Below are 144,179 nucleotides of genomic sequence, written 5' to 3' on the forward strand. Positions count from 1 at the left end.
TTGATACAGAGTCACACAACGCCCACTTCCAATGTGCAGACGTCTTATGGGGAAAAAAGTTTCCGGATCCAGGCTTGCACCTGGGGAAGATTTTAAAGTAAGGAATCTGCAGCTAGATGTCTCTATCAGATATGAGGAGTTTCACCTTTGACCAGAAGAGGTCTAGGACTGACTGCAGCCAGCCCGCTTTCAGCAGTGAGTTGGCGTGGTATGGAAAAATGGAAACTCCCAACCTCCGAAGATGAGCAGCAGCCACAGTCATTATTTTTGTGAACACCCAAGGGAGGGAAGTTAGGCTGAAGGGGAGAACAGCAAACTTCTGGTCCATATCGAACTACAGAGAACACCTGGGGGGACAGACTGCAGAACAGTTGTATGAAAATACATGTCCTGCCAATATAAGGAGACCATTCAATGTCCATGTTCAGAGCAGATAGGATCTGAGCTAATGTGAGCATATTAAATGTGTCCATCCTTAGGAACGTATTCAGGGGTCAAAGGCCTGAAGACCTTATCCTTTTTAAGGATGAGGAGTAGCATGAAAAACCATCCTCTCTATGACTCCAGCACCCTTGTGATGGCATTCTTGGAGAATAAGAGAGGTACCTCCTGAAGCAGGAAAGACAGATGCTTCTCCGAAATCCATTATGGTGTGGGAGGAATGTGGGGTAGCAAAGGAAGTGAAAGGGAGGGCAAGGCCACTTTGGATAACTGCAAGACCCATCTGTCAGAGATTATGAATCGTCAAACTGGGGAGGAGGAGTAATCAATCCTGCTTCCCATTTTTCAGACATGAGCAGCTGAGGATAAATCACAGCAACTTGGTCACAGCTGCAGTAGGGGAAGAAGAGTTGAAGATCAGGTGTCCCTACTGGCCTGCACATTGTCTGCTGGTGCTGTGTCCGAGATCACAGAGGGACTGGGTTGTCTGCTGGATCTCTTGGTGGGAAGGTTGCTACTTTCTACAGGCTAACCTCCTGGAGTAGGCCCTAAATTTGTGGAACTGATGGGGATATTGTTTTATGGGAGTCACACGCCCAAAGGAACATGCTGTAACCCTACTAGCTTTAAACTGTTCCAGCTTGGAGCCTGCCTTCTCCAGAAAAGAGTTGCGTCCCATGAAGGGCATGTCCACAAGCGATGCCTGCACATCACCAGAAAATCAATTCAACCTCATCCAGGCTATCTGTGAAGCACAACTGTGATACCAATTGCTCTACCTATCCAGTCTGTGGCTTTTAAACCCATGTATATTATACATTTTATTGCATCCAGCCAATCATGGATAATCTAAGCCAAGGAAGTGCCAGGTTCTTCCAGGATCCGCCTGACAGATCTTCCTGGCCATGCCCCCTAAGGTATGTGTATAGTGGACTAATAGACAGATTTGCGTTTGTAGACTGCAGTGCTAAGGAGGCTGAAGAAACCATGTGCTTGCCAAAAGCATTAATTCATTTTGATTCTCTATCTGGGAACTGGTTGGAAACTTGTTAGGATTAACTTTAATAATCAAAGCCTGTACAACAAAACTTTCCAGAGTAGTGTGGTTGGTAAGAACATTTGAAGCAACTGGTGTAGGCTTGTGTCGCCTGGCTACTTGTCAATTGATGAGTGGACAAGAGCATCTCTTTGACCACATAGCCAACAAGGCATCCATAGTTTAATGGGGTCAAGGGCTCCAATGTTGCTGGCTGAGGTTGGAGAAACTCCGCTAGAACATTTGCCTTGGTCTCAATGGAAGGCAGCTGCAATTATAGTATCTCAGCTGCTCTCCAAACCACCACTGTGAATGAGGCACTTTCTCTGTTGATTCTCCAATCTCCGTTTCAGGAGATGTGTGAAGCCCACTGGAGTTTTGTAAATCAATTTATAAGGCACTACCAGAATAATGAAGAGCAAGCCATCCTACTAGCTGTCTTCATTAACCTGGGGCGCCCCTTGTTCTGGCACAGGGACAAAGTCTGAGACAGAAGGAGAATGGAGCCTCTGCTGACAGTTGTGTTGTGGTAGACACACCGCATTAAAGTCAGGCTGCAGAAGAACTGGATGCGCTTTTGCAGCAACGCTAGTTCGGGATCCAACATGGGTGTCAGGGCAAGTGAAGTTTGTATGGGTCTAACAGTGGGAGGAAACAGTATTGATCTTTGTAGGAAGTTGGCTCTGTATGCACTATTTAAAAGTAAGGAATAATATGCACAGAGTCCAAGGGTTCCCCTTAGAGGTAAGATAGTGGTAAAAAGAGATAATACTAATGCTCTATTTTGTGGTAGTGTGGTTGAGCAGTAGGCTTATCAAAGGAGTAGTGTTAAGCATTTGTTGTACACACACTCAAAGACAATTCCAGGCCAATAGGTTTTTGTATAGAAAAATATCTTTTCTTAGTTTATTTTAAGAACCAGAGGTTCAAATTTTACATGTAATACTTCAAATGAAAGGTATTGCAGGTAGGTACTTTAGGAACTTTGAATAATCAAAATAGCATATATACTTTTCACATAAATCACATATAGCTATTTTAAAACTAGACAGTGCAATTTTCACAGTTCCTAGGGGGAGTAAGAGTTTGTTAGTTCTTGCAGGTAAGTAAACCACCTACGGGGTTCAAGTTTGGGTCCAAAGTAGCCCACCGTTGGTGGTTCAGAGCAACCCCAAAGTTACCACACCAGCAGCTCAGGGCCGGTCAGGTGCAGAGGTCAAAGTGGTGCCCAAAATGCATAGGCTTCAATGGAGAAGGGGGTGCCCCGGTTCCAGTCTGCCAGCAGGTAAGTACCCGCGTCTTCGGAGGGCAGACCAGGGGGGTTTTGTAGGGCACCGGGGGGGACACAAGTCAGCACGGAAAGTACACCCTCAGCAGCACGGGGGTGGCCTGGTGCAGTGTGCAAACACGCGTTGGGTTTTCAATAGGTTTCAATGGGAGACCAAGGGGTCTCTTCAGCGATGCAGGCAAGGTGGGGGGCTCCTCGGGGTAGCCACCAGCTGGGCAAGGGAGAGGGCCTCCTGGGGGTCACTCCTGCACTGGAGTTCCGATCTTTCAGGTCCTGGGGGCTGCGGGTGCAGAGTCTTTACCAGGCGTCGGGATCTGGGAAGCAGGCAGTCGCGGTCAGGGGGAGCCTCGGGATTCCCTCTGCAGGCGTCGCTGTGGGGGCTCAGGCAACTCTGGCTACTCACGGTCTCGCAGTCGCCGGGGAGTCCTCCCTGAAGTGTTGTTTCTCCACAAGTCGAGCCGGGGGCGTCGGGTGCAGAGTAGCAAGTCTCACGCTTCCGGCGGGAAACGCAAGTTGTTTTAAAGTTGCTCCTTTGAAACAAAGTTGCAGTCTTGGGCGAACATGGCCGCTGTCCTCGGAAGTTTCTTGGTCCTTCTAGAGCAGGGCAGTCCGCTGAGGATTCAGAGGTCGCTGGTCCCTGGGGAAAGCGTCGCTGGAGCAGTGTCGTTAGAAGTGGGGAGACAGGCCGGTAGAGTTGGGGCCAAAGCAGTTGGTGTCTCCGTCTTCTCTGCAGGGTTTTTCAGCTTTGCAGTCCTCTTCTTCTTAGGTTGCAGGAATCTGAGTTCCTAGGTTCAGGGGAGCCCCTAAATACAGAATTTAGGGGTGTGTTTAGGTCTGGGAGGGCAGTAGCCAATGGCTACTAGCCCTGAGGGTGGCTACACCCTCTTTGTGCCTCCTCCCAAGGGGAGGGGGTCCCATTCCTATCCCTATTGGGGGAATCCTCCATCTGCAAGATGGAGTATTTCTAAAAGTCAGAGTCACCTCAGCTCAGGTTGCCTTAGGGGCTGTCCTGACTGGCTAGTGACTCCTCCTTGTTTTTCTCATTATCTCCTCCGGCCTTGCCGCCAAAAGTGGGGCCGTGGCCGTAGGGGGCGGGCAACTCCACTAGCTGGAATGCCCTGGGTTGCTGTAACAAAGGGGGTGAGCCTTTGAGGCTCACCGCCAGGTGTTACAGTTCCTGCCAGGGGGAGGTGAGAAGCATCTCCACCCAGTACAGGCTTTGTTACTAGCCACAGAGTGACAAAGGCACTCTCCCCATGTGGCCAGCAACATGCCTCGAGTGTGGCAGGCTGCTAAAACCAGTCAGCCTACACGGGTAGTCGGTTGAGGTTTCAGGGGGCACCTCTAAGGTGCCCTCTGGGGTGTATGTTACAATAAAATGTACACTGGCATCAGTGTGCATTTATTGTGCTGAGAAGTTTGATACCAAACTTCCCAGTTTTCAGTGTAGCCATTATGGTGCTGTGGAGTTCGTGTTTGACAGACTCCCAGATCATATACTCTTATGGCTACCCTGCACTTACAATGACTAAGGTTTTGCTTAGACACTGTAGGGGCACAGTGCTCATGCACTGGTGCCCTCACCTATGGTATAGTGCACCCTGCCTTAGGGCTGTAAGGCCTGCTAGAGGGGTGACTTATCTATACTGCATAGGCAGTGTGAGGTTGTCATGGCACCCTGAGGGGAGTGCAATGGCGACTTACTCGTTTTGTCCTCACCAGCACACACAAGCTGGCAAGCAGTGTGTCTGTGCTGAGTGAGGGGTCCCCAGGGTGGCATAACATATGCTGCAGCCCTTAGAGACCTTCCCTGGCATCAGGGTCCTTGGTACCAGGGGTACCAGCTACAAGGGACTTACCTGGATGCCAGGGTGTGCCAATTGTGGAAACAAAAGTACAGGTTAGGGAAAGAACACTGGTGCTGGGGGCTGGTTAGCAGGCCTCAGCACACTTTCAAATCAAAACTTAGCATCAGCAAAGGCAAAAAGTCAAGGAGTAACCATGCCAAGGAGGCATTTCCTTACAATCTTGCAGCCAGCTTGTATGTCTAAATCAGTCAGTACATGCTTAGTAACACATTCCAGAAAGCTGCCTTTGGGGAAGTAGCCCAATTAAAGGCCCCTGCGGTTCTGTGAAGCCCGAAGGCACAACAGAGGGAGGTAGAAACTCACTAAAGATTTGCAACATGGCCTCCTTAAAGGCCTAGATTTGCCACAGGGTCGACAATGTCTCAGGGAGCATAACACCAGCTGGGACAAGGGTTCAGTGGCCAGTGACCTCAAAGGAGAAAGACTTAAATCTTGACCCCCCCTACATGTTCTCATTGGAACAAAAGTTGGGGAAGGGTCTGAGCCTTGCTTTGCTTTTTTTGTGCTTGTGTTTAGACTCTGGCTTCCCTAAAGATTTTGAGAGAGAAGTGAATCGGTCATGGAAATAACCTCACGACCGGGCTGAGCCTGTGACTTGCATCGGAAATGTGACCTGCATAATGTCTGCAACTTTTTCTTATGATCAACGATATACAGCTTCACCTACAGGTCTTGGATCGCTTCAGTTTTATTGAGGCAGATTGACAACTTGGGAGTCATGATGGATGATCTGGCACCATAGACTCACCTCATCGGGATTGTGACCAACATCTGCTTGCAGCAGTCACAACACAACTTAAAGCCTATTATTCACTGGGAACTTCATTCCCTTTGCGTAATCTTTGACAGAGTTGGAAGAAGCGCTCTAGTTCAGAGTCGGTAGGAACAGAAAGAAAGAAACTGACATCAGCGAAGAGGGGTGGCACTTCCATGCAGCTCTGCTCCATCGTGTCTGGGGCTGCACTGAGTCAACGTAGGGCACACTACTCCACCTGCCAGCATAATCAATAATATGCAAGAGTGCAGGATGTGCAGGTTGGCCATCTCACTGCTGCCATCATCATTATGAAGAATAACTTCTGCCACATGAATATGGTCCGAATCCAACCAAAAGGCATCATCAACTGTCTGTCAGTATCTTGGAAGTGACGTAGGACAAGGCTCAGATTCCTCTCAGTACTCGCCTGCGACAGTGGAGAAACCACTGGCCAGAGTTTTGCCTCAGTGGCTGTCATCGGCCTTCATGAAGGTCCCTTGGGTTATATGACACAGAGTGGAAACCGATCAGTGGTACACCACACAGCAACTAGCAGAACCATGGCGCTCGCAGACATTCTAAAGGGGACCGTTGCATTCATGCAGATCACTATCACATCAGTGCAGGAACTGCACTTGGTTGGCGCCCTGTGCCGGAAAATCTGGGTAAGCCGGAACAGGTGCTGGAGTCAGGAACGGCAACTAAGCCAGTGTGGCATGAGAGCTGGTGAAGGGGATGGCAAAGGAGCATGGACAGATTCCAGGGCAAGTGTTGTGGTCCCTTGGGTGGAGTGATGTCTACCATCACTGGGTTATAAAGATGAAGCCAAGGCGACCTACCATAGGAAGAACATAGAGTTGAAGAGTCATCCCTGCTGCTCTTCTTGTGCTTCCTCCTCTTCTCTTTTGACCTGTAGGATGGAGAACAGTGCAGCATGTAGCCTAACCTCCAACAATAGAGAAAAACAAACTCATGGAGAGCATCTCCATCTGCGAAGGGTATGGGAAAAAAGGAACTGATGTCAGGTCACTGGGAAGACGCTATATGACTCCATCTGCATGGCACCTGCACTCCATCTGGCATGGAGAAAGAGCCAGCTCCACCTACTGGCACAAGAGAGCTACTGCAAAGTTTCCGGATCATGACTAATGTCTGCAGATATTCAACAGGTAGGTAATCTGAAGATGAAGAAGTATTTGGTAAAGAATCGGTGGTTGGTTTCATTAGATCATCTATATTATCCTAGTAGTCATCTGGGAGAGTCTCCCAAAAGTATTTCAGAGTACTATCACTGTACATATACTGTATTTACTGCACTCTTCTGTCTCTCCCTATCCCCTTTCTTACAACCTTCTTCTCTTGGCTTCCTGGAATTATACTAGATCAATGTGAAGTCAGGAAGTGATCGACTGGGTAACTGTGCTGTCTCTTTGGAAATAAATAAACAAATGAGGGACAAGGGGTAGAATAACACAGAGGAATAAACTGTCCAAAAACACATTTATTCTGCAGTGTCACAAAGTACAAAAAATACAAAACCCAAATTACATCTGTCAATGTATGGTCAATGTTCAATAGCTGAGTTCAGTAAGCTAAGGCATTTCCCAGGTGCCACCTTTACCTTGTTGGTTTCTCAGTTTTCCAGAGTCTCCCAAACATCTACCCTCTGTCCCCACACCCACCTGTACAACTCCTGCAAGCACTGACAATCCACACCATCAGGCACACCCCAGTGCAGCTCCTTAAGCAGTGACCAATCCACACCCATACACAAACACTGGCGTCGCCACTGCATGAAATGTTTAACAAGCAGGTCCCAAGTCCATGTCACAAAGCAGATCCCCTCTGGATGTCATAGAAGTTTCAACATGAATGAATGATTCACCCACTATTGAGGAAACGGATGCAGAGGAGAGAGAGGGGTGTGTGTATACCTCAAGTACATCCTTCTATTTAGGACTATATAAAGATCTCTGTAGGAGAGTAGTATAGTTGTGGGAGCTATAGGGTATCACCATGCAGTCCTAGGTCTCTTTCCATAGTGATGCATCCTTGGGTTGAAAGTTAATTTTATTTACATCCAAGCTCTGGCCTCGTGGTGCTCTTCACTGCTTGAGCAAGGTGTTTTTAAGTAAAGTAATTACATGACAACTCAGAATGGAAGTCTCAGACAGGGACCTTGCGTATGGCCTCTGACCAGCCACACATGCCATCCCAATATTCTCTCCTGCTGCATGTTACTTTTAGTTGCTTGGATGCTGTGCAGCTCAAAAGGGCATTGATACATGCACAGAGTTTCCTTACTCTTCAATAATCAGCACACTTCCCAAAGAATTCACATTCAGGGCCAATAAAAAAGTGTCTGGGAAGGGAATAAAATAAAGCCTTTGGAAGCTAATTTGGAATTGTCACGTTTTGGAACCACTGGGATTAGGATGAAGAGTAGTATATCACATACCCCCCAGTGACTAATGCGGTGAATTTCTGTAGCATCCCCAGCACACACTGTCTCACCTTTACCACTTCAATCCACTAATGCCCTACTTGTGCTCCTTAAATAAAGGTACCTATTCCTATCAGGAGATACAACTATTGGGACAATCAGTAAAGGACTGCAGAGGAGCAAGTAGGCGAGTGATGCAGTTCATATATAGATTCTACCTGCTCACCTATATGTAAACTGACTTTCGATTCACATCTGGGTGGAAGTCACACAGAATACATTGGTAGTTTGGTCAGGATCCAACTAGCAAGCACCTACCCCATTGGATTACAATCTGGGTAGACAGTAAACAAACACAATATGAGGCGTGGATCTTGAACCATCCATTCTGGACAGGTTCTTGAATAAGAGACACATTTTACATTAAACCAACAGCACAAAAACATCTTAGAGAATCAAACTTGCATTTGAAAACATCCTAAAAACTCAATTTAGTTGTGGGTGGTAGATTCAGCAGATGGTGGTTATCCTGATGGCACAAACTCTTCTACAGCCACCATTCACTGCATCAGTGTGCAAAGGTAAGTCTCTGAAAAAATAGTGGAGGATGAACTGTTCAATCTAGAGTGGCAGGTGTGGCATCGTGTCAGAAGGTGGTACCAAGTAAAGGGTGGAAGACCTCCAGAAAAATAAAACAGTGTCCCTAATATGCTGGGAAACACTGTCCAGCACTTACGCGAGACAAGGGCAGACACAAGGTACCTCTAATTTAGGGTACAATTCCATGAGCACATCTGCTCGAGGGAATTGGGCAATGCTAGATTTTCCATTTAGAGTTTTCTCTGCCAATAGGATCTTACAATGGAAGAATCACATATTTTCGTGAAGAAACAATCACCATGTTGGCTGTAAATTCTAAATACGGCGGGTTTCATTTGCTATAAAAACAGAAGACGAAAAACTACAACAAAGTTCGATTGAATGCCTGCCCGTCAAGCTCAAAACCAAACACAAAGTGTTGCCTAATTATTCAGGGTGCCATCTAGAGGAGCCGAACAGAAGGGAAGACACACATTTACTTGTGGGTAAAGGCGGTAGCTTAAATGACCCCTAATTAGAGAGTCTGGAAGGAGGGTTAGGTGCACTGCCAGCTTTCTTTGCATCTTAAGATGTCCTGAGAAGCACAGTACTAAGGTAATTTGTCTTCATACCCAAATCAAGAGAGATAATTATCATACGCTAGGCTGGGCAAGGGCCAGAAAGGTTTCTGGCAGGTGGTCCACTGTGATAAAAGAATAACCATCTCACACTTTTCTACATCAGGGACTGTTACTGACGGACTAAAATAGGTTCCTGGTAAAAAGCAACACAGATTCAAATTTACCTGTGGATGGTGAAAGGTAAAGCAGCTCAACTGAAGTCAGTGTACACCTTCTACAATCACCACTGTCTGGACTTGCATTATAGAATGTTTCGCTACTCCCTCCTTTTGGTCTAGAGTGGGTCATGGAGAAACAAACTTTGAATGAAAACATTACAAAGTGTAATACTACTGGTATTTTCCACAATCGGTTCTCCATCGCCCTCTCTCCTCCTTCTCTGTATCAGGACTGTCATGAGGAGGGCAGTAAGCATAAGTTACCCGCGTTACCTGTTCTGATGCCAATATATCTGTTGTGGCAAAGGGTTCTGTGAGCTTTACTTGTAAATCAGGACAACACTCAGGCTGAGCATATGTTAAACAGATAACAAGAAAATACTGCATATCCTACAAACAAACATAGCTTCAGCTTTTCTGTAGAGGAATACAAGCCTGACGGGGTGGGCAAATAGCAATGTACTGAATTCTAGGGAGTCTGCATGGGTCACAGTGGCACACAAGTGTCTGCTGTGGTACAAATCTTTTCCAAAATGAGAAGTAATTTCAAAGGAGTAAAACACCCATATTGGTGGCACCTATCAGATGGCAGTGGTCCAATTCATTTCCTATAATCAAGCCATGACAGTCTTCAAAAAGTCAGTGTTTTTCCAAAACCAGTGGAGCCAAGAGGGCGAGAGGCTGAGAAACAGTACTAACGTTTATGGAAACACGTGACTGACTTATGGCTAGCAAAGAAGACGGTGGACAGGAATCCTAAGCCACAAAAACAAAAGGGTGCATGGGAAAAGCCATGGGCAAGCAGCGCTCGCCCATGCTAGGGAACAACGCATGTCCATTTTCATCCACAGGAGAAAATGGACTGAAGTAAGGAAGCCAGCGGGCATGATACGTTGGAGGTTGTGGCCATGGCCTAGGATGTATCCAGGCACAAACATCATTAACTGTTGTTTTACAGGGAAAAAGTTCACCCTGTTTTTCTAAAACAGTTGTCCAAACATCCCATGAATGTGGAATACAAATATGAGGCTGCTGGTATTTAACTTGGTTTCATAAATAGGGTTGAACCCAGTCAGAAGTATATTACGCAACTGACCCAACCACTTGTTCTCCTAAAAATAAATTCTACAAACAGATCTATTCACACACAAAATGGATTATTAGGCTTGTGTACCCACAGCCTAATGGTCCGTCTTTTCATTCCTTTTTCACAGGCCCTGGTGATTTAAACACCCTAATGGTATGGGTGCAAGCATGCCACTGTTACACAAAACAACTCACAATGTACTTCATCCAAAGTCCACATAGTTTAGCCGCTGCCCACCTGCTTCCGGTAGTTAAGGACAACAAACGTATTTGATGATCGCACAGATGTAAACAAAAAGAAATCCAGCCAAGTTGATCTTGGCCTTTGTATGGGCCAGAAGGTAGGTTCTTGTGCGCTTTGAATTTTGGGGCGCCTCCTTTGGAGGCAAGTTACAAAATAAAAAATAGAATAGGAAAAATAATAATTCCAAACATAATTCCAGTTTCTCGCATGCTATGCTTTTGAATCCCACAAAGGATTGACATGTGCAGGAAAATAGTAGGAATTAGGAAACTAGGTCGCCAACGTAGACCCTCTGCCCTCCAGATGCGGGGCACTGCAGAGGTGTAGCTCCATGGACCACGGTAGGCAGAGACTTTGATGAAACAGAGTTTGAGGCATTTTCAGCAGGTTTGGAGAGAGTGAAAAAGGTGTCCAGGCTGTTATCTGCAGGTGTTTACTCCAGAAGAATCAGCCAATGTAGATGCGGTGGAAGTCGTTGGCTCCAAAGGCGGCATTGCACTTGGGGCATTTGCGCTGGCGGGTGTCGTAGCGCGTCTTCACACACTCGAAGCAGAAGACATGGAAACACTTGGTCAGGACAGCATCCATCTTGCGCATGTTGCAGCAAGGACAGGTTAGGCGTGCCTGCGAGAATGACAAGGTGCGAGTGAGAAGACTTGAAAGAGGAAAACAAAGTGCTAGGAAGAAGAGATCACTACGAGGGAGGGGGCATACCAACAGGGAGGAGACTCACAGAGGCTGCGTCAGGTGTGATAGGTGGGAAAAGAAAGTAACAACATGAAGGAGGAAAAACAATGAATTATGAGATGGGGTACAAGGCAAGCAAAGAACCAGGAGGGACAGGACGATGAGCGAGGGAAACAATATAGGAGATACAAAAGTGTGCGGACAGAGAAGTGTGGAGGAACATGGGACAGACTAAAGCAAAATAGGGACAAGAGACAGAAGAAAAGGAAAAAAAATACACCGCAGGGAAAGTGTTCTGGAAACCTTGAGACTGATATCAGATATAAATAGAGACACGACAGTGATATGGTAGAGGTAGAAGAACAAGGTTAAGAAAGCAATGGAGAGGCAGAAGTTCCTACATACAGCATGGCAAACAACGGAATTGCCTACTCTGACCACGGTCTCCAAGTGAATGGGCCACAGCAAGTAGAAATAGAAATACAAAGGAATATACTGACAAGCACGAGTCTCCTGCGGAACAAGCGTGGCCTCTAAAAAACTGCTGCGGTGGCTACTGCTGCCAATTTCAAACTGGAACAAACTCATCAACACAAGCAAACAGGTTGGAGAATAAGTTACCAAAACGATTTCTTTAGAGCTTAAACATGGCGCTTCCTGCGTGAGGGACCCTTCACCACCTCCATTATGCGGTCTCCCATACAGCTGGCTAACTACACTTCAGTACACAATTTCACATTCACAGATTGCTCTTGGGGAACAGGATTTGTAAATAGCATGACTCCACAACAGCACTTCAACTGATGCACTAATCTGTGCATCTCACTCCTTAGATGAGGCTCATGACCATGCACATGCACGTTTTGCCCATATGTTATCTCTTTCAATGACACTGTAGGGCTGGTTGCGTATTTCTCGCACTGCTTTGACTGATGGACAAAGACGGGCCCAGAGGTGCTGGAGTGCTTGAAGAATGTAAAAATCTGCAGGGAATGGGCACACATGGGGCCAAGAGCAGAGGAGCAAGACAGAGAGAACAGACAGGACAGGAATGAGCAAGGGAAAGAGGATAGCAAGAGAAGAAAATAGGTTACTTAAATGTTACTAGTATTCTCCAGCTTTGTTATCTTTCACAGATTTTATTTGATTCCCACCATGACCGTGGTGAATCTATCAAAGATCTAATGCTGGAGAACAAGATAGAACACAGGGCGGGATGGCTAGGAGAAAGTCTGAGATACAGGAAGAGTGCATAAGGAAATGTTATGGGTAAAAGGAATGACTGAGACAGGGTTACAAGCCAGGGACACCAAATGAAGGCTGATGAGAGAAGATCAGGGAGGAACAAGGAAGACTTCACAACTGCAAACAAGGGAATGGAAATAAAAAAGTGGGGTGGTGAAAGGGCAATGATATGTTGAGGGTTCACCAATGGCGGGAAGCTGAGCAAATAAGTGAGGGAAACAAACGTGGTACGGTGAGTGAAAGAAGAAGGTGAAGAAGACAACAGTACAGAGGTATATGTGACGTGACCCAGTAAAGAACAGAAAGAGCTAGGAGACAGACGGGGAAGAGTGGAAAGACTGAGAAAACTATAACGAGAACTTCAAGCCTCCAACAGTGAAAGATGAGAGAGAAACAAAGATGGAGAGACAGTGGGGTCTGATGTGGGGGTTGAGTTAAAAGGGGTAAGCAGAGTAGAAAAGGAAATGAACGAGAAGTCTATTTGATTGGGAGAGAGGTCATAATGAAACGAATGAGGGATGGCAATGGATTCAGGCAGATGAGAACGGTGGCAGCATCAGAGGTCGGACTAAGCAGAAAGGTATAGACCAGGCTCGGCAGGGAGCAGAGATGGGGATGGCAAGGTAGGACACAAAGAGAAGAGATGGATGAATGGTAGGCACATGATGGGGAGTGGGGAGTACCGATGAAAAGACTACACATCCTGCGGTGTGCTTAGTACAAGAAATGCGCATCAATGGACCCTCATAATCACCTTGTATTCTTTGATCTCCTCCATCAAAATCTCGTCACATTTTGGTCCTGTGTCTGGCTTCTTGGTGGTCTCAAGCTTCCGCCGCAGACGCGAGATATCCTCCTGTAAGAGAAGCACATAAGTACAGCGGCAGCCACAGAGGACAACGGGGATGCCCGTCTATCAGAAGGAGCAACAGACTCTTTAATCTAACACTCACTATTTACAGAAGAGAATAAGGGAAGAAGTATATCAGAGACCGAAAAACTGGAAAGGAGATACACAGGATCACAAGTGAGGGATTAAATAAGATGCTAAATGAAGTTTCCGGGAAACAATTGCACCACACCTATGACCCCAAAAAGATCGACGACAGGACACAACATAAACACATGGAATGAAGTCCAGACTTGCAGGAAGTTCTAGAATGATGTTCTCGACTGTGGTCCCGAAGAGAACGGAAGATGTCGGGTTACAAACCTGTGCTCGCTTGTAGTTGAAGGTGTCCTTCTCCTTTGAGACACTGTTCTCACTAATCTCTTCACGGATACTTCGAAGCTTCTTCTGCTGGATTTCTAACTGAGCCTTCAGGTCATCTGCCTGCTGAGTGGCCTCCGTTGCCTATTGGGCAAGAAGGAAAGAGAAGGGGTGAAGGGGGTAAATACGACAATGCAGTGAATAAAGGAGACTGAGCAAGGGGCAGAGAAGAGAAAAGGATCAAAGGAGAAAAGGAATCTAAAAAATGTGCGGGTGCAATACAGGGAACAGCGAAGGGAGAAGTATAAAGGGAAGGTACTGACAGTGAGAGAGTAGTGAATAGGAGTTAACAGACGGACTAGGAAGAAGGGAATTATAAATAAGCGTTGGCAAAAGCATCAGTTCTCGCCTTTTGGACCTGCTGGCCTTGCAAATGATTTTGCCAATGCTATGAAAAAGACATTACATGACTATACCTTGGTTTGTTTTTTTAATTTACCGTTCCAAGGTGGCGAAGGCTACTTAAAATGATAAACAAGGAAAGACTAATTTAAACATGAGCCAAGGAGCATTTTAAAATGAGTGGCTCAGTAGCAAATGATAGCTGTCAGGCCATCCAAAACAAAACATTTGTAGAGGATTGGGACGGTAGTGGTGGGGGCACAACAGACAAGTGAGTGGGTGGAGGGGGCGAGATAAGTGAATACAAGGAAGCAGTTTAGGAGCGGGCAGGGGATGGGGGGGAGAAGTACTTAAATAAAAGTAAAGAATGACAAAGCTAGAAGCCGACATGTGGAACCAATGGATGGGGGTAACAGGGGTGGGAGGGAGCAACCTGAAGCGTGCACCTGGTGGCTGCGGTGCTTGAGGGGGGAGAACAAGAAAACACATTACTCTGATGAAAGGCTGACAGAAAAAGGATAAGATCGTTCCCAGAACATGAGCAGTGGAACGATACAAGCCACCAATCAAAAGCACGGTAAAGAAAATATGTTCCAGGGGAAGAACAAACGCAAGAAGAGCAGCCACCATCTGATAACCATTCTTGATTACTTCTAGATAATCCTCTCTTCTGTGTCCCTCCCCCTTCGTCTACCTTTTTAAGGCAGTTCTTTGCCTGTAGCAGTGCTATACAAAAGCAATAAATACATTTTGCTTTGTCCGATAAAAGTTGTTGAAAGCTGTAAGCTAACTGATTTCACGGGACATGGTACAGGGTGGGAGAATGGTAGAGTCTGAGAATACCAAGGATGCCCATAACAGACCATGGAACAGAACTCCTGGCTTTGTCTTTAGCAGAGAGAAGGGAGACCCCTGGGAATCTGAAGGCCTGGAATAGGATTGTGATACACATGTAACAAGCACACAGTAATAAGCACGCCCAGTAAGACGAGGCTGTGAAGTGGAACTAGTCAAAATATGTTTCATTACGGCACTTAGCCTGCCTACGGCAGTGTGGACTGGGTGATCCAGATCTCCATTTCTATTTTTTTTTAAATATATTTCATCTTGCCAGGCTTGCCGTGACGCCTGAAAGCAAGGCAGGTAGTGAAAGCACTATATCCGACTAGCATCATAACACCCACCCCCTATATAGCCTTCTCTTTGCCTCCAGCTGAGATGGAAGGATGGCATGGGCCGATGGAAGGATGGCATGGGCCGATGGAAGGATGGCATGGGCCGATGGAAGGATGGCATGGGCCGATGGAAGGATGGCATGGGCCCAGGGCAGCCTGGATAATGGGTGCCTTGGTCCGAGGTGGGTAGTACAAGAAAGTCCTAGCTGTGGTGCAGCCCTGGGCCTGACTGCCACGCGGCTGCTGCGATGTCTGCCACTATGCAGGGGTTTGGTAGAAGACAGTAACCCCAGAGAACTATTTAATCGAAATTAGAAAGCATATTAGGATGGATTGGTAGATGTGGCACAATACCCATTTTAAATCCATGAAAAATGCGAAAGCATAACTCTATGGAGATGCATGTAGAGCAATGGCCTCATCTGCTGACTTGATTATGATGACCAAAGCGACCTTCCAGGAAATGAACTTTGAGTCACTTAAACTTAGCATTCCTTCTGTCACCTTGGGGTTTGTTGCAGCAGACACCTTAAATGAGATGGCTCTGCCCACACGTAGGTCCCGTGCTTACTGTACTACTGGAGACAAGCTAGAGTTCACTGACAAGGCCTTACGTGACCAAAATGGGTCACGGGTTGCTTGTGTTCCTGTCTGGAGGGGACCTGGTTTGGCAGTGCGGATTGGACTGTTCCTACTGGAGTAGGACCAAGAATGGCAAATGGTTGGTCTCGGTCTGGACTGGCAAGTAATGAAAGAACAACTGACTAGAATACCAGCCTGAGACATTGCCGGAGTGTGAGATTAATTGAAGTATCCCTTCTATTGCCTTGCTGTTTGTTGCGGCAGATGCTCTAGGGTATGACGCAGAGCCGATACCTTACTTTGTGACAATACACTGCAGGGCTGTACCCATTTGGCTGCAGGGCCAGTTCTGTTCTGCCTATGGTACCCACGTATGCCATCGATCTGCATTTTCAAGTACTTCTACCAACAAACCACCCGATGGAAAGACGAAGCACATAGTAAGAAGTGTACCCGTACATTAAAAGCCAAGCTCTAGAAGACAATGAGCTGTTAGTGCATTTCTCAACAACTAGAGAGAAACAAACCATGCACTGCAACAAAAAATTCCTTTCCTCACATTAACTATCAATTTTCAACTGACTTTTCTGCAGTAAAGCTGATCTACTAATGCCAATTTCAAAGATGTAAATGTGAAAAGGACACTGAAGAAGAGTCAATCTTTAGAAATTGTAGAGAGTAATATGAGAAGGGCTTACAAACCAGGACAGAGGAGATTACATTTGTATCTCCAGGAGTGCTCCGCTCTTGTAAAGCAGTAGCCCTTGTACTGTGGTTTTTAATACCTCCATTCTACCCACTTATCCCATTCTATGCCTTTATAGTAACGTGTTCATCTTCCTCATAAGACATATGGTTTAAATAAAAAAAAGTTAATTACCAGTAACTACAACTGCCCAGCACTGGTACTTTTAATGGACCGTACCGAAAAGGTGAAATATCCTTCCCATCAGACCTGCTTGTCAAGGCAGTAGTGCTTTAGGAACGTGTGCACTGATGCCCATGGCATGGCCTGACATGTCAAGGACAGGGACTCCATGTGCTAACGCTGTGGTGACAGCCTTGGTCCCGGTGGAATCACCATCCAGTCTTTCCAAAGACTGCTAATGGTCAATGCGCAACAGGTTTTAATGCAGAGGACTATCCAACCTGAGTTTTTTTCTGCACTACCAGAGAACCCCCAAAAAGGCTGATCTGCCACCTGATGGTCCCCAATGTGGTCAGTGTTAAAGCTTAAAGATCTTTTGGGGTCCCAACGATGGAATCTTTCCTCCTCTTTTGAGGTGTGAGGCGGACAAAGAACGTTCGAAGGGTGATGGACTGCCCAATGTGAAAGGAGTCACGACTTTTTAAAAGAAGGCCACCATGGTCCTCGGCCTTAGTTTGTTCGGAAAAGAGTGGCTGTATTGAGAGAGAGGAGCTGAGGTGATTGAGATGAGGAAGACAGTCTTTACAGTCAGAACATGCAATGAGCTGTTGTGCAAGGGCTCAAGGAAGTACACATGAGAAATTTCGGGACCAAATTCAGGTCCAACTGCGGCATCACCAACTGTTTGGAAAGGAACAGGTCTGTCAACCCCTTAAGAAAATGCATCAAACAGGTGATTTAAACAACAACGGTTGGTCTGTCAAATGAGGAAATGCCGAAAGGGGTGACAAATAACCTTTAATAGTGCCCACAGTAAGGCACTGCTGGGCCAAAAACAAAATGACAACAAATCACACAGTTTGGCTTGTAATGTGTCAGTCATGCAGACACTACACCAGATCACAAATCTGTCCAAGTGCCCGGCATAAATAGGCTTTGTGGAAGGATGCCTGACGTCCACAATGACATGCAAAAAGTTGGGTTGGCAGATCAAATACAGTTAACTGCTGCCCCTCTATCTCCACACAGGGATGTGTAGATTATGCAGGTTTGGGTGGAGAACCTTGCACTGCGACAGGAGATCCTCCCGAAGCGGTAGCCTAATCAGAGGGGAGAGGCACATGCCCAGAAATGAAAATGTCACTTACCCAGTGTACATCTGTTCGTGGCATCAGTCGCAGTAGATTCGCATGTTCTGCAATAGCTCGCCATCTGGTGTTGGGCCGGAGTGTTACAAGTTGTTTTTGTTCGAAGAAGTCTTTCGAGTCACGGGACCGAGTGACTCCTCCTTTTGTCTCCATTGCGCATGGGCGTCGACTCCATCTTCGATTGTTTTTCCCCGCAGAGGGTGAGGTAGGAGTTGAATTGTAGTAATAGTGCCCATGCAATGGAGTGACTAAGTATGCACATATTTAAGGTTGAGATGATACATATATAAATAATTGAAGGTAACTTCCAAACTGCTACAGGCTCCCGGGGAGGCGGGTGGGCACATGCGAATCTACTGCGACTGATGCCACGAACAGATGTACACTGGGTAAGTGACATTTTCAGTTCGATGGCATCTGTCGCTGTAGATACGCATGTTCTGCATAGACTAGTAAGCAGTTATTTCCCCAAAAGCGGTGGATCAGCCTGTAGGAGTGGAAGTAGTTTGAAATAATGTCCTTAATACGGCTTGACCTACTGTGGCTTGTTGTGCGGATAACACGTCTACACAGTAGTGCTTGGTGAATGTGTGAGGCGTAGACCATGTGGCTGCCTTACATATTTCTTGCATTGGGATGTTTCCTAGAAAGGCCATGGTAGCACCTTTCTTTCTGGTTGAGTGTGCCCTTGGTGTAATGGGCAGCTGTCGTTTAGCTTTAAGGTAGCAGATTTGGATGCATTTAACTATCCATCTGGCTATACCTTGTTTTGAAATTGGGTTTCCTGCGTGAGGTTTTTGAAATGCAATAAAGAGTTGTTTAGTCTTTCTGATGTTTTTTGTTCTGTCAATGTAATACATCAATGCTCTTTTGACATCTAATGTATGTAGTGCCCTTTCAGCTACGGTATCTGGCTGTGGAAAGAACACTGGAAGTTCCACTGTTTGATTTAGATGGAACGGTGAAATAACCTTTGGCAAAAATTTAGGATTGGTCCTTAGGACGACTTTATTTTTGTGTAGTTGTATAAAAGGTTCTTGTATAGTAAACGCCTGAATCTCGCTTACTCTTCTCAGGGAAGTAATGGCGATGAGAAATGCCACCTTCCAGGTTAGGAACTGTATGTCGCAGGAGTGCATGGGTTCAAAAGGTGGACCCATAAGTCTAGTTAGGACAACATTTAGGTTCCATGAAGGAACAGGTGGTGTTCTTGGTGGTATAATTCTCCTAAGGCCCTCCATGAATGCTTTAATGACTGGTATTTTATATAGGGAAGTTGAATAGGTAGTCTGCAGGTATGCAGATATTGCTGCAAGGTGAATCTTAATGGAAGAGAAAGCTAGGTTAGATTTTTGTAAGTGAAGCAAGTAACCCACTACATGTTCTGGAGTTGTGTGTAATGGTTGTATTTGATTAATATGGCAGTAGCAAACAAACCTCTTCCATTTACTTGCATAGCAGTGCCTGGTGGATGGCCTTCTTGCTTGTTTTATGACTTCCATACATTCTTGGGTAAGTTGTAAGTGCCCGAATTCTAGGATTTCAGGAGCCAGATTGCTAGATTCAGCGATGCTGGATCTGGGTGTCTGATCTTTTGGTTGTGCTGTGTCAACAGATCTGGCCTGTTGGGCAATTTGATGCAGGGTACCACTGATAGGTCTAGCAGCGTTGTGTACCAGGGTTGCCTTGCCCAAGTTGGTGCTATCAATATGAGTTTGAGTTTGCTTTGACTGAGTTTGTTTACCAGGTAAGGAAGGAGAGGGAGAGGAGGAAAAGCGTAAGCAAATATCCCTGACCAGTTCATCCATAGGGCATTGCCTTGGGATTGTTTGTGTGGGTACCTGGATGCGAAGTTTTGGCATTTTGCGTTCTCCCTTGTTGCAAACAAGTCTATCTGAGGTGTTCCCCAGAGTTTGAAATAAGTGTTCAGAATTTGGGGGTGAATTTCCCATTCGTGGACCTGTTGGTGATCTCGAGAGAGATTGTCTGCGAGTTGATTTTGTATCCCTGGTATAAACTGTGCAATTAGGCGAATTTGGTTGTGAATTGCCCAATGCCAAATTTTTTGTGCTAGCAGGCTTAACTGCGTGGAGTGCGTCCCTCCCTGCTTGTTTAGATAATACATTGTTGTCATGTTGTCTGTTTTGACGAGAATGTATTTGTGAACTATTATTGGTTGGAAAGCTTTTAGTGCTTGAAAAACTGCTAGAAGTTCTAGGTGATTGATATGCAGTTTTGTTTGATGTACGTTCCATTGTCCTTGTATGCTGTGTTGACCGAGGTGTGCTCCCCACCCTGTCATGGAAGCATCTGTTGTTATTACGTATTGTGGCACTGGGTCTTGGAAAGGCCGCCCTTTGTTTAAATTTATGTTGTTCCACCACAGAAGCGAGAGGTAAGTTTGGCGGTCTATTAACACCAGATCTAGAAGGTGACCCTGTGCTTGAGACCACTGTGATGCTAGGCATTGTTGTAAGGGCCTCATGTGCAGTCTTGCGTTTGGGACAATGGCTATGCATGATGACATCATGCCTAGGAGTTGTAATACCATCTTTGCCTGTATCTTTTGTGTTGGATACATGCGTTGTATGATGGTGTTGAAATTTTGAATTCTTTGTGGACTTGGAGTGGCTACTCCCTTTGATGTGTTTATTATGGCTCCCAGGTATTGTTGTACCTTGCGTGGCAGAATTTTGGATTTTGTGAAATTGACGGTGAACCCGAGTTTGAAGAGGGTTTGTATGATCTGATTTGTGTGATTTGAGCACTGTATGAACGAATGGGCCTTGATTAGCCAGTCGTCCAAATATGGGAACACATGTATTTGCTGCCTTCTTATGTGTGCAGCGACTACCGCTAGACATTTGGTAAAGACTCTTGGTGCGGTTGTTAATCCGAAAGGCAGTACCTTGAATTGGTAATGTATTCCTTTGAATACAAACCTTAGGTATTTCCTGTGCGATGGGTGTATTGGTATATGGAAATAAGCATCCTTGAGGTCTAAAGTTGCCATGTAGTCGTGTAGTTTTAGCAATGGCAATACTTCTTGTAGTGTGACCATGTGGAAGTGGTCTGATTTGATGAAAGTGTTCACTACTCTGAGGTCTAGGATTGGTCTGAGCGTTTCGTCCTTCTTTGGTATCAGAAAGTACAGTGAGTAAACTCCTGTGTTTATTTGTGTGTTTGGCACTAATTCGATTGCATTCTTTTGCAATAGTGCCTGCACTTCTATCTCCAGGAGATTGGAATGGTGCGTTGTTAAATTTTGTGCTTTTGGTGGTATGTTTGGAGGGAATTGTAGAAATTCTATGCAATAACCATGTTGGATAATTGCTAGAACCCAAGTGTCTGTAGTGATTTCCTCCCATGCTTTGTAATAATGACCTATTCTTCCCCCCACTGGTGTTGTGTGGAGGGGGTGAGTGACATGTGAGTCATTGTTTAGTAGTAGGGGTTTTGGGGCTTTGAAATCTTCCTCTATTTCTAGGGAATTGCCCTCCTCTATATTGTCCCCGAAAACCTCCTCTATACTGTCCCTGGTAAGTGGACGGTGTTGCTTGTGAGGTGCTGGCTTGTGTGCTTTGACCCCGAAACCCCCCTCGAAAGGGCGTTTTACGGAATGTGCTGTAATTCCCTCTGCTCTGCGGGGAGTAGAGTGCGCCCATGGCTTTGGCAGTGTCCGTATCTTTTTTGAGTTTCTCAATCGCTGTGTCCACTTCTGGACCGAACAGTTCTTTTTCATTAAAAGGCATATTGAGAACTGCTTGTTGAATCTCTGGTTTAAATCCAGACGTTCGGAGCCATGCATGCCGTCTGATAGTTACAGATGTATTAATTGTCCGTGCAGCTGTATCTGCAGCGTCCATGGAGGAACGTATCTGGTTGTTGGAGATGGTCTGTCCCTCCTCAACCACTTGTTTCGCCCTATTTTGGAAGTCCTTGGGCAGATGTTGAATGAGATGTTGCATCTCGTCCCAGTGGGCTCTGTCATAGCGCGCAAGTAGTGCCTGGGAGTTCGCGATGCGCCACTGGTTTGCAGCTTGTGCTGCGACTCTTTTACCAGCTGCATCAAACTTGCGGCTTTCTTTATCTGGGGGTGGTGCATCTCCAGATGTGTGAGAGTTGGCCCTTTTCCTAGCTGCTCCTACAACAACAGAGTCTGGTGGCAGCTGTGTAGTGATGAAAACCGGGTCCGTAGGAGGCGGCTTATACTTCTTTTCCACCCTTGGTGTGATTGCCCTACTTTTGACCGGCTCCTTAAATATGTCTTTTGCGTGCCGGAGCATACCAGGGAGCATAGGCAGGCTTTGGTAGGAGCTGTGGGTGGAGGAGAGTGTGTTGAACAAGAAATCATCCTCGACCTGTTCTGAGTGGAGGCTTACGTTATGAAATTGTGCTGCTCTAGCCACCACCTGAGAGTACGCGGTGCTGTCTTCTGGTGGAGATGGCTTTGTAGGGTAGGCCTCCGGGCTGTTATCTGACACTGGGGCGTCGTATAGGTCCCATGCGTCCTGATCTTGGTCACCCTGGCTCATGGTGGTGTGAGCTGGGGAGTGAGATGGAGTTTGTGCTGGTGAAACGTTAATCACGGGCGGAGGAGAGGGTGGTGGTGTAATTCTTTTAACCACTTTTGGTTGTGGTGCTTGCTCCGTCTGGAACTCCAACCTTCTCTTTCTCCTAATGGGGGGAAGGGTGCTTATTTTTCCTGTCCCCTGCTGAATGAAGATACGCTTTTGCGTATGGTCCACATCAGTTGCTTGTAGCTCTTCCTCAAACGTATGCTTTTGCATTTGGGAGGTTAGCGAGTGCTCTTCTGTATAAGAGCCTGAAGCTGGGTCGCTTGCAGTTTGTTTCGGCGTCGAAACTTTGTCTGCGTGTTTTTTCGGCTCCGAGGTGACTTTTTTCCTTTTCGGGGCCGAAACCTCTCGGCGTCGATCTGTTTCGGTGCCGCTGTCTCGGCGTCGAGCCGTGTCCACACCGGCATCTCGGTGTCGAGGCTTGTCTCCAGCACTTTCTCGGTCCCGAGAAGGCTGCGTGCCGGTGTCTCGACCGGAGTCGGACGATCTCGGCACTGTTTTGGCCTTTTTCGGTGCCGACGGTCGGTCACCGAATTTATGGGTGGAGCCATGGCCTGGTGGCAGTGGCGTCCCCTGGGCCTTGTAAATGTTTCTTTGTGTGGTTTTCGACGTCTTACTCACGGTTTGTGTGTCGTCGAATCCTTCGGAGTCTGAGTCTTGGAACGAGAAGGTACCTTCTTCTTCCTGTTCCTCGAACTCCCGTTGGGCTGTCGGTGCGGACGCCATTTGAAGTCTTCTGGCTCGACGGTCTCGGAGTGTTTTTCGGGACCGGAACGCACGACAGGCCTCGCAGGTGTCTTCGCTGTGCTCAGGTGACAGGCACAGGTTGCAGACCAAGTGTTGGTCTGTGTAGGGGTATTTATTGTGGCATTTGGGGCAGAAACGAAACGGGGTCCGTTCCATCGGCGTTCTTCAGCACGCGGTCGGGCCGACCAGGCCCCGACGGAGGATCGAAAAACTACCCCGAAGGGCACCGGAGCTCTTCGATCTTCGATGCGGTGTGAAATCTAAGTACGCCGATCCCGAACGCAACAATACCGACGAAAATCTTCCGAAATTAGCTAATTTTCCGTTCCGAAACTCGGAGCGACAGGAACACGTCCGAACCCGATGGCGGAAAAAAAACAATCGAAGATGGAGTCGACGCCCATGCGCAATGGAGACAAAAGGAGGAGTCACTCGGTCCCGTGACTCGAAAGACTTCTTCGAACAAAAACAACTTGTAACACTCCGGCCCAACACCAGATGGCGAGCTATTGCAGAACATGCGTATCTACAGCGACAGATGCCATCGAACCTATGGTTACCATAGACCCCTCGCCCAATCTGAGGCCACTAGGATGACTTGGGCCTGGTTGCTCCTGTGAGGCAGAGGTGGCAAGGCATAAGGGAGTCCCTTGCTCCACTGCAGCTGAATGCCTTCACATGAAATTCAACACGCAAACATTTGGACACTGTCTGTTCTCTAAAGTTGTGAAAAGATTTAGCCAGTGTTCTCTCCACTGTCCAAAAACACCCTGTACCACTTTAGCGTCCAGGAACCATTTGTAATTCACAAAGCATCACTGGCCCAGCACATCTGCCTGCTGCACAAGAATCCCCCCCAAGTGGCCCACAATCAGGGAGATGCCCTGATGTTCCAGTCCCTTCAATGGCACAGAGCCTCCTGGCACAGGAACCAGGACCCCACTCAGTCCTGCTTGTTGCAGTACTGTAGGAAGCTGGGTTCCGGTTGCAGTAACCCACCACCCCCAATTTTTGCCTGGTTTTGATGCAACTTCGACTGAAGTGCACTGGGTTCCTGCTAACCAGGTCCCTAGTGCCAATGTCCCTTCCCCAAAACAAGACACCTGGTCACTTGATCCTTAAGTGGCTAGACCCTTTTGCACCTTTATAAGTCCCTAGTAAATGGTACCTCTGGTATCTAAGGCATAGGTACTAAAGATGGTTCCTGAAGCTGCAGTATAACTTGTGCCACTGTAAGAGACCCAGCACGAATCTCACGCAAATGCCATTGAAGGCTGCGTGACAAGGTGTTCCTAAAAGTAAAAAAACAACATGGCACACAGCCTGTGTGCCATGTCCCCAAAAATACTGCATGTGATATTTTTAAGTCACCCCTACAGCATGCAATACAGCCCTAAAGCAGGGTGCATTATATTACATGTGTGGGCATATTTGCAACAGCAGATATGTCCCTACTATGCATTTGTTGATTCTTAAACATAGTAAGTGTGCAGGGAAGCCATTTTAAATACATGTGCTGGACACTAGTCAATGCGAGTCCTCCAACTACACAATGGCTTCACTGAAACTAGGGATGTTCCAGTGATGGATTTATTAATACATGCACTCCGAGTACACCTTAGAGGTGCCACTGTGAAAACCTACCAATTGCTGGTGGGATCACTTGACTAGTTCTAGCCAGCCTGCCACCAACAGCTGAGATTCTGACCACCAGCCTACTCTGGCAGGGGTGTTACACACTCTTCCTAACAGGCTGACCTGCAAATCTGCATTCCAAGGCAGGAGGCTTCAAAAAAGCCAACCGCCTTGGGTATGCAGATCTGGGCTTTCTCAGAGGAAAATGCTGACACCCCACTACCCTAGGGCCCGTCTGGCACCTGGACAACAGGGAAAATTAGCTAGGCAGGAGGCGTGTCACATTTCCAGGCTGGACACACCCTAGGGTGACTAGCTTAAAATTAACACAGTCTTAGGAATGCCATCATGTTTTGTGCGGTGGATTTAGGAATTCTGTGACAGAGCGATGCCCACGCCCCAAAGGAAGTTGTCTTCTGGTGAGTATAGTCACCCCAAGGGTAAGAGGCCCATTGGCTTCTACCCTTCACTCCCCTTAACGCCCCCTAAATTGAGTATTTACCAGGACCTCAGATCTTCGCTGGACACAAAAGAAGGAGTGGACAAAGAAGCCTGCTGACCCAAGAATGAAGCAGCACAATTGACTTGGCGCCAACACTGCCTGCCTGCTGCACCCGACCCTTGAGAAGCAACAGACCTGTCCTGCCGCTGCAGCCTCCAAGAAACTGGGAGAGCTGCCAGTGCTTCACAAATCTCCAAGAAGAACTAACTTGAGCACAGTAGCTGCTTCCCTGCATCTGCAGACAACCAAAGAAGAACTGTGAGAACCCGGGACCGCTAAAACCCGATGGCGGACAACACCACTACATCCGAGCCGCCTGGGTCAATGGTGTCGTCTGGAATGGGTGTACGATGGACTATATCAAGTCCACCTTCAACAGCCAGTCATTGAGGCAGGGGAAAACTGGTACTCCCAGCCTTCGAAGACTGTCAATGATTACTGCAATCACTTGTAAACACTATGTGGCGCTGGTGAGGTTGAAGGGGAGCATGGCAAACTGAAAAATCTCTTGGTCAACCTTGAACTGCAGGTGTCTGTGGGACTGCAAGATAGATAAATGAAAATACATGCCCTGCAGGTCCAGAGTACTATCTCAGTTGCACGGATGCAGGGCAGACAGAACTAGGGCCAAAGAGAGCATTTTGAATTTGCCCTTCCACAGGAAGACATTCAGAGGGCAAAGACCTAAAATAGGACAAAGGCCGCCATCTTTCTTTGGCATGAAGAAATGGTGGGCGTAACAACCCTTCCCTATTTCCAAGTCCAGAACCCTCTTCATGGGTCCTTTGGCAAGTAGAGCTTGCACCCCTTGCAGTAAGATGGATAGGTGCTACTGCAAGAGCTGCTCTAATGAGGGAGGAATCTGCGACAGGCTGGAAAGAAATGTTAGATGTAGCAAAGTACCCTCTTTCTTGGCATGGTTTCCCCCATTTTCTGCCTGTTGTCAGTGTGTTTGACTGTGTCTACTGGGATCATGCTAACCAGGACCCAAGTAGTTTTGCTCTCTCCTCTAAATTGTACCTTTTTCTTCCCACAATTGACATACTGGTCCCCCAATGTAAGACCCAGTATATTGTACCTAGGTACCCAGGGCATTGGGGTTACAGGGGATCCCTATGAGCTGCAGCAGTTATTCTGCCACCCATAGGGAGCCCATGCAAAGGGTTCTGCAGGCCTGCCACTGCAGTCTGCGTGTACCAGGTGCATGCACCCGGTTTCACTACAGGTCACTGCACCAGGTCATTGTTAGTCACCCCTATGGTAGGCCCTCTCAGCCCAGAGGGCAGGGTGCAGGTACCTGAGTGTGAGGGCACCCCTGCACTAGCAGAGGTGCCCCCACAAACTCCAGATCCATTTTCCTGGACTTTATGAGTGCGGAGACCCCATTTTACGCGTGTACTGGATATACCTCACTGCCTATGTCCAGCTACATAATGGTAACTACGAACCCGGGCATGTTTGGTATCAAACACGTTGGAATCATACCCCAATACTGTTTCAAGTATTGGAAGTATGATTCCATGCACTATGAGGGCTCCTTAGAGGACCCCCAGCATTATTGTCACCAGTCTTACAGGTTTTTCCGGGCAGCCCAGCTGCTGCCACCCCTCAGACAGGTTTCTGCCCTCCTGCTGCTTAATCTGATCAAGCCCAGGAAGGCAGAACAAAGGATGTATTTTGGGTGACCTCCATGCATAAACTAGTCCACACCGGTTTATGGACTCCCAGTCCCTGCTCTGGCACGAAACTGGACAATGGAAAGGGGAGTGCCCACTCCCCTGTCCATCACCACCCCAGGGGTGGTGCTCAGAGCTCCTCCAGAGGGTCCCTGGGTTCTGTCATCTTATTTCCAAGGTTGGCAGGGAACACTGGGAGCATCGGAGTGGCAAGTCCAGGCAGGTGACGTCAGAGTCCCCTCCTGCTTAGGTGGCCAGACCCCCTTTCAGGGCTATTTAGGGTCTTCCTCTGGGGTGAGTCCTCATATTCCTCTTGCAAGATTCCAGTAGGACTCCTCTGCAACCTCTGCTTCAACTTCTGGCCACCAGAACTGCGACTGGAAACTCCAGGCCCCGACAAGCTGCCTCCAAGAAGAAAGGACTCTTCTGCAACATTGTTTCCAGGGCTCCTGCCAGCTTTGCAACATTTCCCTCGCCGTGCATCCTAAGAAGACTGCAACTCTTCAGCCTGCACAAGAAGAAAAAGGAATCTCCCTTGGAGTGAAGGAGTCACTCCCCTGCAACCGCAGGCACCTACAACAAGCGATGACCGGTTGCGTGGATCTCCCCTCACCTTGAGCTGTGTGGATCCTGCATCACGGGTGGTGGTCTGGAGTAGTCCTCTTGGTCCTCTCTGCCAGCTGTCCAACTTTGGTGGAGGTAAGCCTTTGCCTACCCACGCAGGACAGTACACTAGTTGCACCGCATCTCTTGCAGCTGCCAAGGCTTGTTGGCTTCTCCTACAAGGGATCCTCAGGTGACGTGTGGTTCCAGCTCCCAGCACTCCTCCCTGCAAAGCCCAGCCTCCTGCGTGGTTCTCCGGTTACATGGGATCCTCTTTTGTAGTGCTGCGTGGGCTTCTTCTGCAACTTCTGTGTCCCCGTCCTGTGGGACTCCTGTGGGTGCTGCCTCAGCTCCTGTGGACTCTCTGCGACGCGGAGGGTCCCCTGTGACTCCCCCTCCTGGGTTGAGTTCTCCTGGGTCTTGCTGGTCCCCGGCAGCACCACTTCTCCACCAACCGCGAGTTTGCCTTTGCCAAGGCTTGTTGGTGGAATTCCTGCACCGACACCCATCTGCAATCTTCCTTCCGGCATGGGACTCCTTCTGCATCCATCTGGAACTCTTCGCCAACTCCAGGGCTGCAGTGCTGACCTGTTCTTCTTCACCGTCGACCAACTCCTGCAAGTACAGCTGGGTGGGTAGTAGCTCCTACTCCTCCTGGACTCCACTGTGACCCTTGGACTTGGTCCCCTCTCTCCACAGGTCTTCTTTCTTCCGGAATCTACTGTTGGTTTTCTTGCAGCCTTGTCTGGGTATCTTCTTTTGGGTGGTGGGGAAAAATCCAGTGATTTACTCCTGCATTGCTCGTCACTGGGGGGTACTGTGTTACTTACCTCTGTGGTTTTCTAGTACTCCCAGCTCTCCTCTACACATTTTACTTACCTGGATGGAGCTCCTGTGTTCGCATTACATTTTTTTAGTATATGGTTTGTGCTCCCCCTAGGGTCGTTATTACTATTTGCACTGTTTTCTAAACTGTCCTATGCTTATTCCTGAATAGTAGTGTGTATATTTAGTGTATCAATTGCCTCCTATTGGAGGATTGTCCTTCTAGTAGTTTGTGGTGATTTGTTCCAAAAATAAAGTAGCTTCATTTTTGTACAATTGAGTGTTTTCTTTCATCTGTGTAAGTGCTGTGTGACTATAGTGATATTGCATGAGCTTTGCATGTCTCCTAGATAATCCTTGGATTTTCATCCACAGCTACCTCTAGAGATCCTGGCTTCTAGACACTGCCTACACTTCACTAAGAGGGCATACCTGGAGCTGGTATAAGGTATTAATACCTTGGGTACCCACCACACACCAGGCCAGCCTCCTACATTAGAGAACAATCATGCTGAACAATCGGTAGCACTTATCTACCCCATGTGATGGATTGCCACACAGGGCAAAAGTGGTGGATCCCGCCTCCCGCAAGCTGGTTGTGCACCGCTAAGGGCAAAATGAAGAAGCCTTGAGCCTGCTGCCGCAATGGAGGGGAACTGGGAGGACAGACGGTCTTGGTGACCTGTGTGTTGCATGACAATTCCCAGCCCACTGAAAGGACTGGGAGAATACAGTGGGGGTGAAAGGGGTAAGAGAATGCTTACCTGGGAGCAGCACATCACCATGCCACCTCCCCCCACCCCTTCAGTATCCATTGATTAACATTGGGCACAAACTCAAACTTTGACCTCTGCACCAAGCCACCCCGTGCCGATGTGGGGGCACTCTTTGTAACAACCTGAACCTTGCCCAGTGCTAGTCTAAAACCCTGCAGACTGGGATCATAAGATGTATACCTGTGAAATTATATTCTTGTTTTCCTCCCATAGGATAGCATCGAAGAGACTGAAAATTGCACTGTCGATTTTTGAAGCAGCAAAGTATTTTTAATTTAAAAACTGCTTCCCTTATTACAAAGTTCTTTGGTTCAAAGCATATATAAAAGCAATTGTTATTTTTCTAAATTGGTCTCGGATTTATTATTTGAGTGTGTATCTCATTTAATGCCTCTGCGAGTACAACAAGTGCTTAACACGACTCCTTGAAAGATTTGCCACCAGTTTTGGTGAACTGCCATTTATGATCAATGTGACATAAAACATTACTAGTGCAGACAGATGGAGACAAAGTTAAAATCCATTAAGATTTATAACTTTATCTTCCCAGAGAAGAAGGAAAGCAAAACAGATGCAACTACCCAATGAACATATAAAATGCTAATTTCAGCATTTTATTGAGCCCCACCAGGTTGCATTCTGGTTGCTCTGTACAGATGCCCAATGCTTGTCAACAGCATAAGAGCAAGTGTTATACTTTGTAGGCATTCTGTCTCGATTCTGCATAGTGAAAGAGGTACCTTGTAACTCTACAAGTATGTGAAACAGGCTAGTAAAAACAACGAAGAGTGGTGGACTTAACATGAGAAGATTGGGGTTCCCAAAAATAAGGATGCAAAAGATTTGCCAATGTTGACCTCCTTTCTGCTCCTATCCAGGGCTGGTGTCTGGTGTCCTGTTTCCATGTATGACAAGAGAAAGGCAGGGGGTGTGGAGGAGGCAACAAGGGTAGGGTAGAACAGCTAGTGTATTGCACCAACCTTCCTCTTGTTCATCTCCAGGGCTTGTGTGCGGTGCCCCAGCTCTTTCTCCCCAGCGTTAATGTTGCTTTGCAGCAGGTGCTCTTTCTCTTCCAGCTTCCGCACCACCTGTAACTGAGCATCCACCTAAAAAGGCACAAGAAAAGAGGAGGGGTACACATTTGAGAAACCGGAAACCGAGCCACAACAGGCCAGCAAAATAAATTGTTGTAAAGATCAATTAAAAACAAAAAAAGGGGAAAAGAAGGAGTCAATTAAGTGCAAAGGAAAGAAAAGAGATGCTAGGACTAAGGGATAAATGGACAAATACATGTAAATGTGAGTGGAAAGGAGCAGAAGGAGGAAGGAAGGGTGAGACGTAGAGAAGTAGAGAAGTTTTGGAAAATAATAACTGAAGTTAAATTTAAGTGTATTAAGACAAAGGTGCAGAAAGGAATACATACACTTTTACCAGGGAAGCCTACCAAAAATCCCCTTCCACACTTCTTCAGTTCAATACACTGGGTTCCGGCAGCTCAGGTCTGTCCCACCCCAGACAGACGTACACGTACACACACAAACACACCAAGTATTCAGAACTAAGCAGCCAGACTCATCTTCAACCTTCCAGGGGCTCCCAATACACAAACGTACTCACTCCTCATACACACACTCAAGATGCTAAATAACTTAGGCCTCACCTAACCGAACAGTCACATTTCCTTCCACCAACCACCCAGACACCTCCGCTCCGCATGAATCCTACTCGCACACATCCCACTCATACACCGATTCAGATCAGAATCGGCTCTCTCTTACATCACTCCCTAAGTGCGGAACGACCGCCCACTCTATTCCACGAGAAGCTGAAAGACCTGACTTTTCAATTAACCAACCTGCCACAGACTGTGCTAGGCGCACACACCTGCTCAGCACCAGGATAGCCCCACGGGTGATGGTGTGCTTTATGACTACTCATGGTATAACAACGTAACACACATAGTGACCATGAGTTTAAACAGATGTCCTATATCACTGCTTTCACCCTCAGATAAAAACAACATAGATGTAGAATTTTAAAGGGCTCCACGTTAGGTAGTCATATAGGTTAAGTCTCCAGTAACATAGAGGTTAAGTAGCCTTGTCTACTTGAAAATTGCCCACAGCAGTTTCCAGACTCAGTCTCCACAATCTGCTCAAAAATCTGCTGGAAACAAACCTGGATACACTGATACAATCAGCATCAGAAGAATCAACATCTCTTCCTTGAAGCACAGATTTCCCTCGCTTTAATAAAACCCAACCTCCCCATCTTTCTTCTGTTGCTGTCAGTCTCCTGGCAACCAAGGCTCCGGGATTCAATGTTTTTTGTTAGAGTCAATACAAAACCTTGACTGGATCTGAACTGTCTGTTCCATGACTAATTCACAATGACAGACTGGAGGTTACTGGGAAAGTCAGGGAAGAGAAAAATCCTAAAGTCAGCACTTGCAAGGAGTTTAAAATATTTTCTTATTTTTTTAATCTATGTTATATTGGCTTTTTGCATAAAACTTCACAGCACACTACACAGAGAATTGTGTCTGAATTAAGATGCAAACAGGCCTTACATTGCTGAATGTACACCAAACAATAAAATATTACAAATGCTGCTTATCTTCTCATCTCATTTTGGACAGGTCAAATTTGGTTTATAACAAGAGCGTGACAGTTTAAGGTAGAGTGCCCCCAGAGACAGTCAAATGGCCTATCATTCCTACAGGTTCAAGGATGGTCAGGCCTTGCTGTACACTGGTGTAAAATATTTTGAAGTGAGCCTAAAAGGCAGAATTATGCACAGGATGTGTAAAACGCAGGCATGACTACTTGTCTTCAGGAATGCTCAAAAAGCATGAAAATGACAAAAAGCTGCAATTCCTCATGACTGTATGGTGGTTTTGAATAGTGAAGCCAAGCAGCTTTTTGGTTAGCCCCCACTGTCTGCCACTGCTAGAGAGTAAAATACATTCATTTTGACCTGGGGAAACGTCTTGGTATTCAGGATCACCTTGTTTTTCTGTAGTGTATGAAAGACAAGCCAACTCAACTGCCTAGCAAGGAGTAGGGCTGAACCCTGTCTGCCAGCATTAGACCAAGTCGACGCAACAACTTGCAACGTCCGAACCCAACACTAGATGGCAGGAGTATGCAGAGCAGGAGTTTCAACAGTCACATATGCTATGAACACTATGTTAACTAGGCGCCACAATATCCCTTCAGCTAAGCTGACCAGGATAACATGCCTAAGACAAAGCATACCCCAAAGTCACAGGGTTGCAGAGAAGCCTTCCAGGAAAATATCCTGCTGTGAGAGTGCATTGTCCCCCATCTTTCTAGTTCATTAGAGTAACTTTTTCTGCCTGAATCCAGTGCAGGGTGGATTTTAATCTTGGGGTAATGTCCCCTTGGCTGCACAATATTTTGAACTACCTTTTCTTGCACATATCTTTCTCTGGATACAAACTTTTAAAACTTGGAACAAGTCGTAAATTTGAGTACCCTCTAGGTCCTTCTGCCAGTGCGTGTCCCAGCCACTTCCCAACTGTAAATCTAGACTCCTTTTGAACTTGTATACCATGAAGGACATGGTAGTGGGTGCTAAACTCACTCCTAGTTGCTAATCTGCAAGATGTTCCGAAATCTGAAAAACCTATGTGATACCAGTTTGTTTTCCAACCTCTCTCCAGAATCTAAAGACCTGTATCTCCCCTGGACACTGCCTACCAGGCCCAGAGGGTCTCATGTCCACCACAGAACTAACTTTATGGTTACCCTTCGATAACCTGTGTGGGATCACTGTTCTAGCTTGCGTTGTAGGCATCATTTGCTGGTTACAAGTTTGAGTGGTCTGGATGGAAACACAGCTGTAGCATCTCGGAACAGCGTGGGGCAGCCCTACCCCCAGGGCCTCAGTGCCAGAAAGTTAAAGTGCCGGACATACCAATGCAAGGAAGCTACAGTGCATCTTTCAGTCTGGTTCCTCTGTCCTGTTGACTGTTCTATATGAACAAACCACGATGACAAGTCCTGATGTTCCTAGGAACAGCCATACGCTGTCTCAGATGATAACAATGGACATGAGGTGTCATTTTACCATCAAACAGAGGGCCAAGTGAGTGAGCACAATTAAAAGGTTCAAGTCGTAACTGTGCTCCAGAAAGAGCTTCTAGTGGCTCATCACATTTTTTATCTGCCATATTTTGACAAACCAAATAAAGTCCTATTTTTCTAGGACGTTTCAGACTGGACATTTTGCCTTTAGTGTGCATCTGGCTTTTTAGCCCTACAACATTCAAGAATGGGTCTTCTTTACATAATTTTACTACTCCTGGAGGGTCAAGTGTGGGAGGCGAGTAACTTTACTATCCAACTGGAGTGGCATAGCATTGGGAGTCATGGGAAGACAGTGGTAAATGACAGTACCCAGCACGAATCCCCCAAGACCCCCAAAAGAGGGCTTCGAACTAAGGATAAAGATTTCTCACAAGCCTCATATTTACATACATGCTCCTGGGCCACAAGGGGAGGAAGTATTTCCAAAACTAAGGGTCTGCTCCTCTACAACAGCTGGATACACAATCACATCTACATAGGTAGGGGACTCGTCCCTCACCTCACTTACACCTATGTTTCCAGCGATATGATCTGATATCCACCTCAACCAACACAAACCTAGAACTGAGGGAATAGACCTTACTTTTTCCACACCTATGCTGGGGCAGAAACAACCAGATCAGGTATCTCACTTCAGCTGGAGAGACAATGTGACCAACGAAATAAGAAACTGCATGGCTTCTGGTGTAATTTCGACTGAAAGAGCACTAGATTCCTGCCAACCAGGTCCCCAGTGCCAGATCATTTCCCCCAAAACTGCACAGTCGTTTTTCCCAACTGGCAAAACTTATAGCACTCACTGCAAGTCCCCATTAAATGGTATCCCTGGTACCTAGGATCTGGGGTACTAAGGAGGGTCCCTAAGGGCTGCAGCATGAATCGTACCAACCTAAGGGACACCTCACCAAGCACATAACATACTGCCATTGCAGGATGCGTGTCTGGGTGCAGACAAAAGTGAATATATGACATGGCACACAGCCTGTGTGCCATGTCCCCTAAGCACTGCATGCAAAATATGTAAGTCACCCCCTAGCAGGCATTACATCTGAGGGCATATCTGCATGAGCAGAAATGCCCCTGCTAGGTCTCTGTCGATTTTCAGACTACAGTAAGTGACCAGGGAAGCCATTTTAAAAGCATGTGCTGGGCAATGATCATGTTTCCCAGCTACATGATGGCTTCTCTGCATACATCTCACATTAACAAACCCTCACTGATGCCAGTAGGGGATTTATTAATAACTCTACACAGAGGGCAGGTTAGAGGTGCCACCCTGAAAACCTACCAGCAATTAGTGGGTTGAATGACTGGTCCTAACCAGTTCAGCTACCATAGATGCGTTTCTGCCCCCCACCCATGGTGAAAGTCAGCACTCTCAAGGGCTAGAGCCAAAAGCCTGCACTAGGCGGGGTGTTATCATGCAGGATGGACATTCCAGGGCAGGAAGCTTCAAAGGCCTGGCCACCTTTGTAATTTGGTTTCTCTAGATGGTGGAGATGACCGACCCCCCTGTCCTGAACCACTTTTGGCTGCAGCATAGGTGGGAAAATTAGACAGATTAGAAGGTGTCCCCCACTTCATGCCGGTCCCACCCCTAAGCCTGGCTTCTAGACACTGCCTACACTGGACAAGCTGAAGAAGTGGACACCACTTTTGAAAATTCCCCCAACGTTTTTGGAAGGAATTAGAACAGTAGGGTTAGGGTTCCCAGAGGAAGTGGTCATAGAAATGGTGTAGTCACCCTAAAGGTGGGCAACACATTGGCTACCGCCTGGCACTCCCTGTAAGGCCCCTAAATTGAATATTTAGGTGGTACCCTTGAACCCTAGAACTCACATCCTGACGACCTATGATGAAAAGGACACAGAGGAGTCACACCTGCAGAAGAGGAAAAGAAGCAACTGACTTAGAGCCTTTCACAAAGACTTAGACTCCCATGGGCAGCAGATCTGCTCTGCAACAAAATCGTAAGAAAGGACTCTGCAGCCTCTGGAACAGCAAAGACCCGACACCCGAAGTGACCTCTGTACCCGACACCCACGACCCAAGGTGAAGCCAATTAACGGTGCCAGCAAGGGTCTTCAGCTGTCCAGAGTCCAAGTCCACTCAGGTTGCACCCCCTTGGACTCCCCCAAGTTGCCTGCAGTCTCTGCATACAGGCCCCGTCTCCCACGGCCTTGTGGTGAGAGAAAACTGACACCTCCAGCAACCACTGCATCAGTCATCCCTGACCCCATCTGAGGTGCGTCACTGATGCCAACAACCTCCCCCCCGCTCCTCTGAGCAGGAGTCCACCCTACGTCCCCCACCTGCTGGACTCCCAGACAACAGCTGCAACTTCAACATGCAGGATCCTCCTGACCATGAGTAATCCCGGATAAAGAAACCTGATGCATAAGGACACCCCTGTATCTGTCGTCTCTGGGCCCTGGAGAAAAGGATCAAAGGTGCACTTACGTCCCTGATCACCCCAAGTCTACAACCTACCTGCTTGTTGTCCCCGAATGGTTTCCGATTCAGAGCCTGCAGCCTGTTTGCCCTGAGGACCAATACCCATTGGGCACCCGACACCTTACTGCACCCGGCCGCCCCAGTGCTGCCCGGAGTGACGTGCTGGTGTGGTTCGGATCAGTGCTCTTAACTATCCAAGACTGGCCTGGTAAGTCGGTTGTTAACCCTGTGGATGCTGAACCTTGTTTTACTCCATGGGTTAACACTGAAGAACTCTGAGAATTGCACTAAGTGTTGATTTTTGAATCTGAAAAGTATTTATGCTTGAAAAAATACTTACCTGATTACGCAGTTCTTGGGTTTGAAGCATATATAAAAAGAAGTGTTATTTTTCTAATTTGGTCTCAGATTTATTCTTTGAGCGTGTCTCATTTATTGCCTCTGTAAGTAAAACAAATGCTTAGCATTACCCTCTGCTAAGCCTAATTGCTCACCCACACTACCACAAAAATAGAGCACTTGTCCTATCTACTTTTGCCTCTGCAAACAATTTGGGGATCCACTGAACTTTCTGCACGATGTACTTCTTTTTTAGTGCAACATATAGAGAGCCAGCTTCTAACATGCAGCGACACATTAGCTGCAGAATTTAGAGTGAAGAGTTTCCAACAGGTCAACTAGGCATGCATATGTTCCAACAGGGAAGTGTTCTGATCCGGCACCTTAGACAACAGTGCCATTACTAAGCGTGCAAAGTTTTTTTTAACACTCTAATTTCACAAAGTTTTTATCTCTACTTGGCATCTTCATGAAGATCACAAACAGTGGAAGAGACAGACTGGCTAAAAGTAGGTTGTCGAAAGAAAAACTCAGCCAACTTTAGCAAACCTCTCCTAGCTTTTAAAAGAAAATGTTCTCACTGTTTTTAATCGCATCTAAATTCTGGTAGAGGATTAGGTTTTAGGAAGTGTGAAGTCTGCCACATCCGTGGGCAAGGTTTAACATTTCGGACACCGCTGATCATGTCCTGCACCATACTGCCATGCACAAGTGGGTCAGAAGAATTAGCCAAATATCCTGAGACCTCGACAGGGCAATACAGCGAAGGCTGCTAGTTCAGTATTCAACCCTCCAATTATACTCAATACATGTCTGTAGACATGGGACTGTCCCGCTCCCATGTGATCAGAAACTGCTCCGCCCACCTCTGCTGTGCCTGTGTTCCATCCCACAGTTGCAAGATACACACCTGTGTTTTGAGTGTAAGAAGCTGATCGGCCAGCTCTTCCTTTTCTTCTTTAAGAAGCTTGTGGATCTGGTTGGACTTAATGCGCTCAGACATCAGTTTAAAGTTGGCATCATCCTTCTCGCGCAGCTGTTGCATAAGGCGGATGTTTTGCTCCTGCATGTCCTCGAAGGCTTGTCCTGTGACATCCATTTCTGAGAGCAGTGCCTCCTCCTCCTGCTCAAACAGAGGAAGACATTGATAAAATATCCCACAAACTCCATCCAAACCTTCTTATTTACTCCTTGAAGTAAATAACGTATGAGTATGCACGATTGCTTAGCTCATGGATGTTCTCAACACATCTATCATATCACAAACATTACTAAATAGTTTAATCCCATCTCCACAGGCATGGCCACGCATTCATGTTTGAGTCTTAAGAACTGCTTTCTCAGTTCTTGCTTTACAGACAGGAACATGACTTTGGACCTGTCACATTACTAAGTCTTCCCTCACGTTTCTACCAGACAAAGCGCAGTATACGCAGTAGCCCACTTCAACATGATATAAGATACTTCAACCACAAGACTATGTCTGCCGCTTTCTCCCTCAATTATAGCAGACTCTTGGATCTTTTGAAAGCTGAGAGTCTCTGACAAAAGTGCACTCACCTCTAAAAACCGAAAGACCTAAAGAAATAGAACCACAGATAGAGGGGATCACTCCCCATCAGAATATAGGTCCTCCAAACAGTTATGCAAGACGTTGGCACAGTGCATGTACAGAAATGAAAATGTCACTTACCCAGTGTACATCTGTTCGTGGCATCAGTCGCTGTAGATTCGCATGTTTTGCATAGCTCGCCATCTGGTGTTGGGTCGGAGTGTTACAAGTTGTTTTTCTTCGAAGAAGTCTTTCGAGTCACAGGATCGAGTGACTCCTCCTTTTGTCTCCATTGCGCATGGGCGTCGACTCCATCTTCGATTGTTTTTCCCCGCAGAGGGTGAGGTAGGAGTTGTATTGTAGTAATAGTTCCCATGCAATGGAGTGACTAAGTATGTACCTATTTAAGGTTAAAATAATATATATACAAATAGTTGAATGTACCTTCCGAACTGCTACAGGCTGCCGGGGAGGCGGGTGGGCACATGCGACTGATGCCACGAACAGATGTACACTGGGTAAGTGACATTTTCAGTTCGATGGCATCTGTCGCTGTAGATACGCATGTTTTGCATAGACTAGTAAGCAGTTATCTCCCCAAAGCGGTGGCTCAGCCTGTAGGAGTGGGAGTAGTCTGAAACAATGTTCTTAATACGGCTTGACCTACTGTGGCTTGTTGTGCGGATAACACGTCTACACAGTAGTGCTTGGTGAATGTGTGAGGCGTAGACCATGTGGCTGCCTTACATATTTCTTGCATTGGGATGTTTCCTAGAAAGGCCATGGTAGCACCTTTCTTTCTGGTTGAGTGTGCCCTTGGTGTAATGGGCAGTTGTCGTTAAGCTTTAAGGTAGCAGATTTGGATGCATTTAACTATCCATCTGGCTATACCTTGTTTTGATATTGGGTTTCCTGCATGAGGTTTTTGGAATGCAATAAATAGCTGTTTAGTTTTCCTGATGCTCTTTGTTCTGTCAATGTAATACATTAATGCTCTTTTGACATCTAAAGTATGTAGTGCCCTCTCAGCTACGGAATCTGGCTGTGGGAAGAACACTGGAAGTTCCACTGTTTGATTTAGATGGAACAGTGAAATTACTTTTGGTAGAAATTTAGGATTAGTCCTTAGGACGACCTTATTTTTGTGTAGTTGTATAAAAGGTTCTTGTATTGTAAACGCCTGAATCTCGCTTACTCTTCTTAGAGAGGTAATGGCGATGAGAAATGCAACCTTCCATGTTAGGAACTGTATTTCGCAGGAGTGCATGGGTTCAAAAGGTGGACCCATAAGTCTAGTTAAGACAACATTTAGGTTCCATGAAGGAACAGGTGGTGTTCTTGGTGGAATAATTCTTTTAAGGCCCTCCATGAATGCTTTAATGACTGGTATCCTATATAGGGAAGTTGAATAGGTAGTCTGCAGGTATGCAGATATTGCTGCAAGGTGTATTTTAATGGAAGAGAAAGCTAGGTTAGATTTTTGTAAGTGAAGCAAGTAACCCACTACATGTTTTGGGGTTGCGTGTATTGGTTGGATTTGATTAATATGGCAGTAGCAAACAAACCTCTTCCATTTACTGGCATAGCAGTGCCTGGTGGATGGCCTTCTGGCTTGCTTTATGACTTCCATACATTCTTGGGTAAGTTGTAAGTGTCCGAATTCTAGGATTTCAGGAGCCAGATTGCTAGATTCAGCGATGCAGGATCTGGGTGTCTGATCGTTTGGTTGTGTTAACAGATCCGGCCTGTTGGGCAGCTTGATGTGGGGTACTACTGATAGGTCTAGCAGCGTTGTGTACCAGGGTTGCCTTGCCCAAGTTGGTGCTATTAATATGAGTTTGAGTTTGTTTTGACTGAGTTTGTTTACCAGATAAGGAAGGAGAGGGAGAGGAGGAAAAGCGTAGGCAAATATCCCTGACCAGTTGATCCATAGGGCATTGCCGTGGGACTGCCTGTGTGGGTATCTGGATGCGAAGTTTTGGCATTTTGCGTTCTCTTTTGTCGCAAACAAGTCTATTTGAGGTGTTCCCCAGAGCGTGAAGTAAGTGTTCAGAATTTGGGGGTGAATTTCCCATTCGTGGACCTGTTGGTGATCTCGAGAGAGATTGTCTGCGAGTTGATTCTGAATTCCTGGGATAAATTGTGCTATTAGGCGAATTTGGTTGTGAATTTCCCAACGCCATATCTTTTGTGCCAGCAGGCTCAATTGCGTTGAGTGCGTCCCCCCTTGTTTGTTTAGATAATACATTGTTGTCATGTTGTCTGTTTTGACGAGAATGTATTTGTGAACTATTATTGGTTGAAAAGCCTTTAGTGCTTGAAAAACTGCTAGTAGTTCTAGGTGATTTATATGCAGTTTTGTTTGATGTACGTTCCATTGTCCTTGTATGCTGTGTTGATCGAGGTGTGCTCCCCACCCTGTCATGGAAGCATCTGTTGTTATTACGTATTGTGGCACTGGGTCTTGGAAAGGCCGCCCTTTGTTTAAATTTATATCGTTCCACCATAGAAGCGAGAGGTAAGTTTGGCGGTCTATTAACACCAGATCTGTAAGGTAACCCTGTGCTTGTGACCACTGTGATGCTAGGCACTGTTGTAAGGGCCTCATGTGCAGTCTTGCGTTTGGGACAATGGCTATGCATGAAGACATCATGCCTAGGAGTTGTAATATCATCTTTGCTTGTATCTTTTGTGTTGGATACATGCGTTGTATGATGTTGTTGAAATTTTGAATTCTTTGTGGACTTGGAGTGGCTACTCCTATTGTTGTGTTTATTATGGCTCCTAGGTATTGTTGTACCTTGCGCGGCAGAATGTTGGATTTTGCAAAGTTGACTGTGAACCCTAGTTTGTAGAGGGTTTGTATGATTTGATTTGTGTGGTGTGAGCACGTTATTAACGAATGGGTCTTGATTAGCCAGTCGTCTAGATACGGGAATACATGCATTTGCTGCCTTCTGATGTGTGCAGCGACTACTGCTAGACATTTGGTAAAGACTCTTGGTGCGGTTGTTAAACCGAAAGGCAGTACCTCGAATTGGTAGTGTATTCCGTTGAATACAAACCTTAGGTATTTCCTGTGCGATGGATGTATTGGTATATGGAAATACGCGTCTTTGAGGTCTAAGGTTGTCATGTAGTCGTGTAGTTTCAGCAATGGTAACACTTCTTGTAGTGTGACCATGTGAAAGTGGTCTGATTTGATGTATGTGTTTAGTATTCTTAGGTCTAGGATTGGTCTTAGCGTTTTGTCCTTCTTTGGTATTAAGAAGTACAGTGAATAAACTCCTGTGTTTATTTGTGTGTTTGGTACTAACTCGATTGCGTTCTTTTGCAATAGTGCTTGAACTTCTATCTCCAGGAGCTCGGAATGATGTTTTGATAAATTTTGTGCTCTTGGTGGTATGTTTGGAGGGAATTGTAGAAATTCTATGCAATAACCATTTTGGATAATTGCTAGAACCCAAGTGTCTGTAGTGATTTCCTCCCATGCTTTGTAATAATGACCTATTCTTCCCCCCACTGGTGTTGTGTGGAGGGGGTGAGTGACATGTGAGTCACTGCTTAGTTGTAGGGGTTTTGGGGCTTTGAAATTTTCCCCTATTCCTAGGGAATTGCCCTCCTCTATATTGGCCCCGAAAGCCTCCCCTGTACTGTCCCTGGTAACTGGATGGTGTTGCCTGTGAGGTGCTGGCTTGTGTGGCCTGACCCCGAAACCCCCCTCTAAAGGGTGTTTTGCGGAAGGTGCTGTAATTTCCTCTGCTCTGCGGGGAGTAGAGTGCGCCCATGGCTTTAGCAGTGTCCGTGTCCTTTTTAAGTTTCTCAATCGCCGTGTCCACTTCTGGACCGAACAGTTCTTTTTCGTTGAATGGCATATTGAGAACTGCCTGCTGAATCTCTGGTTTAAACCCAGACGTTCGTAGCCATGCATGCCTTCTGATGGTCACAGATGTATTTATTGTTCTTGCAGCTGTGTCTGCTGCGTCCATGGAGGAGCGTATCTGGTTGTTTGAAATGTTCTGTCCTTCTTCAACCACTTGCTTTGCCCTCTTTTGTAGGTCTTTGGGTAGATGTTCAATGAGATGTTGCATCTCATCCCAATGGGCTCTGTCATAGCGCGCAAGAAGTGCCTGTGAGTTAGCGATGCGCCACTGGTTTGCAGCTTGTGCTGCGACTCTCTTTCCAGCTGCATCGAACTTGCGGCTTTCCTTATCTGGGGGTGGTGCGTCACCAGATGTGTGGGAGTTGGCCCTTTTCCTAGCTGCTCCTACAACGACAGAATCTGGTGGCAGCTGCGAAGTTATGAAAATAGGGTCTGTAGGAGGCGCTTTATACTTTTTTTCCACCCTTGGTGTGATTGCCGTACTTTTGACCGGCTCCTTAAAGATGTCTTTTGCGTGCCGAAGCATACCAGGGAGCATAGGCAGGCTTTGGTAGGAGCTGTGGGTGGCAGAGAGGGTGTTGAATAGAAAGTCATCCTCGACTTGTTCTGAGTGGAGGCTTACATTGTGGAATTGTGCTGCTCTAGCCACCACCTGAGAATATGCAGTACTGTCCTCTGGTGGTGATGGCTTTGTAGGGTATGCCTCCGGACTGTTATCTGACACAGGGGGGGGTCATATAAGTCCCATGCGTCCTGATCCTGGTCACCTTGGCTCATGGTGGTGTGAGCCGGGGAATGTGATGGAGTTTGTGCTGGCGAGACGTGAATTATAGGTGGAGGAGAGGGTGGCGGAGTAACCCTTTTCACCATTTTTGTTTGTGGTGTTTGGTCAGTTTGAAATTCCAGTCTTCTCTTTCTCTTAATAGGGGGAAGGGTGCTTATCTTTCCTGTCCCCTGCTGTATAAAAATATGTTTCTGCGTATGGTCTACATCGGTGGATTGCAGGTCTTCCTCAAACCTATGCTTTCGCATTTGGGAGGTCATTGATTGCTCTTCGGTATAAGAGCCTGAAACTGGGTCGGTTGCAGGTTGTTTCGGCACCGAAACCCTGTCTGCATCTTTTTTCGGCTCCGAGATGGCTTTTTTCTTTTTTGGAGTCGAAACATCTCGGCGTCGATCTTCATCGGTGCCGCTGTCTCGGCGTCGAGCCGTGTCTACACCGCTATCTCGGTGTCGATGTATGTCTCCAGCACTGTCTCGGTCCCGAGAAGGCTGCGTGCCGGTGTCTCGACCGGAGTCGGACGGTCTCGGCACTGATTGGGCCTTTTTCGGTGCCGACGGTCGGTCACCGAATTTATGGGTGGAGCCATGGCCTGGTGGCAGTGGCGTCCCCTGGGCCTTGACAATCTTCTTATGAGTGCTTTTCGACGTCTTACTCACGGTTCGTGGATCGTCGAATTCCTCGGAGTCCGATTCGTGTATCGAAAAGGTTTCTTCCTCTTCCTGTACCTCGAACTCTCGGTGCGCTGTCGGCGTGGACGCCATTTGAAGTCTTCTTGCTCGACGGTCTCGGAGTGTTTTTCGGGACCGGAACGCACGACAGGCCTCGCAAGTGTCTTCACTGTGCTCAGGTGATAGGCACAGGTTACAGACCAAGTGTTGGTCTGAATAGGGGTATTTTTTGTGGCATTTGGGACAGAAACGGAACGGGGTCCGTTCCATCGGCGTTCTTCTACATGCGGTCGGGCCGAGCAGGCCCCGACGGGGATCGAAAACTACCCCGAAGGGCTCCAGAGCTCTTCGATCTTCGATGCGGTGTTGATTCTGACTACGCCGATCCCGAACGCAACAATACCGACGAAAATCTTCCGAAATTTAGCTGTTTTTCCGTTCCGAAACTCGGAGCGACAGGAACACTTCCGAACCCGATGGCGGAAAAAAAACAATCGAAGATGGAGTCGACGCCCATGCGCAATGGAGACAAAAGGAGGAGTCACTCGGTCCCGTGACTCGAAAGACTTCTTCGAAGAAAAACAACTTGTAACACTCCGACCCAACACCAGATGGCGAGCTATGCAAAACATGCGTATCTACAGCGACAGATGCCATCGAACGTCATTGTACTTCTTTACATTTCAACATTCCACCCACTGAGCTCTACACCATAGTCAATATGGATCATTACCACAATCACGTTTTCAAACACCTAAGGTAGAGTCGTAATAGAGAAATCTAACTTTAACCCTACGCTGATACACCAACCCAATAGCTCAGAATTTAAAATGGCATTGTTCCCCCTCGTAACACTGGAAGGACTCTGATGTCCACTCTGGCTCACAGTGCAAGACATACAATTGTACATTAGTAACATCTTTCCAAAGGATATGTGTGTGTGTGTGTGTGTGTCTGATGTCAACCTAAATGGTAGACACCGATAATCTTATAATCAGTATTGTTTAAGCTCATCAATTGCCAGCTATTATCATAAAACCTTGCAATTTTCTTCAGGGTTTTCATAAGGAAGAACGTAAAACTTTGTGCACAATATAAGGTTACAGTAGGCTCTCTGGGCCTGCTTAGGATCGTCAGTAAGATCCTTGGGTCAGCTTTAACTGATATCTTTGGAGAAAAACAACAATACAAATTTGTAGAGTTCCATTCTACTTGTGGAGCGAGCGCAATGTGTAATCATTTTTTTTTTTAGCTTAATAGGGAATATGTTTTTTTCTTGGGTTATTTATATTGGGATACCAAATTTGATGGACAATTAAACTAGGAGACAAAAATCAACCAGTGAGGAAAAAAAATAAATCAGGAAGGGGACAGGTAAGTATTGATGTTGAAAATCTTGCAAATAAGGTCATAGATTAATAAAATATGTTAAAAATATGGCACTTAACTAAATCACTTTGAATATTAATAAGCCCTGAATGAACTGAAGTGGATTAATGTTCCGGAAAAACAAACATGAAACCCTCTTTATGAACATGGCTACCTTACATACTCATTTTTTAACCTGTAGAGCATTTAGTGGTTAACCACTGATTTCAAATGCCTGCCACCCTTTGAAGCCAACATCTAACCCCCTGTCTTGATATAGTTGGTACAAAATGCCCATCTCAAGTAGACTTATAGAATAAAAAAACATTCAATAACACTACAATAATATTGACTAAAAAATGAGAATTAAAAAAAAAAAAAAAAAAAAAAAACACACTGAAAAGCACAAGACATGACGCTAAAGAACAGTCTCAAAGCCAAATTGTGAAATCAATAATGGCCACCTCATACCTTGATCTTTATTCGATTTTTAGTTTGCATTATTTCTCTATCTTAATGTAGCCTTCATGTCTCAGCCTTTCAAGCCTGGGCCACTGCAGGTCATCAGAGACTTCCATCCATCCATACTATGCTACAACCTCAAACCAACCAGTACTTTCTTCATTACGTTAGTGCTGTCTCGTAATTTATCCTTTTTATTTCAGATGCTCTGTTTCCGAATCTTTACTTTGTATACTCAGTGTTTTTGTATATGAGGTTTTGTCCATTGGCCTCCAATCTTATGCAAACCATGTGAATGTAACAGGCAGGGGGGTGAGGCTTGCATTTTACATGTAGCATGTGTCGAGTGCATCGGTGTCCCTCATCCCCATGCCGGCTCCACGCACCTGCTTGGCGATGGCCAGTTTCTTCTGCAAGTGCTCAATCTGCTCTTCCACCGCCCGGATTTTGCGCAGTGCATCCTCATCAGCCATCTTCTTGCTTTCCTTCTTCTCTTTGTCTTCCAGCTCCCTCAGTCTCTGCCTCAGCTCTTCAAGCTATCAGAAGAGGATGGAGAGAAATTGGAGAGGATTCAGATATATTTAGATGGGTGGAAAACAGAAAAGGAAAACAGGGAAGGAAGACACAGGGTCAGAGACGCCTGCCAGAGATACAAAATCCTACTTGAGGGTGAATCAACTCTCTGAATGATGGCCAAATGAGGTCTACACATTAACAAGAAGAAAGGGCTGCAGTATCTGCAAAAGTCTAAGAACACTCAGCCTTTCGTCACAATCCTCGTTATCAGATGACAGTAAACACAGCTCTTCTCAAAGAATCCCAGTCACCACAAAACAACAGAGAGCTACCCATCGGCCATTAACATACACCATCAACACGAGGGCGTACTGGCTCCCTAACTGAGGTTTAAGAGACAGATGGCACTTTGTCCTGAAGAACCCGTCTTAACAGATGGGGTTGTGCCAAAACGTCGACACAAACTTAGGGGCTGTCCTTGAAAGAAATGTATAAACATAAAGTATAATATTCATATTGGTCTTGAAATCATGTCTGAACAGGGAACATTCCGATTGCATATATGTGTATCATACTGTACAGATCACAGCACTTTCACTTTTGAGAACTGCTCCATAAAGTTGTTAATTGTTACAGTAACAAATATAATTGATTTTCACTTTTAATTGTCTTTACTGTTTGATGTATTATGAGAATTGTGTCCTGTACAGCTTTTCACACACACGCAAATAGATCTAATAGGAAACAAGACCCACAGAACTGTTATTCTGAATTCTTATGTCATAACTTGGTTCCAGACTTGGGCACAAACGTCTTTTGGGCCTGTATTACTTACTACCTTTTTCTGTTATCACATTACAGAATTCTCAACCTTGGTCTAGAGTCTTGCATACTCCTTAACAGAGCATGCAGCCCTTCTTCTGAGCCCCTGTGTATCCCACAACAGGACACTCAGACCTTATTTAGATCAGGTTATCACATTATAGAACATTCAACCATTATTAACATTCACTGTTCTCCCAGTACAGAACACTTCCCTCTTCTCTATGGTGCCAGTTACACCAGGACAAAATTCTCGCACCCCTTTTCCACATAACTCAGTGCTCAGCCCTTCTCCAGAGCCTATAATCCTACTGTTGTGCTTTGAGTTTTCCCGGGTTTCTAGCCCCCATGCCCTTAAAAACTCATTTATTCATTGTAGATGCATGGTTTGCTTATTAGAGTATTGCTTGCATTTGTTATATAGTGCGATGCTTTGATATAGGTTGATATGTACCTCATATGTTACATACTGAATACAGTGATTAAAAAATATAGCACATTTAAGCAACTGTGCACAAGAAATTCACAAGTTTCTTTTTCACACAGTATATCACAAATCATGGGGCATGTTTCTCACACTAATGCTGAGACACTGAATTTAAGTTGAATACACAGGCAACTCAACAGAGCGGATCTTCAGGATTCTGGAGCATCGAAGGTGAAAACAGTCTGACTGACGGTCACTCACTGGCACTATTTGTTGCTTTCTCCGCCAAGGAATGACTAAACAAATACAGAAACCGTTCTCACTTACTGCAGACTGAGGAACAGCGGAACGACTAAGTGAAAGATATGTGGTTAAAAACGCCATCTAGGAAACACACTTTAGTTCTAATATAGGCAGAGGCTAAATGCTTGGAACAAAGGGACTCAAATACAGTTTGATTCTTTCAATGAGCTGACTCAAGGATCATGATGTAATGTTGCCATTTTTACTTCTGTCTACATTTATCTTACGCTTGTTCTTCACTGTTACTTTTTTCTCTACAATAACTGTCATTCATATAATGTGCACAAGAACAGGGCTTTAATATTTAATAAAACCTTTTGAAAATACTTAGTGTGGCGATTTCCTGTGTGTGTCCATCTATTTTGGAAAGGGGCTCCAGAGCTCACTAATAAATGCAACCTCACAGTCTCCGACAGGAGGGGGATGTTATTCAAAATGCCTTATCTCCAGGTAAGTCATCAGAGCCTGGGTCACAGCGGATCTGGCTTTCCTGCTTGTGTTGGCAAGTCTGTTCATTCCTATACTTGCCAGTGAGATGTGAAAGTATCAGGGCTATATTTACAAGGGGACTTGTACAAACGATTCACCATGTCAGAATACTCCTCCCTTATCAAGATCCTCTGTTATTGTATAACAGAACATTCAGCACTTTTCCATGTCCCCTGTTATCCCAAAACACTCAGCCCTTCTCTGGAGCACCTAACATTACATAATAGCATGGTCTCGACAATTGTTCTATTGCATTACGGAACCTTTATCCAAAAACCAACAACTACATTCAGGGCTATCCCACAACAGAACACTCAGTGCTTCTCCAGAGTCTACTACATTACACATTACAGAACACACAGTCACTGTTAAAATTTACCAGGACACAACACTACGACCAACTATACCGCTTGTTATCCCATTACAGAACACTCAGTCCGTCTCCGGAGCCTGTTAACACATTGTACCAGGACAGAACACTAAGCTCATCTCTAGCACTTGTCATCACATTACAGAACCCTCAGTCCTTTTCCAGAGCCTGTTAACACATTACACCAGGACAGAAAACTAAGCCCTTCTTTAGAGCTTATCATCACATTACAGAACACTCAGTCCTTCTCCAGAGCCTGTTGACACATTATACCACAACAGAACACTAAGCCCATCTCTAGAGCTTGTTATCACATTACAGAACACTCAGTCCGACTGTAGAGCCCATTAACGCATTATACCAGGACAGAACACTAAGCCCATCTCTAGAGCTTGTTATCCCATTACAGAACACTCAGTCCGTCTCCGGAGCCTGTTAACACATTGTACCAGGACAGAACACTAAGCTCATCTCTAGCACTTGTCATCACATTACAGAACACTCAGTCCTTCTCCAGAGCCTGTTAACACATTATACCAGGACAGAAAACTAAGCCCATCTCTAGAGCTTGTTATCACTTACAGAACACTCAGTCCGTCTCCAGAGCCTGTTAACACATTTTACCGGGACAGAAAACTAAGCCCATCTCTAGAGCTTGTTATCACATTACAGAACACTCAGTCCGACTCCAGAGCCCATTAATGCATTATACCAGGACAGAACACTAAGCCCATCTCTAGAGCTTGTTATCACATTACAGAACACTCAGTCCTTCTCTGGAGCCAGTTAACACAATATACCAGGACAGAACACTAAGCCCATCTCCAGAGCTTTGTTATCACTTACAGAACACTCAGTCCTTGTCCAGAGCCTGTTGACACATTATACCAGGACAGACCTCTAAGCCCATCCCTCGAGCTTGTTATCACATTACAGGACACTCAGTCCTTCTCCAGAGCCTGTTAACACATTATACCGAGACAGAAAACTAAGCCCATCTCTAGAGCTTGTTATCACATTACAGAACGCTCAGTCCGTCTCGATAGCCTGTTGACACATTATACCAGGACAGAACACTAAGGCCATCCCTAGAGCTTGTTATCACATTACAGGACACTCAGTCCTTCTCCAGAGCCTGCTAACACATTATACCAGGACAGAACACTAAGCCCATCTCTAGAGCTTGTTACCACATTACAGAACACTCAGTCCGTCTCCATAGCCTGTTGACACATTATACCAGGACAGAACACTAAGCCCATCCGTACAGCTTGTTATCACTTACAGAACACTCAGTCCTTCTCCGGAGCCTGCTAACACATTATACCAGGACAGAACACTAAGCCCATCTCTAGAGCTTGTTATTACATTACAGAACACTCAGTCCGACTGTAGAGCCCATTAACGCATTATACCAGGACAGAACACCAAGCCCATCTCTAGAGCTTTGTTATCACTTACAGAACACTCAGTCCTTCTCCAGAGCCTGTATACACGTTATACCAAGACAGAACACTAAGCGCATCTCCAGAGATTTTTTATCACATTACAGAACACTCAGTCCTTCTCTGGAGCCAGTTAACACAATATACCAGGACAGAACACTAAACCCATCTCTAGAGCGTGTTACCACTTCACAGAACACTCAGCCATCATCAGCTGTCCCAGTCATCTTGTGATAGCACACCATTCGCTTTTCAACATGTGAGTGGACACATGAAGAGAACAACCTACCATTACAAAACTACCTGTTATCATATCAAACAACTAAACATACTCATTACTTCACTCGATTAGTTAACCTGGACATTCGGTACATTCAAACAGACCTAACTAGGGAGTGCGCAACCGTTCAACAGCCCACATTTTTCAGGGCAGGTAAAAGTAGATATACATAAACTGTTGTTGGCCTCTGAAAAGCTGCAAGACACTACTGGGGGAAAGAATGACGCTATGTTATCTATTTTTCTACACTGCAGAAACCCCACTCATGCAGGTCTTACACCTCACCCTTGCTGAACATGTAAAGAAAGGCATTTCACATGAACTCGATCTCAGACTAGCTAGGCCTTTCTGAAGAATAGATTCCACTTAGAGTCTCCAACACACACTAGCAGTCAGTGTACAGTGTAGATGCTGTCTGTGTCAGTGACCTCCCACTGAAACGTTTTCCGTGAATATGAGCACTGCACAGATCTGGATGCAAATTTAAGGTTACCGAATTGAATCTCAACAGTGTCACCTTAGTCTCTCGACCTTCACAGGTTGATAACATGATTTATTTTAAGTAGGGGTAATTAGTAACACCTATAATTTATCAACAGGCTATTACAGGCTGTGGCATGTGTTACGTAAATACTCAAAATTGCAATTTCTATTACTGGATGCACAACCATTTGAATAGCATCTTTGATGAGGTGTTGAGTCTTTATTACAGCAAGTAAAACAGTGCTAAGAAGTCCTGAGGGCTTTTTTGCTTTCTATACAAAAGGAACCAACTTACAATGTATAATGAATGACAGACAGTATTTAGAAAAGTTACTGAGTGAATATCCAGGCCTTGCTGTTTGTAAAAGACCAAGCAGTTCAACTATTTCCTTACTCGAGTGGATAGTACTATCCATGTTTGTTCTTTGGACTGTAGAGGCTCGAGCTCCAGAATTAACCTGCAGAATTTACAAACCGGAGATCATTCTCCGTTGGGAGAGAAGCACTTGTTTGAAGGAAGAGAATGTGAAATACAGTTGCAAGAAAGATGCTCAAGACCATCTTCTTCTGAAGTAGCAGCAGTTAGTGTAGGGCAGCCAATACTTACAGGATGGGGTCCTCTTTCAAAGCCCAACAAGGCGACCTGCTGCATTTTGAACCCTCTGCATCCTCAAAGCGGTGTGTTGGGAAACCCACCTTGTCCATCAGATACACTAAAGATGAGACAGAGCCACAGACTGGGCTGCGTACAAACATATCTCAGAACTGGTGCTCTCAGCCACGGTAAACTGTAGTGCTGGCTATACAAACCTCCGATACAGGCCACCATCTGATGCACCGATTTAACAAACGCCAGCAGCATGCACACATAGTTCAGCGCCACCCTCCTCAGGTGCCATTAGCTGCACTGTCTGATACATCATACCTCTACAACAGGCACATGGCCTTCCCAAGACCTGCACTAATACAAACATTAGATTTTGGATGCAGGAAGACCGATCTGCCACAGTCATGATCTGTAATACAGGGATACCAATGTAAGCCATTGCCCTAGATATGTCATGGGTTGTACTGTTCAATACAACAAAATTCAGCTACAGACAAATATCACAGCCGCCTGGCCAGCTCTCACGAGATGCACTAATAGAACCATTATTAGATGACTCCTACAGTCAGACATATATCAGCAATGGAATACTCAGCCAAATGAGCTGCACTACACACACTTACCTCAGCCCCTGCTCCGGACGTGCCATTACCTGCACTATCTGGTACAACAAACCTCAGCTGTGAGCACATGTACCTCAGATACTGCCCATGAGTGTCATAAGCAGCACTGTCTGCTGTAACGTACCAACTACAGCATCTATTATTGAGCAACCGAGACTGTCAGGCTGTGGAGTGCGTTATTTAACTCCTCAGCCAGGGCCTCCTTAGGCACCATGAGCGGCACTGCCTTATGCAGCAAATCTCGGAAGACCTCAGACACAATTCCGAAGCCCTGGCCTCCCCATGCGCCACGAACTGCAGTATCCGATACAATAAATCTCAGATCAGGCTCACCTGTTGCAGGACAAATACAACAACTACTATATAATTCTATGCCAGGACTGGAGTCTCTGATTATGCTTCTCTTTTGTTCACTGTAAAAATTCAGCAGCCAATCACAGTACCACAAAGAAAAACTGCATTACCCATATATCAACATGTCACCCACATCACATGCCTCAATCACATAAGAGCAGTCCTTTTGAGTACAGAAGAGTCCATTTTGTGTCCTCTTTCTTTGCTGCTGTGCAGCCAGTTAAGTCCCTTATTCTAACTCTATTGTATAATTATTGTTGTGTGCGCTTTGTGTTGTGTGCACTTTGTGGTGCGTTTGAGACTCGCCGCTGTATTATATGGTATGGTGTTTTGAGGCGCAGCACTTGTTTTTACAAAATGTTACCCAGGTTTATATTGTGACCATTGTTTTCCTTTAGGCGGAGTGCTACGGCCTCAGGATCCTGCGTCCTCCGCACACTCAACTAGTGGAGGGGGAGTGGATTGCAGCCGTCTCCTTGACGACTGCAGTCCTATTTCTAGCCCTGCGGGGCCCGGAGCACTTATACACATGGGCAAGCCGCCACACTTCATTCGAACACGCCGGCGACTTTCATGACTGAGTGGTTGTGTCTTTCCCGCTCAGGCTAGCAGTAAAACTGTTCAGATAAGCAGAGTGGTATCCAGCTGTTGCCCACAAAGCGTCCCAAAGCTTCTAGCTTGCTGTGCTTGTGGATTAAAGCTCCCTTGACACTCTGGTGCATCAGAGTGTGCCCAGGGTCATATCATTTGCATAGGCTTTGAATAGAGTACTGCACACAGCTCCCTCCACGCTCTAACCATAAATAAAAAGTCCTGAATTTATGCCTGCTGGGGTCTGGTACTCCCACAGATTATAGCTGTCAGCTACACTGATTGAGGCACTTGATTGCCTGACTTGCTTGAAGGTCGAGGCACCATGGCTCTGTACGAAGCATTTGAAGACGACGAGTATTACCAAGAGGACGAGCAACCCTCTTTGGAAGAAGGTCTGGTGGATGCCTTGGACAACAAGTGGCAGAATAGATCCAGGAACACAGACAGAGCTTTGACAAGGAAGTGCGCGCCATGCTTCGCAACAAATGTCCCAGGCTTGATCTAGCGAGGAAGATTACAGAGACCCGAGAAGTGGACCTCACAATGGTTACCTTCCTAAAAAAGTGGGCTAAGAAACTTTAAGAATGGCCTTGGTAGAGCTTGGGGCTCGTGCCAGTACAAACTCCTGGACATTTCGGTCCCACTTACTAAAATTACGGAGCTGTCCTTTCAAGCCAAGGAGACAAACTCCCTCACAGACCCAGACATCCTGGTGGGCTGGGCCCAAACGGGCAGTATGCCAACAAGGAAATGCCAATGTGGCAATCTCTATAGAACGTTGTAGCTGTATCCTCATGAGAATTGACCAACAGCTTAATGATCTGGCATCTTCCCAAGCGGTGTCAATGGCGTAGAGACTCCTCTTTGGTGCTCCTTTTATTAAGGACGTAGCCAAATTTGCCAAAACGTTCACGTCCGTGGACAAAGCACAACTGTCCTTGAAGGAGTTCCGCAACACTCCTTTTCGCAGGGACGGACTACTGCAAGCCAATCATCAGCCTGTTTCTCCCATCAGGGCCCCCAGCGAGATTTCCCCTACTGTGGTCGCGGTGATGGACAGTACCAATCAGCCAACAACACGTTCTACCCCACATGTTCACATGGCGGACGTCAACATTTACGGAAGAGGTACAGCAGAGGTCTAAAAGGGACCTCACAGGACTCCACTTAATCAGGTGAGCATTATTCCTCAATCAGAAATAATCTTGGAAGACAGGACAAGATGGTTTTTACTAAATTGCAAACTTCTGACCAAAGACCCATGGGTTCTGAAACTATCCAGGGTTACAAACTGGAATTTTACTGATCCCCCTTTCATATGTGTCATCCCCCTCTCCGCTCCCCCCACCCCCCCCCCCCCCGGAGCTATATTTTTTCCTACGAGAGCAAGAGGTCATCTCAAAAGAAATTCAATCGCTCTTGCACAAACAGGCCATTGGCCTTTTATCCCTTTTTCCCTGCAACCCAAAATCTTCACCAGCACCAATTTCTTGGCAGACAAGAGAGGGGGCGAATCCCATTTCGTCTTAAATAAGAGTTCTTTTAACTTCTAAAGTGTGCAAGGCCCTTTCTGCAACAGACTGGAAAAAGGAAATGCCCTTAGGCAGAAAACAATGGTATGCTCCTAGAACAACATAATCTTTTTGCACTTGAATAAATGGCTCCTTTGCCATTAAGGCTTATAGCTCACCACTCGACAGACAAAAGAGAATACAATGACCAAACTCCATTTTCATTACAGAAATTACACTGGATAAGAGTGCGGCTATTTAAAAGGAGGCGCCATGAGCTGTGTAAGAACAATGTTGAGGTCCCATGAAGGGACTGGTGGAGTTCAAGGAGGGATCACCAATTTAAGGCCCTCTATAGTGACTTTACCCATAGGTATAGAAGACTGCCTGTGGTCTCTATTTTGTAGGTAAGCTGGTACAGCGGCTAGGTGTACCTTTATTGATGCTAACTAGTCCTGCCTTTTGGAATGCTCAAAGTAATAGATGATATCCTGCACCGAGGCCTATTAGGGCTGCTTACGGATGTTGCAACAATAGCTGCAAATCATTTGCATCTGGCTTGTAGCAAGTTCTTCTAGTATGCTTTTGGCTTCCTAGCGCAGCAGTTCCTAACCTGTGAACCAGGGAACTCTGGGGTTCTCGAAGCCTACTCAGGGGGGCTGTGACTGCTTAGTAAATAAATAATATTAACATATTAACAAAGTGTACATAAATAAAGAAGCAAAATGTACAACTGAAAATTCTAAAACGTTCTGTATATGTGAAGGAATTTGAAATTGGAGGTTAAAAATTAAGTTGTAATTACTCAGAAGTAAAAAGGTTAAGAACCATTGTCCTAGAGAAAAGTTGTATCTGACCTTTGTGCAGTCTGAGAAAGTCTGGAGTAGAGGCATTTTTTTTGTGGAGATGCATGGACATTTCCAGAAGCAGAGAGTAGCACAGATGCTTTGTCAAGATGAGTGCTACTAGGATGAGCCTCACGGCTGCGTCCCACATTTCCCTCACTAAATATGGATTATCCCTTACCAACTCATCAATAAAGTGTTGCCCACTGTAGGAAGCTGGGCTCTGGTTGTAGTAGCCCCCGCCCTCCCACTTCGTGCCCGGTTTGTGATGCAACTTTAGCTGAAGTACACTGGGTTCCTGCTGCCCAGGTCCCGAGTGCCAGTGTTCCTTCCCCAAAATAAGACACCTGTTCACTTGATCCCCAAGTGGCCAGGCCCTTTGGCACCTCTGTAAGTCCATAGTAAATGGTGCCTCTGGTACTTAGGGCCTAATTAATAAAGAGGGTCCCTAAGAGCAGCAGCAACTTGTGTCTCTCTAAGGGACCCAGCACCAACTTCATACAGACTGCCATTGTAGGCTGCGTGACAGGGTGTTCCCAAAAGAGAAAACACAACATGGCACACAGCATGTGTGCCATGTCCCCTAAAACACTGCATGTAATATTTGTAAGTCACCCCTACAGCAGTCCTTACTGCCCTAAGGCAAGGTGCATTATATTACATGTGTGGGCATATCTGCAAGAGCAGATATGCCTCTGCTATGTCTTTGTCGATTTTTAGTTATAGTAAGTGGTCAGGGAAGCCATTTTAAATACATGAGCTGGACACTGGTCAATATGGGCTCCCCAGTTATATGATGGCTTCATTGAAACTAGGGATGTTTGGTATCAAACATCCCGTATTAATAAACCCTCACTGATTCCAGTGATGGATTTAATAAATACATTCACCCAGAGGGCACCTTAGAGGTGCCCCCTGAAAACCTACCAACTTCTGATGGGCTCACTGAATAGTTCTAGGCAGCCTGCCACCAACAGATGAGATTCTGACCCCTAAGAGGGCAAGCCCTTGCTCCCTGGAAGTCAGAAACAAAGCCAGCTCTGGCAGGGGTGTTACACATCCCTACCAACAGGATGACCTGCAAATCTCTATTCCAAGGCAGGAGGCGTCAAAGAAACCCATTGTCTTTGGTATGCAACTCTGGCCTTACTCAGAGGAAGATGCCGACACCCCTACCCAGGGCCCATCTAGTACCTGGAAAGTGCAACAATTAGCTACGCAGGAGGTGTGTTGCATTCCACGCTGCACACACCCGCAGGGTGGCCTGCCTGAAACGAACACAGTCTTAAGAGGTTTTTAGCCATCTTGTGTGTGGTGGAAATAGGAACCCTGGGACAGGGTGATGCCCACTCCCTAAAGGAAGTGGTCATCTAGGGGTTGTACTGACCGCAAGGGTAAGTAGCCCATTGGCTACTACGCTTCACTCCCCTTAACACCCCCTAAATTGAGTATATAGGGGACTCCTTGATACCACGACTTTAGAGCTTCGCTGCACACAAAATAAGGAGTGGACAAAGAAGTCTGCTGGCCCAAGAACCGAGGAGCACGAATGACTTGGGGACAACCCGGCCGGCCTGCCTGCTGCACCTGACCATTGATGAGCAACTGACCTATCCTGCCGCTGCAGCATCCAAGAAACCGGGAGAGCTGTCAGTGCTTCGCAAATCACCAAGAAGAACTCCCTTGGAGCAGAGGAGCTGTTTCTCTGTATCTGCAGGCAACCCAAGAAAGAACTGTGAGGACCGGGACTGCCAAAAACGTGACACCGGACATCACTACTGCACCAGAGTTGCCTAGCCCGAGCAAAAGTGGGCCAATGGTGCCAACATGGTTCCCAGGCCCTCCTGAGCCGAAGCCCACCTTGAGGTTGCCCACTGTGGACTTCCCGACGGCACTTGAAGCCTCTTTTTGCAGGCCCCTTCTAACCGCGAGTATCCCCTGCACCTGAACCAGACACCAAAAGACCCACTGCACCAGAGCACCACTGCTCGAGGAGAAATGGGCCAACGGTGTTCCTACGTGCTCGAGGATCTCAAGGGTCGAGCCCTTCTGTGGGTTCCCCTGGACTGACCCCCCCAGTCTCTGCTTGCAGCCTCTTTCTGACCAGAATGATCTCCATGGAAGTGAATGGGACTAAAAGCCGTAATACATCTACACCCAGATACCCGGGAGACCCATGAGAAGAACTGTTGGTGTGGTCTTGTACCTTATCCCATACTCACCTCAAGAAGAACAGTCCTGTAAGTCGTTGCTAAGTACCCGTATGCAGTGTCGGTTCCTTCTCCATAGTTTAACATTAGGGCACCCCACACTGAAAAGCACCTCTGTGCCCGGATGCCCCAGTCCCCCCCATAAGTGACCTGTTGGTGAAGCCCTGGACCTTGCCCCATACTCACCTTAACTCCAGAAGATAGGCCCTGTAAGTCGCTGCTAAGTACCCATATGCAGCCTATGCTTTTCCCCCATAGGATAACATTACCGCTCCAAACATTGTACTAAGTGTCAACTTTTGAAAACTGTAAAAATTCATAACTGAAAAGTACTCACCGAGTCCAATGGTCTTGGTATCAGAATGTATATGAAAGTATGTGTTATTTTTATAGATTTGTGTTGGATATCTTTATTGAGTGTGTGTCCTGCTTACTGCCTTTGTGTGGCAATACATGCTAGCACTACCCTCCGATTACCCACCTGCTCACTCACACTACCAGAAAAACGATTTGGGGTGTCATTTGTGCCTCTGTAATTCCAGGGGGTTTGCTTGGCCTCTTTATACAATGTACCTCCTTTTGGTCCATGGTATAAAGAGCCAGCTTCTTACACCCATGGACTGGTGGACAGGTAACTGGAGGCAAAGCTGCGCCATTCTGCATTCTTAAGCATTTCAAACTACATGTTCCTGCTAAAAAGCAAGTTGTTCGGTCTCTGGAAGTTGTCCCACCAGGAGTCAGACCTGATGACGAAGGACGTAATGCCACACTGCCTGTGTTAGCTTGGACAGCTGAGATGTGCATGCCCCTTTGTTTTGACAGGTAGCACATGATGGATTTCCTGTCTGAGTCAATGAGAACTGTTTTGATGCAAAATATTTTGTAAAACACTTACAATGACAGCTAAACCGCAGTTAGTTTGAGTAATCTGATGAGGAGGCTTTATTGCTGGAGGGACCATTGGCCTTGGATAGTGATCTGGCCCATGTGTGTTTGCTCCCCAGAAAGGAAGGAGCGTGTGTTGATAATCATGTGTGGCTCGGTCAAGGAGTAACAAGTTCATGTTGTTTCACCAGTGCAGTTTGAGTTGAACCCTGGACTCCACCAATACTAGATCTTCCAGTATTTTGCAAGGCACTCTTGCAGAAGGCGCACATACAACCAGGCATTTGGACTATTGCAAGACAACACAGCACCATACCCAATGGTTTCATCATTATTCTCAGTTTCAAATGGTGCATCGTCTGGCAAAAGGGAAGCATCCTTTGAAATGTCATCACTCTCTCACTGCTGGAGTAGACTCGGCCAGTTACTGTCAATAACAGCTGTGCAAAAGCAGATGGGGCAAAGGTGAGATTATTTTTGGCTTTGACCTGCATCCCAATGTATGGTGAAGTGAGATGGCGTGAGGTGTGCAAGCTGGGTGTATAAAGATGTGGAAGTAGGCATTCTTGAGCTTGAGGGTCACCACGTAGTCCATACCGCAGAGCAGTAGAATGTTGTCTTGGAGTGGTCTCATTTTGAAGTGCTCCGAAGCGATGGATTGATTGAGCAGTCAAAGCTCGAGTATTAGCCACAACATCCCATCTTTATTGGGGATGAAAAAGTACAAGAAATAGACCACAGAAGAACCACCACAATAGGCCCGGACAGTTGGCACTGGAGCAACATAACCTCCGTACTCAAACACTAACCAGAGCTCACAGGACACATACAGCAACATCAACAACTGGATTACTGCCTGCAGCGATTCTCCAGCCCCTCAGGAAAGAAACCAAGCAGCAAGAGCGGAAATGAAGGCCAGCTGATAAATACATGACAAAACAGGACTGGAACAGAGGTGGACAGAGAGCCAAGAAGAAACAAACAAGGAAGTATTACAATTCGTCCAGAGACGTTACCACCAGCAAATTAATGAAACCAAACGAAAGGCCCTAGACAAACACATCAACAATAGCAGCAAAGAAATGAGCAGCAACCATCATCAACATTGCCCCAACCCAAGAACTGACTGTGCAACAACCTCTCAGACTTCTTCTGCAACAAAATCACAACCACCTACACCACAAAACAAGCCGCATCAGTCTTGCAATAAGTGTTTCTGTATTGGACAGAAGCAACTCCATGACAACGTGGAACCCAATTGCCAAAGAGGAAACCACAACAATCATAAAGACCATCCCCTCTGGGGCCCCGTCTGACTCATGCCCCCACCACACCTTTGACCTAACCCCATCAACAAAGCCCTCACCCCCATCCTGAACACCTCCTTCATCACCACCCTCTGGAAGAAGTCCTCAGCACACCCAGACAAACTTGCGAACTATGTACCGATCTTTCTCTTACCATACCCAGCCACAGTCCTAGGAACAGCCATCAACAGACACCTCGCTAACAACAACTCCTCAACAACACACAATTTGGCTTCAGACCAAACCACTGTATAGAGACAGACCTCACCACAGCAGCAAATGCCAAAAGGATGATCCTCGATAAAGGAGGAACAGCAGCCCTCATCCTACTCTACCTCTCTGCAGCCTTCAGCACAGTCTCCTATCTCTTCTTGATCAGGTGACGTCACAAGCCCAGCATCTAATGACCTGCCCTCCATGGATCTGCACCTTTCTTACAGGAAGGATACAAGCGGTCGACATGCTACTTAAAAGCTCAGAAAAACTCACCTGCGGAGCCCTCCATGGTTCCTCACTCAGACCAACCCTCTTCAACATCCAGAGGAAGCTAATGGCATTTGTCATGTGAATACAACATTGACAATCATCTACATGATAACACACAGCTAATATTGTCCCCCTCTGCACAAAAACACCCAACACCAGGAACAACTTCAACATTCGCATGACCGAAGTAGCCACCTGGATGAAGCCCAATTGCCTCAAAATTAATATGGACAAGACAGTAGTGGTGATCTTCAGAAAAGAGGTCTCATCACGGGTCTCTGCCTCGTGACCTCGAACCCACCTCACCCACAGCCCTCAGGCAAGAAACCTCTGGATCATTATGGTCAGCAAGCTGTACATGTCCACCCAGGTCATGCCTTTACCATGGCCTGCTTCCACAACCGGAGGATGCTGAAAAAGATAATCATGTGGCTACCAAGCAACACCACATAAACTGTTATCCAAGCCCTCATCAGCAGCAGCAGGCTGGACTACGAGAACACCCTTGTGCAAGAATCACCAACCAACTTACAGAAAGATTCCAGACCATCCAGGGTGCAGCTGCAAGACTGGTTCTTAACTTCCCATGCCGGTCTCACATCACACCACAGGGAACTACACTGGTCCCCACACATAGGCGCACACAGTTCAATCTCCTCACCACCACATACAAAGCACTATACAACATGTCAGCCTACCTGAACAGCTGCGTGTAGTTCCACTAACGCACCAGGCACCTCCACTCAGCCGAACTCTCACTATAGCAAGTGCCACGCATAGGCAAAAGCAGATCAGGAGTTTGTGCCTTCTCATATATATCGCTCCTAAAGCATGGACGGACCTCCCACACCACATTAAAGCTTCTTCAATTCCACAGGAAGATAAAGACCTCAAGTAAGAGCCCCAAAGGACTTCCCACACACCTGCGAAGTGCCAGGATACCCTCATGGGTGACGTAGCCCTATAAAAATCCACATAACACCTCCATCAGCTACTCACTTGCTTTTGGCATCGATGTGATTGCCTTTTATGTCAGGAGTAGGGTCATCCCTACATGAACATGCTCTCTACCTCTAACACAGGAAGAAACTAGACACACTGCTCCATATTAGACAGCGTCTCAATGAGAAAATCATTCTCTTTCATTACTACATAAAGCTTGTTATTGTGATGGTCTGCCACATGTTAGCTTACTGTGTGGTATGTGGTTGTATCGTCAGGTGAAGATGGGCTGACGGGATACAGCTCTAAAGTCGGGTGATCAGGAGGGTCAAAGTCGTGCGAAGGGTCACCTGTGTCATCTGTGATTATTGGATCCTCATAAGGTTCTAGCTGATCTGCAGTGGGATCCTGAACTGAGTCTGTATGAATAGACTGTGCAGGGGACTCGGACTGAATAGTTCAGAGTGCAAGTGAGGGTGTCAGCTCTCAGGGTTTTTTTATGAAAGGGATACAATTATGAGCTCTTCTAGGATTCCCTCTTCAAATGTGAGGTGATATGGCATGATGTTGAACAGCTGGAGGCAGCTATGATGGAATGTGGCCTCAGACAAGATCTATATAGATCCTCTTCTGCCTTCCATCCGGTTGCTCACCTTTGTGTCCTGTTAGTGGTATGCTCAGCACAGAGGGCTGATCTCAGGGTAGAGTTCAGATTTTCAGGAATCAAAGTTGGCTTTCTGTGATGAGATGGTAGCACGTGCCAAGGCCTCTCTGAAGTAGTCTCTACAGCACCAGGTGGCCCGCCTCTTTCACCATCAGACTAAGTTCCTCCACATCTTTGATGCTGTGTTCTATAATGTGTATAGTGCTATAATGCACCTACCCTGTATTACTTCTGTGCTGGATGGTCTTTATACATCAAAGGGCCTTACAGGCGGGATAGTTTGATTCTTGATGGTCTCTCCAGAGGCAGAGATTGTAGACTGGATGCTGGTCCAACAACGGGAACTTACTTTTGCAATTAGGGCAGTAGTTAAAAAAGTGCATTTTCTATGCTCTTCCACTATGAATCATTCTCAAACAGCCTGGTTACAAAGAATTCGGTCCAATCTGATTCCAAAGCAGTTGACAGTCACCAATGTTTTGTGTGTTCAGGGTAGTGTTCAAGTGCCTTGACTACAAAAATTTCACTTCCATAGCGTAACATGCCTGTAGCTTTCGGAGATAGGCCTGAATAGGAAGGTGGAATAACGCAACCAAAGGTTCAGTCAATGTCCTGGTGCATTGTGGGTTTTGGGTATCATGAGTCACCTAAAAATTAAAACCTCTACTTTGACAACCTCTGATGAGCTCAAGATCCCGGGAAAAGACCTCAGAGTTATTAAAACATTTTTTTTAAAACAATTCATGTAGCAAATGTGTTTATCCAGTTTCCCTGCACATTCTCCTCTCCTAACCCCTCCAGCTTTCACCCAAGTATGTATGCATGCATGTATGTATGTATGTATGCACTAGTATTTATACAGCGCAAACCTAGCTATGAAGTAACAGAGCGCTGCATATTACCTAAGGGGTCGGGAGACTAGCAACAAGATCATACACAACAAGTTGGAAATACACAAGTCCATTTTACACAAATTTATGATAAGTGGTTTGGCTAGAATTCCACAAAGTTAAATATAGCGCCAAGATTCAAACCATCGACCCCAGGTTTCAAAAGTGTCAGTTCAACCCACTAGCCCACATCTCCACATGCAGTATTGTCTAATACAACAAATATGGGAAAGATGTGCAGACAGATCTACTGTACAGCAGACATACCTCAGCTTTGGATTTCTTCTCAGCCGCCATGAGTTGAACTTTGTCTCTCTGCTCCTTGGGAGCTGAGCGGTACATGTCCAGAAGAAGCTTCATCTCCTTCTGACTTTCCTGAGCTTTCCTGACAAAGAAAGAAACACAAACATTATAGGCCTGACAAGACAAGAAGACAGGTGAAGAGAAAGATTAAGAGGACCTGATATCCAATATCTTTTCAAAGAGCATGCCCAGCCCACATGAGATGAAACTAGGGATATGGATAACCTCCCTCTTTATAAACAATCACGAATCATAGCTCAGGGTTCACATATGCTTTCCAGCACCACATTGTTTTTTCAGCTATGTTTGTGTCAAACAAGTTCCATTAGTTAGTGTACAAACACATGCACAGAAATGGTTTCATCATGATGGCGATGGAAGAGACCCATATGGCCATGTGCATTTGGGACACTAGTCAGTCATGGCTTGGCTTCCTCTTAGTGGCCTAGAACAGTTAATCAATTGAAGCCCTGGCCTCAGTGAACAAGTAGCAACTGCCCATTGAGGACATTGAGAACTGGAAAACCTACAGAAATGTGCACAGTATTCTGGTCACAGTTTAAATTAGGAACTCGCTTCGGGTATGTCATAACGAATATCATACTGAGTATGATGTCAGACGGGCACTGTGTCATGCTAGCGTGGGACAACAGTTTCACACAATCATCACTGGACAATCACTGTTAAAATGCAGGTCAACAATGCATAAAAATGGGAGTAAGAATGATATTCAAACCTAGTCTCTTGTTGTCCTCGCCACTGGCCTAAAGTCTGGCTGGTGTAAGATCTAAAGTATACCATACTATGATTGAAAACTCCGGGCCTGTAGCCACGTACCAAGAAGTGGGAAGGATCTTATGCATGGTCTATTAAAAAGTTGTGTTACCCGACCTGTGTAAGTTTGCTCGCATAGCTGTGCTTACAGGGTTTATGAAGCAAAGAAGGTACACAAATTCGTAACGCCTGGAGCATAAATACAGCTTTACCCCCTCTCGCTCTCTCTTCTTTGTCCAGAGGTGACAGCTGCTGGGTGAAAGTACATTTTATTTCCTCTCAAGACAAATCACAGGGAAGTGTAGGGTGTACTGAGAACCTTCCTTATTTTTTCCCACAAAGTGTGGTGATCAGAAGTCCCAATGTGTCCAGGCAAGGAAAGTAAGAGAACATGCTACATCTCATAAACAGTGAGCATGGCACAAAAACTAGCCCTCAGCTAGGATCCCTGGTTGCCACCAGTTCTAAAGTTACACAAGGACATTGACCTGGCTGAGAACAAGTCACAAAGATGGTCTGACCTGCAGGAGCATGAGAGGGTATTCTCCTAGAAGACATAACTCCAAGCTCTACCATAAAGAAGTCCTTCAGTATGACACTTTTTATGGGAATAACTCGACTAGATAGGAAAAAGCATGCGCGACAGTCGCATCCAGTGGGAGCTGGAGATTGGCCGTTATGTGTCAGCATCATACAAGTACAGGCATTGCAGACACATGGAGAGGGCAGTGAGACAGAGCTGTAGGGTACAATCACCTTAATACAGACTGGTCTATGGTGGTTGGGCAGCTGTCTATATGGGAGAGACTTTCGAGACACAGAGTAGAGACCTCAGTGGCTGATAAGAATACATCCAATCAGAATTAAACACATCAGAGCAGCAGAAGAAGACACTGCAGCCTCACAAATGTCACTGGTCGTATGGTTGCCAGGGCTGCCGAGGTTTGCTCACTGTTTGGTGTCTTTACATCCTGTTTTTTCACTTTCCCCACGTCCTGTTTCCCTGCAACTTTCAAAGAAGGTTACCCGAAATTAATTTCTTGCCACTTCATACATTCCTGTTCCCAGTCTTTATTTGGAGACAAGAGCTGTAATTTTTCTATACTCCCCAGTCCCGTATTGTGATTCCTGGTATAATCTAAAACTTGTCAACATGTAAATCTGTGCACCGTCAGAATGCTATTAACACTACAAGTATGCACAAAACTTACTGCAGCCCAAACCACTGAATCTGTTCCCAAAATGCTGCCACATCTAGTGTTCAAAGGTCAAGTGACGAAAGTCTCTGTCAATTCCCCAAACCCACACAGAGGGAGTCTTAAGTAGCCAGTCCTGGGGAGCACTTCAGAGACCAGTGTTTGTTTCTCTTCTATTATGCCCATTTACCCAGGTGGGGTGGGTTAAAGGGGGATTCCAAACGGCCAGTCGTGCATTTTCTGGCTTGCATACGTTCCACAGAGAGGAGGACCGCTGGATTTACATCTATATTCTTGCCTCACATCCCAACTACCCTAAGAATACTGACATGATGCTCAGCACAGGGGAGTCCTCGCATCACCTTCAGAAGATTAATTAGGCACCTGACTGCTCACACCAGCTAGAAACAGAAGGTAGTCTCCAAAACATACAATTACAACGTCAAAGAAGCCCCACAATGTTCCAGAGAAGCTGGTCTAGACTCCAGAGATGATTTCTTTCCACTAGGCAGTGACAAGAGTGAGGGTCTGGCTGGAGATATAGGCAATGCTAACAAGGTCGCTATACTCTTCTCCTTCAAGGTTGGTTAATTATCAAAGCTGGCCATGGTCCAAGAGTTGCCAAATGTTTACTGGCTGATCGACTGGACTTCTACAGAACTGCACACTGTTGCAGTGTGTACCTATGTTACTCAAAGAGTGGCTATTCTGTAATCATTTGGAGGAAATGCATAATTTGGCTATCTGAACCATGAAGAAACTACATCAGTTGGACGAGCGATACTCGGCCCTTCAACTTTCACATGCAGCACCCAGATTGACAGCAGTATGGCTGCTGTTTACTTCAGAGAGCACTAACATTTAGAAAGATGTTAAATAAATGGGAAGCTTTTATGTACAAGCTAACTGGAGTAACAGAAAAGAAGCAACTAAATTATCCTGCACCATTTAACCACCCCCAAAGCACGACTCCCATCCTGCTAGCATCAATGCGGCCCTGGGGCTCACCACAGACCATAATTTGTGGCCCCAGGGGAAATGTTTGTGTGTATCTATGATTTAGACCAAAGCCATTGCATATTCCAGGGCTGACATCCCTATTACGGACTCTGCCCACCTTAGTCCTGTGACACCCGCAGCATTCAAAGCCCCCTTTTACCGGATGCCACACCATAATAATAAACTATACTGCCCAGCCCAACCCCTCCACCACCCTCGCCCCATCTGCTGGAACAAATGGTGACAAAACCCCTCAGGCCAGCAGTACTCACTTAAGGTCTGCTTTCAGCTGCTTGATGACATCAGCCTCCCGCCTCTTCCCGTCCTCATGTTTGCTCTTCTCTTTCGAGGACGACTCCCTCTCCTTATCTGGCTCTTTTTGCTTTTCGCGGTGCTTCTCCCGCTCCTTCTCCCGCTCTTTCTCCCGCTTGTCCCGATCACGGTCCTCCTCCTTCACTTTCACCTCAGGGACATCATCAGAAGGTTTGGCTGCTGCCCCAGGGGCTGTGAAGGGCTCATCGGGATCCGCCTTGATCTCAAGTGCTTCCTCCTTCACATCTTCCGTACTGGACTGAGACTGCAGAAACTGACTGCTGTTGCGCAGACGGATCTGTGCATGTGAGAGAATGACAAAGATTAAAAGTGTGACAGCCAAAGATAAAAAAGGACAGAAAGGAAGACGTGTGAGAGAAAAGAGGAAATGGCACTTGGAGGTTACTAAATTAAGAAGGGGAAGAAGTTAAAGAACAACAGTGAGAGAGATGTAGGTCATTGATGGACAAAAGGATAGACAAGAAGAGAGAAACTATTTAGTGATGTACACATTGAAGACAAAAAGGTATTAAGACAACTAAAGCAAAGAGAGAAAATGAAGAGATGCCAAGATGGGGAAAAGGAGACAAGTAAAACGAAGGGAGAGAAAGAGAGAGACGAAAAGCTGAATTACGAACAATAAGAGCAGAATAAGAGCTCTTCAGTCCAACACATATCTAGACCGTGAGAAAACATCAACCTATCTCTGCAACCCTCAGAGTTCTAGAAACAGCCAACTCGAACTTTTTAAGCACTATTTCTGTGACAGCTGTCTTGTTTAAAGTCCTCTGAAGTCACTCCACTAGAATGTGCCAAGTTACAACTAATTCGAAGTGACAGCACTCCCATGCCCCTCACACTCAGCAATTCTAGACCCAGACAGAATCTAGCCTTTGTGCACATACATGAATCCTCTAGAATCTGCGTAGGGCCCCCTTATCACACGCCCCACTATATCATTCCATGGACTCTCCAATGCACACATATACAGCTGTATAAATAAAATGTCTACAAAACGGTGGTGGTGTCACATGGAGTTGTATAAAAACATATCTGATAACTTAAAACACTGCACAGCGAAGAAAAATGTAACATTAATTGCAGAGCGTTACTCATGTTATAACTAAAAAATGTATATCTTAAAGTTTCAGAAATAGAAAAGAATCTTCTTAATGATAATAGGTAATTTACGTGAGGTAGATCAGAGTGTGAACTAAATATGAACATATATTCATTTTTATTGATAACATCTGGCAACCTGTAACATGGAATCTCTTGTAAGAACCAAACTAGGACATACCAACCTGTGTCACAGCATTAAAATATTAGGTGTGCCTGATTCATCCTACTCTATGTACTACACAGCTGCAACCAATCCAATAGAGGCACATTTTTTTTCAATTCTGCGAATCTGACTGTCATATATTTTTGTTGTTAATTCAATACAGTGGTGAAGTCGATTTTCTAAAAAATACTTAAGAAAAGTGATATTTTAAAAGTTAGATATTGTGTGCCTGAACCTCCAAGAGGCTGATTAACATTATCCGGCTTTGGCTTCCCTTTAATGAGGTGTGAAAACTGCTCCCAGAGCAGAAACAATGGCATAGGCCTTTCCAAAGGAAGACCTGGGTGCGAGGTATGTGACACATATCAGCTCGTAAAGGGCAAGTTGTGATAGTTAAGGAATGTCATTAACCTGAAAAGGACCAGGGTGAGGCCTGTCCATTCTTAGGTAAGTGTAAAGGGAGACAAGGAGAAGAGAAACCTTGTGACCCCAAGGCTCTCTGTTTCCTGTTTGAAATCAGCCCAGTGGCAGGTGGAGCTGACCCCAGAATGCGTTGTCGCAGCTGAGAAGACAGCTCATTTCCTTACACACACACCTCTGAAGGCACACAGGTTCCTTTTTGGAGGGAGAGATTTCTGCCACTCTGGATTTGTCTCAGAACAGGGCACTGTGGGTTTGTGATTTCACAGGATGCACAAGGGCCTGAGAGTACTGGGGAAGTCTGCAGTTGATTAGCCTGAAGACTGACACACTCAGGTGAAGCAGCTATTTCATTAACCCATTCAGGATCTCCACACGGTTTTCAAACATTGTGATCGACTGCATGAAATGTTTCCAAACTTGGAGTACTGTTTCACAATTATACGTACAACACACAAATAACTTCATTATCAAAAAACAAAGGCTGAAGAGATTATCATTAACAACAGTCAATCATTCCTATACAAAGTCATGTAACACTGAAAACAGTCATAACCTTCATGCCGTCTATCCACCTTCATGTGTGTCCTGGGCTCTGTCCAAGAAAGTAGAGTGGAGTGAACTCTAAAGACCCTCAGAGCATCCTATGGGCTCAACTCTCCCCACCAAGTTACTCTTCTGAATCTGCTGAAGCTGGGACAGTCTTCTTTCCTTCTGCTTATCTGCTGAGATCTTTTGGGTCCGTCAGATCTGCGCTTTGCTCTTGGGCCCCAGCTGTGTTCCCAGTCTGTACTGTACTTCAACCCTGTTCACATTGCCTAAATCCCTCTGAATCACAGTTTGTGAGATCTCCCTTTAATAGTCACACATAGTCCAGGCCTTTCCCCTCTGTAGAGGGATTCCATTTGTCTGCTGAAATCTATACCACACTTACCTTGTTTAAATCCCCCTGGGCCTCTCTCAGTTTCCTCTTGTATCTCAGCACCTCTCCCTTCAGCTGGTGATTGTGATTCTGGAGGCTGCTTATCAGGTGTCGCATCTCCCTGTTTATTGGACCTGGAACCGCGAACAGTGAGAAATGCATGCAGTGGATTCAGCAATACCAAAACCGCAGGCAAGGGGAACACGAGAATCATAAAAGCATGTAAAAGGAGAGTAGGTCAGGCCAGACACCAACATTTTATGCTTCAAAAGAAAGGGATCACTAAACACTGATGGCATGAATTCAGATCAAATAAAAGCTTCTGCAAGGTTCATGGAGACACACAAGTGTACTCAGTGGCATGAGGCGGTCCTTCTCATAGTTAAGAGGGATATTTAACCCTCAGGTAAGTGGCGCTGAAGCCCAAAAAAAAAAAAAAAACTTAAAACCCTGGAATCAGTCAGTGGTTGTTCAAATACAAAATGATGCGGGGATGGGGGAGCGAGGAGTGAAGATCCCCAAGGTCAGTACCTCAGACTACCAGAACTGTGGGCAGTTGGAATCATCGATAAACCACCAGTTCTGATATTCTGACCAGTGTTACACAAACGTATCCATGTCTTCACTGTATCACAGTTTGTGTATGTACATTAAGTATAAGGGCAAATGCCCGCAGGTTCATGGTAAATAAAACAAATCATGAAAGACTACCACATGCAACTAATTTATTGTGCAATGTGACAATCACAGAGGGACATTAAAACTACAAAACATGTTGTATGTTCTACGGAGATAATAAGGAATCATGGAAGACCAGAGCTGTGATGATCCATAACAGAAAAACTGAGTGATCACAAGAAACGACTAGCAAGATGTGCTGAAGGCCTAGATCTGGACATACCGGCTTGCTCATTGGCAGCAAGTGTCTGCTCGAATTCAATCCGCAGCATCTCGTACTCTTTGCGCACCTGGGCTAGGGTGTCCTCCAGCTGTATCACTTCAGTGCGTAGCTTTTTTTGCAAGGTGACCTCATCCCTCTGAAACGCAAACAGCACAACGGAGTATTATATTTCTTGCATCTCAACAAAAAAAAGGAAAAAGAAGCTATCAAATAAGAGATGGTGCAGAAGGAAGAAAGTGGGAAGGTAGAAAGGAGGGGGAAAAAAAAAGAGTGAGAAATAGAAGATGAAATTCTAGCATCCAAAACCTACAAGAGCAAAGACAGCGGGACAGAACATTAAAAGCATGAAGAGCAGGAGGTGGAAAGGACAAAGCAATCCAGAGGCAATATTACTAAAATAACTATTCCGAAGCAGATGGCCACTGTAACATCTGAATAGTAGCAGAGATGAGGAGCATTACCTCTATGAGATCGACCTGGCGCTGGTGGGTGAGTCGAGTGGCATGCAGGAGTGTGCGTGCTTCATCCAGCTGAGTCTTGAGCTGCAAGCTCTCGTTGTACAGGACAGAAAACTGAGACTGCATGCAGCGGTATTCAGGAGACTCCTTCACCACCTCGTCTACAGCCATCCGTAGCTCTGCCTGGAAAAAGAAACAAAGCATTACAGGAGAGCCCATCACATTTTTAGCCGCTTATGTCATCATGCATAGCCTGTCCTTCCATAATCGTTCTATTGCGGAGCCATTTTATCAGCAGGAGCAGAAAAATCCATGATTGAATATAATAATCCAGAAAGAACTGTACCAGTATCCATATTACCCCTTTACTGATTTCAGCAACAAAAGCAGTGTCTTTTCAACTTTGCTTGCATGCCCGGGGTGCGCAATTACCAGTTATATTAAATGAAATCAACCTTTCACCTCGCAGATGCTTTGTTGGGGAACTCCCCACTTACTGCAATATCATCTAGAGGCCTTTTAAAGGAAGTGATCTAGATGCATGCAATACATTCAGATCCAGCCAATTGAAAACATTCAGAAAATCTAAACACAAAAGAGAACATCCCTTTAAGTTGAAATTCTGACAAGCAGTATTCAAAGCGTGAGCTGGAGTGTATCATATCTCTTTCATCAATTCAGTCTCTTGTTGTCCTTGTCTTGGACAAGGAAGCATGAGATACTTGGTATACAGGTTGGTAGATAGCTTTTATCTCACTAGAAATGATGGACACGAAGGGCTAAAAGCACTTAGTATCTCTACTAGCAGAAAACAATGTGTCCCAGAAATATAAATGTTATGGTGGATCAATATGTATTTCTATTGCGCACTGCAGTAACCAGTGAGGCATTGTAGCACTCAAACTAACTTCTAGAGTGGCAAGAAAGGAACACTATGGGTGCTGTGTCCATGAATTCCTCTACAGACCATTAGATCAGTGTAAAATATCATCAAACGCAAGGCATAGAGAGGGTGGTAAATATATGTCAAAATGAGGATAAACTCTGTAAACATGCCAGCACTATCTGAACATGGCACCAAACAATTTAGGATCCTATGCCAGTCTGTGGTTCCTTCCCAAAGGCGTATTCATAGAGCTCGGTTGAAGATGGTCATGAAACATCAAGTGTGTGGTGAACCAGAAAAGTAAACATTGAAAATCTCTTCAGTGTTTGTTCAACCGTCAACATTAAACTTGCTCACGCCAGAGAGACGTGACTGTGCACTATGGGGTCATAGTGGTTTTGTCATTGAAGCTGCATTGAGCCCATCAAGAAGGGGAAAGATAGCTCGAGTACAAGTAGAACGGCCTTTGCAAACTGGGGATTCCAAGGATAACACAGTGACAACAGTACCTGTGGTATTCTACACTCCCCTTACTATAAGGGCTTGCCTTTGTTGGTACAGGGAGAAGGCCTGGGAGAAGGTGAACGGACAGGCAGATGCAAGTGATGTTAGAGAACGATAAAGATAACAGGATATGTTTGGGAAAGAAGGGCTATGGTCTGTATGCCTTGTACACACTTTAAATGTCTTTGATATTCAGCCAGACACTTGGAACCGCCATCTTTTGGCGGACCGGAACCTTGCAAAGGCTGCATTTAGGTGTCCCATGGACAGATGACAGACTGTAGAGCCACTGATCATGTACATCTGACACACACATATGTGTTGTGCAGCTAAAGTAGATTAACAAACGGGAACTCCAACCAAGTGAACAATTTAGAAGCGGTCAAGTGAATAATACATTTCCGACCTCAGTCCCAAAAGGTTTTAACCATAAGAAAGTAAGAGAGGGTAAAGGTCTGCACAACTCATGAACAAGGGGGCCTCAAAATGTTAGGTCTACAGCTATAATCTGCCACATGCAAAATGCAGTTCTGCTCCTTTAACAGCGGTGACCTCCATTTCTGTGGTTTCTCTTGGTTAATGAAAATGTGTTTGCTGTAGCTCAAGGACTACTGTAAATGGTGGTTGTTCTATGTGATGTGCTCCGCACTAACTAAATATTTGAAATGAAAAAAACAATAAGGCAGGTTTTATGACTGAATCCATTCTCGCATTGAGCAGGCTGAAGGACTGGCTTGAAGGAGCCAATTCAGGTCCGTTTAGGCATATTTTCATTCATAATTTGCAACATATAAGATGTTGAGCACTACCATCCTCTGAAATTAACTTCAAAAGCTCCCAACCAAGCCACTTACATATGAATGCAAAATCCAGGGTTTGGGATTCCAAACACTCAAACATTACGGCTCTTAGGAGATGGTCGATTACTCTTGGACTTAAGGTTTTCCAACATCATTGGGGATAAACTCCAAGATAATCTTTTTGGCCAGTTTTTCCACAATTATAGGTGAAGTTTGACCATCATCTCTTTACTGGTGTATCCTGAGAATAAGTGTTTCCATAGCGTGGGAAGGAACTACCAAACTCATAATACAGTGACATGCATTTGAGCAGTGCACAACAAGTATGCCTACTGTAGTTAATATATAAAAATAGTGTTTATGGCTTAAACTTGTCTGAGATTCAAACAAGCGGAGGGTTTCCCTAGGGGTCTCGGAGACGGTTTGTGTTTCTGCAGGTCACACTCGTTAATGAAGGTACATCAGCATAATGTTACCATTAGGTCAAGTAGCAGATCACTAGTCCCTCGGACTGTATACTTCTCGCGTGTGTGTTTGCATCAGCAATGAAACAACAGTCCTGCTGCCCTACCACATTATTAAAGATACACCCACTTAATACATGTTATGGGGTGCACAAGCTTACAATAGTAAGGACTTCAATAGAGACAGAGTTAACTACTGAAACAATCAAAGTCATGAAAGTACAGCATTTTTATGTAGACAGAAATTAAAATCTTCCAAACAACTAAATGTGATTTGTAATGTAGTTTTTTTCAAGTGATAGTGGTAATTAACATGCATTTTTCACAGAATCTGACTAGAGTAAGGGCTTCAGATCGCCAGTGTTTTATATATACTTATGTATATTTGTATATTGAGCTAATCACCCTTGAGTCAATCTGCAGAGCTGAAAGGCATCAAGGTCAGACAGGTATAGGGCTGGATGTAATATGTAGCATACATCACACAACTGATTGCTCAAGGCAGGGTTTCGGTCTGAAGCGTAAACACGGTCAGTCACACAGCTCTAGCTCAGAGAGTGGGTTTAGGACTAGGCCTGGATAATCATCCAAAGGAGGCTCCAAATAAGGTTTTTTCAAACTTTCAGTTCACGTACTCAAGCCCGCCACCAGTATTCTTACATTCAAATCACACTTTGCTACTCTATTTTTGAAAAAGCGAAGGTTGTAATGTCTCATAGTTGAGTGATCCTGACACATAAGGAGACACCATCCCAGGACACTACTGACCTCAATGGCTTCTCGATTTCTGGGTATCAGAAATATAAGGCACCTATGTGTTTAGGATTTCTTCTTTTTAGCATATTTTCCCCCGAATCAGACACAGCCTGAGAACAATGGAATCCCGAGCAATTAGGTAATGACTGACTGATTGCGTTCCAGCACACTGACAGTCATAAGGCAAATTCACAAATGTGAGGCAACCTTATCCTATTAAAGGAGACGTACCTTTAGCCCATCGTTATGTGAGGTCACCTCCTCCAGATCTTGCCGCAACTTCTCCAGCTCAGTGAGGCGGTTTTCTGCCAGCTCTTTGTTCTCCTCGAGCTCCACTGACATCTCCTCAAACTGGTTTAAAGTTAAACAAGGATGAAGAAAAGGGAAATGGAAAATTATATTGGGCAGAAGGGGGGAAATGTAGACAGAGAAGAGTAGAGGAAATAAGGCAAATCCAACAGAAGCAAAATGATGATGCAATACAAGCCACACATACAAAAAAGTACATTTTCTCTGTCAGGAGCACATCAGGATACGGGGCCTGCTCCAGCAAGGTTTTTCTATTTTTAGGTTTGTGCCTAAAGTAGAGTGACTGCATCAATCCCTCTTGCCCAACTGCAGGTTAGGGGAAGTGGTATGAAGGGGTGTGCAAGGCAAGATGCCGCTTTTGAGAAGTGATGGGGCAGAAGTCAGAGTTTAAAAAAAAACAACACAAGGTGGCTGATTGCTTAATTATACATTTTAAGTAAAGTTTCATGTTGCATATGCAACATGCAGTTATTCAATATGGGTGCTTCAGCATTACCTGCCTGATAAATTATGAGAGAAAAAACTGGAGCAAATTCTGTAACCCAAGGGCGTAGGTAACATATTTGAAACAACAAAACAAAGTCATACTAATGTTAAGAGAACAGTTTCCTATCAATCCTCCACCAGAGGGTTTAGAGCTCCGTTTAAAGAATTTCATTGGTGTAGGAGGTCTGCTTTTTGCAGTTTGACTCAGATCTTTTGCTCCCACTTTTAAATGACCTAGGTGCTGTCTTCTTTTACTCTATAGTGGACTGTGCCCTGCTGTCCAAGCTCCAGTGCATGTGCTCTGACCACGAAAGTATATGTACAATTGGTTAACACCCGATTGGCATATTTAACTTAGCTATACATCCCTAGTGCATGGTACAAGAGGTACCCATGGCGAGGAAGTTAAATGTCGCAAGTGGGCTGCAGCACCCAATTGTACCACCACTAGGTGAGAACATGACTCTAAGCCTGCCACTGCAGACTTGTTGGGCAGCTTTAAAACTGGAAGCCAAACGTCGCAAAATAAACCATTTTCCAAGTCAAAAACTTCCATTTTAAAATAAATAAGTCCATAAGGCAGGGTGCTACATATTAAAAACGAGGGCGTGGTCTTCTTGTGTGTAACATGCCCTGACAATAAGAACTCAAAATTGCTGTTTTGCACCGTAGTAAGGCTTGTAGCCCAATCGCCATAACACTAACTGCTAACTTCCATTTGGGACTACCAAAGACAGTCATCCAAATTATCAAACGAATTGTTATATTAAGCCCTATTCATTGTTGGGGTTGGATTTAAGATCACTTTAGAAAGTTGCCACTTCTTGCCCACATTTTCCAATAGGAATGTGAGCCACATATGGCAGACGGCCTAGGGGAAGCTGCCTCTGCTGAGCAAATGAAAGTCACACTTATCGGGGGTTCTCTTTTGTTCTGGCAGACAGAGAGTCCTCTCAGATGGAGAAGGAAACCAAACTCACTGCTAAAATGACTTTTCAAGGGGAGTGTAGGCACAACTATGGGTTGGGCTGGGGAGCGTCACACAAGGAAGGAAGAGGCTGGCCATGTTGGTAGGGGGTAGAATGGTGTCCTCTGGTACATTTTGATGCCGCACTTCCCCACAAGTGACATAAAGTGGGAAGGATTGTCCCATGGGAACTGTTGCCCCACTGGCTAGTGAGTTCTCCCCTACCACAAACACCAGGATGGCATATAAGTGACACCCCTGGCACTCAGTCCTCAGGTCACTACTGGAAATGAAAGAAGACAGAAAAGAACTGCCCTGCTGCTCCCTGGACCCATCAAAGATAGTGTTACATTAAAGACTGGACTGCACCTGCTTCACCCAAGGGATTTACAAAGAGGACTGTGCCTGCTGTGCCCCACTTGTGCAAAAGAGCTCCATTGCCAGGATTGAAGAAGTGAGTCCTAGGGCTAGGTGGATAGCTCATTTCAATAAGGAAGAAACACTGGAATGCCAGTAGATCTGGCTTTAATGCACTGATGCATCGAAGCGCAAGCATTCATAAACGTACACGGTATATGCCTGTGTCTTTAATGCACTATCCCACTAAACCCAAATTAAATAGCTGAAAGTTGTCAACTTTTGCTCATTGTCGTTCTAAGACACAGTAGTGTTTGGTAAACATGTGCTGAGTGGACCAAGTAAGTGCTTTACATATATCAGCTATTGGAATGTTACAAAGGAAGGCCATGGAAGCCCCTTTCTGCAGCTAGAGGTTGGCCTGAGTGGGACAGGTACTTGCCTTTAGCTTTGGTGTAGATGTTTTGATTGCATTTGATGAGCCATCTAGCAATGACCGCTCTGGAGACAGCGAGGCCCTTGTGTGCTTCAGAGTAGAGTTGTGTCTTGTGACAGGGCTTTGTTGTATCAATGGAATCCAAGAGGGTCCAGCCATCGCTGCCATTGAGTCTGGGAAGAACATTGGTAGCTCAATGTCTGATTAAGGTAGAAAGGGGACACCGCTTTAAGCAAAATCTTGGGGTTAGTCCGGAGGACAATCCCGTCGTTGTGGACTGAGAAAAAAGGTTCCTCTAAAGTAAGAGCCTGAAGTTCGCTCATTTGCCTGAGAGACTTTATGGCAACTATAAAGACAACTTTCCCAGAGAGACATTGTAGAGAGCATGAGTGAAGGGACTCAAAAGGATGGCCCAGGAGCCTAGCTAGGACTCCACTGATGTTCCAGACACAGGAGGGGGCGCACTGGTCGGGATAACTCATTTAAGTCCTTCCATGAATGCTTTAATGAATGGGATTCTGAACACAGAAGACTGTCTTCTATTTTTATTAAAAGTTGCAACCTCAGCCAAGTGTAGGCGATTTGAAGTGTAAGCAAAGCCTGATGTTTGTAGATGATGTGGGTAACAGACCCTGAACCACTGGTTTCAACGGATCAATATGTTTAGCAAGGCAGTAATGGACAAACCTTTTCAATGGGCGGCATGGCACACCCGTGTAGACGGTGTAGGCCTCTTTAAGGATGGCATGCATTCTAGAGGGCGATTCAGATAGCCAAACTAGAACATCTCTGGAGCCAAACTGCAAGATTCAGCTGCCTGGGACTGCGCTACCTGATGGTGCCATGGTTCTGTGTTAGGTCTGGGGAACTGGGCAGTTTCTTATAGGGGACTACAAACAATCCGAGGAGGATTGTGAACCAGGGTTGTCTGGCCCGTATGGGAGTCACCAGAATGAGGGTAAGGAACATTTTCAGAAGCTTCCGAAGCACGTATGGATGGAGTGGGAGAGGAAGAAAAGTGTAGGAAAATTTCCCTCTCCAATTCATCTATAGTTAATTCAGCCAGACTAGTCACCCAGTCCCCACCATGTAGCCTTTTTCTTGCAGGTAGTGCTCCCATAGACTTCAATGTGTAGCGTCCAAAGCTACCTCCGCTAAAAGCACCTCTGCACGTGGAAACACCAGGGCGGGTAACCCGAAACTGCTGGTGGTTCTAAGGACCTTGGCTCCTACTTACCTTAAGTCCCAAAGAACAGTCCTGTAAGTTGACTGCAAGTACCCCTATGCAGTGCATGTTTTCCCCATAGGATACCATTACCACATTTGAGGCTACCGTCTTAAAACCGTTGTAGGAAGTTGGCTCTGTATGCACTATTTCAAAGTAAGGAATAGTATGCACAGAGTCCAAGGGTTCCCCTTAGAGGTAAGATAGTGGCAAAAAGAGATAATTCTAATGCTCTATTTTGTGGTAGTGTGGTCGAGCAGTAGGCTTATCAAAGGAGTAGTGTTAAGCATTTGTTGTACATACACACAGGCAATAAATGAGGAACACACACTCAGAGACAAATCCAGGCCAATAGGTTTTGTTATAGAAAAATATATTTTCTTAGTTTATTTTAAGAACCACAGGTTCAAATTCTACATGTAATATCTCATTTGAAAGGTATTGCAGGTAAGTACTTTTGGAACTTTGAATAATTACAATAGCATATATACTTTTCACATAAAACACAAATAGCTGTTTTAAAAGTGGACACAGTGCAATTTTCACAGTTCCTGGGGGAGGTAAGTTATTGTTAGTTTTAGCAGGTAAGTAAATCACTTACAAGTCTCAGGTTTGGGTCCAAGGTAGCCAACCGTTGGGGGTTCAGAGCAACCCCAAAGTTACCACACCAGCAGCTCAGGGCCGGTCAGGTGCAGAGGTCAAAGAGGTGCCCAAAACACATAGGCTTCAATGGAGAGAAGGGGGTGCCCCGGTTCCGGTCTGCCAGCAGGTAAGTACCCGCGTCTTCGGAGGGCAGACCAGGGGGGTTTTGTAGGGCACCGGGGGGGACACAAGTCCACACAGAAAGTACACCCTCAGCAGCGCGGGGGCAACCGGGTGCAGTGTGCAAACATGCGTCGGGTTTTCAATGGTTTTCAATGAGAGACCAAGGGGTCTCTTCAGCGGTGCAGGCAGGCAAGGGGGGGGGGGCTCCTCGGGATAGCCACCACCTGGGCAAGGGAGAGGGCCTCCTGGGGGTCACTCCTGCACAGAAGGTCAGTTCCTTCAGGTGCTGGGGGCTGCGGGTGCAGGGTCTTTTCCAGCCGTCGGGACTTTAGGTTCAGGCAGTCGCGGTCAGGGGGAGCCTCGGGATTCCCTCTGCAGGCGTCGCTGTGGGGGCTCAGGGGGGACAACTTTGGTTACTCACGGTCTCGGAGTCGCCAAAGGGTCCTCCCTGAGGTGTTGTTTCTCCACCAGTCGAGTCGGGGTCGCCGGGTGCAGTGTTGCAAGTCTCACGCTTCTTGCGGGGAGTTGCAGGGGTCTTTAAATCTGCTCCTTTGAAACAAAGTTGCAGTCTTTTGGAGCAGGGCCGCTGTCCTCGGGAGTTCCTTGTTTTTCTTGAAGCAGGGCAGTCCTCTGAGGATTCAGAGGTCGCTGGTCCTTTGGAAAGCGTCGCTGGAGCAGGTTTCTTTGGAAGGCAGGAGACAGGCCGGTAGGACTGGGGCCAAAGCAGTTGGTGTCTTCTGTTCTTCCTCTGCAGGGGTTTTTCAGCTCAGCAGTCTTCTTCTTCTTGTAGGTTTCAGGAATCTAAATTCTTAGGTTCAGGGAAGCCCTTAAATACTAAATTTAAGGGCGTGTTTAGGTCTGGGGGGTTAGTAGCCAATGGCTACTAGCCCTGAGGGTGGGTACACCCTCTTTGTGCCTCCTCCCAAGGGGAGGGGGTCACATTCCTATCCCTATTCGGGGAATCCTCCTTCTACAAGATGGAGGATTTCTAAAAGTCACAGTCACCTCAGCTCAGGACACCTTAGGGGCTGTCCTGACTGGCCAGTGACTCCTCCTTGTTTTTCTCATTATCTCTCCTGGACTTGCCGCCAAAAGTGGGGGCTGTGTCCAGGGGGCGGGCATCTCCACTAGCTGGAGTGCCCTGGGGCATTGTAACACGAAGCTTGAGCCTTTGAAGCTTACTGCTAGGTGTTACAGTTCCTGCAGGGGGGAGGTGTGAAGCACCTCCACCCAGAGCAGGCTTTGTTTCTGTCCCCAGAGAGCACAAAGGCTCTCACCGCATGGGGTCAGAAACTCGTCTCTCAGCAGCAGGCTGGCACAGACCAGTCAGTCCTGCACTGAACAATTGGGTAAAATACAGGGGGCATCTCTAAGATGCTCTCTGTGTGCATTTTTTTATAAATCCAACACTGGCATCAGTGTGGGTTTATTATTCTGAGAAGTTTGATACTAACCTTCCCAGTATTCAGTGTAGCCATTATGGAGCTGTAGAGTTCGTTTTTGACTGACTCCCAGACCATATACTCTTATGGCTACCCTGCACTTACAATGTCTAAGGTTTTGCTTAGACACTGTAGGGGCATAGTGCTCATGCACTGGTGGCCCTCACCTATGGTATAGTGCACCCTGCCTTAGGGCTGTAAGGCCTACTAGAGGGGTGACTTATCTATACTGCATAGGCAGTGTGAGGTTGGCATGGCACCCTGAGGGGAGTGCCATGTCGACTTACTCGTTTTGTTCTCATCAGCACACACAAGCTGGCAAGCAGTGTGTCTGTGCTGAGTGAGGGGTCCCCAGGGTGGCATAAGATATGCTGCAGCCCTTAGAGACCTTCCCTGGCATCAGGGCCCTTGGTACCAGGGGTACCAGTTACAAGGGACTTACCTGGATGCCAGGGTGTGCCAATTGTGGAATCAAAAGTACATTTTAGGTGAAAGAACACTGGTGCTGGGGCCTGGTTAGCAGGGTCCCAGCACACTTCTCAGTCAAGTCAGCATCAGTATCAGGCAAAAAGTGGGGGGTAACTGCAACAGGGAGCCATTTCTTTACACAAGCCCCCCCACAGGCCAGGAGACTCAGCCAAAGCTGGGAGAGTCTTCCTTGTCTGTCAGGCGAGGAAGAGTAGAGGAAATAGGCTGGTTTGTTGCAGGGCCTACTCTGCCTTACATCCTCCTGTCCAGGTCATTCCCTCTGGGGAACTGACCCACTTCCACAGTGATAGGACCTAATCTGAACTGCCTCTTGTCTGTGCTTTTAATGTCTTCACCCATTCTCTCTATTTTGGGGTTAGAGGTATCCACCTCTGCTAATCTTATCTTAGCCAGGGTCACCCCTAGCTTACCCAAAGAGGTTACCCAGAGCTGGAGTAACCCCACCATGACCAACAGGGTCAGGGGGCCTAACTTGCTATTTGGCATGGGGTCTGACCACCATGCCAAGGAGAGTGCAGCCATAAAGGCTAACACCCAGCAGAGGCCACTGACAGCGGTCAGTGCCCAGAACCACACCTTTAGCTCTTCACCTACAAGGGAAGGGGCTAAGTTACAGGCTTCTTCGGGTTCAGAGTGCCTGTCTGCTGTATTAGAGTGGGGGGTTACCACATCTTGTAGTAAACACCCTTCTTCCACTCTTTCTTCTGTTAGCTGAGGAGCCACCCACTCAGGCTTAACAGTTGCCTGACTAGCCAGGACTTCTTGTGGGTCAGTTTGGACTTTATCAGAGGCACTTTTGGAGTTCTCCCCTACTGGAGCAGAATCTCCTTGGCTTGCTGGAACCTTGGCTAAAGGTTGTCCACCCTTCCTACAGTGTTTTCTTTTCTTTTTCTTCTGGGGCCTGCTTGCAGTTACTGCAGGGGCAGGACCTCCAGAATCCTTGGGAGAGGACTGGCACTGGACCAGTTCCTCTCTTGGGCTCTGACTAACCTCTGGGTAGTCATTTCCAAGGAGACAATCAAGGGGGAGGTCTGTACTGACAACCACCCTTCTCCAGCTAAAAGTCCCACCCACTTCTATGGGCACAAAAGCCACAGGCCTATCAGTGACCCTGTCTGGGCTAACTCTTACTCTGGCCATCTCACCTGGGATGTACTGGTTTGAGAACACCAGCCTGTCATGCACAATAGTGTGACTGGCACAAGTGTCTCTCAGGGCAGTGGCTGGGATTCCATTCACCAGTAGGTGGTGGAAGTGTCTACTTCCCTCTGGAATCTCCAACTCACCTGTTGGGCCCTTTTTCCAGTTGAAGGCTATGAAGACCTCCTCATCTGAGGAGTCATCCCCAATAGCTACACTGGTCACCCCTGGGATTTTGCTAGGGGGTTTGTTTTTGGGACAAGAAGTGTCCTTGGTGTGGTGCCCCGTCTGTCTACAGTTATGGCACCATGCCTTAGTGGCATCCCAGTTCTTACCCTGGTACCCACCTTTGTTTTGGGTTGTGTCTTGGGGCCCACCCACCTGTTCTGGTTTTTGGGGGCCTACAGAGGACTCTTTTTCTTTGTTTCTAGTGTCACCCACTTTCTCCTGAGGAGGTTTTGTAACCCCTTTCTTTTGGTCACCCCTAGTGGAAGTTTTGGTTACCCTAGTCTTGACCCAGTGGTCTGCCTTCTTTCCCAATTCTTGGGGAGAAATTGGACCTAGGTCTACCAGATACTGATGCAACTTTTCATTGAAGCAGTTACTTAAAATGTGTTTTCATAAACAAATTATAAAGCCCAACATAGTCATGCACTTCATTTCCAGTTACCCAACCATCCAGTGTTTTCACTGAGTAGTCTACAAAATCAACCCAGGTCTGCCTCGAGGATTTTTGAGCCCCCCTGAATCTAATTCTATACTCCTCAGTGGAGAATCCAAAGCCCTCAATCAGGGTTCCCTTCATGAGGTCATAAGATTCTGCATCTTTTCCAGAGAGTGTGAGGAGTCTATCCCTACACTTTCCAGTGAACATTTCCCAAAGGAGAGCACCCCAGTGAGATTTGTTTACTTTTCTGGTTACACAAGCCCTCTCAAAAGCTGTGAACCATTTGGTGATGTCATCACCATCTTCATATTTAGTTACAATCCCTTTAGGGATTTTTAGCATGTCAGGAGAATCTCTGACCCTATTTATGTTGCTGCCACCATTGATGGGTCCTAGGCCCATCTCTTTTCTTTCCCTTTCTATGGTTAGGATCTGTCTTTCCAGAGCCAATCTCTTGGCCATCCTGGCTAATTGGATGTCCTCTTCACTGGGGCTATCCTCAGTGATTTCAGAGATGTTGGTCTCTCCTGTGAGGGACACAGCATTTCTGACTATTATGTTTGGAGTCAGGGCTTGAGCAGCCCTGTTCTCCCCAAGTAGGACTGGAGGGGGGGAATTGCCCTCCAAGTCACTATCTTCATCCTCTGTGTTGCCATCCTCAGAGGGGTTGGCTCTTTCAAACTCTGCCAAAAGCTCCTGGAGCTGTAGTTTGGAAGGTCTGGGGCCCATTGTTATTTTCTTTATTTTACAGAGTGACCTTAGCTCCCTCATCTTAAGATGGAGGTAAGGGGTGGTGTCGAGTTCCACCACATTCATCTCTGTACTAGACATTATGCTTCTAAAAGTTGGAATACTTTTTAAGAATCTAAAACTAGTTCTAGAATCTAATTCAAACTTTTACCAAACTTTTAAACTCTAAAAGAAATGCTAAACAGGATCTAACACAAGGCCCTAGCAGGTCTTTTAAGAATTTAGAAAAAATAGTTCAAATTGCAAAAACAATTTCTAATGACAATTTTTGGAATTTGTCGTGTGATCAGGTATTGGCTGAGTAGTCCAGCAAATGCAAATTCTTGTATCCCACCGCTGCCACCAATGTAGGAAGTTGGCTCTGTATGCACTATTTCAAAGTAAGGAATAGTATGCACAGTGTCCAAGGGTTCCCCTTAGAGGTAAGATAGTGGCAAAAAGAGATAATACTAATGCTCTATTATGTGGTAGTGTGGTCGAGCAGTAGGCTTATCAAAGGAGTAGTGTTAAGCATTTGTTGTACATACACACAGGCAATAAATGAGGAACACACACTCAGAGACAAATCCAGGCCAATAGGTTTTGTTATAGAAAAATATCTTTTCTTAGTTTATTTTAAGAACCACAGGTTCAAATTCTACATGTAATATCTCATTTGAAAGGTATTGCAGGTAAGTACTTTTGGAAATTTGAATAATTACAACAGCATATATACTTTTCACATAAAACACAAATAGCTGTTTTAAAAGTGGACACAGTGCAATTTTCACAGTTCCTGGGGGAGGTAAGTTATTGTTAGTTTTAGCAGGTAAGTAAATCACTTACAAGTCTCAGGTTTGGGTCCAAGGTAGCCCACCGTTGGGGGTTCAGAGCAACCCCAAAGTTACCACACCAGCAGCTCAGGGCCGGTCAGGTGCAGAGGTCAAAGAGGTGCCCAAAACACATAGGCTTCAATGGAGAGAAGGGGGTGCCCCGGTTCCGGTCTGCCAGCAGGTAAGTACCCGCGTCTTCGGAGGGCAGACCAGGGGGGTTTTGTAGGGCACCGGGGGGGACACAAGTCCACACAGAAAGTACACCCTCAGCAGCGCGGGGGCGGCCGGGTGCAGTGTGCAAACACGCATCGGGTTTTCAATGAGAGACCAAGGGGTCTCTTCAGCGGTGCAGGCAGGCAAGGGGGGGCTCCTCGGGGTAGCCACCACCTGGGCAAGGGAGAGGGCCTCCTGGGGGTCACTCCTGCACAGAAGTTCCGTTCCTTCAGGTGCTGGGGGCTGCGGGTGCAGGGTCTTTTCCAGCCGTCGGGACTTTAGGTTCAGGCAGTCGCGGTCAGGGGGAGCCTCGGGATTCCCTCTGCAGGCGTCGCTGTGGGGGCTCAGGGGGGACAACTTTGGTTACTCACGGTCTCGGAGTCGCCGGAGGGTCCTCCCTGAGGTGTTGTTTCTCCACCAGTCGAGTCGGGGTCGCCGGGTGCAGTGTTGCAAGTCTCACGCTTCTTGCGGGGAGTTGCAGGGGTCTTTAAATCTGCTCCTTTGAAACAAAGTTGCAGTCTTTTGGAGCAGGGCCGCTGTCCTCGGGAGTTCCTTGTTTTTCTTGAAGCAGGGCAGTCCTCTGAGGATTCAGAGGTCGCTGGTCCTTTGGAAAGCGTCGCTGGAGCAGGTTTCTTTGGAAGGCAGGAGACAGGCCGGTAGGACTGGGGCCAAAGCAGTTGGTGTCTTCTGTTCTTCCTCTGCAGGGGTTTTTCAGCTCAGCAGTCTTCTTCTTCTTGTAGGTTTCAGGAATCTAAATTCTTAGGTTCAGGGAAGCCCTTAAATACTAAATTTAAGGGCGTGTTTAGGTCTGGGGGGTTAGTAGCCAATGGCTACTAGCCCTGAGGGTGGGTACACCCTCTTTGTGCCTCCTCCCAAGGGGAGGGGGTCACATTCCTATCCCTATTGGGGGAATCCTCCTTCTACAAGATGGAGGATTTCTAAAAGTCAGAGTCACCTCAGCTCAGGACACCTTAGCGGCTGTCCTGACTGGCCAGTGACTCCTCCTTGTTTTTCTCATTATCTCTCCTGGACTTGCCGCCAAAAGTGGGGGCTGTGACCAGGGGGCGGGCATCTCCACTAGCTGGAGTGCCCTGGGGCATTGTAACACGAAGCTTGAGCCTTTGAAGCTTACTGCTAGGTGTTACAGTTCCTGCAGGGGGGAGGTGTGAAGCACCTCCACCCAGAGCAGGCTTTGTTTCTGTCCCCAGAGAGCACAAAGGCTCTCACCGCATGGGGTCAGAAACTCGTCTCTCAGCAGCAGGCTGGCACAGACCAGTCAGTCCTGCACTGAACAATTGGGTAAAATACAGGGGGCATCTCCAAGATGCTCTCTGTGTGCATTTTTTAATAAATCCAACACTGGCATCAGTGTGGGTTTATTATTCTGAGAAGTTTGATACTAAAGTTCCCAGTATTCAGTGTAGCCATTATGGAGCTGTGGAGTTCGTTTTTGACAGACTCCCAGACCATATACTCTTATGGCTACCCTGCACTTACAATGTCTAAGGTTTTGCTTAGACACTGTAGGGGCATAGTGCTCATGCACTGGTGCCCTCACCTATGGTATAGTGCACCCTGCCTTAGGGCTGTAAGGCCTACTAGAGGGGTGACTTATCTATACTGCATAGGCAGTGTGAGGTTGGCATGGCACCCTGAGGGGAGTGCCATGTCGACTTACTCGTTTTGTTCTCATCAGCACACACAAGCTGGCAAGCAGTGTGTCTGTGCTGAGTGAGGGGTCCCCAGGGTGGCATAAGATATGCTGCAGCCCTTAGAGATCTTCCCTGGCATCAGGGCCCTTGGTACCAGGGGTACCAGTTACAAGGGACTTACCTGGATGCCAGGGTGTGCCAATTGTGGAATCAAAAGTACATTTTAGGTGAAAGAACACTGGTGCTGGGGCCTGGTTAGCAGGGTCCCAGCACACTTCTCAGTCAAGTCAGCATCAGTATCAGGCAAAAAGTGGGGGGTAACTGCAACAGGGAGCCATTTCTTTACAACCGTTATTTCAGTATTTGTGTCTACTGTAAAAAATAATGTCTCCGAAAGTACCTACCTGATACCCATGATTTTGGTGTCTAAAATTATAGAAAAATCTGTAATTTTTCTAAATTGGTCTTGAGTTTCTTCTTCAGTGTGTGTCTCATTTATTGTGCATTCAACAAATGTTTAGAACTACCCTGTCTAAATTGCTCACCCACACTACCACAAAAGAGAGCATTTGAGATTATAAATGTAACCCCTGTAAGCCAAAAAGGGTTGCCTGTACCACCTGCGTAGTGTACCCTTAAGTTTGGCACACTTGCATAGATAGCCAGCTTCCCAAAGCACCTAGCAGAAGGCGGCCTTGAGAGCCAACTGGATGGCTATTAGCCCTACAAAGCTGATGTGGAAGAACGGTGAGTGAGGTGCCCACACGCCCTTGATTGTCATATCCTGTATATGCACCCCCCATCCCATGAGTGAGGCATCAGTCATGATGGTCACATGTGGGACTGGGTTGAGAAAAGGCCAGCCTGCAACAGATTTTTGTTGTTCCACCACTACAGAGAGTGATGGGTGCTGGCCCAAATCAACACTAGATCTTCCCAGTGACCCTCCACCCGAGATCATTGTGCTGCTTGGCAGCCTTGTAGAGAACGCATATGTGACCTCGCGTGGGAAACTATAGCAATAGAAGAGGGCATTATGCGAAAGAGGCGCACCACAGTTCTGACCATTTTAAATGGTGATGTGGCTGAAATAGAGGCAGCTGGAAAGCTTGAACTCTGTGTTTGACTGGGGTAAGCTTTCCTGATGAATGTATTGAGAGCGGCACACTGGAAAGGCTGCATCTGAAGGTGGAACATGACTGTGTTGATGGTGGACACTAGACTGTGCAAGGGGTCTATTGTGGTCTGAGTAAGGGAACACATGGATGCCTCCTCTCCGGAGATGAGCGACTACCACAGCAAGGCATTTTGTAAATACTCTGTGGGCTGTAGTGTCACCAAAGAACAGCAATTTGAACTGAAAATACTTACCACGAACAGCAAATAGCTGTAGTGAGCAGAGTGGATTGGAATGTGGAAATAAGTGACCTTCAGTTCGAGAGCGGTCATGAAGTCGCCTTTGCAGCAGCAGGGGCATGACATCTTGTAGTGTGACCACGAGGAAGTGCTCCGACAGGATGTACTCATTCAGGGACCTCAGGTTGAGTATAGGTTTGAGTGACTCGTCCTTCTTAGGGATAGAGGAGTCAAGGAGTACAACTCTGATGCATCGAGGTGGTGATACGGTCTCTACTTCGCCTTTGGTGAGGAGTGCCTGAACCTCCACCTGAAGGAGATGCTGGCGTTCTGAGCAGAGGTGGTGTCTATGGGGGAGGGATGTTTGGTGGAGATGCAGTGAGTTCTAAGCAGTAACTCTACCTGATTATGGAAAGACCCATTGGTCAGAGGTGATTCTTTCCCACTGTGGGAGGAACCCCTGCAGTCTTCCTGTGACAGGTGGAGTGTGACCAGGGAAGTAGGGAGAGGGAGGGTCACTGTTTAGCAGGGGCAGCTGCCTTGGCCGCACCTCCTCTACCTTTGCCTTTGGCGGTGCTGCTTCTCTAGGCTACCATGAAGTAGCCACAAGCAGGTTGCTGCTGGTTTTGCTGCCTCTCGTAGGAGTTAGATGCTTTGTGGGAGATATCCTAGGCACAGCCTCAGAATTGGGACCAAGTGGGAGCTCAGGTCTGGGCTGTGTACACGAAGGCTCAGACTCTGGGTTCCTCCTCAGTGCCGTGAACCTCAAACATATCGGGGTGCTATCCTCCTGTCGGTGCTCCAGGTTGCATCGAGCGAGGCTTTGTGTATTTATAGCTACACATGCCATGGACATTAATTTAAAACAAAAATAGTGGTTGTAGGAACTCATGCCTAAAACACACATACCTCACATAATAGTGATTATATGGAGATGTGTCTCCTAAACAGCAAGAATGTAACGCATTACAGTTCTACTTTTGACATGACTTGACAAACGGTCAGCTAGAAATATAATTAAAACATGCCAAGAGGAGGCTGTTCAGGTATGGCAAGGAGCTGTCCATGAATGTGTATGTGCAGAGGGAGGATCTGCATACACACTGCTCTTGTCTGTTTTATGGTGATAGAACTTACATGTCTATTCCTCTAAAGTTGTTTTGCTCCTTCATTAGGAACATAAATTGTGTGACATATCTAATATAATGGACAAGCGATCCATAAGACGTGCAGAGAATATAGCAAAACAGAAAGTTTGTTTCAGGAGCCCAATAGAAGATTGCAACAAAAATGCACCATAACCCTTCGCCTCCCGGTTGGAGTTGAAATTGTTATTCATTATTTTGATTCAGGATGAATGTTATTTCAATTTTCAGTTTTTAATGTGTTGTGTATTTGTAGTCCTTATTACATTGTTCACTTTATAACTCAGCATGTGACTCCACTATGTCTCGACATCTCTTTTGCTTCCAGGAATGCCTGCAGAGCTGGCATCACAATGGTGTTACGCATTGTTCAATCTGTAAAAAATAAATGAGTGCAAGGGCCTAAGGTTTTTCTTAATAGTCCACTTTCACCACTGATGCATGTCCATTTCCTATCCCAGACACACTGTAAATGTAATTATTAACCTTAAGTAGAGTTATAGCCCCTAGTAGTAATAAGTACTTCCGGCACTATAGTAAACAACAAAATCAAAGCTTAGGACTTGTTCCAAACAGAAATATAAATACAGTAAGCACTAGAGCAGTGCACAGGAGGGAATGGGGACACAGTTTTTCCCTATTCTTTTCTAACTCATCCAGACTAGGTTTTTTATTTGCATTCTTTTACTTATGGACCCACGTTTATTATGGGATAAATAAGACTACAGGTAGCAGAATGCAAATAAAAAGCCTGGATTGCTCACAATTTCTAATTTTGCTGCTATTGAATGTTGTCTATGGTTCAGCCTCTTAGCACTAGTAATTCCACAGCAATCCTCCAGAGCAACTGCTAACACTTGTTCTCTCCAAGATGATGCCCCAATCTCACCCGATTGTTTTCTCCATTTCTGATTGTTTTCTCTCCAGGCAACTGCAGCACCCCATTCATCTAGGCTCCTGAAGGACTAACTCCTTAACTGTAGGTTTCCACAACACTCTCTATTCATGATCCTGCATTGCTTTCTGCCAACAGGTACCTGCAGCAAGACTTCCTCCCTCCCAATAATGTCCCACAGCAGCACTAATTCCCAACACATACATTCCATTCCCTAACTTGCGTCTCCCAGCATCCTATGGCTGTTTCTTTTTCCAGGATCCTCTGAACTCTCATTCCAGGAACCTGCAGCATTCTCTCACTCCAGGAACCTGGCCACTTCTCCTCACCCCTGGCCCCACAAAAGGAACCCCCCTCATCAACTCTGAGGTGCCAAGTGGCCCCCGGTTTCTTATCTAGGACCTAACAGCCACACCTAGGACAGTCTCAATGTAGAGCCTGGGTAGGGTGTCCTCTTATTTTGTTAAAGGCTTCTATTTCTTTGCAAATGGTGATTGATGCCTTGGGGCGGGAGCACTCTGCTGGGATCGTCGCTTCATCATTCACAAGACTTAGATAATACAAAGTCTTGAGAAGCATAGACCAGCAACACAGCACCCTTCTCAAAGTCTTTACAAATTACAGTGTGAGGTACTTGAAGCTGGACCAGGTTAGGACTGCTTGGAGCCACCACACTAGAGACGCAGGCTGTAGGCATCTGCATGGGTGGGTGAACCAGAACAGTAGGGCAGTGCGGCAGTGGGTCCACACCTTAAAATGCCCTGCACACATTTAGCTCAATGGCACGAGCTAAGAGAGTAAGTTCAATCTGGCCTGGGACAGTAACTTAAACAAGCAGTGTTTCATTGTGCTTGTTAGTGCTCACAAGGTTGTGGAGGCCTAGGCGTGCCCCGTCTCAAACTGCACTCTGTGCCACTCTGCAATTAAGACGGCAGTTCAGAAACAGACTACTGTTTAGCTAATCCCAAAACAAAACGCCACAGGATTTACTGCTTACTGGTGGTGCTGCCATTACACTTTGGCCATATGCAGAGAGCAGGAAAGACCATGATACCCGATATCTTAGCTCAAGGAGGGAAAAAGTCAACAGCAGCCCTGCTGGATTGACTGCAAGAATATGATGAATGTATCTGTTGGTGCCTACACTAAAACAAGCATTTGCAATGCAATGGGTCTCGCATTTGCTCGAGTTAGAGCCATTATCGTTGTAAAGTCCTAACTGGACTTTTTATGCCACATAAATTGAAAATGAAAAGTAAAACAGTTTCACAATAGCGAGACGATTCACAGCACTACGACCACCATTAGTACCAGCGTGAAGAGACACTCAAAAGGAAAAAGAAGTTCGCTCGCAGTCAAACGTATTGGCAAAAGTGCAAATAGCCATGTAACAGGGGCGATGGCCAAGGCGGTAACAAAACCTACCCAAGGAGGGACAAACGTAAACCATTTACCAATGCCAAAGGATTTTTGAAGGGCAAACCCACGAACGAGTGATAGTGATGGGCGTGCAGTGGGTGTTGTTAAAAGCCCAGATCCATACCAACACGTCGGAAAAGCAGCGCTTGCGCGCTGCCATGCTCAACCTAACAACTTTTTTGCCTAAATTCTATCCTAAATTATCACTATGGGAAGCGCACCGTATGGTTCACCTGCTTTACGGCCATCCATTGACCCTCCCTCACAACATAATGGTAACACTGTGTTTCTATGGCTAATATTGCAACGTGCTTCCCTTCTGCTTAACTTACAAATCCATGCACAGTCCTAAAAATGTGTGCATGGGAGTGGGAAGGCAATCTCCCCTCTTCAACCCGCTACTCCGAATCTCTGTTAAACATCTACTGTAAGAGCAAGAAGGTGCCAATGCTCAGAAAAGGAGTTCTGGTGCTGCGCACCGGCAAACATGCACATGCATAACAGATTTTGTGAAATAATTAATCAACACTTAAATGGATAGAAGTAATTTTACAAATACATACCTTTCGAGCATTGATAGTAATGGTCCCACCGTACACACTGCTCCCTGCTCCGTAAACCTTGTAACCTTTGGAATTTACCTGTGGGTTGATGAGAGACACACGGGTTGGAAAATAATAGGTTAAGAGGTCATGCAATGAAGGAGGTCATAATGTCCAATATCTAAGAGCTAACGAATATCTGGGATGTTCTGACTCATCAACAGAACTAGCTGATACTTTATTCCATGATTTAAAAATACTGGCCATAAATATTTAACGGGTGGATTAAAAAAAATAGAGGACACTCTAATGGCAGGTGCACTGAGGAGTATCATATTCCAACGATACAAGTGCATTCGTGTTCATTCTCAAAAATCCTTTAAAGTGCCAAACATGACGGAAACCCAAATTCCATTTTAGGACTTCGGTTCTTAGATGCGTGCCTCAAATTATCATGCTTCCACCTGACTTTTCAAGTCACCTACAGACCGCTGGGCTGAGGGTTTTGTCAGCATATATCGCCTGTCATTAGACTGACTGAGACATTTCATCTCCTTTTCATCACTAGTCCCTACAACTGTACGCTTATCTTGTCTGTGTTGGCATCAGCAATGAAACAAAGGGATCCTGCTTCCCTACCGCATTATTAAATGAAAACCCAGTTAGTACATGTTATGGAGTGCACAAGCTTACCATGGTAAGGATTTGAGTAAGGACGGAGGTAACTGTTCAAACGACCACAGTCAAGAACGTACAGCATTTTGATGCAGACAGGAATCAAAATCTTCCAAACAACTGAGTTTTTAACTGAGTTTTTTCTTAAAGTGATAGTGGCTACTAACATGCATTTTTGACAGAATCTGACTAGAGTAAGGGCATACGATTTAAGATCGCCATTGTTATGTTAAGTTATTCAAGTTATTAGTATTAATATCAGTAAAAAGCAAGGTTAGCCTGATTGGGCTTTAAATGGAACTATTCTTCAAATAAATTACAAATTGCAAGGACAATTTAGCACCTGGTTCGGTTAAACTTCTTTGAAAGAAATGATTGCACCTACCCCTAGCCAAATATTCCTAAGAACGGGAGTAGTTCAGTACCAGGAGAATACCTAGCCCGGGTACTTTTGTGGGAAGCTGGAGAGTGTACTTCAGAACAATCTTGGCTTCCTGTACATTATCATGATTGCAGGGCTGTTGGTCTATCTTCGCCCAAAAAAGTTCTTATTAACGATGAGAATAAAAAAAATAAAAAAAAACAGAAAGTTAAAGGTATGCCCCCCACCAAACAAATGTGCATGTGTTTCTGAAGACATAACATAAAAGCATTGAGAGTGTAGGTGGAACACATGCAGGCATTCCTCTGCAATAAACACCTCAGAAAGGGCTGCACACAAACATATTAGGAAACTGTAGGTCTCTTGTTCTCAGCCGTTCTCCAGGAGGATGGTGGGCGATCCGTCATACAAGGTCTTTGTGTATGTTCATGCTCTAGGAATGATAATGTTCTAGGAGTTGGCTTTCTGACCACAAATAAAATACTGAGTGTAAGCGCTGCACTCACCCTCTCCAGCACTTCCGCCAAGTGGCGATTGAGTCTCTGTTCCCTCTTTCGGATCTTGTCAATGTCCCACTGAAGATCTTCAATCATGGTTTCCAGCACGGACACGCGGGACTCTGCAGTTTCCACCTTCTCCTGCAGGTTAGAGAACTAAGGAGAAATTGATGACAACAAAGGGGTGATCAGCTATAAAGGCAGTCTCCATCACAATGCCTTAGTAATCCTTGGGGCGTTACCCTATAGTCTGCATATTCACTGCATACCCGATGTCCACTGTTTCCCCGATTGTACACACAATTCCATACCAATGAAATGAGGCCCTGAATGATTTCAATAATGCTTCAGACAGAGGGCAAATCGACAATAACAACAAATATAAGCATGCACTATGGTTTATACAAACACCTAACATAGTGTGCTATGTTTTATCGAAGGTAGAAGGCACAGGGCTAAACGTCTGTGAATCTATTTACAGCGCGCTTTCTACTGTCTGTTCCAGAATATCAAGTAGTTTATCCAGTACAGGAAGCAATTTCCAAGCTGTGACCCTTTCATTTACCTCCTGCTTCATTCCATTGTGCTTCTCCTGCAGAAGGTCTGTCAGCTCCTGCAGACGGCCGTTCTCATGCATCAGGAGCGCATTCAACTCCTTCACAGTCAGCTCCTCCACGCCGGGCTCTGAAAGAGGTATGTGGCCAGGTAATGTGGAGAATATGATCCAAGCACACGGGCACTTGCATAGTAGATATAAATGCTATTCATAATTAGGGAATGACCAAATCATTTTTAATCACTCGTATTCTCCTTGAACAGACTCAGGACACTGAATTCTTCAACAAATCAGACCAAAGAACTGCAAGATATGCAAACAAGAGCGCAAAGAACCCTAGTAGAGCACAAGAAAACACCAGCGACAGTCCAATGAAAGACATAATGACGCAACTTGGCACAGTCACCCAAGGACAACAAAAGGAAAGGCCAAGGAGAGTGCAACAAAACATGAGCCATGAGAGGGCATTAATCCCCAAGAAAAGCACAAAAGAAAGCAAGAAAACTTCCACAAAAGGGAAAGCAAAAATCATCATTAGAGGCGAGTACAGCAAATGTCCTCCAAAGGGACGGCAAGAAAAGACCACCTCCCTCCAGCCCCAAAAAGAGAATGAAAGGTCATACAAATGCAAGGATCACTGTTTACTACTGTTTGAAACAAGATGAGCTCTCAGATATTGAGCCAAACGTCCATTTTTGTCCTTTTTTATCCTTTCCGTTCATTAGGAATTTCATAGGGAGGAGTCCAATGAAAATTGGGCCTGATTAACAAAACTATTTTGTGATCGCAGCCGTGTGATTAACGCAATCCTGTGGTTTGCAAATCAAACATGGCCTTTTTCATTTTACAAACTGAAAAACTGTATCCAACTCGCAAAATGACCCATTTGTAATTCCAATTGGGAAGGGCTGTGAAAGAAGCTTCCCTTACTAACTGCAATTCAGGACGGCCTGGTGCAATGCTTTGTGACCGCAATTACTTAGCAGACCACTGAAAACTCCTGAAAGACCCATTCGATAAGGTGAAGCGTGTCAGGCGTCCTCACACGGGAGCAGGCACTAGTCCAGGGTATTACTAGATGCTCCCCCCACCCCCAAATGTGTTCCGAAAAAAGATTTTGTTTATTTACAAAAGCAGCACCGGTTCTTTTAAAGAAAAATCCTGTTGGTGACTACAAATAAAGGCATGATGGTCTAATGTTTGTTGCAGGTCACCATTCATGTGTTGGTAGCAAATCAAAGAAGGGTCTCAAACTGCAACCTGACTAATTAATACCCCCGCAAATCAAAATTTTGCAATGTGACCTAATAATACTTCGATCGTATTGCAAAATTAAAACCTGGTTGCAAGGGGACAACCCTGAAAATGCAGGATTCCTTAGAGGTGTTCCAGGGTAGAATCAGGGAAGCTACTTGAGCGCAGTGTTGCAGCCATGCAGATGGGAGAGGAACAAGTCCAGCACTGCTGCTCTGAAGTAGGCTTTGGGTGAGAAGTGCGTCACTATTTTCAGGAGCAAGAGTTTATACCACGCAGTCTTTTTTTCCTTGGTGATGAGTTCTTTGAAGGAAAGCTCTTCATCAAAGGCGAATCCAAGTGATTTTGCACTGGCTGTGTTTTCATGAAACCTAGCCGCATGTCAGATAGCCAACTACCTCTCTAGTTGTCATCTTTGCTGCTGAGTTGTGGACAGCATTTCCCTGCTGCAACAAAGTTGTATACCTCTCACATGTGCCATTCAGGTTGTGAGACCATATTTCCATACTTCATAACTCAACTGTACCTCTCAAACTTTACTCTAAATTTGAGACATTATGTCGCCATCTTTGTTACACTTTACCCAATCTGTTGTTGTTAGATTTTTGGAGATCATCCTTCTACTCCTTGAAGGATGTGTAATGCTCACCTTGACACCTAACTGGCTGGACAGTGAAGAAGCTGCTGTGGTTGATCTGTCTCTTCAGAACTTTGAGTTGCTCCCTCAGGTGTGCAAGTACAACTCACCTTTGCTGTTAAGGTTGAGAGACAGGGTCTCTACCCTGGCCTGCATTTTGTCATACACAGCTACAATCTGTGCCACAGCCCGACGAGAGGACTCCACACGCTCTTGCAGCTGCGTTTCAATCTCCTCACTGCTGCTGCTTGCGAGCGTGGCCAAGAAGGAGAATGCTGGTTCCAGGTGTCCCTCGACTGCAAGGAGCAAGAGATAAAGTAAAATGTCAGAGATGCATAGTGACATGGAAGATGGAAAAAGAGGGAAAGATCAAGAGGGCTTTCCCAAGTCGGGTTCTATATACACATGCAATCCGGAACGTTACAGCAGTCGCACAAACTAGTTTAAACCTAAAACAAAAATACCCCCAACATTGAACAGAGGTCGTCATACTGTGAGAATGCTTGGAGACGCTTGAGAGTCACAGCATAAAAACATGCTTGTTGCCTGTGCCATTCATTTAGCCTACTAATGTACTGCATTATGCGTGCTAGGAAGTGCATGTGTAACAAGTGAAAGAAAACAGAGATCAGTCACCTTTGTTTGCAAAACGTATTGCCTTTTCTCAGTCATCCCAATAAGTGAATGGCGGCACAGCTGTAAACTTCACACCTGAAAGCCATAATCCTCAAGCCATCGTGGGAAACAAAGACACTCTGCGTGTAACTCCCAAAGGAGACCAAGAGATAAACTAGTGTGTGAACTCTCTTTTGATTTCTTAAGAAAAGTTAAAGAATTCGAACAAAAAAGGAATTACATTTAGATGATAATACCAGAAGAACAAAGAAAAGGAAACAGTAATGTTGTATCCTGTATTTGTTTCAGACTTGAGAACCAGAATGCTCTTTAAATAATAACTTAGGACTTGTATTCCACAAATCGACATTGGAATGAACATATAAAAACCATTAAATCCAGAGCACTTTTACAGGGAAGTTCACTTGTGAAGTTCAATTACAATATTGAGGGATGCCACTCACACGCAATGTTTCACAAAATCCTGACACTAGCACTTTAGGGATCAGAAATATTTTGTATAGAAAGAAGGGTTATTCTGACCCTATGTAGAGCAGCTGGTTAAACCTAAAAAAGGGGTCAATGATCCAAAGCATACGCTATGAAATGAATTTATTACGGTGGTCACAGGTGTTTGGTATACGTTTTTAAATGTTTAAATAAACTTTCATCAGGTGGTGGAGTAACTAAATGTAGGCAAGGGCTCTTTTGAAATATACGAATGTTAACAAGGAGTATGTTCTGTCCTCAGGGGTGTTTGGGATGGGACCCATTCCCACAAAAAAACGCTAAAATGACTGAGTATCATCTTTATCTTTGCACAATTATTTATTTAGCCCAAACACCCTTGATTAGGTTAATACTCCACATCCTGGGTAATCCTAGTGTTTTTCCGTATGTTTTATCTACCAGACCCTGCACTTTGTCACAAAATGTTGAATTTCAGATTAGGACGTAACCCCAAGTGGAGGTTGTAGGAAGCTGGCCTGGTGTGTGGTGGATACCTAAGGTACTTACACCTTATATCAGGTATCCCCTATTAGTGTAGTGTAGGCAGGAGCAGTGAATGAGCAGCCAAGGCTTATCTATGAGACATGCAAAGCTCATGCAATACCACTGTTGAAACACAGCACTTATACACATGAAAGAAAACACACAGTGTTACAAAAATAAAGGAACTTTATTATGGTAACACAATACTAAAAATACTGTAGAGGCAATACTATACACACACACACACACACAAGCAATTAGAGGCAGGCATAGAAAACAGGGTAAAACACAATAGTGAATATTGACCCTGGGGGGTGTCCAAACCATATACTAAAAATAAAATGGAATGCGAATATGGGACTCCCACTCAGGTAAGTGGAATGTATAGAGGAGAGCTCGGGGTACCAGGAAACCACATAGGTAAGTACCACAACACCCCCCAGCAACCAGGAAGAAAGGAGTAAACCAGTGGATTTTCCCCACACTACCCACAAAGAAGAAAAGAGAAGAAATGCAAGACCCTGAAGAGACTGCAAGACCCCAGCGGTGGATTCCTGTGAAGGAAGACCTGTGGAGAGAGGGGACCAAGTCCAGAAGGCACAACAGAGTCCAGTGGGGGAAGGAGCCCCTACCCACCACACTGAAGATGCAGGAGTTGGTCACCGGTGGACACAGGATGGTCAGCACTGCACCCCTGAAGACGGAGTCGAGTTTTTGAAGGATGCAGGTGATGTCCCAGGCCGGGTAGAAGACTGCCAACTGGGTTGTGTGTCCGGATTCCTCCAACAAGCCTTGGCAAAAGGTAATCTTTGCGGTTGGAGGAAAGTGGAGCTTCTGGGGACCAGCAAGGTGCAGGAGGACTCAACCCAGGAGGGGGAGTCACAGGGGGCCCTCAGTGATCAAGAGAGCCCACAGAAGTCCAGGCAAAACCCACAGGAGTCCCACAGGACAAGGACACAGAAGGTGCAAGAAGGAGCCCATGCAAAACTACAAAAGGAGATCCCACGTCACAGGAGACCCAAGCAGAGGGCTGTGCTTCGCAGGAAGGAGTGCCGGCGGCTGGAGCTGCATGTTGCCTGAAAATCCCTTGAAGGAGATGCAAACATGCCTTGGCAGCTGCAAGGGACTCAGTGCACGCAGTGTCCTGCGTAGGAAGACAAAGGCTAACCTCCACCCAAGTTAGACAGCTGGTAGGGAGGACCAAGGGGACCACTCCAGACCACCACTGGTGATGCAGGATCCACGCACCTCAGCAGGAGAGGGGATCCATGCAGCCAGTCGTTGTTGCTGTAGGTGCCTGAGGATGCAGGGGAGTGACTCCTTCACTCCAAAGGGGATTCCTTATTTCTGCCTGTGCAGACTGAAGAGTTGCTGTCTTCTGAGGATGCACGCCCAAGGAAAAGTTGCAGAGCTGGCTAGAGTCTTGGAAACAATGTTATAGAAGAGTCTTCCTCTTGGATCTGCAGCTTTGTCGGTTCCTGCAGGGTCCAATCGCAGTTCTAGTGGCCAGAATTCGAAGTGGCGATTGCAGAGGAGTCCTGCTGGAATCGTGCAAGCTGAATCTGAGGAACCACCCCAGAGGAAGACCCTAAATCGCCCTAAAAGGGGGACTGGTCACCTAACCAGGTAAGCATCTATCAGGAATGGGCTCTGACACCACCTGGCTGGCTGGGCCACTCAGATGCTCCCAGAGTTGCCTGCCAACCTTGGAATCAAGATGCAGAACCCAGTGACCCTCTGGAGGAGCTCTGGGCACCACCCCTGGGTTGGTGATGAACAGGGAAGTGGTCACTCCCCATTGTCCAGTTTCACGCCAGAGCAGGGACTGGGGGTGCCTGAACCGATGTGGACTGGTTTATGAACAGAGGGCACCAAATGTGTCCTTCAAAGCAAAACCAGTGTTACTTCCCTCTCCCAAAGGAAATCCTTTGTTCTGCCTTCCTGGGCTTAATCAGATCAAGCAACAGGAGGACAGAAACCTGTCTGAGGGGTGACAGCAGCTTGGGTTGCCCGGAAAACCCTGTAAAACTGGTAGTCGAAATGCTGGGGGTCCTCTAAGGAGCCTCCAGCGTGCATGGAATCATACTTCCAATACTTGTAACAGTATTGGGGCATGATTCCGACATGTTTGATACAAAACATGTCTAGGTTCGGAGTTACCATTATGTAGCTGGACATAGGTAGTGACCTATGTTCAGTGACCTATGTCCAGTACACACATAAAATGGCATCCCTGCACTCACAAAGTCCAGGAAAATGGAGCTTGTGGGGGCACTTCTGCTAGTGCAGGGGGTGCCCTCACATACAGGTACTTGCACCCTGCCCTCTGGGCTAGGTCTGCAAGCTGCAATAGATCAGCAGGCTACAATAGGAAGTCTTCAAAAATGTGTGTGAGCCTACTGAGTTAGTAGAATTATTTGAATCTTGGATCTGCAGGTTTACATGCAGTGCAGTACATAAGACATCCCAACCCTGCAACTAAACTGCAATACTGCAAGACTGGAGTAACACGATTCATGTTAAATAAACATTGACAAAGATAACAGGTCTTGCTTTTCAACATGCCATGACAAAACTAATGGGTCTGGCTTTTGTCAGAGGAAGTGTTTGGTAACAGTTGGCAATTCTGTTTATGCAACTCTTGTATGTCCTAAAAAAATGCCAAAAGTAAGTAACCTCTTGGAAGCTGGGAGTGAGGTCCCTCTGCTGAATAGACTGCATTAGCAAAGTTAGGCGGTATCCTCAAAGATGTCTGGTATAAAAAGGAGTCGGAAGATGAAGTTTATATTGTAACTTAAAAAGCAGAAGCAACAAAATATTGAATAGATACTTTTCAGACTGTGTCAGTATGTTTGGTGCACCTGCGGAAAGCTGACATGCATGTACACCTTTATTTTGTGGATAAAAAGCTCTCAATCAAACAACATTCTATCAGGACACCTAAGTAAAACAAATGAACTTGTAAGGGAGATTAGTGAATAGACTTAGACTGCCATGAAGACAAACAGGACATACTTGCTAAAAAGAAAAAAACACAGCCATAAAACAACAATTTAAATACCATGTCAGTAAATACCATAAACAACGCGCACTGACTGAGTTGCACGCTGCATGTCATGCTACAGATTAACAAAAGAACTACTTGAGCACCATCACCAACAGGAAAGCAAATCAGACACTGTAATTAACCTGAATATGTCATGGCCTTGATGGAAAACCTGTCTAAGCAGGAGCAAATCGTGAAACCCCCAATGGTTGAAGAAGGGTGGTTCAAAGCCCACTGTCTGCACTACTTCTTCTTGTGTTCTTTTAAAGTATTGTTAACATCTGTCAGAAGAGGTAAAAGGCTATGGCAAATGTGAGTATACCCTGTGTGTGCAGTAAAGGCTTCTGCAAAAGGGGATGCCACTTTCTCATGGGAGGGTTTGAAGTCCAGGCTTAACTTGGAATAAAAGTAGTATTCTCGGAACAGCACATCAATACTCGCTGAATGTGCAGTGAATACAGGTGTGTTGGGGTTCTTTTGCTGAGGCAGGGCTCGAAAAATCTACTCGACCACTCGCTATGGACAGTTTTATTTTATGTGGTCAAGCTATTTTTAGATTCCACTCAATCCTTCTGGCAAGTGGACAAACAGGTGGTCTGTTCAGTCAGAAACTGAATTAGCAAATAAGATGCCTTTAAATCTTATTCTTGTCACATCTGCTCTGTGTTCAGAAACAGAAGTCAAAAGCTAGTTTGTCTTCTTGAAATGCAAATAAATTTCCTTGTAATTGCAAAGTTGCAGGATTTTGTAAGGTGAACTGTCTGACCTATGTGAAATTAAAGGCTTTTGGTATCAGGTTTTCCCTAACACACATCATTTATATAACTAAGTCAACTTTACAAACATTTCAAAATATATTTAAATAGTTGTGAAATACCATTTTTTGTACTTCTGGGTGATAAAAAAAAAATATTTTAACCGCTTCTGTGCCTTGGACGAGGTACCTCGTCCAAGGCTACAGTTCCCCTATGCCTTGGACGAGGTCACCTCGTCCAAGGCACAGGGGAACTTGGGGGAGTGCTAGCGCACCCCCGTGCACCCCCCTCCCCCCCCAAGGCGGGGATGGAAGGGGAAGACCCCACCCCCCCGTGACATCAGCGCGCGAGCGTGCGCTGATTAGTCACAGGGGCCTCCCCCATCGTGCTGGAAGCAGAGCTTCCAGCACGATTGAAAGAGAAATGCTAAGCATTTCTCTTTCAATCACGTGGGGGAGGCCCGGAGGGGCTTCAAAGGGAAGGAAGTGTATTTCCTTCCCTTTGAAGTCTCTCCCAGGGTTTCAAAAGCCGGATTGATTGCAATCAGTCTTTTGAAACCCCCAAAGACACCAGGGATTTTTTTTTTTTTTAAATTGACATAAGGGAGCGACCCCTTGGGCAAGGGTCGCTCCCAGGGGGGGTATTTTTTCGGGAAGGCCTTTTCTGCCCCCAGGGGGGGCAGAAACCTCTAGGCACCAGGGATCATTTTTTTTTTGTTATGTTTTATTTTATTTTTTTAGGTGGGGAGCGACCCCTTAGGCAAGGGTCGCTCCCCTTGGGGGAAAATTATATTTAGGCCATTTCTGCCCCCCTTGGGGGGCAGATTGGCCTATTTTGATGAGGCCAATCTGCCCCCAAGGGGGGCAGAAACCACTAGGCACCAGGGAGTTTTTTCTTTGCGTGAATTTCACGCAAAGGGAGCGACCCCTTAGGCAAGGGTCGCTCCCTGGGGGGGGCAAATTTATTTTAGGCCATTTCTGCCCCCCCCCCTGGGGGCAGAAACCTCTAGGCGCCAGGGGAAATTTTTTTGTGTGTTTTTTTTTTTTGTTTGTTTGTTTTTTTAGAGATGGGTAGCGACCCATCAGGCAAGGGTCGCTGCCCTGGGGGGCAAATTGTATTTAGACCATTTCTGCCCCCCTTGGGGGCAGATTGGCCGATTTTAGGTCAATCTGCCCCCAAGGGGGCAGAAACCACTAGGCACCGGGGATTTGTTTTTTGGCGCCAATGTCACGCAGGGGGAGCGACCCCGTAGGCAAGAGTAGCTCCGGGGGGGGTTGGGGGGCAAATTTATTTGAGGCCATTTCTGCCCCCGGGGGGGCACAAACCTCTAGGCGCCAGGGCAAATTTTTTTTGTGTGTTTTTTTTTGTTGTTGTTTTTTTAGAGATGGGGAGCGACCCATCAGGCAAGGGTCGCTCCCCTGGGGGGCAAATTGTATTTAGACCATTTCTGCACCCCTTGGGGCAGATTGGTCGATTTTAGGTCAATCTGCCCCCAAGGGGGCAGAAACCACTAGGCACCGGGGATTTGTTTTTTGGCGCCAATGTCACGCAGGGGGAGCGACCCCGTAGGCAAGGGTCGCTCCCCGGGGGGGGGGTGGTGGGGGGGGTTTGTTGGGGGTGCAAATTTATTTTAGGCCATTTCTGCCCCCAGGGGGGGGCAGAAACCTCTAGGCGCCAGGGCAATTTTTTTTTTGTTTTTTTAGAGATGGGGAGCGACCCATCAGGCAAAATGTGATGTGTCCACATTGTGTTTTGGGCCATTTCCTTTCGTGGACGCTAGGCCTACCAACAGAAGTGAGGTACCATTTTTATCGAGAGACTTAGGGGAACGCTGGGTGGAAGGAAATTTGTGGCTCCTCTCAGATTCCAGAACTTTGTCACCGAAATGAGAGGAAAAGGTGTTTTTTGGGCCAAATTTTTATGTTTGCAAAGGATTCTGGGTAACATAACCTGGTCAGAGCCCCGCAAGTCACCCCATCTTGGATTCCACTAGGTCTCTAGTTTTCAGAAATGCACAGGTTTGGTAGGTTTCCCTAGGTGCCGGCTGAGCTAGAGGCCAAAATCTACAGGTAGGCACTTCGCAAAAATCACCTCTGTTGTCTTTCAAAAAATTGGATGTGTCCACGTTGCGCTTTGGGGCGTTTCCTGTCGCTGGCGCTAGGCCTACCCACACCAGTGAGGTATCATTTTTATCGGGAGACTTGGGGGAACGCTGGGTGGAAGGAAATTTGTGGCTCCTCTCAGATTCCAGACCTTTCTGCCACAGAAATGTGAGGAACATGTGTTTTTTTAGCCACATTTTTAGGTTTGCAAAGGATTCTGGGTAACAGAACCTGGTCCGAGCCCCACAAGTCACCCCATCTTGGATTCCACTAGGTCTCTAGTTTTCAGAAATGCACAGGTTTGGTAGGTTTCCCTAGGTGCCGGCTGAGCTAGAGGCCAAAATCTACAGGTAGGCACTTTGCAAAAAACACCTCTGTTTTCTTTCAAAAAAATTGAATGTGTCCACGTTGCGTTTTGGGGTGTTTCCTGTCACAGGCGCTAGGCCTACCCACACAAGTGAGGTATCATTTTTATCGGGAGACTTGGGGGAACATAGATTAGCAAAACAAGTGTTATTGCCCCTTGTCTTTCTCCTACATTTTTTCCTTTCAAATATAGGAGAGTGTGTAAAAAAGACATCTATTTGAGAAATGCCCTGTAATTCAGATGCTAGTATGGTCACCCCGGAATTCAGAGATGTGCAAATAACCACTGCTCCTCAACACCTTATCTTGTGCCCTTTTTGGAAATACAAAGGTTTTCTTGATAGCTATTTTTTACTCCTTATATTTCAGCAAATGAATTGCTGTATACCCGGTATAGAATGAAAACGCACTGCAGGGTGCAGCTCATTTATTGGCTCTGGGTTCCTCGGGTTCTTGATGAACCTACAAGCCCTATATATCCCCACAACCAGAGGAGTCCAGTAGACGTAACGGTATATTGCTTTCGATAATCTGACATTGCAGGGAAAAGTTACACAGTAAAACGTAGAGAAAAATTGATGTTTTTTTCACCTCAATTTCAATATTTTTCTTTTTCAGTTGTTATTTTCTGTAGGAAACCCTTGTATGATCTACACAAATGACCCCTTGCTGAATTCAGAATTTTGTCTACGTTTCAGAAATGTTTAGGTTTCTGGGATCCAGCATTGGTTTCATGCCCATTTCTGTCACTGACTGGAAGGAGGCTGAAAGCACAAAAAATTGCAAACATGGGGTATGTCCCAGTAAAATGCCAAAATTGTGTTGAAAAATTGGGTTTTCTGATTTAAGTCTGCCTGTTCCTGAAAGCTGGGAAGCTGCTGAGTTTAGCACTGCAAACCCTTTGTTGATGCCATTTTCAGGGGAAAAACCACAAGCCTTCTTCTGCAGCCACTTTTTCCAATTGTTTTGAAAAAAACTGAATTTTCACTGTATTTTGGCTAATTTCTTGGCCTCCTTCAGGGGAACCCACAAAGTCTGGGTACCTCTAGAATCCCTAGGATGTTGGAAAAAAAGGACGCAAGTTTGGCTTGGTTAGCTTATGTGGACAAAAAGTTATGAGGGCCTAAGCGCGAACTGCCCCAAATAGGCAAAAAAGGCCTGGCACAGCAGGGGGAAAAGGCCTGGCAGCGAAGGGGTTAATAGGATGAAAAAAGACAGAACACTTTACTTGGTGATGTGAAAATAATAAATGTTTTTGGAAACCCAATTTTCGCAGATTATTGTTAATACACTATATATATATAGTTTTATCAGTAAAGCTACAAGTTAGTATGAAGGTTTTTGGACATTTCTTGGAAATGTACAGTCTGTAAATGACAGTGCGCTAATAGAAAATGTTTTAGTAATATATTTATGAAAAGTGAGCGTTTAAACATAAACTGAGAAACACTCTTGCCCTGATGGCAAAGCTATTAGTAAACTAAGAGGCAAGTCGTGCATGGATCATGTATACCCTAAATGTGGGCTAGATTTATCATACATGGAGCAAACATTTAGTGTATTTAATCAAACAAAAGAGGACCTTTTTTTTACAGCGGAAATGCTGAACTCACATATTTGAAGGTGCACTCATATGTGACGATGAAGAAAAAAGCGACTGTAAAATACAATATTTGCCTAGGATCACACAATTTGAGACCTGTTCCCAGGTGAAGTATATTACAGTTAGGTTGGGTAGATTATTTAAACTGCTCGTTCTGCAGGTCTAGTAATATTTTTATGATTTTTCGAGGTCTGGGAGGGCAGATCAGGAATGTAGTGGGTGTCTAAAGCGCTCAGATGGAAGAGAGGAGACACAGATTCTTTGGGGATATCGAACAGTCAGTGTAGAATAAATGAGGGTATAGGTTTCACACCTCTGCGATAGGCTTGAAGAGTCAGTATAGATAGCGAAGGCAGTTTAGTAGAGTGGGGCAAAGGGTCTGTTACGGCTCACCGAGGGGTTATGAGGGCCCTCCAACATCTTAAAAGAGTTAGGTAGGGGTCATCTGAGGCTGATTATGGGTCTCGTAGGTCCTCCATGGCTAGTAGAGGCTAGCTCACGATAGGATGAGGTCGAGTGAGGGTTTAGGAGGGTGGCTCAGGCCCAGGAGAGGCTGTTAAATGGACTGGGTGTGCCTGAAAAACAACTTAAGGGTCGAAGGAGGGAAACTGAAGACTGGTGGAAAATGGGGGCGGTAGCCGAGTGTTTTGGATGGCCTAATGTTGGTTCACGAGGTCTGTGAGCAAGTAAAGCTTGCACAGCTGCTACTTATGTATAATAACTGCACGGATCAGTTTTCCGAGACAAAGCTGGTATTGCTGCGATCTATCTTCATCTTAGTGTCCTAGGTTAGTTTTTACAACTTCTAACTGCGCTGTGCTTCTTTAGAGTCTGCGTGAGAGAGAGTTGCACTGCCGCTACTACTTGTGCTGGCACACTTTACACATTATGGGCACATGCTCCACAAAATATCACGTGAAAGCAGGTTTCAACAATCACTGTTAATGTTTTAGTAAGTTATGTCAACTGGGAGGTGGTGGGATAGGGCAATGTATTTTTGTTCAAGGGGTACGTGGCACCAAATCATTAGAAAACCGCTTTGTACAGAAGGCCTCTGTTCTCAATGAAATCCCTCTCACCTCGCTCATCTTTTCGCTCCTGGTTGCTGTCCGAGTCTGGCTCAGGCTCAGGCACCACAAGGGTCTTCTTGCCCTCAGACAGCAGGTCAGCCAGTCCCTGCTCCATGTCATACCGCTTCAGGATGATCTTAATGTTCTCGTCAAACTGTGGGTAAAGTAATGACACATGTCACTACTGAAGTGATGGGTGCAAGGAAGAGGGAACAGAAGGAGGGGGATGTGAGAGAGAGACAGACAAAATGAAGAAAAGAGAAAGAAGTAGAGAAAGAAATTAGGAGTGGAGAGAACAAAAAAAGAAAGAAATCAATACTGTGAGAGAAAGATACCTGACTCCAGTAGCGATTCACAAGCAGAAGTGAAGCATCGTCCGTAGCCTGGCGCCTCTCCAGTTTCTCAATGTGCTCACGCAACTCATCCTCAATTGCCTGACGCTGATCCAGCATGTCGGCCAACTTCCGGTTCTTGGTTTGCAAAGTGCGGATGTCCAGTTCTTCCTAGGTGAAGAAGGGGGTGACATACCATCAGAGCAATGCAGTCTTACAAGCCTTGAAGATCTCAGTTTCAATCATTATTAACTGAGTTACTGAATGTTATTATTATTATTTTTTAAAGAAGACTTTAAATCTGATCAGACTAAATGGAGGGGATTTTGAATCTTGTCCTTATCTAAATTCATACAAGTAATCAACATACAATGTAAATGTCCTTATGCCCCTCCACCTCGCGTTTCAGGTGGTTTTAGAAACAGCATTACCTTGCCCTAGGTGCACTGTACCAGTCAAACACCTTACTGTAGCCTTTAACAAAATCAACCATCCATTCTCACTAAAGCAACTAATGCTAGGATTACCCTAAACTGTTTTCCCACTTCTAAACTCCACTATGACCTCTGCCAAAAAACACTCATCTTATGGGGACACCAGGCCGGCTGCTCTTCTAAGCAGAGGAAATAGGCCTCTGACAGGGAAGACGACAGATTGGAAGAGTGCGGTGAGAGAGGCCGACAAGTGGCACAGGGGAGTGGAACCATGACAGAGCGCAGGTCTGGAGGACACAAGAGAAAGAACTGGCCATAGGTAGAGGAAAAACAGAAATGAAGTGGCATGCGAAACAGCAGAAAGAGAAGGGGGGGGGGGGGGTGTTGTCATATTAAACTAAAACTGCGTGTCAGGCCTAGAGTCAAGAGGGGGAAAAGAAGGAGGAAATATGCCACAATAGTACGAGAAGCAAAACAGAAAGTAAGAGGCAGGAAGAGAGTTTGAAAGCCGAGGAGCACTGTGAGACAGAAGGGATGTTAGGGAAGAGGTGTGGTGCAGATTACTGCATAGAGATTAGCAAAGCAGAGACAATGATGCTAAAAGCTGGGAATGCACACACAATGACAAACTTCTTCCATGCCTTACTAGGTACTCCAGACCACTCTGTTTTTTAGGTCTTCAAGAAGCTTAGAATTAGATAAGCTTACTATGACACAGAATGTGCTGCTCTTCACAACTTCACATACCTACTGCTATGGTAATGTTAGGTAACATCTGGTAACCTAATCATATTGTAGGAAGCTGGCTCGGTGTGCACCTATGGTGTTATCACCTTATACCAAGTCCAGGTGTTCCATATTGGTAAAGTGAGTGTCTAAGAAGCCAGGGATCTCTAGGGGTAGCTGTGGATGAGCAGCCAAGACTTATCTAGGAGACATGCAAAGGTTATGCAATACAGCTATAGTCACACAGCACTTACACACATGAAAGAATCACTCAGTGTTACAAAAATAACGGTACTTTATTATAGTAACACATATACTAGAACACTGTTTAGGCAATTCCCCAACTGGAGGTAAGTAAACACACTATTATATACACATTAGCAATCAGTAAATAGCATAGAAAGCAAAAGGCATTGGTAAAAGAAACAGCAAATAGTGAGGGCCCTGGGGGAGGGCCAAACCATATACTAAAAAAGTAGACTGTGATAGGCAGTACCCTACTCAAGGAAGTGGAATCAGTAGAGGGGAGCTGGAGGAACTAGGAACCCCATGGGGCGAGTACCAGAGTGACCCCCAGCAACAAGGAGAGCAGAGGTAAGTACATTATTTTCCCCAAAACCAACAAGAGGACTTTGGAAAAGGATTATGCAAGACCCAACCAAGACTGAAAGAACCCAAAGGTGGATCCTCACAGAACAGGACCTGCAAAGGAAGGGGACCAAGTCCAGTTGGAGTGTCCGGTTGTGGCAGGAGCCACTACCCACCCTTCTGTGGAAACAGGACCAGGTTGACGGTGGACAAAGGAGGTCAGCAGTGCAGCACAGGAGCCGAAGAGGAGTCCCAGAAGTGATGCAAGTGATGTCCCACGTCGGCGAGATGCAGTTGGTCAGTGGTGCTGGAAAACCACTAACAAGCCTTGGCAAATGCGAGAGTCAGAGAAGAAGATTTTGCAAAGCTGAAGAGAACCAGCAGGGTCCAGGGCACTCGACCCAAGGAGGAGAGTCCGGGGTGACCCTCAGCAGCTGGAAGAGTCCCAAGAAGAGTAGGCAGCCCCCACAGGCAACCCATTAGCAGTAGGCACAGGAGTCGCAGTGAGGCCCACTCAGCACACCTAGAGGAATGTCCCACGGCACTGGAGCAGCAGGCAGGGGACTGTGCTTTGCAGGAAGGAGTGCTGGGGGCCGCAGCTACACAGAGATTGAAGATCCCTTGGAGGAGGAACAAACAAGCCTTGGTTGCTGCAAGGATAGCGGTGCACAGAGATACTGTCCTGAAAGGAGAGACAAGGGCTTACTGTCTCCCAAGATGGATAGCTGGTAGAGAGGACCAAGGGTACCACTCCAGACCACCACTTGTGATGCAGGATCCACGCAGCTCCGGAGGAGAGAAGATTCACGCAGGCGGCCATCACTGCAGTTTGTGCCTGTGGATGCAGTGGAGTGACTCCTTCCCTCCAAGGGAGGTTCCTTCTTACTTCTTGTAAAGGCTGAAGACTCATCGCCCTCAGAGGATGCACAGCCAGGGAAATGATGCAGTCTCTCGAAGGAGCTGGAGGAACAATGTTGCAGAGTGGAGCCGTCGCTGGAGTTGCAGATTGTCGGTTCCTGGAGGGTAGAGTTGCAGTCCTAGTAGCCAGAAGATAAATGTAAACAATGCAGGGAAGTCCTGCTGGAATCTTGCATGTCGAATCTGAGGACCCACCCAAGAGGGAGACCCTAAATAACCCAGGAAGGGGGATTGGTCACCTAGCAGGATGACCACTTATCAGGAGGGGGCTGTGACATCATCTACCGGACCTGGCCACTGAGATGCTCCTAGGGGCCTCTTCCCACGTTGGATGCAAGATGGCAGAATCAAGTGGCCACCTGGAGGAGCTCTGGGCACCACCACTAGCGTGGTGACTGACAGAGAGTGGTCACTCCCCTTTCCTTTGTCCAGTTTCACGCCAGTGCAGGGACCGGGAGTCCCTGGACTGGTACAAACCGGTTTATGCAAAGAGGGTACCAAATGTGCCCTTCAAAGCATACCGGTGACTTGGGGAGGCTACCCCTCCCAAACCATGTAACACCTATTGGCAAGGGAGAGGGCGTTTCCTCCCTCTCCCAAAGGAAATCTTTTGTTCTGCCTTCCTCTGCCTGAGCTGGTCAAGCAGCAAGAGAGCAGCAACCTGTATGAGGGGTGGCAGCAAGGTGGGCAGCTCAGAAACCCACAGAGATTGGTAGGAGCAATTCTGGGGTCCTCTAAGGAGCCCCCAGGGTGCAAGGAATCATGCAACCAATACTGGCAACAGTATTGGGGTATGATTCCAACATGTTTGATACTAAACATGCCCAGGTTCAGAGTAACCATTATGTAACTCAATACCTGTATCCAGTACACGGGTAAAATGGTTTCTCCGCACTGACAAAGTCCAGTGTAATGGAGCTGGAGTTCGTAGGGGCATCTCTGATTATGCAGTGGTGCCCTCATACACAGGTACCTGCACCCTGCCCACTGGGCTAGGAGGGCCTACCATAGGGGTGACTTACAGTGACCTGTAGTTAAAGCATGCATGCACCTTTTCATGCAGCCTGCAATGGCAGGCCTGCAGACACACTTTGCAAGGGCTCCCTTGGATGGCATAATACATGCTGCAGCCCATAGGAAACCCCTGTTGTCCCAATGCCTTGGGTACCTAAGTACCATATAGTAGGGACTTGTATGAGTTGACCAGTATGCCGATAGTGGGGTGTGCAAAGTCCTAAGCAACCAAATTTAGACGGAGAGAGCACAATCACTGGGGTCCTGGTTAGCAGGTTCCCAGTGAAAACAGCTAAAACACACTGACAGCAGTCAAAAAGTGGGGGTAACCTCCTTGCAAGACAAGATGTGCCTTTTTGATCCTGCCTGACTTTGTCTGGATTGCCATGTATCTTCTTCAACATGAGCAATGATCAGCAAGTCTTATGAGGGTACTCTATGCTTCTTTCACATTCCTCCAGAGAACACAATACATCATACTCAAGCAAGGGGAGAGGAGGACTCATATTATGGAGATTTAACAGATGTTTGCCTGACAAAATTGGTGGCTCCCCCAACTGGCACAGTAAACTGACCTGCACTCTTGAGGAGCTGCCACCAACCATCAGTTACTCCAGAGCCTTGCATGAGGAGTTTATAGTTATCCTCTGCTATAGATGAGGTACAATTTGGATGAATATTATCAAAATAATGGAGCAGCTGCGACTCACTGCCCAGTCCGTCTAGAAGGAAATGCAAGGCAGAATAGAAATGTCCCAACAGGGTAGGGTGCTGCACCTTTGTCAGCCAGCCTGGCAAGGCTTTTCTTCCTCCATAAGGGGAAGAGAAACACGGGCTTTAAAGGATACTTGAAAACTACCCTAAAGCAAAGTGGCATGTCTCTGGAGAAGTAAAAATGCCAGGTCCCTGTGTTCTGCTCCATAGCACAGTGAAACAGAGGAGAAAAGGAAACACCAGCAATTGGGATTCCTGTAATATACCTTGTGGCACACAGGTGAATGAGGAAACGAGAACACCAGGGGCTGATAATGGTTCCTGTAGCCCAGCAGGTAAATTAAGAAAAGTATTAACGGGGGATGTCGGATTCCTGTACTTCTACACAATTATAAAATAAAAAAAAACATGTCATGTAAAGCCTAAACAGTTCGAACTTGTTAGCATCATAGCTTTGAAAGCTTAAAACAAGAACCTCACAGAACACTAGTGGAACCCTGTGATTATGCGTACACTGGAGAAACAAAGTGATTAAGAAACATTTGATTTAGAAAGAGTAAAATCTAAGAATGCACATACCGTGGATGAGACTCCACCAAGTTTGATAGTTTCCACTTTGGTACCGGAGTCCTCGACCGCTGCTTTCTTTTCGGGGGGACCAGAGGTGCCCCCATCGCTGCTGGACCGCTTGCTACCAATCCCCGACATCCTGCTCTGTAAAGAGTAAAACACAACTCAAGCACCTAGGTACTTTCAGACTGAGAACCTTCGGGTGTTTGTATATACCCCAAGGCATATTCGGGCCAATCATAAACAACATGAATGTCACAATGAATTGTCGTGCAGTTACTGCAGCAGATGTCAAGTAGCAGAAGTTGGGAGAGAGGTGGGTGATATGATACTGTTAAGAAAAGGATGGTATGCTGTTTGCTCTGGGTCACAACATTCACATTTCAGAAGATATAATTCGAGCCTCAGGTAACACACGACGAATATTCGATCTTCAACTATTAAACAGGATTAAATTAAATAAGAAGAATGTCACCATCAACAGTGATCTTTACATCGTCCCAGCAGACACACAACATCACAATGAATAGGTCTCTCTTCAATCGGCAACTACACTTTGATTGAAAATGTTTAAGATAAGTCAGTCCAAATAAACGTTGATAATTTTTTTTTATATTAAAAAAACATAATACAATTGACATTAAAGAGTGCAACGATCATTCCAAATATAACTGGCACCACCACTACATGAATATCTGTTTCAGACAGTGCGTCTCTTCTGTGTCCATAATTACAAAAGACAATTAAAAAGAAATTCAAAATCATATTTAACTAATCTTGACCCACCGTCCAATACAGGACGCAGATGGATGTTCTGGCCTCCATAAAGCAGCACTGTAGCAAATGCAGATGACAAAGTTCATCTGGTACTTTCCAATAACACAGTCAATTTTCCTTCCCCAGCCGTTGTGCATAATTTATTTCTTCCATAAAAACTCTGCAGGATTTGGTCAAGTCTCAAATGCTGCTTTGTGCCAAATACCTACCAACAAACAAGATCCAAGCGGTCCTTACCATTTTCTGTGGTATACACTTGCAATAAAAAAACTAAAATTTAACCACTTCACTAGACTGTCAAAGCCAGACCTACTGACTATATTTTCAAAAGCTTGTTGGAACTGGTGCATGGGTATAACTACTGTCAACCACTGTCCTCTGCATCACATCTGCAGACAGGGAAGCTCCGTCCTGAATATCATAACGTAATACACAATTAAATCACTGCTGTGAGAAAGGCCATGTGTACGTCACAATTATTTTAATTATTATACTAATTTACAATTTCAAAACCTGAAAAATCATACCCTTTGGTTCCCAGAATGTCGGCAAATATGAAATCGTAAGCGTATAACAACATGCTCTTTATTTATGCTCAGAGAGAAACCTCGTGCTGCAGCATGAAATGTGGAAAATAATACAAGTGTAACATAAGAAGAGAAGGATAACACCTTATATTCGGTAATTTAAGATATACATTTTAGTATCGTGCTACTCTTTACCCTGCATCTGAATCGCTACCCAAGTTCCAATTAAAGGATTTTAAATTGCGTAGCTAGTAAGAAGGGGATAACACGTGATTTAGGCCCATATTTATACTTTTTTTGCGCCGCATTAGCGGCATTTTTTAGACGCAAAAGCAGTGCAAACTTACAATATATAATGGTTACTTTGTAAGTTTGCGGCACTTTTGCGTAAAAAAATAACGCATATGCGGCGCAAAAAAAAGTATAAATCTGGGCCTTAATCTTATTCTATAATAATAATAATTACTCTAAATCAGTGGTTCCCAACCTTTTGACTCCTGAGGACACCCACTGAATCATTATTGGAAGCTGGGGACCCACAAGCAATTTGTACAATTTGAATTTCAAACATTAAAACAGTAATTCACAAAAAATACACAAACAAGTACACACTAAACAAATACTCCAATTAGTAAAGATATACGCGGTCATTATGAACATGGCGGTCTGGACCACCATATAATATTCTTGGCAAAACCGCCACTGGCGTAACTCCACCACTGCCAGGCTTCCACCGCCAGGCAGCCTGGCGATGGTGGAGTTACATATCCGACAGGGCAGCACTGGCCGCCGGATAATGAGGCAACTTCCACCAGCCTTTCCCTGGCGGTTTACCCTGCCAGGGAAAGGCTGGCGGAAGGGTGCCTCGGGTGCCCCCTGAGGGCCTCTGCACTGTCCATGCACTTGGCATGGGCAGTGCAGGGGCCCCCATGTGCAGCCTTTCCTGCCTACGGCCATACCACAGTGCATGTCACTACCCGATTTACGGGCAGTGACATGCGTAACGGGTGCTGCGGCACCCGCCGCACTGCTGCATTGTCGCCGGCTCCATGTGGACCCGTTGGCAATTTCCAGGCCCAGCATTCCGCTGGGCCGGCTGGCAGAAACACTGTTTCCACCTGCTGGCCCAGCGGAATGTTCTTTATTGGGCCGGCGGGGTCCTCGACGGGCTGGCAGTCAGTGTTTAGACCGCCAGCCCCCGCCGTGTTCATAATGAGGGCCATAATCTTTATATATTGAAAACATATGCAATTTTTTTTTTAATTTTAATGGGAAGGTTGGCGCTGCATCTCGGCGACTAACTTTTCAATGTTCGGTTTTATTTAAGAAAGTTGAATCCTCAGGTCAGATTCTATATTTTCAAAGCAATTTCTGTTTTTATTTTTTAGGTACCTAAGATCTGAGAAACCTTTTTGACATAAATATGTGGTGGGGAAAGGAAGTAAAACCATGAGGGCCTCTCATCTCTCCCCAGCCTCTCTGTTACATATAATTCATTTGTTTTATAGCACCTATCATACCAGTGTAGGGTGTCTGAGCTCTTTACAGGGTACTACAAGGTGTAGGATTCACATGTCATCCACACTGGTAGGCGTTTTTTAAGAGTGCTTGGTTTGGAGAAGCACAAACTCAGGAATCATAACACAACGCAGTGGTTAGCATTGACTTTAATAATAAGAAAGTATTTCTATGCAAGGAAACCTTTTTTATAGCATAAAGAAAATGAAAGACTGAGAAAAAATTTCTAATTTGTGTCATGCAGTTTGCCTTGAGCTTTTTAATGGCAGTTCATAGCTCACTGTGCTAGATTACAATTGTAACTTATGCATTGCACTATAACAAAAGAATCTGTGACAAAAACAAAAACCCACTGTGCTATGCATATAAAATACTGTTCTATGCATAATACACATTCTTTGCAGCAGGCATTTTAACCATCTGTGTTACCTTTGAGTCAAAACTGCCAGGGCACAAAACTCCCATCTCTCTCCAGCAGGTATATTAATCACTAAGTTATCTTCACGCTTTTATTTTTGTTGTAAAGCTGCTGGATGTACAAGGAATGTTGCAGTGCTTTTAAAACTGCCAACAAAGGAAGTTATAAATATAAAACACACATGCACATGTTTGTCAGAGGCCCCAGCAGGAGAAGTGCCATCCTGCCGCCCAGGCCTGCGGACCCCCTGGGAATGTGTCACGGACCCCTGGGGGTCCGCGGACCACAGGTTGGGAACCACTGCTCTAAATCACACAAAATAACAAGAGATTCCTCTCTAACAAGGAGTCCCGTGCGAGAAACCATAGCAAAAAGACACGAAGGGTTATACGCGGGCCGGCCCAAGCCTGGTCTGTTCCACAGATAACAATTTTAAGATCAACCGAGAGAAGGTAAGGGTGCATGAGCACGCGCAAGCAGAGAGAGTCTGCTTCCACTGATGAAGGAGGAAGAGAGATGTGTGCACTAAACGCATCAACTAGATTTTGGCTCCTAAAATTCATCGTGATACTTTTCACGTTTTAAACACTGAACCGAAAGCAGACAATTCATAGGCTGTCTGTATTAATTAACAATTAATCCCTGGCAGTCCAGTGACATATGGTAACGTTTCCTCCACGTGCAACTAGAGTATTGATTTTCTGAAATGTCCATAGAAGAAATTGCACCGGGACAAACGCCGTGCCTGGGCACTGTAAAAGGCACTATTGGAAGCAGTGTCAATGTATTGCTTGGTACAGTAGATGGATCAGTGTTAGATGCAGTGTTCGTAAGTCATTATTGTCAGTTGCATGCAATACTGGTCCAGTGGCTGGTGCAGTGACAAATGCAGTACTGGTCCAGTGTTTGGTGCAGTGACAACATGCAGTAGTGGTCCAGTGTTTGGTGCAGTGACAACATGCAGTACTACTGGTCCAGTGTCAACAGAGATAAATGCAGTACTGGTCCAGTGTTTGGTGCAGTGACAACAGAGATAAATGCAGTACTGGTCCAGTGTTTGGTGCAGTGACAACAGAGATAAATGCAGTACTGGTCCAGTGTTTGGTGCAGTGTTAGAAGCAGCGTCGGGTGCAGTGGCAGATGCGTCCTGGTGCAGTCTAGAAGCAGCAGTAGTGCATTGCTCGACTGGCACAGTGCTAGATGCAATGCCTGTGGTGCGCTGCAGTAGTAGGTGCATTTATGTTGCAGTGCTGGGTTGAATACTCGATGCAGGAGAAGGCTGCGGGTGCAATGCTGAGGCATTAGTCTCTGCACACCTGCTGCTCAACTAAATGCACTGAGATGGAAAAACTGAAAGCTGTCACGTTAGATGCAACTCTCAGTCCAGTGGGTACTACATGTAGGCGGAACACTAGTGGTGAAGCATTGTCAGAGACGGCTGTGACACAGTTAGAAACACTTCTGGCAACCGGGGGTGTTAAGTGCGGGGGTGGGAGAAGTACCGGGTGAAACAAGGGGCAGGTGTTCGCTGCAGCGCTGGACACAATACAGTGCTAGGGACAGCGGCGTGTGACGTGTTTGGAGTCATGTTGGCGGTAAGAAGACCACCTGTCTGCTACTTACACGGCCCGCCGGTAACTACGGCTCAACGTCCCCGCCGGTTATCGGTCTTTCCATAAACGACATTTACCCGTCGCGCCAGTACTTCCGGGTCACGTGGTAGCCAATCCCAACGATGAATACATTCTAAGAGTTGAATTGTACAGGGAGGGACTCGTTATGGGTCACATCAACGAGGATTGGAGAATCGCCTGCCTCTGGGGCCAATCCTAGTGCGCGGAACGGAATTCCTAAGTGCTCATTGGCTGCGTGGTGCGCACGTGCCCCTGCGGAGCACATCAACTACGAGCCGTTGCCCTGACGCCGGGCCAGCGCAGGTGGATGGTTGATCGCTGAAGAGGAGCCGGTCCTTCACCCCTTTGCTGCCAGGCCTTTCCCCCCTCAGGTGCCGAGCCTTTTTTTGGCTATTTGGGGCAGTCGCGCTTAGGCCCTCATAACTTTTTTTTCACATAAGCTACCCACGTCAAATGTGCGTCCTTTTTTCCAACATCCTAGGGATTCTAGAGGTACCCAGACTTTGTGGGTTCCCCTGAAGGAGGCCAAGAAATTAGCCAAAATACAGGGAAAATTTCGTTTTTTTTTTTCAAAAAATGGAAAAAAGGTCTGCAGAAGGCAGCTCGTGGTTTTTTCCCTGAAAATGGCATCAACAAAGGGTTTGCGGTGGCAAGATCACCATCTTCCCAGCTTTTAGGAACAGACAGGCTTGAATCAGAAAACCCCATTTTCAATACAATTTTGACATTTTACTGGGACATACCCCATTTTTACTATTTTTTTGTGCTTTCAGCCTCCTTCCAGTTAGTGACCGAAATGGGTGAGAAACCAATGCTGGATCCCGGAAAGGTAAACATTTTTGAAAAGTAGACAAAAATCTGAATTCAGCAAGGGGTCATTTGTGTAGATCCTACAAGTGTTTCCTACAGAAAATAACAGCTGAAATAAAAAAATATTGAAATTGAAGTGAAAAAAACAGCCATTTTTCTCCACGTTTTACTCTGTAACCTTTTCCTGCGATGTCAGATTTTTGAAAGAAATATACCGTTACGTCCGCTGGACTCTTCTGGTTGCGGGGATATATAGGGCTTGTAGGTTCATCAAGAACCCTAGGTACCCAGAGCCAATAAATGAGCTGCACCTTGCAATGGGTTTTTATTCTATACCGGGTATACAGCAATTCATTTGCTGAAATATAAAAAGTGAAAAATAGGTATCAAGAAAACCTTATTTCCAAAATGGCCACAAGATAAGGTGTTGAGAAGCAGTGGTTATTTGCACATCTCTGAATTCCGGGGTGCCCATACTAGCATGTGAATTACAGGGCATTTCTCAAATATACGTCTTTTTTACACACTGTCTTACATTTGGAAGGAAACAATGTAGAGAAAGACAAGTGGCCATAACACTTGTTTTCCTATTCTGTGTTCCCCCATGTCTCCCGATAAAAATGGTACCTCACTTGCGTGGATAGGCCTAGCGCCCGCGAAAGGAAATGCCCCAAAACACAACGTGAACACATCACATTTTTCCACAGAAAACAGAGGTGTTTTTTACACACTGCCTACCTGTGGATTTTGGCCTCTAGCTCAGCCGGCACCTGGGGAAACCTAGCAAATCAGCGCATTTTTGAAAACTAGACACCTAGGGGAATCCAAAATGGGGTGACTTGTGGGGCTCTGACCAGGTTCTGTTACCCAGAATCCTTTGCAAACCCCCAAATTTGGCCAAAAAAACACTTTTTCCTCTCATTTCGGTGACAGAAAGTTCTGGAATCTGAGAGGAGCCACAAATTTCCTTCCACCCAGCGTTCTCCCGATAAAAATGGTACCTCACTTGTGTGGGTAGGCCTAGCGCCCATGAAAGGAAATGGCCCAAAACACATCAAATTTTTTCACAGAAAACAGAGGTGTTTTTTACAAAGTGCCTACCTGTGGATTGTGGCTGCTAGCTCAGCTGGCACCTGGGGAAACCTAGCAAACTAGCACATTTTTGAAAACTAGACACCTAGGGGAATCCAAGATGGGGTAACTTGTGGGGCTCTGACCAGGTTCTGTTACCCAGAATCCTTATTTGTTACACACTGATGTCATTGTGTTTAGTACACAAGGCAAAAGACGTGAGTGTCCGTGTATGTGGCTTGCTGCCAGCACATGCACAGAAGAACACCTCTTAAAACAAGCAACACTAGTGCATTAATTTAAAAAAAATCCTTTCACTTTGAAGTCAGAGAAGGAAAAGTAGACAGGTGCCATCGGAAAACATCGTCTGACATTTCACCTCAGTCTTTGAATGCACAGCAAATGTGACAAGATAAGAACAAGATTTACAGGCCTGTTTACAGAAATGGAGCTCAGAGCGAGTGAAAACAAGAGCGCTCATGTGAAGTGCTCATAAACAAAGAAAAAAGTAGTTCCTAAAACGGGCGCAGTGGATGAATAGTTGTAAATGGTCCATGCTCTTGGGGAGAGCTAAACACAAGAAGAGGTATGACACATGCATGCCATGGACAAATGTGGAGAAAGAATATGAAAGCGACGATGGAGCCAGCAAATGGGAAGCCTATGGGTGGGCTGAAGCCCACATATTAAATACAACAGTCCCTTTAAGAATGCATGTGCTGTCTAGCTGTGACCTAAAAATGGGGAATACAAGAGATAGCGGGGTGAGGGAGGGGAGGAATTCAGGTAAAAAATGAAACCCCTCATGTTCAGTTAGCTTTTGGTCTTCCTTCTCTACAAACAGGCTCAACATGGTGAATGAGAAACCGTCCTCTCATCTTGAAAACCGATCCTTGTCCCAGTGCTTGGTAATTCTAGTCCAGATAGGAAGTGTATGTGTGAGTGTGACACAGACAGACCACTTTGGACACTGAGGCCACTGTCTTTGGCTTGATTGATACAGCTGCCGTGGAGTCTATTTTTAATAAATGTAGTACTTCTGAGAACTTTATATATTATTTAATACCAGCTTGTGAATAACCTGAGGCCAGCGTATTTCAACTACAGAAGGCACAGGCAGCACTGTGTGCACTTAGTCACCTATCAGCAGCACGCTTGCTGCTAATGCAACTCTTCTGTGAGTGCGCCATGAGGGAATCAGTGGAGCACTATAAATGTGTGACTAATGCATTTTAGTTCGGCGATGCAGACTCCACACTAAATTGCGTAAGTCTAACCCCTGATGGGTGGTACTTTGCTGGGCTGGACCAGCGCCACCAGGAGCCTCCAAGTTTCTCAAAGCATGTTGTGGGTGTGTCAAAGCATAAAATATATGTGTACCATCGTTCAACCATTTTTTAATAATCCTCCATTTTATATCTGCCTGTAGAGACTGTTTTCATAATATGTTCATGTTTTTGTAAAATGCTTGCATGGTAGAAACCTGTTGGCTGAAACTTGAACTTTCCATTCTGTGACCACAAACTGCAGCACGTAAGTCTGCCTTGTCTTAGGAATGCTTGATTGGGACCCTGGCCTTTAAAACTAAGCAACAATTTGTGGAAGACCCTCCATTTTATGAACTATCAAGCTGCTTTTGCAAAAGTGCTTGCTGTGACAAAACAATTGTAAATTTTCGATGATCATGCTTGTTAAAATGCAGGTGCAAAATGTAACCAAAATGTGGCCTTGGGGGTGGAAAAGCTCTTTGCAGAAAATGAATGCTGATTGCTTCAACTGAGGGCCTTGCAAATGAGATACGTAACAGACTCCAAATCATAGAGTTTGTGCCAAAATGCTCAACAGTTAAATCACGGTTTTTGCTCCTTTGGAGTTTTAACTATATAGCTGTGTGTATTAGAATGATTAAGCACGTACAATGTATCCCAATAGATATTCACATCTATAAAAGGCACAGTGCAATTTAAGTAAGACAGGACACTTTGGAAGTCTGGTCAACTGCACATTCCCACTCAGGTGTGACCAATAAACACTGCTCTTTACTTGCCTACCATGACTGTTTGCTGACTGTTTATTTACTTTCAGGTAATTTTCCTTTCGTCGGCGATGTTGCTGACAAGCTCCACTCAGGAAGATAAGTTCTAGAGGCAGAGATGGGACTTAGGCCCTCATTACGAACATGGTGGTTTGGCCCGCCATGCCGGCATTGGCGGCTGAAGCCGCCAGCCGGCATGGCGGGCCAAACCGCCAGATTCTCAACATGGTGAGGGCCGCCATCGACAGCCCTCACCCACCGCCAGGCTCCCGCCGTCAGGCAGCCTGGCGGTGAGTTGAAACACTATCCGCCAGGATAGCTGCGCTACCCTGCGGATAATGTTTCCATTTCCGCCGGCCTTTTCCTGGCGGGATATCCCGCCAGGGAAAGGCTGGCGGAGGGGGTGCCCCTGCACTGCCCATACACTTTGCATGGGCAGTGCAGGGGCCCCGGTGCAGAGCCCCGTAGCACAGTGATCTGCGTGATGGGTGCAACTGCACCTGCCGCACAGAGGCATTGACGGCGGCTCCATGTGGAGCCACCGTCAATGTCCCGGCCAGGCCTTTCTGTGAGCCGGCGGGCGGAAAAAATGTTTCTGCCCGCCGGCCCGCAGAAATGTTCATAATGTGGCCGGCGGGATTCCGAGGTCGCTGGCGGTCAGTGTTTTGACCGCCAGCATGAACACGGCGGTTGTTACCGCTGTGTTCATAATGACCCCCTTACTTTGAGAAAACCCTAAAGGAACACAGATAAGTAGCACACAATCTTGTGGCCAAAAATGATACTGCGGAAAAAAAGAATTACTGTTTAAGTGGCATGTTAACACACCTCCACGCCGGGGAACCCAGTTACAGGCAGTGGCAGCTGAGCAGCACAGCCTAGCACAGTCGCCATTCTGTGAACACTTTGTCCCCGGAAAGTTAAGTTATCATTGATATTAGTAATGTTAGAATACTTTGACCCATGAAAGTTAAGTAATGTTAAATTTTATTGTGTGGTTAATTAAAACCAATTTAATTATCAATGGCATACACAATGATAAAAATCCAAATGGATAAAGATTTCACAGCACTTTTAAAATTAGCAAAATATCAGTTCATGCAATTGGTGCATATATTGACTAGGGGGACAGGCCTAAGTGACAATTAAACTTATGGCAGTTGTAAAAACTGTGAACCAAACCGTTGCTCTAATATGTAATAGGAACAAATAGCAACATGTAATAACAAGCATTTGCAATGCAAAAGGTCTAGAATTTTCTTGAGTTAGAGCTATTGGCATTGTAAATTCATAACTGGACTTTTCTTGTCACATAAACTGGCCAACCCTTGTAGAAGGCTGGCCTAGTTTGCAGTGGGTACCTAAGGTACTTACACCTTATACCAGGTCCAGTTATCCCTTATTAGTGAAATGTAGGCAGTGTTCTAGCAGCTTTGGTTGTCTAGAGGTAGCTGTAGCAGAGCAGCCAAGGCTGAACTAAGAGACATGCAAAGCTCCTGCAATGCCACTAAAGTTACACAGTACTTATACACAACAAAAGACAATACTCAGTGTTACCAAAAATAAAGGTACTTTATTTTAATGACACAAGACCAAAAATATCTTTGAGGCAATACTCCTTCTAGAGGTAAGTATTATACACAATATATATACTAGTAACCAAAATCAGGTAAGTAGACAGTCATAGAATAGTGCAAACAGTAGAAAATACAAAAGATTGCAATGGGTCTAGGGGCAACACAAACCATATACTAAAATAGTGGAATGCGAATGTCGAATTCCCTCCTAGGCAGGTGTAGTGTGTAGAGGGGCGCAGGGAGTGTAGGAAAACACCAAAGGTAAGTAAAGTACCCCACCCCAGAGCCCAGGAAAGAAGGAGTAAAGTACAGCAAGTTTCCTCAGAACACACTACAAGTTGTGATGAAGAATTATGTAAGAACCAAGAAAGACTACAAGCAACAAATGATGGATTCTTGGACCTGAAGACCTGTGGCGAGAGGAGACCAAGTCCAGAAGTCAAAGAAGAGTCCAGGAAGAACAGGAGCCCCTGCCCACCTGGAAGAAGGTGCAAAAGTGGATTCTCCGGTTGGCAGAAGAGTACAGAAATGCACCAAAGAAGATAGCTGTGGGTTCCTGCTTGGTGCAAGAGATGTCCCACGTCGAGTTGTTGGATGCAGGCTGTTTGCATCACTAGATTCTGCCAACAAGCCTATGTTCAAGCAAATATGTGGTTTGCATCAAAAAGGAGCTGCCTGGACCCTGGAGGGACCTGGGGCTCTCAACTCGGACTGAGGAGACAGAGGGGGCTCTCAGCATTTCAGAGAGCCCTTAGAACACCAGGCAGCGCCCACGGGAGTCCCAGAACATGGGGACAAAGGAGATGCAAAGTGCGGTCATCACAGCACTACACTGGAGGATCCCACGCCGGCGGAGAACAACTCAGGGAGCTGTGCATCGCAGGATGGAGTGCTGGGGACCTGGGCTACACTGTGCATGAAGAACTTTTGGAAGAAGTGCACAGCAGCCCAAGGAGCTGCAGAAGACGCGGTGCACAGGGTTAATATCGCAGCATGGGGAAGCAAGCTCTTACCTCAACCAAATTTGGACAGCTGGACCTTTGGACAGTCTGGGTCACTTTGGTCCACCACCTGTGTTCCAGGGATCACGCTCGCTGACAAGAGAGGAGTCCCAGAGTACCGGTTGTCATCGTAGAGAGGTGCCTGCTGAAGCAGGGAAGTGACTCCGACACTCCACGGGAGATTCCTTTGGTTCTTCTGGTGCAGGGTGAAGACAAACAGTCCTCAGAGCGTGCACACCTTGGAAACTGTTGCAATTGCTGGCTGGAGCTGAAGTTGCAGGTCACAGGAGTCCTCCTGGATACATTGTTGCAGTTACAGCGGTTCCTGGAGCAGTCTGCAGTTGATCCGACGGTCAGAAGCTGAAGCAGAGGATGCAGAGGAGCCCTGGAGGAATCTTGCAAACCGAATCTGAGGAAACACCCAAAGGAGAGACCCTAAATAGCCCTGAGAGGGGGATTGGCTACCTACCCAGGTATGCACCTATCAGGAGGGGTCTCTGACGTCACCTGCTAGCACTGGCCACTCAGAGGTCTCCAGAGGGTTTCCACACCTTGGAATCCAAAATGGCTAATGCCAGGGACACTCTGGAGGAGCTCTGGGCACCTCCCCTGGGGTGGTGATGGACAGGGGAGTGGTCACTCCCCTTTCCTTTGTCCAGTTTCGCGCCAGAGCAAGGACTGGGGGTCCCTGAACCGGTGTAGACTGGTATGCAAGGAGGGCACCATCTGTGCCCTTCAAAGCATTTCCAGAGGCTCTGGGAGGATACCCCGCCCATGCCTGTAACACCTATTTCCAGTGAGAGAGGGTGTAACACCCCTTTCCTAAAGGAAATGCATTGTTCTGCCTTCCTGGGATTGAGCTGCTGAATCCCCTGGAGGGCAGAAACCTGTCTCTGAGGTGGCAGCAGCTGGGGCTGCAGTGGAAACCTCAGATAGCTGGTTTGGCAGTACTGGGTGTCCATGGTGGAGCCCCCAGGGTACATGGGATTGGCCACCCAGTACCGGATTTGGATTGGGGGGTCAATTCCTTGATCTTAGACACCTTACATGGCCATATTCGGAGTTACCATTGTGAAGCTATATATGTATTGACATATATGTAGTGCACTCTCATAATGGTGTCCCCGCACTCACGAAGTCTGGGGAATTGGCCCTGGATGGTGTAGGGGCACCTTTGCTAGTGCAAGGGTGCCCTCACACACAGTAGATTTGCACTTAGCCTTCAGTAAATGAAGGTTAGACATATAGGTGACTTATAAGTTACGTGGTGCAGTGAAAAATGGCTGTGAAATAGTGTGTGCACTATTTCACTCAGGCTGCAGTGGAAGTCCTGATGAAAGGTTTGTATGAGCTCCTTATGGGTGGCAAAAGAAATGCTGCAGCCCATAAGGATCTCCTGGAACCCCAATGCCCTGGGTTCCTAGGTACCATATACTAGGGACTTATAAGGGGGTCCAGTGTGCCAATCAAAATTGGAATATGGAGTCACTAAACTATAGTGACAAATTTGGTAAGTAGAGAGAGCATAAGCACTGGAGTTCTGGTTAGCAGAACTTCAGTGACACAGTTAAGCATACTGATAACACATATAGGCCACAAATTATGAGCACTGGGGTCCTCACTAGCAGGATCCCAGTGAGACAGGCAAAACACACTGACAAATAGGTTTCAAACTATGAGCACAGGGGTCCTGGCTAGCAGGATCCCAGTGAGACAGTAAAAACACACTGACAAACACAAACAGGCCAAAAATGCTAGAAAGAGGCTACTTTCTCACAACCCTGCATCATAATGTCATCTTTTCCTGCCATATAATTCCAGTGGCCCATTATTTATCTAAAACACTTCCATTTACCTTCTTCCTCTATCTTAAAACATATACAATTATCATATAAACCTTCATCAGAAAGAAACTTTTGGCATTACAGTGTAATACTCCAAACACCATAACAAAAATGTAATTTGGGACGGATTGGAGGGTGAAAGGGAAGAGGGAGTCGGGAGTAAAGATAGAGAGTGGCGTAGTAATGGTGTTATGGGCCCTGGAGTAAGAAAGGAAAATGGTTGACTGCAATGGCTGTAGGAAAATACAGTAGTAATTAGAGTTGAGTGATGTCCACAGGTCTCTGGGCCCCGGTGCCACTGCACCTGTTGCTTCATTGAAACTATGCCTCAGGAGAGAAAGAGGGTGAGGCAAAAAAAGAGAAGTGAAATGAATACAACAGACAAAAGGAATAAAGAGAAGTGGTCGCAAAGAAATAAAAGAAAGAAGGGAAAGAAAGAGCGAGAAAATGAAAACACAACTAAGAAAAGAAATAGAGCAACCGTGAGACAAAAGAAAAAAGGGAAAGAAGCTAGTGAATGAAAGATAAAGAGGAAAAAAGAATGAAAGAAGTGTGAAAAGAAAGAGAAAAATGAACATTAGAGAAACAAGAGAGATGGTGAGAGAAACAAGCAGCAAAAGAACCAGGGCATGTATGTAATTTGACACATCAGGTCCCGACAAGTAACTTGTGGCTTCCACATACAGACGGGGAAAAGTGGGCTTTTTAGTAAAACGTGAACTGACAGATAAAGATAAGAAATACAACAGAGAAAGGAAGGAAAAAGATCAGAAACAAAAAGTGAAAGGACTTGTACCGATTCAAATGAAAAATCTAACAAAAAGACAAAGAAAGAATAAAGGGAAGAGAAAAAATAGTGAAAGAATTAATTCCTTATGAAGAAAAAAGAGAGGAATGGAACAAGGAAAGAAATAACCAAGTTTTTGTGGGTTTGAAAGAGAAGGTAGCAAGAGGAAGAGGGAAATAAAAACAAAAGGAGAGGAAAGAGTGAAACTGTTAACCTGTGGATTTTAAGGGCTGGAAAGAGAAAAGTGAGGGAGAAAGAAAAAATTGGGAGTAAACAGAGTAAAGGAAAAAACAGAGTGAGATAGGTGAAACAGACCCTCCCAAATAAAGTTGTCAGCTAAGAATAGATTTAATTGCCTCCCCCACATCCTGAAACAGTAGTCAGGGTGTGGAACAGCAGGGGGCACTACAGAACAGCAGGAGGTGCTTTAGCAGAGTTGTATGTGAACCCCAATACAGCAATATTGGGGCACTTCAGATCAAGATTGGGGGGATAGACAGAGGTGTGTCCCGGCCTAGTGCTGGAATAACAGAAAGACAGCAGGTGAGGAATGAGAAACCGGGCGCCGTAATTCCTGGTATTGGAATAATGGGGGGCTGCAGGTTAGGGTTGAGGTGCACTGACAGAGTTGTATGTGGGCTGCAGTACTGGAATAGTAACGGACACACAAGGTCAGAAGTGAGGAATGTTAATGGAGCTATGTGTGGAACCTAGTATTGGCGTGCCAGTGTTGCCGAGTGCGAGCCTGGAGGTGCCCTAGTGAAGCTGCAATGGGGCCCAGTATGGGAGTGGCATGGCCTCTGAAACACAGAAGTGAGGAGCCCTGAAGGGCGTGTGTGTGAGCCTTAATACTGAGAAGAAATATGCACTGAAAGTTAGAATTGATGGATTCTGGGGGAGCTGTGGTGGTTCCCATCAACAGTGATGTTAGATTTGAGGTGCACTGGCTGAGCTGTGTTTTGCTCTTTTGGGTCCAGTATTGGCCTCACAGTGAGACTGAATATTAGAAGTGAGCTGCTGCAATGGAACTTAATGTGATTGGGTTCCCAGTATAGGAAAGGATGGGACCTCGCCGGGAAAGAACTGAGGTTCACTGATGGAGCTGCGCCCGAGGACCTAGTATTGTAGCAGCAGACTGACTGACTGCAAGGACTGAGGTGCTCTGGCAGACAGCGTGTGTGTGGTTCATGGCACTGGCATGGCTGAGGGCTTGGAGTGTGTGAACTGCGGTGCACTGATGGATCTGCGCCCGAGGTCCCAGTTCTGGAGCAGCAGAGTGTACTGACTTCAAGAACTGATGTGCTCTGCCAGACAGCATGTGTGGGGTTCCTGGCACCGGCATGGCTGAGGACTTGGAGTGTGTGACCTGTGGAACACTGAAGGACCTGCACCATAGGTCCCTCTACTGGAGCAGCAGAGTGTACTGACTGCAAGAACTGAGGTGCTCTGGCAGGCAGCGTGTGTGGGGTTCCTGGCAGTGGCACTGCTGAGGGCTTGGAGTGTGTGAACTGCGAAGTACTGATGGAACTGCGCCCGAGGTCCCAGTACTGGAGCAGCAGAGTGTACTTACTGCAAGAACTGAGGTCCTCTGCCAGACAGCGTGTGTGGGGTTCCTGGCATTGGCACGGCTGAGGGCTTGGAGTGTGTGAACTGTGGTGCACTGATGGAGCTGTATCCTAGGTCCCAGTACTGGAGCAGCAGAATGTACTGACTGCGAGAACTGAGGTGCTCTGGCAGACAACGTGTGTGGGGTTTCTGACACTGGCACGGCTGAGGGGTTGGAGTGTGTGAACTGAGGTGCACTGATGGAGCTGTGAGTGTGATCCCAGTATGGAGCAGAAGTGGGAACTGTCTCTAAGGATTGTGGAGCACTGGTGGAGCTGGGGTCTAGGCTATAAGCAATTACAAGTGATCCTCCGCCCTTGCTCTTAGCACACAGACAGGCACACTTGATAAAGAAAATCCAAGCCAAGGAAAGGCAAGAGCCAGGCAGCCCAGAGAGTGTGCAGAGAGCTCACAAAGACCAAATGTGACCAAGATAAGAGCCTGATTTATAGCCTTTCAGCTAAGCTTAGAGGAAGAAAGCTCTGCAAATGAAAAGGGAAGCTTCCCTGGAGAGGAGTAGGAAACTAAGTAAAAAAAAGTTCCCTACAGGCCAGTTAAATAGGACAAAGTGTAATTGTACAGTAGTAGGCCCCTGCTTCCACACAGAAGAAGGAGGGACAAAGAGGCATGACTGACCACTAGCAAGCAAGGATTTGTAAATTACACTGAAACTAACAAATGAAATAGCTGGAAGCCCACAGAATAAGTATACTTAAAGTATACAAGAGGTCGTGCGCTTACGCTTGACCTAAAAAGAGGAGGAACAGCTTTTGTCAACCAATAGAAGGTAGAAGGAGCCTAATGTTCACACCTAAAACAGAAACATGGTTTCATTTGGTGACCATATTAGAACAGGCAGCAACTCTAAAAAAGACTAGTTGGCTAAGACAAAGTGCAAAATGCGATATCGAGAGAAGAGCAAGTTATCATGAGCCGATCCAGATGTAAGCAAGAGAACTAAGGAGTTTGCCTATTGTTCGAACCCGGAACCCGCTCAGGAGCCATATTTACCTAATAAAGGAAGGCCTGCGGATGAAAACACAAAGTGCAAAGCTCCATATAAATAATGGAGGCAAAGATGCTTAAAAAGAGCTTGAACACTAGCTAGCATTACACAACACAAAGTGCAATGAAGCTATTGTAGTCAGTAGCTCCAATAGGTAATAATGGCTAAGGGCCAAATAAGAATAAACAACCATGAACAAACACAGGTGTCAGCAGGTAAAAAAAATAAACAAACATTACTGTGACCATGTACATGACCAGCACTTTGTTAGTCATCAATATAGTTCGGACAAAAAATGCACCTTTTTATAGGAAGCACCAGTGGACAATCCTGTAAGTTGCTCAAACTATTGCCACTCGATGATGCCCCTGAGCAGCAGAGGTCTTTGACTGATAGAGCCATGAACCTGACCAGCAAGATGTTCAGGGTTATGTTATCAGGGTTAAGAGAGTTGAGAATTGCCTGCCAGCATGAATGTATGCCCAGTTTATTAAATTCCAACTTTAGGGAAAATGTCCATTCCTCAAGTAAGGCTGGACAGCTACAAATGATATGCTGGAAAGATTTGTCATACATTCCACACCCCTGCACGTTGTTGATTCCGAGGGTAGGCGCCACTTGGCTAGATGTTTCAGGAATGGCCAGTTAGCGAGCCTAAATGCCATGAATCTTGTTTTTTTGTGTTTTGAGTATGTGCAGGACAGGTAGGGTAAATGTTGCATTTTCTGGTAAGAATTGATGACAGCCCACGCAGGCTAGAATGTCCGTGTCAGCCTGGCGTGAAAGGAGACTAACTGGCTTTTTAATGAATTGCTTAAAAGCATGTTGACTCATGTGGGAGGCCCAGAGCGCAACAGCATTTAAGAATACTATGGCAGTCTTCAAGGTACAGAGAGTGGGGTTGTCTGTGGCCGACGGATTGAATTTCTCCTCTAGACTTCCTCTCCTGGCAAGCCAAAGTTTGTGGCAGAAGTTTAAAAAAGCACTTGCCCTAGTACCTGCTGGACCAGGAGGATGAATTCCTGCCAGATCTCGGCAGCTGAGAAGGGTCTCGGCAGGCAAAGAGCAAACTTATATATCTTAATGACTAGCTTATTCAAAAGCTTGCCATATCTCCCCAACAGATTTTCACCACCATAGGTTATAACTTCAAATTGGATTATTTAGAATTAAATGGATGGAATGGAATTATTTCACCCTCATTACCTTCAAGTGCTCACAATCTGTGGGACTAATTACCTCAGGCCTGACTTCAAGAATTGTTTTGCTTTGGATAAAGATTGTAGGAGGTGAGAGAAGAGAAGACACATTGCTAGAGCATGGAGGGAAAAAGTCAAGGGCAGTTTGGTGTCAGTAGAAGATGAAGTAGTGATGAAAGAGAAAGTGTTGAGAGTAGGAGATGAGGATAAGAATCAGGAAAGGAATAAAATAACCTATGCAACATTTATGATCAACAGCCAATTGGTGGACCTGATGGTAGACTTTGGTTCGATATTACCATTGTGCCTGGAGCTCTGTGGGAGAGGTGATGGCAAAGATGTGAGTTAGAGCCAAAGGACATAAATCCTACTGGTTTTCAAGAAAGTTAAATCAAAGTGTTGGTATTTATTAAGACAGATGTAACATTTAAAGACAAGATGATACAAGAGAAGGTCCGTGTGGCCAAAGAGAAACCCTCAATATTAGGATGGGTACATCAATATGATTTGAATATTGTTATCAATCCCAAGGGCAGAGATCAATTAATTGTAGTTGAGGTAGTAGATGGTGATGAGGTGGAGAGGTTGTTGGATAAGTTCAAGGATGTGCTCAAAAACCATTGGTTACAATGAAGGAGTATGCCCACAAGATAGTTTTGAAAAAAGGAGCTACTTTAGTGAAGCATAGAGCAAGGAGTATACCAGTGTTGTTCCAATAGGAAGTAACAATCTTGTTAAGTGAGACGTTGTGATGGAACTAGTAGAGGCAGTAAATCTCACAATTAGTTATAACTTACAAGGCCAAGGAGAAGCTTAGCTTTTGTGTTGACCTTCGATCTCTGAACCAAGACATTGTGAAAGATAGCTTCTCATTATGAAACATTACAGAAATGGTGCTGATGTTAAAAGATGCAAGATACTTCTCATAGTTAGACCTTAAGTGTGCATATCACCAGATAAGATTGCATCAGGAGTCGATGGAATTAACTACATTCATTGCAACGGGGGAGGGGGTTCAATTTAACTGACTCCCATTTGGTCTTGCTAGTAATGCCAATGTGTTTCAGTGCATGATGATAGTTGTGATTGGAGACCAGAGCAGTGTGGAAGAAAATATCTTAATCTTGAAACATGCTCTGCACAAGTTAAGCATAGCAGAGTTAACACTGACAGAGGGCAAGGGTTGGTTTTTGCAGCAAGAGGTGGAAAATGTAGGGCTATTTGTGCCCAAGGTACAATACCAAACAATGACCTAATGAAAGCCATCAAAGAGGTGTCAAGACCACAAGATAAGGATGGATTGAGGCCCTTTATAAATCTTGTGAAGTAGTACACCTAATTTGTGAACACTATTGCCAACAAAATGAAACGAATGAGGTGGTTGTTTGGGTCATGGAGTACTTTATGACATATATACTGGGCATAAATGTAACCCATAGGACCAACCATAAGCATTTATTGATGCTCTTGTTGCCAGCTGGCACAACCAATATTTCAGCAATATTTGCAAGACCAATATTTGCAGGATTAGCATCCAGGTGCCAAGATTATAAATTCAAATTGGATTATTTTCCTGTCAGGAGTAACAAGTAAGCTGATTACCTTTCACAGTTGCCAATGCCAATGGAAGAAATTAAAAATGACAATAGAAGTACGGAGGAAGTGATTGCTAGTGTGGAGGACATAGTAGAAGAGTGTAAGGAGTGCATAGGTGCACTCAATGAGCATGAGTTGTTGAACTAGGCTAAGAGAACGTTGATGTAGGCAGGTGTAAGAGAGGAATGTGTGGATGTGGAAGTGAGACCTTATAGTGTTGAGTGTACTCTCAATTAGAGGTAACAAAGGGCCATATGTACCAACGCATTTTCCCATAGACACCGAATGGGAAAAACCCTTTGATACATCTGGCCCAAAATGTTGATCAGAGGAGAAAATGTCCTACCAGAGATTATGTGAATTAGTGCAAGGGGGTCACCTAGGACAATATTTGATGGCCATGGGAGTAAAATAATTTTCTGTGAACTAAAGTGTATGAGAAAGCTGTGCAATGGGTACAAATGTGTGAGGTTTGGAAGGAAAGTGAAAAAAGATTGCAAGTTGGTGGTGGTGAGGTCCAATGTATTCAAGATCCTGGTTGATAATGGACAAGGGTGTGTCTTGATTTTGTTGAACCACTGAGTGGGATGGTGCACAATTTGAAGTTAGTGATAGTTCTGGTGGTGGTACATGAAACACACAAAAGGTGATGAGATGAATGCTTGCAAGTTTATAACCACTGGCAATTGCTTGTGGTAGTATCCCAACCAATTATTCTTTTGCCCACCATGCCACCTCAGTTTGGACCCAGCCACATGCAAATCAGTGTTGACTCTGCACCAGTGGAAACAGTTCAGCCCGAACTGCCAGGCCAGGTCCTCCATGAACCAGAACACAAGCAACCCAAGGACCAGGTGCACACTGTAAGGAAATGCCTCCTTGGCATGGTTACCCCCTGACCTTTTGCCTTTGCTGATGCCAAGTTATGATTTGAAAGTGTGCTAAGGCCTGCTAACCAGGCCCCAGCACCAGTGTTCTTTCCCTAAAACTGTACCTTTGTCTCCACAATTGGCACACCCTGGCATCCAGGTAAGTCCCTTGTAACTGGTACCCCTGGTACCAAGGGCCCTGATGCCAGGGAAGGTCTCTAAGGGCTGCAGCATGTCTTATGCCACCCTGGGGACCCCTCACTCAGCACAGACACACTGCTTGCCAGCTTGTGTGTGCTGGTGGGGAGAAAATGACTAAGTCGACATGGCACTCCCCTCAGGGTGCCATGCCAACCTCACACTGCCCATGGTATAGATAAGTCACCCCTCTAGCAGGCCTTACAGCCCTAAGGCAGGGTGCACTATACCATAGGTGAGGGCATAGGTGCATGAGGACTATGCCCCTACAGTGTCTAAGCAAAGCCTTAGACATTGTAAGTGCAGGGTAGCAATAAGAGTATATGGTCTGGGAGTCTGTCATACACTAACTCCACAGCACCATAATGGCTACACTGAAAACTGGGAAGTTTGGTATCAAACTTCTCAGCACAATAAATGCACACTGATGCCAGTGTACATTGTATTGTGAAATACACCCAGAGGGCATCTTAGAGATGCCCCCTGAAAACATACCCGACTTCCAATGTGGGCTGACTAGTTTTGCCAGCCTGCCATACACCAGACATGTTGCTGGCCACATGGGGAGAGTGCCTTTGTCACTCTGTGGCTAGTAACAAAGCCTGTACTGGGTGGAGGTGCTTCTCACCTCCCCCTGCAGGAAATGTAACACCTGGCGGTGAGCCTCAAAGGCTCACCCCCTTTGTTACAGCGCCACAGGTATCCCAGCAAGTGGAGATGCCCGCCCCCTCCGGCCACGGCCCCACTTTTGTCGGCAAAGCCAGAGGAGATAATGAGAAAAACAAGGAGGAGTCACTGGCCAGTCAGGACAACCCCTAAGGTGTCCTGAGCTGAGGTGACTCTGACTTTTAGATGCAGATGGAGGATTCCCCCAATAGGATTAGGGATGTGACCCCCTCCCCTCAGGGAGGAGGCACAAAGAGGGTGTAGCCACCCTCAGGGCTAGTAGCCATTGGCTACTAACCCCCAGACCTAAACACACCCCTAAATTGAGTATTTAGGGTCCCCCAGAACCTAGGAAGATAGATTCCTGCAACCTGAAGACGAAGAAGGACTGCTGACCTGAAGCCCTGCAGAGAAGACGGAGACACCAACTGCTTTGGCCCCTGCCCTACCAGCCTGTCTCCCCACTTCAAGAAAAACTGCAACAGCGACGTGTCTCCCAGGGTCCAGCGACCTCTGAAGCCTCAGAGGACTACCCTGCATCTAAAAGGACCAAGAACTCCCGAGGACAGCGGCCCTGTTACACAAAGACTGAAACTTGCAACAAAGAAACAACTTTTAAAGGACTGCACGTTTCCTGCCGGTAGCGTGAGACTTTCCACTCTGCACCCGACGCCCCCGGCTCAACCTGCAGAGAAACAACACTACAGGGAGGACTCCCCGGCGACCGCGTGAGTAGCCAGAGTTGACCCCACTGTGCCCCCCCAGCGACGCCTGCAGAGGGAATCCAGAGGCTCCCCCTGACCGTGTCTGCCTGCTTCAAAGAACCCGACACCTGGTAAAGACACTGCACCCGCAGCCCCCAGGACCTGAAGGATCCGACCTCCAGTGCAGAAGCGACCCCAGGTGGCCCTCTCCCTTGCCCAGGTGGTGGCTACCCCGAGGAGCCCCCCCTCCCCTTGCCTGCCTGCTTTGCTGAAGAGACCCCTGGGTCTCCCATTGAAACCAATTGCAAACCCGACGCCTGTTTGCACTCTGCACCCGGCCGCCCCTGTGCCGCTGAGGGTGTACTTTCTGTGCTGACTTGTGTGTCCCCAGTGCCCTACAAAACCCCCCTGGTCTGCCCTCCGAAGTCGCAGGTACTTACCTGATGGCAGACTGGAACCGGGGCACCCCCTTCTCTATTGAAGCCTATGCGTTTTGGGCACCACTTTGACCTCTGCACCTGACCGGCCCTGACCTACTGGTGTGGTAACTTTGGGGTTGCCCTGAATCCCCAACGGTGGGCTACCTTGGACCCAACTTTGAACCCTGTAGTTGTTTTACTTACCTGCAAAACTAACCAAAACGTACCTCCCCCAGGATCTGTTGAAAATTGCAGTCTAGTTTTAAAATAGCTTATTGCCATTTTTGCTAAAACTGTACATGATATTGTGTTGATTCAAAGTTCCTAAGATACCTGAGTGAAATACCTTTCATTTAAAGTATTACTTGTAAATCTTGAACCTGTGGTTCTTAAAACAAACTAAGAAAATATATTTTTCTATATAAAAACCTATTGGCCTGGAATTGTCTTTGAGTGTGTGTTCCTCATTTATTGCCTGTGTGTGTACTATAAATGCTCAACACTACCCTCTGATAAGCCTACTGCTCGACCACACTACCACAAAATAGAGCATTAGAATTATCCCTTTTTGCCACTATCTTACCTCTAAGGGGAACTCTTGGACTCTGTGCTTGCTATTTCTTACTTTGAAATAGTACATACAGAGCCAACTTCCTACACACACCAAGTAGATGGAAGTGGAATTTGTGAGTGAGATACCATCCACTACAATCAAGATCCTGTGTAAAGTTTTTGCCAGGAAAGGAGTGTCAACTTACTTGGGGCCTCATTATGAGTTTGGTGTTCGGACGAGCTGACTACCAAACTCGCGGGGAGGATGCTGCTGTCATGTAGGCAGCGTCCCCCTGTCATATTACAATATTCCCGCCGGGCTCACCAGCGGGAACAGTGCTATGGTATTGTTCTTGGCTCCCGTAAGGGAGACATGGCTCCTGTATAGTTAAGATAACATTTTCTCATTGTGATATAAAAAAGAAAGCAGGGATTCATAAGTATCTAATATAACAGCTTATCTAGGCGCTATGCAATGACCTATGAACATGTTTAGCATAGAATAATATACACATATATATGTATACACACACACACATATATATACAAACATGCACACACACACACATATATATATATATATATATATATATATATTTAACTGTGAGTAAATACACATTTGTTAAAAAGGCTTAAAGAGTATGTGTATAACTTATTATTATGAACTAGTAACAATACATATTTCTTAAAGAACTATACATATCTAGATTATAAATATTTATCAACACAGGCATATGCAGTCCATTGCTGTTTGAATATGCTTATGAAGGAAAGAGCCAACTCTTGAGTAGACTTCTATATAGTTATCTGTGGAGCTTATATTTGGGGGTAATGAATTCCATAGTTTGGCTGCTTGAACGGAGAAGGATGTACCACCTATTGTCTTTTTCTTGTATGGTGGTGTTCTAAGGCGGGGTACCAATCTTGAGCGGAGGTTTCTTTGTTGAATGTATTTGGTTATTTTGTTTCTGATGAAAAGCGGTCCTGTTCCGTTTATAGCTTTGTGGGTGATACAAAGCAGCTTGAAGGTGGATCTTCTGGCAGTTGGTAACCATGTAGTGCTCTCAAGGCAGGGGAGATGTGGGCTTGCGGCTTTACATGTAATAGTAGCCTGGCAGCTGAGTTCTGAATACATTGCAGTTTTTTCATTATAGATAGAGATGGTTTATGGTAGAGGCCATTGTCATAATCCAGGTTGGATAGTAGAAGATCGATAGTAGCCTGCACCTTGTGTGGAAATTCGAAGTGGGAGAAGAAGCGTCGCAGAGTTTTCATGGTGATGAAGCTTGATCATGCTAATTTGTCCACTTGGGCATTCATTGTTAACTTAGAGTTCATGGTAATTCCAAGGTTTTTAACTTCCTTGGATAGTTGAGGAGGTGGTCCGAGATCGTCAGGCCAGGTGCACAGTGGGTCATAATTTTCCAGTCACCACACATGAGTATTTCAGTTTTGGCATTCAGTTTGAGATGGCTCAAAGTCATCCACTGATAAACGGCTCTGAGGCAATTGAAGATTTGTGAGTTTTTAATGTCTTTAGGGCATTCCAATTTAACTAGTATTTGTGTGTTATCTGCATAGTTGTAGCATTTGAGTTGTAAATCATTGATCAATTCTGGTAATGACATCATGTGGATGTTGAAAAGCAAAGGTGAGATGATTGATCCTTGGGGGACCCCTCCTTCTGTGAGGTAAGGTTTGGACGAGAAGAGGGGAGAATAGATAATATTAGTTCTGTTTTGAAGGTCGGAAATAATCCAGTCGAGAACAGTCCCTTCTACGCCGGCTTCGTGGAGTCTTTGAATTAGGGTGTAATGGTCAACCGTATCAAAAGCAGCTGAGAGGTCCAAGAGAAGTAGTGCAGCAGCTCCATTGTGGTCAACTGTGTTTTTAAGATCATCCCAGATTGCTATGAGTGCTGATTCAGTGCTTCTTCCTGGGTGGAATCCAGTTTGGTAGTCAGGAAGTATGGAATTGTCTTTTTCTTTCACCAGTCCATGACGGTGCATGTGTTTTCCAGCTCACCTCCTCATGTAATGTTTCCCTCTACCATTCACCCAGACTCAGTTTGTGTTGCTCCCTGATCCCTCCTCTAAGCTGATCTACTGTATTTTCCACCCCTTCTTTTTAAATATTTTTACCACCTCAGACCAGCTTCACCTGCCTCAGTTGCTTCCTTGCCACTTCCAGCCCTCCATTGGTTCCAACCCAGCCACTCCCTCAATATGCTTCTCCGTGGCCTTTGTCACTGCCGAGGTCCTTTTAATTTTTATTGAAATGTTTTGAAGGGTGCCGTTTCAAATTACTGCTGGGCTGCTCCGCCTATAAAAAAACATGTTTGTTCTACTCCAATTCAACTTTTTTTATTTACTGATCCATTTTGGATTGATAAATTTAAAAAAGGGCATCTGCATCATATGGTAGGGCTGGTGACATGTGCACGCTTATGAAATGACGCGGCCGCAGCAACTGTGTCGTGCACCATTTTTATTTCGGCCACTGCTGCACAGCACTGGCAAACAGGAGACACCCTTTCCAATGTAGCTCGAACCACGCTGTTCCTTAACAACACGGTCTGAAAAACAAATGTGCCTTTACAATGCATTCCTTTACAACGCAAGTTGTAAGTTACCTTAAGGAAAGTGTTGTTGGGCTGATGTTGGACTTTAAGTCCAACACATTTCCCTGCTGTTGACAGACTGGAGTTGAAAAAGTAAATTATATGATCCTAAAGCCCAGCGCTTTCCCTAAGGCAAGTCGTTGTAATGACTTGCGTGGTAAAGGAGTGCGTTGTAAAGATGCATTTGTGGTTCGGACTGCGTTCTTGTGGCATGCATGGTAAATGCATGCCTGGTTCCAACATACAACCTTGGCAAACAGCAAAGACAAATCAGTTAGGTCATAAAGGCGAACCATACTGGTTTTCCCAATGTCTGTTAATACATAGCCACAAAAATGAGTCAAGCATCGATAAAGTATTTCAGTAATCAACAGCATTAGAATAGTTTCTTGCGATGAAATCTTCAAGCTTATAATTTGGTGTGAATAAGAGGCGGGAGATAAATCAGAGAGAAGGCAAGGAATGGCATGAGGAGTGCACAAGATACAATAATCACAGGTCACCTGTGTTGGTTGAACTAAACCAATGCCAGCTCTGTTTGCACAGCCTCTCTACGGCAGCATCCATCACCCAGCCAGGATATCTATGCAATGGCAATATATCTCCAGTATACAACTTCATTGAACATTCATCCAAAAGTGTCCCTAACCTAAGCATGCAGCCCATTCTGGAACAAATGCTCTGCACCTGACGGGGGCATTACACAGATATCTCCTTTGCTGACAGTAATTTAAGGCAAATTAAAAATCTTCTTTCTGTAACATATCTGCAACACCACCTTAGTGTGAGTCATTTTAATATTTTAGCACTATATGATTGTATTTAGTCAGAAAGGGTTCTCATAAAATGGCACTAATAAATACATATTTTAGTTCATGCAGCCACAGAACTGCTAATATCTCTACCTCTCAGCGCTTGTGCCAGCGGCAGCATGTGGGGCCCGTCACAAATTGATAACAAACCAATCCTCGGTCCAGAAAGGAAGCAGCACACCAACTGCAGTGCTATTGTTTTAATGCGCAGGCAAAGACAACGTGTTTCGGCTTCACAGAAGCCTTCATCAGGTGAAAACACTATGCCTGTCATGAACTGCTGGGGGTGCTGGATAGACTGGTGGTAGGGAAGACAAAGGAGGCAGAATACTGGTACAGAGCTGCCCAAGATCACACAGAGAGTCAGACGAAAGAGGGAATCCAAAAGAGAAACTCTATTCAAGGGAATAAGAAAGATAAGGCTTAGAATGAACAGGCATTCAAGAGGCAATGTGGGACCCAAACTAACTAACAACCCAGGACGAACATGTAAGATATATACATATAATGTATAAGATATCTATAGATATATATATATATATATATATATATATATATATACACACACACACACAGACAGATAGAAACAATAGAGGGAATGTGGGGTAAAGCACTCAGGAGCGCCACACGGTAAGGCTGAAGCTCAGTAAGTTCCTCACCCACATTTGCTGTTACAGATTCTGACTGCTAATACCCATATATTGGATATACATGTACAGGCAGGGTCTGTGGAGCTGACCCCTATGGTGATGTTATAAAAGTAACTAAAAGGCAATGCTCACAGAGGACAAGAAACACCACCTACATTGTCAGCTGAGCCCATGGATCATGGAGATCAAACAGGAACACAGAAGGTGGTAACAGCAAGGGTGTAGAACTAAATACAACCACAATAGACAAAGAGCTAGCAAGGAGGGGTGCTTAACTGGAAAGAAGGGAAAACAAAGGACACACTTGGCAGAAAACAAGTAACAAACATACAAGGAAACTAGAAGCAAGACAGCAGGAAAACAAACAAGGAAATGGAAAGAAAGGCAAGGACTGGGCAAAGCAAAATACAGAAGGAGAGGCTTCAAGGAAGCACAAAAAGTGATGGTGTGGGAACAAGGAGACAAGAAAACACAGCAGGCAGAAATAGTTCAAGGAATAGCTGAGGCTCAGGACTCAAGTAGCACTGCAGGGAGAGCTAGTTCAGAAACAAGGAAAAACTACAGTTCAAGAACAAGAAATAACTATGGCTCAGGAACTCAGGAATTAAGAATAACAAAAGCTCAGGAAACACTGGAGGAATAACTAAAGCTCTGGAACAAAAAGAAGGAATAACTATGGCTCAGAAACGTCAGGAAACAAGGGTCGGTCTCACCAGAAAACAGCTACAATGACCGACACTGAGCTGAAGGGAACTGAGGCTTAAAAGGGTTCACAATTATCACAAGCATCAGGTGTGAGCAGGATAGCAGCAGCCAGCCACAGGTGTGCTGATTCCTTCACCCATCCTTGGCCTGCAGGGGTAGAGACGAAACAGTCAGCAGGGGATTATAGGTGTTGGAGTTCCAAGAATGACCAGTCGAGTTTCCACAAAAAACGGCATCGATTGGGAATGGATGGTATTTTGCAAATACAATCCAAATGCCTGGAAGTCAGGATATGCATGCATAGTGGAACTTATTAGAGCATTGGGAAGTCCCAGAATTTGGTCCACTGGCGATGGGCACAAGAGCGCAGGAAGAGAATTGTGACAATGCCCATAAAATTATCAGTGAAAAAAAATCAAGGGCCTGATTACGTGTTTGGCAGTAGGTCATCGTATTACGATGCATGTTTTTCCACAGACCAAAGACCGCCATGGTCCCGCTGGTACCTCCAGGCAGCGTAAACCACCATGGTGGCGAGATAGGCCAATGAGGCTGCCGGAGCCAGTGTTTCCGCCAGACAAATTATCATGTGCGCTTTCACCAATGTGACTGTGGCAGTCCAACCACCATGTCCCAGCTGGTGGAAACGGAGGCATAAAAGGCAAGAAATCACCTGCAGGCAGCCTCACACGTCCTGTGCTGCCATGGAGCCGATCACACACATCTTGCCACTGCTGCTGCTCATGGTTAAAGCCCAAAATACAAAATACATGCCACCGTGGACGCAACCAATGGTACTATCACACACCGACCCATGTTCAGAAACTCCACAACAGATCGTCACGGCGCCATCCGCCTGGTATATGAATTATGATACGTGTACCAAGTACACTTTTAATGTGTCCCGGGTTAGAATTGATCATAACAAGTGGCCCATTGTGAGAAAGGTGCTCTGAGCAGGTCCTAAACCTTGCTCCCCCGCTGCCCACTGCCAAGCACTGTCAAGCTGTCTGTGCCCTGCGCTGAGCCTCTCCCCTGCCTTGTGGCCCTTGCTCTGCCCTCTGTCTGTCCGCTCTTCATGCCTGCATTGCCCTCTGCTTGTACTGCCCATTGTGCCCCCGGCCCCCACCTTCTTTTCCTGTCATTTTTGCTGTCCACTTCCCTTGTCCTCCCTCACTCCCGCTCTCCCCAGGACCTACTTAATGGAGGTCGCTGCGTGACCCCACTGAGCAGGTCCTGAACCTTGCTCCCCACGCTGCCCACTGTTAAGTGCTGTCAAGCGCTCTATGCCCTGCACTGAAACTCTGTGCCCTGTGCTGAGCCTTTCTCCTGCCCTGTGCCCCTTGCTCTTCCCTCTGTCTGTCCGCTCTTCATGCCTGCATTGTTCTCTGCTTCTCCTGTCCGTCATGCCCCGGCCCCCGCCTCCTTTTCCCAACATTTTTGCCTCCCACTTCCATCACCCGCCCTTCCCCCCGCACCCTGCCCTCTCCAGGGCCAACTTAATGGCGGTCGCTGTGCGATCCCACTGAGCAGGTCCTGAACCTTGCTCCCCCAGCTGCCTGCTGCCAAGTGCTGTCAAGCACACTGTGCCCTGAGCTGAGCTTCTCTCCTGCCTTGTGCCCCTTGCTCTGCCCTCTGTCTGTCCTCTCTTCATGCCTGCATTGCCCTCTGCTTGTCCTGCTCTTTGTGCCCCTGGCCCCCACCTCCCTTTCCCACCATTTTTGCTTCCTGCTTCCGTTGCCCACCCTCCCATGCCCCACCCTCCCCAGGACCTACTTAATGGCGGTCGCTGCACAACGCCACTGCACTGGTCCTGAACCTTGCTCCCCCGCTTCCCAATGCCAAGCGCTGTCACTCTATGCCCTGTGTTGAGCCTCTGTGCCCTGCACTGAGCCTCTCTCCTGCCTTGTGTCTCTTGTTCTGCCCTCTGTCCGCTCTTCGTGCCTGCATTGCCCTCTGCTTGTCCTGCCCATCTGCACTAGGCCACGCCTGGACCACATTCAGCGCCAAGACCCCTGGATCTACAGAATGGCACAATACTCCTCCGATGAGATCTAAAACCTTAAGCCACTGGCCCAGAACACCAACTGCAGCATCTCCTCGCCTCGCTCCACAAAAGGCCCCTTCTCCTGCCACAAATGCAACTCCTCCTGCGACGCAGGAACCTCCGCAACCTTCACCCAGCAGACTCCTGCACACTTCTCAATGTCCCAACCCTCTTCAAGCACGCCATGGAAATCTGGGACACCATAACCACACTATCCCCGGACATAATGTTAATCACTGAAACCTGGCTCACCCCCTCATCTGCACCAGACATATCCACCACAACCCCCCCCGGATACAAGATGACCCACTGAGTCCGTCCCGGCAGACACGTAGGTGGCTTCGCCATCATCCACAAGGACTCCCTCAACTGCACTGCCTCGAACAACGATACAACACCGATCATGGAACACCTCAACTTGCAGATCAAACATGATGCCAAAACTACCATCAGAGGAACCCTCGCCTACAGACCCTTTGGCCCCCGTAACAGCATCTGCAACTCCATCCCGATCTTCATTGCCCCCCTGGCAATCAACTCCAACCACTACATCTTCCTAGGGGACCTGAACTTCCACCTACAAGACCCGGATGACACCAACTCTACCTTGCTCCTTGAAAACATGAGCATCATCGGCCTATCTCAGTTGGTCACCACCCTCAACCACAGCGCGGGACAAACATTGGACCCCATTTTCTCCACCAGCGACAGAGCCAAATTCTCCCACACCATTGAGGTAATCTGGACTGACTACACAGCTTCCACTTCACCATCGATGGACAGCCTGAAGCCCTGATGTGACCCCCCAACCTCTCCCTCAGAAACTGGGGCAAAGTCTCAGAAACCCCCTGGAATTGCAGCCCTCAAAGAAGCTAGACCCATCTCCACAGACACCTTTGAACCCCCCATGAAAGACTTCTCCAAATGGATCTCCTCAGCCGCCGACACCATCGCCCCCCCTTAAGAGCACCACCAGCAGCAAACCTACCAAGCAAGCCAGATGGTTCACCCAAGAACTTCTGACCCTCAAACCCCACTTCAGGAAACTAGAGAGACACTGGCACTTCAGCAAGACCCTCGCCAACCTTGACTTCTTCAGGGCCATCCTCAACAGCTACCACCAGCGACTCAGGGAGACCAAGAAAGAAGCACTCACCACCTACATTGAGGCAAGCACCAACCACGCCAAAGAATTCTTCAGCATTGTCAGAGAAGTCTCCTGCCCTTCCACCATAGAGAACACTATCCACCTGTAGGAAAGTAGCCTCTTTCTAGCTTGGTTACCCCCACTTTTGGCCTGTTTGTCAGTGTGTTTGACTGTGTCTACTGCGATCCTGCTAATCAGGTCCCCAGTAGTTATGCCCTCTCCCTTAAGTTATGGTTGTTGCATACTGGTAACCCAGTATTTCACCCACAATTGGCATACTGGTGCCCCCTTATAAGTCCCTAGTATATGGTACCTAGCTACCCAGGGCATTGGGGTTCCAGGGATCCCTATGGGCTGCAGCGTATCTTTAGCCACCCATAGGGAGCCCATGCAAAGGCTTCTGCAGGACTGCCATTGCAGCCTGCGTGAAAAGGTGCATGCACCCTTTCAGTGCCATTTACACTGCACCAGGTCACTTATAAGTCACCCCTATAGCAGGCCCTCCAGCCCCGAGGGCAGGATGCAGAGTACCTGTGTGTGAGGGCACCCCTGCACTAGCAGAGGTGCCCCCACGACCCCCAGGGCCATTTTTCAAGACTTTGCGAGTGCAGGGACATCATTTTACGCGTGAACTGGACATAGGTCGCTACCTATGTCCAGCTACATAATGGTAACTTCGAACATAGGCATGTTTGGTATCAAACATGTTGGAATCATACCCCAAGGCTTTTGCAAGCATTGGTTGTGTGATTCCATGCACTCTGGGGGCTCCTTAGAGGACCTCAGCCTTCTGAGGGTTTCCAGGCAGCCCAAGCTGCTGCCACCTCCCAGACATGTTTCTGCCCTCCTGTTGCTTGAAAAGCTGGAGGCCAGGAAGGCAGAACAAAGGATTTCCTTTAGGAGAGGGGTGTTACACCCTCTCTCTTTGGGAATAGGTGTAACAGGCTTGGGAGGGGTATCCTCCCCAAGCCACTGGAAATGCCTTGAAGGGCACATTTGGTGCCCTCCTTGCATAATCCAGTCTACACCAGTTCAGGGACCCCCAGTCCCTGCTCTGGTGCGAAACTGGACAAAGGAAAGGGGAGTGACCTCTTCCCTGTCCATCACCACCCCAAGAGTGGTGCTCAGAGCTCCTCCAGAGGGTCCCTGGGATTTGCCAACTTGGATTACAAGTTGGCAGGGAACTCTGCGAGCATCTGAGTGGCTACTGCCAGCAGATGACGTCAGAGCCCTCCTCTGATAGGTTCTTACCTGTTTAGCTGACCAATCCCCCTTTCAGGGCTATTTAGGAACTCTCCATTGGGTGGTTCTTCAGATTTAGATTGAAAGACTCCAGCAGGAATCCTCTGTATCCTCCACTTCAACTTCAACTTCTCACCGAAGAAACTTGCATCTGAACCCTCCAGGAACTCTACAAACTGCAACAAAGAAGCAAATATGACTTCTGCAACATTGTATCTTCAGCTGCTGCCAGCAACTGCAACTGTTTCCCGGTTGTGCATCCTCAGAGAACTTCCTGTCTTGAGCCAGCACCAGAAGAGCAATAGAATCTTCCTTGGGGTGAAGGAGTCACTCTCCTGCTTCAGCAGGCACCTACTGCGACGACGACCGGCTGCGTGGATCCCCTCTCCTGACGAGCTGCATGGATCCTGCATCACGGGTGGTAGACTGAAGTGGTCCCGATGGTCCTGACGTCCTACTGTCCAACTTTGGTGGAAGTAAGAGCTTGCCTCCCCACGCATGACACTACCGCCGTGCACTGCGTGTTTTGCAGTTGCCAAGACTTGTTGGCATCCTTCCATGAAGTTCTTCATGCACCATGCAGCTCCGGCCCCCAGCACTCTATCCTTCGACGCATATCTTCCTGAGAGATTCTCCGGCGGCGTGGGAGCCTTTTTCATAGTGCTGCATGGGCCTTCTTTTTTGCACCTCCTTTGTCCCCATAGTGTGGGACTCCTGTGCATGCTGCCTGGTCTTCTGTGGGCTCTCTGAGTTGCTGAGAGCCCCCTCTGTCTCCCTCTCCTGGGTAGAGTCCACCTGCTCCTTCTTGGTCCCGGGCAGCACCATTTTCTGCTAACCGCGAGCTTTGCATGTACCAAGGCTTGTTGGCAGACTCCAGAGACGCAAACCAGACTGTAATCCTCCATCCAGCGTGGGACATCACCTGCACCAACCAGGAACCCGAATCCGTCTTCTTGGGTGCAGTACTGACTGTTCTTCTTCACCGATGGTTCTTGTTTTGCACCTTCATCCGGGTTAGCAGGGGCCCCTGTTCTCCCTGGACTCTTCTGTGCTTATTGGACTTGGTCCCCTTTTTCCACAGGTCTTCAGGTCCAGAAATCTACTGTTGGTGTCTTGCAGTCTCTTCTGGTTCTTGCATAATCTTCTTTCGCGTGTTTCTGTGTGTTCTAGGAAAGTTACTATGTTTCACTCCTGCTTTCCTGGGCTCTGGGGTGAGTTTTAGTACTTACCTTTGGTGTTTTCTAACACTCCCAGCGCCCCTCCACACACTACACTTGCCTAGGTGGGAAACCGGACTTCGCATTCCACTTTCTTAGTATATGGTTTGTTTTCCCCCAGGCCCATTTCTAACTATTGTGATTTTCACTAATTGCACTGTTTTCTAACTGTTTTATGCCTATTTCTGCATACTAGTGTATATAATTTGTGTATTACTTACCTCCTAAGGGAGTATAGTCTTTATGGTATTTTTTGTATTTGTTTCACCAAAATTAAGTACCTTTATTTTTGTAACACTGAGTATTTTCTTTCAGGTGTGTGAGTACTGTGTGACTACAGTGGTATTGCATGAGCTTTGCATGTCTCCTAGATAAGCCTTGGTTGCTCAGCTACAGCTACCTCTAGAGAGCCTGGCTTCTAGACACTGCCTACATTTCACTAATAAGGGATAACTGGACCTGGTATAAGGTGTAAGTACCATAGGTACCCAATACAAACCAGGCCAGCCTCCTACACCACCCCTCCCAAGTCCTCTTCGACATGCTATTGGACTACTTTCACCACAAAATCACAGACATCTACAGCAACTTCCACACGCCCACCGACCTCGACCTCCTCTGCACCCAAAACCCCCCCACCAGATCACCATCTGAAAGCAGCTGTCCACCGAAAACACCAACTCCATCATGACCTCCATCCACTCTGATTCCCCTGCAGACCCTTGCCCTCACTGCTTCTACAACCTAGAAAGAGATGTTATCAGAGTCTCCCTTACAGAAGTCCTCAATACCTCCATCTCAATAGCCACCGTACCCGACACCTGGAAACCCGCAGAGGTCAAGACCCTCTTGAAGAAACCCTTAGCCATCCCCCAACTCAACTCAAAAACTAACACCCCATCATACTCCTCCCATTCCCAACCAAAGTTTTGGAAAAGGTCATCAACCGCCAGCTCACGGACTACCTTGAAGACCAATTCCAATCCGGCTTCCAACCTAATCATAGCACATAGACCACCATGATTGCAGCAGCCGGCGACATCAAGCGACTCCTCGACCAAGGGGGAACAACTGCCCTCATCCTCCTCGACTTATCGCCAGCCTTCAACACCGTCTCTCACCACACTCTCATCACCAGACTCCACTGCATTGGCCTCC

The 144,179-nt window shown here is 46.1% G+C and overlaps 1 protein-coding gene across 2 annotated transcripts; it reads right to left on the reverse strand.

The window, feature by feature from the left end:
- Window positions 1-6,873: 6,873 nt before the first annotated feature.
- RNF20 (ring finger protein 20) lies at window positions 6,874-114,739 on the reverse strand. 2 transcript variants are annotated; one of them, XM_069232896.1, is made up of 20 exons: window positions 114,632-114,739; window positions 109,778-109,912; window positions 104,808-104,975; window positions 104,482-104,626; window positions 94,033-94,218; window positions 92,041-92,159; window positions 91,485-91,631; window positions 89,943-90,020; window positions 73,086-73,205; window positions 69,448-69,627; window positions 68,987-69,122; window positions 68,098-68,219; window positions 65,419-65,756; window positions 62,142-62,259; window positions 45,208-45,357; window positions 37,015-37,227; window positions 30,180-30,305; window positions 13,687-13,827; window positions 13,228-13,329; window positions 6,874-11,165 (listed from the first exon to the last, which is right to left on the reverse strand). In XM_069232896.1, exons 2-20 carry the CDS (start codon window positions 109,904-109,906, stop codon window positions 10,989-10,991), a joined length of 2,895 nt encoding a protein of 964 aa, XP_069088997.1. In that variant the 5' UTR covers window positions 109,907-109,912; window positions 114,632-114,739; the 3' UTR covers window positions 6,874-10,988. The 2 variants fall into 2 exon arrangements, with proteins under 2 accessions (XP_069088997.1, XP_069088998.1); XM_069232897.1 differs by having other exon boundaries at window positions 109,778-109,907; window positions 114,632-114,737.
- Between the last annotated feature and the right edge of the window lie 29,440 nt (window positions 114,740-144,179).

This window comes from Pleurodeles waltl, chromosome 4_2, assembly GCF_031143425.1.
Source record: "Pleurodeles waltl isolate 20211129_DDA chromosome 4_2, aPleWal1.hap1.20221129, whole genome shotgun sequence".
NCBI lineage: Eukaryota > Metazoa > Chordata > Amphibia > Caudata > Salamandridae > Pleurodeles > Pleurodeles waltl.

Coding starts and splice junctions, on each gene's coding strand:
- RNF20 (XM_069232896.1), bottom strand. CDS start 109,906: ATGTCGGGGATTGGTAGCAAGCGGTCCAGCAGCGATGGGGGCACCTCT. Junction 91,632..92,040: donor ACAATGGAATGAAGCAGGAG/GTAAATGAAAGG, acceptor ATTTCTCCTTAG/TTCTCTAACCTGCAGGAGAA. Junction 90,021..91,484: donor TGGCGGAAGTGCTGGAGAGG/GTGAGTGCAGCG, acceptor ATCAACCCACAG/GTAAATTCCAAAGGTTACAA.